Here is a 144,179-nt window from a genome sequence, read left to right on the forward strand (position 1 = left end):
CTGATATTTAATTTTAAGGAACAAACGCAGCTAAAACTGAAGTTGTACTGAGACAAATTCCAAAACACCTTGAACGACCAAATGTGACGTGTTTGCACTTGTGCTGGTGGAAGCCTATTTTGTGTCCGAATTCAGTCCTTGTGTATAACAAATATAAAAATGCTTTGTTGATGTATCTTCAAATGCAGACTTGGACACCTTCCAATGGGGCTCAATGTGTAAGAATGTTGAAACTTCAACCAATTGTATTCTGGACTAATGCCTCATGCATTTACATCTGTGGCCTTTCACGATGTTGTGCTGCCCATCTCAGCCATCCCAATGTGGAGAATTTCCAAGTAGAGGTCAGATGCTTAGCAACAGAGGTAGCAAATGAAAAATCCGCGGCTCCAGTTGGTTAAAGTTGGTCCATAGCCTCCAGAAACTAATAAAGTGATGCGAGTTGGTGAGGGTGGGGGTGCGGGGGTGGTGGGAGGGCAGGGAAAATGAATTGGTAAAATATTGTATGTGGCTTCACCAAACATGCAACAAATAGTGATACGACTTTCAATGATCTTACATTTTAAGCAGAAACTGTTACTTACATTTTAACAGAAGAATTTGATTCTAATTTTGTGTGAAGAATATGCTTTAGTTTGCACTATAATGTTAACAATGCTGTCCTAATACACTACGTGAATTTGTAATATCTTATAATAAAATTCCAAAAATATTCCTTCCGTGCATTAAATCTTTGGTTATTTGATCTGGCTTAGTTGAAACCAAAGTGCAGGCTAATTATTTCATGGGCAGAATTTTTAGCTCAAGCGTAAAAATAGCACGTGATGATGTTGGACAAGCATCTGACTTTCGCACATACCCGCTGACAATTAAGAGGGCAATTAAGCCTATTAAAGTTCCAATTGTTCCTGATTTTTCATGGTCCATCCAACCTTATGGTTGGCGGATGGGCGAATCTGCCAGGCAGAATTTGCATTTTTGATGAACCCTCATCCAAGGGCGGAATGAGGCTTCCGTTATTAAGTAAAAAAAAAATGTATGGACAGAATTTTCATCATGTATATGTTCAGGTGACTGATTCTGATGTGTGGACATTTTTTTCCACATTTTAAAATCTTTATTTATTGCTTTAAAAATCTTCAGCTCCCTGAGGCAGCTCTCTTGTCTCTCACTCTGCTCTCCCCCGTGCCTGCGCTTATATCAGCATCCATCCTCCACCCGCCTCTGCCCCGGCAGCACTGAGTCTTTCAGCGCATGTTTCATGCAGGATGCCCATTAATTGGCCAGCCTGCATGAAATCGTGGTCGGGGGCCAATTGTGGACGGCAGTCCGTTCCCCGGCCCCGTCGATCGCACCCGCACGCCGACCTAAAAATCCTGCCCCATGTCTAATCATGCCTGTAGTCAATGTCATTTTCCTAACTAAAAGGTAGAAGCTTGCACAGCAATACCATTGAATAACTAAAGGCCCTTAAGTATATATAGTAATGGGTAAATCATTGCCTTGGCAACAATGTTATTTTAGAGCCAACATGGTGACCACATCAGTGACCTCAGCACAGTGCCTGTGACAGCCCCTGCAACCATCCCCAGTGCAACTTGTCCTCCTGTGTTGCAACATGGATTCTGATGGACCCATAGATGGGTCATCCCCGACCCTGAGAAAGAAGGAAGATGCATTATTAATGTATATTTATCACATGCATGAGTATCTAATCAAGTATTCCATGATTTTATGAGCTGAAAACCTGGATTTCCTTATGGTACACAATCACTTTTCAGGTGGTATTTGGCCAGGAGGAGACTCAAGGGCTACTCATCAAAACTGCTTAAAACCACTTATAATGCACTGGATAAGCAGCTTTGAAAAGGCTTGTCTCAAACAAGTGGACACCTCATTTGAATATTACTTTGGGCGCATGTCTGTTCTGCCTGTCCATTTCTGCTGTTTAGCTATGCTGGATGTCCAATGTAACACAAGCCCAAATGAAAAAGTGTATGAATCACAAAAGGCTAGAATGCAGGAAAGCAAGTAATTATGAAAGCTCATAGAATTACATTGTTTATTGTGAGGAGAATTGAATGCAAAGGTAAGAAGATTATGTTTCAGTTTTACAGGGCACTGGTGAGACCACATCTAGAGTGATGTCTACAGTATTGGTCTCATTATTTAAGGAAAGATGTAAATGCATTAAAAGCAGTTCAGAGAAGGTTTACTAGGCTAATACCAGGAATGGGCGGGTTATCTTGTGAGGAAAGGTTGGACAGGCTAGGCTTGTATCCACTGGAGTCTGGAAGAGTAAGAGATGACTTGATCGAGGGGTCTGGACAGAGTGGATGTGGAGGGGATGTTTCCTCTTGTGTGGGAGAATCTAGAACGAGGAGTCACGGTTTAAAAATAAGGGGTCACTCATTTAGGCAGCGATGAGGAGAATTTTTTTCTCTCAGAGGGTCGTGAGTCTTTGGAACTCTCTTCCTCAAAAGGCAGTGGAAGCAGAGACTGAATATTTTTAAGGTAGAGCTAGACAGGTTCTTGATTAACAAGGGGGTGAAAGGTTATCGGGGTAGGCGGGAGGTTATAATCAGATCAGCATTGATCTTATTGAATGGTAGAGCAAGCTTGAAGGGACGAGTGACCTATTTCTGCTTCTAGTTCGTGCGTTTGTATGAAATGGTAGGAAATATATGGAAAAGACACAGTAAAACTAATGTTTATGTGTTTGGTAATTTCAAAACCATTTTATTGTGATTTTTCCTGCTGACACTTAAGTTCTTGTGCTAATTGTAATTTTTCCCACAGCACACGTTACTTACACTAATGGATTACCCAATGGGAATTCCTCTGTCTGACATGTTTAAGACAGAAGGACTTAAGGAGAGAAACCATGTAGATCAGACTGAATGTCAAATACTTTGTGTCCACTTCCAGGTATCAGCATAGCTGCATCTGTAGATGGGGGTGAATTTAACTTACAGTAACAGATGGTTAGGTCAGGTGAAGGCTCCTTTACTCAAAGGAAACTGTGATGGCAAATTTGATGACACCACTTAGATATATGAATAGCTGACTAATCATAACATTGAATGCTTCCTTAGAAGCACTTCAATCACTTTCCGTGGTGTGTGTGAAAAAGGCATGCCAAGGAAGCAGCCTGTACAACCTGAATCTACCCTCCACTACGCCACTAACCATTTCTGCAGCCCTGGCATCCCAAACTGGAAATGTCCCTGGGAAACTTGTCTTCTCTGGGTCTAGGTGAACAGAGAGGTAGATTGAAAGCTGGGCCATTTGCTGCAAGGACACTTTGAGGTACCATGCAGCATGAGGTTGACACGCACAATGACAACTGCCACCCAAATCCTGGCTTCCATGTGCTAAGTGGAATATAGCTCTGATAAGCATTATGGTACATAATATCACAAAGTTATGTATACCTGTTTGAATAAAATGAGCTGGATGAACATCTCGCTTTGAAAGATATTGATCGTTATTGAAATTCAGCATTGGTTCAGATGGATGGAAAAATATAACAACTAATGTAATTTACTGATGGACTTATAACCTAAAGGAATTGTGATATTGTGTAGCATAACTTTAATTGCTATACCTGCATATGGATGGCCGCAGTTCCTTGGGTTGATGTAGATGGTGTTAAAAGCATTTGGGGTAACAGTCTGATAATGATCATCAGCAGGATCATATTGTGTTACCTTTAAAATGAACAAAAAAATGAAACATTAGAGGGTGTTACAATACGAGAGGAGCAAGAGGAATTTTAAATTTTATCTTCAGTGGCCTTATGCAGTTATCCCATTAAGGATCAGAAATGTTTTTCTGTAGATAATTGAGCAGCAGATATTTGGTGACTTACTGAGCCTGAAACTAAGGTTCTATATAACTATTCTATATAACTTATCAGTTTCAAGTGTAAGTACCAGAATTGCTAAATAGTCACTTGATGAGAGCTAAAGATGACACATGATGACCAGCTGCAAAAGCATACTATGGGGTCTTTTCTGGCATGCTTTATCGCTCATATATTTTGCGTTACCCTTATAGTTGATCTTTTTTAGATCCTCATGGCCTTTAGATTATCTTCATTGGCTATGATACTTAGATAAATTTCAGTAATATACCCCAGATAGCAAACCGAGAATTATTAACAGGAAGCTTCATTGGAAAACCCACATCAACACCATGGCTATAGCAGCAGGGAAGAAGCTGGTTGTTCTGCACCAAGTGGCTCAAATCCTGTCCCATTCAGCTACAAGGTACAGGTAGAGAGTGATGGAATACTCACCGCTTGCCTGGATGTGTACAGCTGCAACAATACTTAAGAAGTTCAACACTCTCCGGAACAAATTGTCACCCCTGCCAGTGGACTAAATATTCACCCCCATCGTATCACTGGCACACTATAATGCTGCATGTTTGATCTAATTGATACACTGCAGGGACTCACCAAAATTACCTCAATAACACCGCCTTGTCCTCCAACCTTCACCACTGAGAATGATTAGATCAGCATGAGCACTTTATTACCTCCTAGCCACATATCATCTTACTTGGACATGTTTTGCCATTCCTTCACTATTGTGGGTCAGTATCCTGAAATTTCCTACTTAAAGAGAGCATCATCATCGTCACAAGGGCAGCAGGAGTTCAAGAGACACATCACCATCCTCTCAAGGAATTCAGGGATGGACAATAAATGAAACATTCATGGCATAGCATATCCCAAGAGTAAATAAGAAAGAAAACAGAAAATCTTTCTCTAAAGTTCCTTTAGCTATCAGGTCTATACAAGTCCTCACAAAATACAGAGCATCATGGATGTTGTTTTACATTTTTAACTATTAAATAAATTATTAAATATTAAATGGACAAACAAATACATAGCAATAACCTAATTGTCATGTCTAAGGATTTCTGATTGTACTGGTGTAGGGAGACCATTTCATAAGTTATGTTAAAAATAAAATTATTAGTTAAATTCAAAGGACAAAAGGTTTTGGAGATTTGGATTATAATTCAAATAGAATGTTTGAATAGTGTGGTGGAGACAATGAAAGATAGTTAAACATTCCAGTAATTACTCTATTTTTTGCTAAACCAACTTTTATTCATTTGAACTCAACAGAGCTCACTGCCAGTAGATTATTTTGCTGAAGTAGATGTAATCAGTTTGACTAAAAGCTCACACTATAAATAGGCTGATGGAAGAAAAAGTAAAGGAAGAACTTGCATTTCTATAGTGCAGTTCATGGGAATCTTAATGCACCTTCCAGCTAACAGGGAAAAGATTATAGAGAAAAGGGCCCATAATTTCTGAGCTCCCCACTGTCAGATTTGGGGGGTACCGCAAAGGTGCACTGGGGAATCCCTCTGCGAAGTTCCCAGGTAAGGGTTTGCACGGCAATTGCTCAGAAATGCACACTTCCTCTGGACAATTACACTGCGCTGGGAACTATGCGGTTTAAATCACAAACTTCAGATGGTTCCCACAGTGAGTTACTCACAGGAAGTTCAAAGACTTAAAACCTCTTCTAACTTCTAAGTAATCAATATAAAGAACCAGACAGACCCCAAGGGATTCCCCCCACCCACCCCCGACGTTTGACTCCCCACTCCCCCGACCTCCGACACCTGCCCCCAACATCCGACAACCCCAGCCCCCACCAAACTCCGACCCCCACCCCCCACACCTTTTGGACCTCAGACTGCCCCCTACCAACAGACTTCCGACCCCATCACCCCTACAGCCCTGGACCTTTGACTGACATCTGCCTGAGACCTCGGACACCCCCACTACATCCCATGGACTTCAGACCTCCCTCACTGGACCTCGGAGCCCCCCATGGACACCCCATACCTCTGAGCCCCCGCCAGACCTCCCACTCCCACCCAGCCCCTCCTGGACCTTGGACCACCCCCCACAACCTCCCTGGACCACCCCCCCACCTCACCCCACCGTACTTCCGACCCTCCCCCCCAACACCGGACTTCTGCTTGACCTCCCACCCTCCCGGACCTCCAACCAATCCCACACCACCACCCCCCCCGCCGACCTCCGACCCACCCCATCAGACTGCTTCCGGACATCCCCACCCCAATCCTATCCACTTATCTTAGACACTTACCCTCCCCCCAGCCTGTCAATTTCTCTGGCCCTTTAAACTTAGCTGCTTTATGGCAGCAGGTAACATGAGAAAGAGGGTATGACCCCCCCTTGAATCCACTGGAGCTTGACTTCACTGGGGCCTGCTAGGACCCCAAGCAACTCCGGCGAATGTAAGTGTCAATGTAATTTTCAAGACCAGGAAAGTAGGTATTTATTTCTTCTAATTCCTGCAGGCCAGCACTTTCTGATGCTAGTCAGAAGTTATGGTCCAAGATGTTCTGCAATGAGCTGGAAGTCAAAATGTATTTAGTTTCTTACACCCTGTGCAATCATTGGCTATAAGATAATTTTGAAAAAACAAGCAAGGTAGTCCATCAGCAGGGAATCATGTTGCAAGTTCATTATTTTCTCTACATACTGGAAACAAACTGAAGCTGGGTGGAATAAATGGGTTTAGATTACAGCTAGTGCTCAGTAAATTCACTTGCCTTGTGGAAACTAAAGCAGCTAAATGATTCAAAGCTGGTTTCATCTTTCCAAGTGTTAATTTGGTCTACTTTGGGAAAGATTGGAGAAGTACATGAGGGCACATGCAAACAATACAAATATTCAACTCAGGTCACAGGCAGATACTGCCGTTATATCTGTAAACCAATGTATTATTCACCTTTTTAATCCACAATCATTTTTTAACTATGTAGCTGTTTCTTTATTTCTTGTATATTAGTTAATGTAGACCGACCAGTTGTGGTGTAACCCTGTGTGTGGAGTCTGCCTCATAGTGGTAACGTGGAACATCAAGGTGAAAGAAGAACCCAGATCGAAGGTATCTGAAGAACTGTACTGAACTGCAGGAAGCAATCCACGATGCCTAATATCTACTTTGGCAATAATGTAATAATGTGGACTCAAAACGCAAAGCATGATGGTTATTCCAGTCAAGTCAAAGCCTTGATAGAAACAGCAAGTTCCGCGAAATGACTTAAACTGTACCAGGGAAGATAAACTGACTGTGCCTCGTTAAGGAATAATAAATGCGCTTCCTCCTCCCAGCTTTGGAAATTGATAATGCTATTGGAGATAACAAAGCAGAGCCAAGCTGGCTATGGTACCCCAAGTGTGACCTTCAAAAGAGGCTTAACCGGGAGACACCTGGAGAAAGCATGGTTTTTAAGTACTTAAAAACCAATTAAATGGACTAAAAACATGCTTAACCATAGCAAAGAAAGGTATAAAGAAAAAGTCCACAGAAACATCTTTGCTTCAGTGGGTTAGAGTGATTTGGCCAGTCACTTAAAATTCATGTACAGAGGATTCATCACTAGATTGACCACCGAGACGGACTCCGGTTCACAGGAAAGCTAAGCAACCAATATTATCATGAGTATGTATTATTACTTTGCAGTTTAATCAATACGTATCACCTTAGGTGGAACCTCATTCAAGTTGTTGAATGTCAGAATGCAGACAAGAACCTATAGACCAGGTTGGGAGAGGGTCTTACATGTCCCAGGGTTACATTATTGACAAAGTAGGTATTAGGCATCGTGGATCGCTTCCTGTAAAATTAAAACATGTTGAATGCTTATGGTAATGACGTTCACCACTGAACTCAAGAAGGTACCTATGGCCGATCGTAATTTATAACAATAATGGCCTGGAGTTTATTATGACAGAGAAACTATTAACATTAGCCGTCATTACTCCAACACTGACAATAACTTCTGGCATCTGCAAATACGCAGATAAATGTGGAAATCCTGAAGGTGCTGTTCATGATTTTCTGCTTTTCCATCGGGTATGCTGTTGAAATCCTCAGAAATGGAAATCAATTAGAAACCACTGAATTGATGTGAACTTCACTTTCTATGCTGATATTCTCAATGTAAAAACCCTTGAAAATAGTTATGGCTGTTAAATGAGGCATTGCTGGGATTTTAACAATGTACTAAGTTATAATTACTGCTGAACATTCTCCCTGGCTCAAAAAACTAATTGTATATTTGTCGAATCTCTATTCCATGATAAAAATTTGATAGACCTTTAAATTAATAAAAAATATTATTTTTTACAAGTTTGATATTTCATCTCCTACCTTAATCCAGTGTGTATGTTCCAATATTTATTTTGCTTTTTGTAAAATTACTTTAAAAATTGAATGATAGATCCTGCTTGTTACTTCCTGGTTTGCTCACTGTGAGAACTCTTCAATGTGATTGACTGCTTAGCCTGACTAATGACACCACGTTGTTGGATGCCAGAGATCCCATGTAGCTGGTGCCAGAATGAAATTAATATTTGAAAGGGTGAGCTTGGTCAATTTTTGTGTGTAGCTTTCTTTGAGATTAGCAGTAAGTACAATTACCTCACCACTGACTGCAGAAACAAGGCCAATGTATACTTATTTACTGTAGACATATAAGCTAAATTCTTGAATGGAAAAATGTGCTCAAAATATTGATACTAAATCATTAATAAAGTTAGCCTTTATATTGCTAGTTACTCTCTTCTTTGTAAAGTCTTGTCTGCACTAGAAACAAAATGCCCTGATCTATCTTTGAAAGTTATGGATTTCAATCATTCAATTAAATTTAAAAGCAATTGCTGGTTATAAACATAACTAAGCTAATCACATGTTTCGGCTTCAATATCGATTGGTTTCTTGAGGGAGGTAATCTATTTGGGTCATAGAGTAAATTCACAGGGCCTCCACCTGGTTGGAGAGAAAGTGAGATCCATAAGAGAGGCACCTGCACCAAAGAACACCTCGGAGTTCAAACCATCCTAGGAATGATCAACTATTATGGGCAGTTCTTACCCAGTTTGTGTACAGTGCTGGCCCCCCTGCATTCTTTACTCAAAAAAACCAACGTTGTTCTTGGAAGGCGCCCCAGAAAGAAGCTTTCATAAAGGTGAAACAATTGTTGAACTCGTCCAATCTATTAGTGCATTATGACCAGATGAAAGAGTTGGCGCTGACATGTGATGCATCTCCCTACGGATTGGGAGCAATGCTCTCTCATTGGATGGATGACGGCATGGAACAGCCAATAGATTATGTATCAAGAACGCTCACCACAGCGGAAAAGGGATACTCGCAGATAGAAAAAGACCTGTCCATCATCTTTGGTGTCAAGAAGTTTCATCAGTACATACATGACCATCATTTTACAACCATTTCAGACCACAAACCATTGCTAGGATTGTTTAGTGAGGACAAAGCTATACCACCCATAGCCTCAGCAAGAATACAACTATGGGCTTTCATTCTGGCAGCATACAAATACACTTTTGTACATAGGCCTAGTAGTCAAATCGCAAACGTCAATGCTCTTAGTCGTTTGCCTTTCCAAGAAAATGATGAGCAGGTCCCAGTTCCACAGGAACTTGTTTTACTGTTAAATTTCTTACATTCCTCATTGGTATGTGCTTGACAGATCAGAGACTGGACAAATCGGGACCCAGTTCTATCTCAGGTTCAAATACAAGTGCTACATGGTTGGTCACAGGAGTCTGTATCTGACGAAATGAAACCATACTTCAACAGAAGACATGAAATAAGCAGCTGAGATGGCATCTTATTGTGGGGAGCATGAGTGATAGTTCCTCCGAAGGGAAGGGAGCCACTTTTAATTGAGCTACACAGTGCCCAGCCAGGAATTTCCCGAATGAAGACCATAGCATGCAGCTATCTATGGTGGCCTGGAATGTATGGCAAAATGGAGAGTTTAGTAAAGCATTGTGTGCAATGTCAGCAACTGCAAAAGTTGCCAGTGACAGCTCTGTTACGCCCATGGGAGTGGCCAGGTAGAGCCAGGGTGCGGTTCACAATGACTACATTGGATCTTTTCTGGGAACACTGTTTCTGCTCATTGTCAATGCCCATTCTAAATGGTTGGTCGTATATGAGGTGAAGTCATCAACGTCGGCCTATTACTATTGAGAAACTACATCAGAGTTTTGCCATTCACGGACTACCAGAAGAAGTTGTTTCCAATAACGGCATGGCATTTACGAGTGCTGAGTTTCAACGGTTTATCAACCTCAGTGGTATCACTCAGACGAAAGCTGCACGGACTAGCCGAATGGGAGGTTTAAACATTCAAGGCAGGCATGAAAAAGTTAGCTGGCGATTCCTTGGCAACCAAATTAGCATGCTTTCTTTTTTATTACAGGATTACCGCTCACAAAACAACAGGTGTCACACCTGCTGAGTTATTGTTGAAACACTGTCTCAGGACGAGATTGAGTTTAATAATGCTGAATTTAGAGGGGAAGGTGGAAAGGAGTCAGGGAAGCCAGAAAACTAGACACAAGTGGCACAGTTGTGAGGTGAAATTTACCGTTGGAGAGCCAGTGTACGTGAAAAATTTCAGACAAGGATCAAAGTGGTTATTGGGTGAAATACGTGTGGTGACTTGACCTCTATCTTGCCACTTGGAGGTGGAAGGCCAGATTATCCGTAAACATGTGGACCATTTAAGGAAGAGAGAAATAAATCATCAAGATTTGGTTCCACCAGTGATCATGACCGGGTCAGTGTTTCCTGTTGAGAATACTCAACCCAGGACGGACATCTCTGAAGAAGGGTCATATGGACTTGAAACGTTAACTGTTTCTCTCTCTACAGATGCTGAATTTTTCCAGCATTTTCTGTTTTTGTTTCAGATTTCCAACATCTGCAGTATTTTGCTTTTAGCTGACATGTCTTATGTTCATGTAAGAGTTGAGGATACAGAACTGCAAGAAGCACCTGATGTTCAGGCAACTCTGGAAAAGGAAGTTCCTGGCAAAGAATCTGAAGTTGTGGAGCTGCGACGTTCCACACATACCAGGAAACCGCCTGAAAGACTGAACTTGTAAATTCCTTACCCAGTGTAAATATTATGTTGTCTTGAAAAATATGTACTTGTAAGTATATGTATCGCTGAGTTAAAGGGGGAGGAATGTAGTAATTATGGTTTTATTTAGAGTGAAATGTACCTTTAAAAATAATACTTGTTAAGGAAGGTCACATGATCTGTACTACCCAATAGGAGAGTCATGCAGGCTACCTCAGCAGGCTGTGCAGAGATAGAGTTAGAGATGAAAGCATACATGTAGTTGCTGCTGAGTATATTGTAAATAAACTTCATGTTTCCACCCAAAAAGTGTCTGCAGATCAACTCTATCATTAATAGTACAACTCGGCCACCCTACAACAAATGTCAATGAGGAATTAACTGTAATACAACAAAAAAGGTCGGTGGGCTAGCCACTTGCATTGATTTCTAAGGAGTGCCATAGCCAAATCAGTTCTTTAAGGGGCATGTCACATTGGACAAGCTGCTCTGCTTTGTCCTATACTTAATCAATTCTCAAATACCAAACTATTGTCATCTGGTACTGGGCACTTAAATTGGAATCAATGCCAATTGAATATTCAACACAATATTCAAGTTGATGCTGGACATTCATTTCCTCCATCGCTTTGTTTGTGAATTTTGGTAGCTTCCATTGGCCTAGTACTCCCCCTTCTAAGAATGTCTTTTATGAAATGATTAAGGGGTAGAATGTTTGAGCGTTTCCTATTACCCCACTGTAATTTCAGTTGAAAGCTGGCAGAAATCCTGCAGTATTGGTGTAAATGGCAGTAACCTTTAAGAAAAGTGCCTGATTGATTTTACCTGTACTGTAGCTATTTTCTCCCATCCAGCTAGACCAGATGTTTTTGGAAGTGATGGATGGTCATAGCTCCCTTAAACTATCTACGAGGGAGTCTTCAAATCAGGTGAGATTACCCCTAAAAAAATTACTACTATAATCTACGATTAGCCCTAAATTAGTCAATAAACAGCAACTTCTAGGCTTACGGGAGGCCCTTCCTGAGGAAAATGCAGATGTTAGGTACAAAGAAATGACATGCATATAGAATGAGATACCGAGAATACAAATGATGAGGTTGGAGTTTGAGGGAAGCTGAGAATTGACCGATGCAGAAGAAAATCTAATGAAGAGCAAACGAAGGTGAAAAATAAAGAACAGAATGGAAGGTGCCATGTAATTGTAGAGAAGCCAGTGGCCAAGACAGAGCCAATCAAAAAGATCGAGGCCTTTCAGAGACATACAGTAGGGCACAATATATTGTGACTTTGGGTGAATTTGTGTCTGGAAAGACAGATGACAGCCAGTACTTCATGGACAGAGGAGATAAAGAGAAAGATCTGTTCCATAATAAAGGAAAACTGAAGCCTCTGCAGATCAACCTAATTCTGCAGTATAGCTACAGCCTTGCTATAATGTATTGTGACCTTGGGAGGAAATTATAAAAAAAAGCTTTAGTACTTTAAATGATATTTGTTTAAAAATTAATGGAATATTGTGTTTATGTTATTGGAATAATAAGCTAAAGAATCTAATCATAGACCCAACCATTTTCAGCTGCTTCATCAATGACCTTCACTTCATCAAAAGGTCAGAAATGGGAATGTTCGCTGATGATTGCACAATGTTCAGCTCCATTCACAACTCCTCAGATACTGAAGCAGCTTGTGTCCATATACAGCAAAACCTGGACAACATTCAGGTTTGACCTGACAAGTGCTAAGTCAACCACACAAGTGCCAGGTAATGACCATCTCTAATAAGAGAAAATCAAACCATCTCCTCTTGACATTCAATGGCATTACCATCATTGAACCCCCCACTATCAACATCCATTGACTAGAAACGTAACTAGACTACCCATATAAATACTGTGACTACAAGAGCAGGTCAGAGGCTGGGAATTCTGCAGCAAGTAACTCTTGACTTCCCAAAGCCTGTCCACCAACTACAAGGATCAAGTCAGGAGTGTGATGGAATACACTCTAGTTGTCTGGATGACTGCAGCTCCAATAACACTCAAGAGGCTTGATACCATCTGGGACAAAGCAGTATGTTTGATTGGCACTCCATCCACCACCATGAACATTCACCACCAACACACAGTGGGTGTAGTGTGTACCATCTACAAGATGCACTGCAGCAACTCACCAAGGTGCCTTCGATAGCACCTCCAAACCCATATCCTATACCAGCTTGAAAGACAAGGGCAGCAGATGCATGGGAGAACCATCACCTGCAAGTTCCCTTCAAAGCCACACTCCACCCCTGACTTGGAACTATATTGTCATTCCTTCACTATCGCTGGGTCAAAATCCTGGAACTCCCTGCCTAACAGCACTGTGTATGTACCCAAACCACATGGAGTGCAGTGGTTCAAGCAGGTGGCTGATCAGCAACTTCTCAAGCGCAATTAGCGACGGGCAATAATTGCTGGTCGAATCAGTGATGCTCACATCCCGTGAAAGTAAAATTTAAAAAGTATATATAATGTGACTCCAAAAGTGCACTAATATGGCCAATAATGTGCCTCTAATCCCACACACATCCATGGCTGACTCCAATTACTTAAGTATGGGGGAGAGCTGGCTATGGTTGATTGGGTAAATAGGCTAAAAGATGCGGTGGTAAGTAAACAATGGCAAACATTTAAAAAAAAATTCAAAATGTTCAACAAACATATAATCTATTGAAAAACAAAACTCAGCAGGAAAGAGGTTTAGCTGAGAGCTGAGGCATCCTTTAGTGTGTTGAAACAGCTGTACCCAAGGGAAAACATTGCTTGATTGACTGCTTTCTTCCTTAGATCAATTTCTCAATTGCTCAATGTTTGTTTACACAAGATAAAGATGTGTCAGATGCTTACAGTTTCTGCTATGGATATTTTCCCTGGAGTTTAGAAGAATGAGAGGCGACCTCATTGGGCAGAATCTTGTGTTTGGCGGGCAGGCTTATTTGGCGGGCCCAGGAGCGGCCAGGAAATAGGCCACTGCCCGCAATCGGCCCATGACCGCAATTTCATGCTAACGGGCCAATTAAGGCCCGCACAGCATGAACCATGGCTCCTCACTAGTCGGGAAGGGCTGAGCGGGCGTGGGGGCATATCGGCCACCGGGTCCAATGGCAACCTGGCGACTGGTTTAAAAATGGCCCTGGAAGGCTGCCATGAAAGAATGTCTGATCTGCGTTAGCAAAATGCGGCTGGAGATGTCAGGCGGGTGGGCACCTGGCCCTCTGCTTTTTGGATGAGTGCCTCACGGTCCTCCTAGAGGAGGTGGCTGCCAGCGGGACACCCTTGTCCCCAGAGATGGGAGGAGGAGGCCACTGCACCTCACAAACAGGGCATGGGAGGAGGTGGCAGTGCTGTTTAGCAACCATGATGTGGTGCGGTGCACATGGGTGCAGTGCCGGAAGAGGTTCAATGACCTGTTGCGTTCAGGAAGGGTGAGTACCATGTTGGCATAGGCCAGTGTGCAGAAGTGTTGAGGTGTGGCCATCCCCTCGTGTACCTCAGGGGTGCTAGAGTCTGAGAGCCAAATGTCAATGATGCCAGAGCTGGCCAAGGTGGTGATCCCTGGCTGCTTGGACTGAGTGCCTTGCAGCTCGAGGGCCACGACTTGGATGTGCCCTGCAAGGTGTTCCTCAGGTGGGGTCAGCCAGGCTGCAATGGCACTGCAGGTGGAGAGTGGACTAATCCACGTTCCTCTGTCCTTTCAGGAGAAGACAAATATAACCAAGCAGAGAGGTCACATAAAGGCAGAAGCTCACCCAATGCCCTTGAGCTGGAGAACCTGCACACTCCACGTGCAACCGGGCGTGGCGAGGCGGGGATGCCAGACGAAGTTAAGAGCGCAGTGCACAGAGGTAAGAGTTTTGGATTGTGCAACCATTATAGTGTAGTCTCTTCATTGATGGGAGCATCAAATCTGGAATCCCCATTGATCATTGAAAGATGATTGCACCGTGATACAGATCTCCGTTGTCTCACCAGAGTGCCTGGCATGCACAGCGACAGTTTGATGACTTTAACTAATGACGTGTCCTTGTTCTCCCTTTTAGATTCGCCAGCACACACTCGCTCTCTGGATAGTGAAGGGCCACCCCTGATGCTACAGGGCCAATGGGCTTCATTTGTACCTGTGCCACCCCCTCTCTGAACCAAACACCAGTGCAGATACAAGCACCTCAGTGAGCATTAGATTGGTGACTAGAATATCGGTGCACATTGGTGAGGGCGCTTCACACTCGTTTGAGGTGCAGGCAGAGGCAAAGAGTGCCCAGGGCGCTGGCAGTCAGAGGATTGCTGGAGACCAGGACAATGCTCAGTCGAAGGCTAATGAGGAGCATCTGGAGTCCTCCATTAGGTGGCTGATGCTGGATGTCCAGTGGGATATGTGGGAGGATCTGGTGGAGATCCATGAGAGTCTGTGTGCCATGGTCTCCATTATGGAGGAGTCCATGCAGAGCATGAGCACTGCGTCATAGCCAAGCGTACAGCCTCCTCCATTGAGAGAGGGGTGATTCTCATGGGCAGGCAGCTTCAGGGACAGAATAAGAGGTTCCTGGGGTTGCGCTCAGACCTGCAAGCCCTCACACAGGCAATTACCTCAGGTGGTCAGTGCCAGTGTGGGATATGGATGAGGCACCCAGTATCCCAGCTAGTGCCCATTCATCAGTGGTGAGCAGGGAGTACAGAGCGACCTCACTTTGGCGCACAGGCTGCTTGTCATCTCTGCGGGCTCCTCTCAGGGTGCTCTGGATGACGGCAGCAGCTCCTCCGCCCCTCCACCTGTTATCGTTGCATCTGACAAGGCTGTGATGACCAGATGCCACCCGTGGTGCTGGCCACTCCCTCCCAGGCAGAGCCAGCACATGCTCCATTGACCAGAGGACAACTGCCAAGGTCATCAAGGCCAACAAGACAGCAGGGTCAGCAGGCTGCCTCCAATGCTGGTGGAAGTGAGGGGCTGGGGAGGCACCAAGATGTAGCACTCAGAAACGTAAGTTAAAGGCACTATGAGCACATGAGAGGCAATTCATGGGTGATTTTCTGTTCATTTATGTTTGGTTTATATGTCTGCTGCTTTGGAATTAGTTACCAGTAATGGTAATGTGATTATGCTTTCAATGTGACAATAACATTAAATTTGCTTTGGTTCTGAAGACGAGTATGCTTCACCTTTTTTCTTTCTGGTGCTGGGTACGACAGTATGTAATGCTGGACATGAGTGAATGGATGCATTATTGCACAGGCATTAGATCAGACTTTGGGTGCAAATGAAAGGGTCATTTCAGACATCTGGGATGGAGGCGGCAGCATGATGTGGAAGCAGATCTTTGGCAGCCTAGCTGAAGGAGCGTTGGATCATGGTGTCCCTGCCTTCCGGGGGTTACTGAGGTCTGCCTTCACGCCCTCAGTGTTATCACCTTGTTCCTCTTCTGACTCACTACTGGATTCATCCTCTGTGGCCTGTGCAGCTGTGTCAAGATCCTCTTTCTCCAATGGGTCCCCCCTTGCCAGAGCCAGATTGTGGAGAGTGCAGCAAGCAACCACTATCAGTGACACCCACTCTAGGGCGTATTCTAGTGCACCCCTGAATGGTCCAGGCATCAGAAGTGCATCTTCAGAAGACCTATGGTCCTCTCTCCACCTCCCTTATGGAGGCATGGCTCCTATTATAACGCTGTTCTGCCTCTGTTCTTGGGTGGCGGAGAGGCGTCATAAGCCACCTTTTCAATGAATAGCGCTTGTCACCCAGCTATCCGTCCTGCTGGAGCACTGAAGAGCCTCAGCACTTGGGAGTGTCTCAGGAGGTAAGCGTCATGGGAACTGCCGGTGTACCTTGCACAGACTTGCAGAATATGCATCCTGTGGTCTCCCACTATCCGCACGTTCATAGAGTGGAAGCCCTTCCTGTTGACGAAGGCACCCGGCTGACCTGCTGACGCCTTGATGGCCACATGTGTGCAGTCAATGGCACCCTGGATGTGGAGGAACCCAGCAATCATTGCAAAGTCTCTGGCTCGCTCAGTCTGGCTTGCCTCTTCCAGTAGAGTAATGAATAAAGGTCAGTATCCGCCTGAACAGAGCCTCTGTCACCAGCTTGACGCATCTGTGGACAGCTGATTGGGACACTCCACAAAGATCCACCACTGGCCCCTGGAAAGAGCCTGAGGCATATAAGTTGAGGGCCACTGTGACCTTCAGAGCCACTGGCATGTGGTGTCCACCCATAGAGTCGGAGCTGATCTCAGGCCAATCAACTGGCAAATGGAGGTCACAGTCTCCCTTAAGAGGTGGAGCCTCCTTCGGCATTGCACCTCAGACATACTGAGGCAACTGCATCGCTGCCTGTAAATCCTGGCAGCAGGATAGTGATGTCTTCTGCGGCCCTTTCTGCCTTAGACTACCTGCTGGCCCTGTGCCCTTAGTGCCTGCACCTCTCCTCCCACAGGTTGCTCCTGTGGAGGCTAAATGGGGACACCTGGCCTCCTCTCCCTTCTGCCCCTCTCTTCCTCCTCGGAGGAAGTGCCAACAGTGCAGATCACAATCCCCATTACTAGGGTAATGGAAGGTTCCTTGATACCTGGAAGGGTCCACAGGGTCTGGGGTCCTTGGAGACACCAATAACTCCTGAAATGAAGCCTGGAAATGCTAAGAATGAAGCCCTGAACAGAAATGAAGCTGCCAAGTACCAATAAGCAACCAGCAGCAAACTATCTCCAAAACTTCTCACTACTCACGATGGCAATGCTGCTGACCCTCTTTATCCTGCCCTTGGATGAGGTTTAGCAAATTGTCAGCTGCCTGCCTGCCAGTTTTGCCCATGCGACAAGTGCAAAATCTCATGGGCAATGTAAAGTACAGCTTAATTGCTTTTTTAATGGCCTTAACTTGCCTTGTAATTGATGGTGCCTGCTAATCAAAATATCGTCTGAGTGCGCAATGACGTCGGGATATTCACCCCATATCATCACGCACTATTTTACACTTGAACAGGTTGGGCGCAGGCCCGCCCACCCAGTGAAAAATTCTGCCCACTGAAATGCACAAGGTTCTGAAGGGACTTGTTAGGGTAGATGCTGAGAGGTTGTTTTTTCCGGCTGGGAGATCTCAAACATGGGACACAGTCTCAGGATAATGGGCCGACCTTTTAGGACTCAAATGAGGGGAAATTACTTCACTTAAAGGATTGCGGTTCTTTGAAATTCTGTGCCTCAGAGGATTGTGGATGCTCCATCATTGAATATATTTAAGGCCGGGATAGACAGATTTTTGACCTCTCAGGAAATCAAGGATGTGGAGAACAGGCGGGGGAATAAGGTTTAAGCCCAAGATCAGCCATGTTCATATTGGCAGAGCAGCTCAACGGGCCATGTGGTCTACCCCTGCTCCTATTTCTAGTAATCTTGTGTTCCTGTGGTACTTTAAGTCTCCCCAACACCATGAAAATCCAGCCCATAAAAACAAATTATAAGAGCTTTTACAAGTATGTAAAAAGGTAGGGAATAGCTAAAGTAAACATTGATCCCTCAAAAGCAGAGACAGGAGAAATTATCATTGAGTGAGGAAATGGCAGAGACATTTGTGTCTGTCTTCACAGTAGAAGACACAAGTTACATACCAGAAATAGAAGGTAACTTAGGAACTAAAATGAGTGAAGTAATTAAGGTAATTAATATGAGCAGAGGAAAGATATTGGAGAAACTTGAAGAACTAAAGTCCTACAAATCATTAGGACCTGATGGCCTAAATCCTAGGGCTCTAAAGAGATAGCTGCAGAGATAGTGGATGCTGTTGGTTATGATTTTCCAAAAAAATCCCTAAATTTGGGAATGGTCTCAGCAAATTGAAAGTTAGCAAGTGTAACACCACTATTCAAGAAAGGAAGGAGAGAGAAAACAGAGAACAACAGGCCAGCTTATTTGACATTAGTTGTTGGGAAAGTGTTGGATCTATTATTAAGGAAGTCTTAACAATGCACTCAGAAAATTATAGTATGATCAGGCAAAGTCAACATGGTTTTACAAAAGAAAAATTATGTTTGACAAATTTATTGGTGTTTTTTAAGGATGTAGGGTAGATAAAGAAGAACCAGTAGATGGAGTATACTTGTATTTCCAAAAGGCATTCAGTGAGGTGCCACACAAAAGGTTAATACACAATATAAGGTCTCACTGCAGTTGGGGGTAATATATTAAAATGGATAGAGGATTGGTTAATGGACAAGAAGCAAAGAGTAGAGATAAATGATGCATTTTCAAGTTGGCAGGCAGTGACTAGTGAAGTGCTGCAAGGATCGGAGCTGGGGTCTCAGCTATTTGAAATCTATATTAATGACTTAGACAAAGAGACAGAAAGCAATGTACTTAAATTTTCTGACAATACAAAGGCAGTTGGGAATGTAAGCTGTGAGGGGATGCAAAGAGGCTGCAAAGAGATATAGACAGTTTAAGAGAGTGGGCAACAATGTGGCAGATAATGTTGTGAAAAGTGAAATTTTGCACTTTGGTCGTAAGAATGGAAAAGCAGGATATTTTTTTAAACAGTTGAAGTTTGCAAATGTTGATGTTCAGAGGGACTTGGGTGTACTTGTACAAGGAGCACAGAAAATTAGAATGCAGGTACAGCAAGCTAAATGGTATGTTGAAATAAGTCTTGCTGCAATTGTTCAGAGCTTTGGTGGGACCACAGTTGGAATACTGTGTGCAGTTTTGGTCTCCATAGTTGAGGAAGGATATATTTGCATTAAAGGCAGTACAGCTAAGGGATGAGAGAGTTCTCCTGTGATGACAGACGGTGTAAATTGGGTCTATATTCTCTGGAGTTTAGAAGAATGAGAGGTGATCTCATTCAAACATACAAGATTCTGAAGGGAGTTGGCAACGTAGACACTGTGAGGCTGTTTCCTCTGTCTGGGGAATCCAAGACATGGGGGCACAGTCTCAGGATAAGGGAGCGATTATTTAGGGATCAGGTAAAGAGAAATCTCTTCACTCAAAAGGTTTTGAATATTTGGAATTCTCCACCCCAGAAAGTTGTGGATGCTCTTTCATTAAATATATTTAAGGCTGAGATAGACAGATTTTTGGTCTCTCAGGGAATCAAGAGATATGGATTGCAGGCAGGAAAGTGGAGTTGAAGCCAAACATCAGCCATCATCGTATTGAATGGTGGAGCAGGCTCGGCAGTCCAAATGGCCTGCTCCTGCTCCTATTTCTCATGTTCATATGCTCTTAGCTGTTCAATGAAGTGGCTTAGCAGGCCACTCAATTCAAAACCACTACCATTTCAGGACAATGAAAGATAGGCAATAAATACTGCTCTTGCCAGTGATAGGAATGACCTGAGAAAGAATTTTTGAACAAAAATTGTTTAAAATGAAATTGATTTATCCTAATTTTTTTAAATATAAAGAACTTCAGTAGTAATTTCTATGCCAATTTACTCTAATGGAGCTGAGTGTTTCAGGTGCAGGCTGCAACTAAAAACATGCATAGCATCGCATGTGCCCAGTAAGAACAGAATAGAGGCAGGCCTGCCAAAGACTTCTTGTTACCATAGCAATAGTTCCCTGCTGTTTTTGGGCAGGCTGCCAGCATAATGCACAGAGAGATAGCTGCTGAAATGAATTTCATAAACAGTATTGATATTATTCTAAATTGGGAATTTTTTGGGATAATGTGGCAATTGATACCTATGTGGGGTATCAAAACCCTGGGATGCTTTTTTCAAATGTTAAGCAGTAGTTACAAGATTTGTGACAAGAGACACCCACACACAGTTGCTATTTAAAAATCTGGGTCTTCATGGAAAACCTCTTTGAAAAGCTTTGTTTTCCACCTGCTCAGACACAATGAAGGTGTTTGCATCAAAACACCTCATTGCATCTCAATAAGATAATTGCACTGCTTACGCATGAAACCATGATTCTCCTTACTCAATGTTCCTTTAAAGGATATTTCAAAAAGAAGCACTGCAGAATGAACTTATAAATAAATGGCATTTTGAAATTGCGGACCTTTAAGGCCTGCAACTTTTTCTTGATTTACTATAAGCAAATTTCATTTATCTTTATTCAGTTAAGCCTCTCTTCTTCTTGGGTAGTCCAACAGGACCGGCCATGAGTTGTTTCCACACCGGTTCGATGGCTTCTGGAATGGCTGATAAGTCCAATGCACAATCTGCAGACTCTACCACATGCAGGACAGGTGGTGCTTGAAGGGTTGGGTAGATGAGTTGCTTGGAAGCTTGCGCGCTCTCTCCAATGCCTCGACTTCGCCTTTGTGTGCTCCACACAAAGTCTCACAATGTGTTCAGTGCTTTTCCGAATAAGCCTTCTCCACTTTGGTTGGTCACAGGCCAGAGACTCCCGTGAGTCAATGGGTGTGTTTGATCTCTTCAGACATGCTTTGAGGATGTCCCTGAAACGTTTCCACTGCCCTCCTCGGAATCTCCTGCTGCAATCAAGTTCTGAATAGAGCAGTTGCTTCAGGAGTCTGGTGTTATGCATGTGACCGACAGTCCTGCCCAGGACCATCTTTCTTTTCTCCAGATTTGGAGGATCTTGTGACAGAATCGCTGTTGGTACTTCTCCAGTGTTTTGAGGTGCCTGCTACTGGTTGTTCAAGTTTCCGAAGCATACTGGCACACACTTGCATCCACTATTGGCGGGGGCTGGGGGGACATGTAAAATATGTCGGGTGGCCAGTTCACTGCCTTCTCGCCCCACCTCCGAATTCAGTCCCCATAATCCAGGGATGGTGTGGGGGGGGGGTGTGTGTGTGTGTGTGTGTGTGTGTGTGTGTGTGTGGTGGTGGATAAGGTGCCCTCTGCCCTTGGGTGTGTTGGGGCTCTTAAATGGCCAATTACTGCCCACTGAGGGCCCTCAGTCTGCCTTCCTGTCATAATATACTGGGCAGTGGAAGGCCATTTTTTCACCCAAGTTGGTGAAAAGGTGGGAAGGAGGGCAGTACAGCCTGGGGGCTGCCCTGTGTGCATCAGAGGCACCCCCTTTTAAGATTATACACCTGCTTCGTGCCTCCCCACCTGGCCTTCAAATCCTGACCCTCCTCACCCACTGTGCCCGATCTCCCCCAACCCAAAATCCCTGGAACATACCTGGTCCATCTTCGATCTAGTCTCAGCAATGCCCACTACTGAGTTCTAGTGCTTTTGGGACTGCAAGAGCTGCAGGCCAATCAGATTGGCAGCCAGCTCTCGAAGGTGGGACTTCCTCGCACTGAGAGGTGGAAGTCCGACCCTCAGCTTGCTCAGGCCATCCATAGCATGTTATTGCTGTGAGTTGGTCTTATTTAAAAGTCGGTTGGTTTCTGGCCAACTTTTCTTCTGGGGTGGGCAGGTGCTGGCGAGCATTCCCGTCTCTCCCACCCCATAAAATCCAGCCCATAATATATGAATTGTATATATGTGTGTATGTGAAATCTAGTTGATCTCCCATGGCATTACACAGAGGAAGGCTGTCAGCTTCAGTTAAGGGAATAGAGACCAGGGCATATTTGGACCAGTACATGCAGATGTAATTCAGTCAGTCATTTATGCAGATCCTGTTCTCTTGGTGGGGGCGTGGGGGGCACTTTGCAGAACACCTCTGTTTGATCCACAAGCATTACCCAGGACTTCTAGCAGCCTGTCATTTTAATTCACTGCTCAGTCCCACTCTGACTTCAGCACCCTACACTGTTCCAATGATGTTCAATGTAAGCTTGAGGAACAACACCTCATCTTTCGATTAGGCACTTAACAGCCTTCCAGACTCAACACTGAATTCAACATTACCGATCATAACCTCTGCCCTCATTTTTCTCTTCTGTTTTTTTTTTGTTTTTAGATGGCAGCTGGAGATGATTCTGTTTTCTTCATTTACACCTCATCTAGACTCATCTTTTATTTCTTTACTTGCCCCATTACTATGTTTTTGCCTTGCACCCTTAAGACTTATTATTTAATTTCTCCTGTCATCCCCGCTAACACAGAGCTTCCCTTCTGTCTTTCCCCCCGTTCCTCCATTCCCTGCCTCTGTGCATGCTTAAAACCTGTTCTGCCTCTAATATTTCCAGACCTGATGTAAGGTAACTGACTTAAAAAGTTAACTTTATTTCTCTCCCCACTGGCATTGTCTAACCTCCTAAGTATTTCCAGCATTTTCTCTTTTCATTTCAGATTTCCAACTTCCGCAGTAGTTTGCTTTCATACATTCTATTTTTATTTTTACATTTTCATTATATGTTCCTATGCCCATATTCGTAAATCATTTCTACTGTAGGGAGGGTGTCATTACAATGTGACAAGTCTAAGTAGGCAGCATCCATTGTAAATGTGGACATAGAAATGCACAATGAAGTTGACAGGAACTGTACGCCAAGAAGATTTTAATAACATTATAGATAGTAATTTCTATCCAGCAATAGTTTAATCTGTTCAAAACAATTTTATGTTTCATGTTGTTATGCACTTGAGTTTTTAAACATTACCATTAGATCATTATTTATATGAAGCACAAGCTCTAGAGCAATCAGCATTGGGCTGTGATAGTTTCTGTTTGTGAATAATGGACGCAAGTTCACTGAATTACATTCCACTATTTCGGCAGTGCTTATCACTCTAGATTTATTGACATTGGCTACTGAAATACTTATACAATTATTACATGAACTGTCAGGCTTCAGGAATTTGAATGGCAAGTTCATGTCAGATAATCTTTAAATTATGTACAACATGGGAAAAAAGATCAATAAAATAATCATCAATATTGAAGCTGCAAGGAATGAACAATTCATATCTTTTTTTTATTACCTTCAGGAATCATAGTACAGCAAAAGCATAGATCCATAAATTATTCATTGCAATGTTTTAATTAGTGGCCCTGCCAGAGTCAAAAAGGGTGGGTAAGTTACAACTTAACATGCTACTTTTATAGACCCTCACTTGTCACACTTATAACCATATCTAATTGAATTAACTCTTTCATCTGAAATAAAATTTTAAAGTCCTACCATCATAAGCATAACAATTACTGAAAATAATCACTATTGATTATATCCAGTCAATATTGAATGGCTGTTTTAAATTTTACTTAAAATCCCATTACTTTGGTAACGCTTAGGTCCACTTGTTTTTACAAATGCCTAATGATGTCCTAATGGTAATTCTATTAAAACCTTAAAATTGTTCAACACCATACACAAGAACATTTAAAAACTGCAGCTCAATCAGGTCCTGTCTACACCTGAAATATAATCAGAAAATGCTGAAAACACTTAATAGCAGGTCAGATAGCACCTGCAGAGAGAGAAACATAGTTAACTTTTCATGCCAGTGACATTTCGAACCCAAAATACGAGTTCTGGAGAAATGATGTAAATTCTGTCCACTGTATATATTTGTTACCTCATCTCTCCAAGAAAAATTGAAAATTTGAGTTGCAGGCTGCTCCAAGAGTTTGATGCCTATGTTACTGTCCATAGGGCTTTCACCAGTAGCAGCAGTGTGTGCCATTTACAAGATGCACTGCAGGAACTCACCAAGGCTCCTTAGGCAGCACCTTCCAAACCCATGACCGTTACCATCTAGAAGGACCAGGGCAGCAGATAGATGGGAAAACCACCACCTGGAAGTTGCCCTCCAAGCCACTCACCATCCTGACTTGGAAATATATTGCTGTTCCTTCACTGTTGCTGGGTTAAAATCCTGGAACGTCCTCCCTAACAGCACTGTGTGTGTACCTACACCACATGGACTGCAGCGGTTCAAGAAGGTGGCTCATCACCACCTTCTCAAATGTAGTTAGGGGTGGGCAATAAAAGCTGGCCTAGTCAATGATGCCCACATCCCGTAAATGAATTAAAAAAAGGTCCATACAAGTGTCTTCATCATTGTGAATCACTCCATTGCAATCTTTCTAGGCAGAACAGTTGAGGTGTCCTTTACTTTAGCTATGGCTACCAGAGGGCAACATCCAAATCACCACCCAGCTCAACTGGCCAACTGGGATCAGCTCAACTGGTCAACTGGACCAGTTCTAATTTCCATTGGAAAATGCACCCAGTGATAACTGATTTTTATTCCTGAGCTGTAGCTTCCTAACTGAAGCTACATAAAATACAATTACAGAATTGGACAGGTTAATCTAATGATATCACTGATGAAATACAATTGGAGATTCAAACCCCTTCCGTGATCACCTGGAAATTTGAATCCCTGCAAAACTCTAATGATGTAGTCATCAAGGCATCTTCTGAATACTGTAGAGAAAACAATATTGCTAACATCAAAAGATTTAGGAAAGTCTTCAGGAGGGTGAAGGAATTCTTTAAAAAGAAGCCAAGTGTGATGGAACAGAACCTAGCCCTTTCCGATTAGGCACCTTACAGCCTTCTGGATTTAACATTGAGTTCAACAACTTCAGACCATGAATTCTCTCCTCCATCCTCACCCCCTTTCTTAATGTCCTTTCTACTACATTCATTTTTATTTTTTTATCCACTTAATTTTATATTTATTCATTTATCCATGGTTTAATCCCCTTTTTTTTACCCATTTTCTATCCTTTTTCCCCCACCACCGCCCCATCCCCCCACCCCATCCCCTACAGGGTCATCTGTCACTTGTTCTTTCATACAATGCTACCCTTGTTCTGCCATAATCACATTCTGCTGCTTTCTCATCTTTATACCACTATTAGCACCATTTTTTTAGCAATTACCACTACCATTAACACTCCCTTTGTCCTTTAGTTCATGACATCTTTGTCAATCGCTCCTTTGTCCCCACCTATTGCTGGCCTTCTATCCAGCTCCACCTGCCCCACCCCCCTTAAACAGTATATATTTTATCACATTTCCACTTCTCTTCAGCTCTGAAGAAGGGTCATATGGGCTCGAAACGTTAACTTTATTTCTCTCTCCACAGATGCTGTTAGTTGTTCCAGCATTTTCTGTTTTTGTTTCAGAACCTAACCCTGTGTGTTTTTATGTGTCCTTATTGCTATTTCTTATTTTTAAACTGGTACTTTTCAGCTGAATAAAGACTATCAAAGACTATGAAGATGGCTGACTCTCTGTCTACGAGTTATCATCTGTGAGTCTCCAGACAAAAGAATTCACTTCTCAGTTTCGGGAATGTCACATCTCATTTTGTCTAAGGAGCTTCTACCAGATCAACTGGGGACTGCACAGCCCAACTTCAAAGGGAGCTACCAGAAGGCCATTTGCATTTGACAAACTACACTTGCTAGCAGAGTCTGTGAGTATATGGAGACAATGGCCAAGATTTTTAGGATGGCAGGGTTTCTCGTCCTGCCATCCAGAGAGTCGGTGGGGAACACATCCTGGCCGACAATGCCTGCCCCTCAGTGATTTCATGCTTCCTATTGGCTGCAGGCTGGACTTCTGCCCCTCACTCGAGAGAACTGGCCTGTAGTTCCCTGGCTTATCTCTACAGCCATTCTTAAATAGCGGAACCACATTAGCTGTTCTCCCCCGTGGCCAGAGTGGAACTAAAAATTTGGGGCAGAGCCCCTGCAATCTCCTCCCTTGCCTCCCTCATAAGTCTGGGACACAAATCATCCAGACCTGGAAATTTGTCCACTTTAAGCCTGCCAAAATCTGGAATACCTTGTCACTCCCTATATCAATTTGCTCAAGGACCTCACAGTCTCTCTCCCTGAGTTCCATACCTTCATCCTCATTCTCTTGGATGAAGACGGATGTGAAGAATTCGTTCAACACTCTACCGATGTCCTCTGGCTCCACCCATAGATTGCCCCCTTGGTCCCTAACGGGTCCTACTCTTTCTCTCGTTATCCTCTGCCCATTGATATACTTATAGAATACCTTGGGATTTTCCCTACTTTTACCAGCCAGAGTTTTCTCATATCCCCTCTTTGCTCTCCGAATGTCAGCTTGGCACCCTAGGCTTGCCTATGGTGGATACTAGAAGGGGTAAGCGCAAATGGTAGTGGGTTGGGGCATTGACTGGCATGAGTTGGCACTAAGTTGGCATAGGGGCTATAAAGGGCCAATGGGATGAGTGGAAGGCATGGGCTGGCAAAGGAAATAGGAGGTGCCATGAAGGGCATGGGGTGGCACAGGGGGTCTGAGGGGCCATGGGTGTTTGTAGAGGTGCATGGGTTAGCAGAGCAAGTATGAGGGGTCACAGGGGTGGGTAGAGGGGCATAGGGGCAATGAAGGGCCATAGAGTGGGTGGGGGCATGGGTTGGCATGGATGTGGAAAAGGGAATGTGTGGGGGTGAGGGCTGGAGGATTGTTTTTTGTTTTAATCATTTTAAAATATAACTTTAACAAAGTGCCGGAACACAGAGGAAGGCCTTCCACCCAGCCCACGTCCACATCCAACAGACTCTGCACTCATTCCAGGGGTGGCTTGCCCCACTTCTAATCCAGCCAACCCACCCACACAGCAACCCGCCCCCACGACCCCCACAGAATGAAAATCTGACCATCTAGGCCTCTGGGTTGGGAAATGTTTTGTCTCTGTGCACACGACCTGGAAGCAAAACTCAGAGTTGTCATGTTTGAAAGGGCTGCAATGCAGCAGCTATGTGGTTGAGCCATTCATTGCATCCTTCTTTGAATCTACAGACAGCAATTTGGTTAAACCCTTAAGTGAGAAGCAAGCTTGAAATAGAAGATAATCAAAACTAGCTAACACAAACTGTGGGCCTTTCAGTACACATCCTTCCCTATACTTACGCATTATTGGATCAAAACCACATCTTACATCAGCCCAGTTCATCTTAAAGTTCATTTAGTCCAAATAAATCAGAGTTCAGTCACCCATGGTGCAGGGACATCTGCTCAACTACCTAATGTTGTGGGGCAAACCCCTTCAACTTGAAGAGTTTTGCTGTTCATAGAATATGTGCACAGTTTCTTTGGTCCAAAAGCTGTTTGCCTGCCAGCTGTAAAATTGGGAAAGTCAGCACTTCTTCAGGGGAAGCTGTCTGCAATAGTTCTCTGCTGAAGATTGAAACAATGGAGTTGGCAGCATCACGTATAAAACAGGATGAGCATCTATAAATCCCACTTTCTGTTATGAGCTGTTGGAGGTGTTGCAGCAGGAAGTGTGGTGAAGGAGATTTACCTTATCTGGTGCAAAAGAGCATTCACCTGCTAAAACCTAGATGCAAACAGCTTGAATGGAGGTTACTGGCTAAATTAATGTGTTCTCCCAGGCCCAATGTACCTGAGAGTGACAAAGTTCAGTGGCATCAGAAGAGCCAAGACATGGCAATTTCTGTACACAAGCCTACTCTTCCCTCAAGGCATGAACCTATTGCAGCACCCTCATGAAAATGACCAGTACAATATGCAGAGAGTGTATATTACACTCGTTTTACAATACACCTTCATTCAACACAAATTGCATGCAACCAGCATTAGGGGACAATAATATCATGCACTTATAGGCGATGGCGTAGTGGTATTGTCACCGGACTAGTAATCCAGAGACCAAGGGTAATGTTCTGGAGACCTGGGTTTGAATCCTGCCACAGCAAATGGTCGAATTTGAATCTTGAATTAAAAGTCTAATGATTGTTGTAAAAACCCACCTCGTTCACCAATTCCCTTTAAGGAAGGAAATCTGTCGTCCTTACCTGATCTGGCCTACATGTAATTCCAGAACCACAGTATTGTGGTTGACTCTTAAATGGCCGAGCAAGCTGCCCAGTTGTAACAAATCGCTACAAAGTCACAAAAAAGGAATGAAACTAGATGGACCACCCGGCATCGACCTAGGCACCGGAAACGACGACGGTAATCGCAGCCCTGTCGACCCTGCAAAGTCCTCCTTGCTAACATCTGGGGGCTAGTGTCAAAATTGGGAGAGCTGTCTCACAAACGAGTGAAACAACAGCCCGACATAGTCATCCTCACGGAATCATACCTTGCAGATAATGTACATCACCATCCCTGTATACAATCAGGAGTTTGTACTGTCTTCCTTCAGCTGATGAACCAGTGCTCCTACATGTTGAACATCACAGGAAGCACTGAGGGTGGCAAGGGTGCAGAACATACTCTGGGTGTACTTCAATGTCCATCATCAAGAGTGGCTCAGTAGCACCACTACTGACCGAGCTGGCCGAGTCCTAAATGATATAGCTGCTAGACTGGGTCTGCGGCAGGTGGTGAGGGAACCAACAAGAGGGAAAAACATGCTTGACCTCGTCCTCACCGACCTGCCTGCTGCAGGTGCATCTGTCCATGACATTATCGGTAGGAGTGACCACCACACAGTCAATGTGGAGATGAAGTCCTGCCTGTACATTGAGGATACCCTCTATCGTGCTAAACGGGATAGATTTCGACAGATCTAGCAATTCAAGACTGGGCATCCATGAGGTGCTGTGGGCCATCAGCAGCAGCAGAATGGTACTCGAACACAATCTGTAACTTCATGGCCCGGCATATCCCCTACTCTACCATTACCATCAAGCCAGGGGAATCAACCCTGATTCCATGAAGAGTGCAGGAGGGCATACCAGGAGCAGCACCAGGCATACCTAAAAATGAGGTGTCAACTTGGTGAAGCTATAACACAGGACTACTTGCATGCCAAACAGCATAAGCAGCAAGTCTTAGACAGAGCTAAGTGATCCCACAACCAACGGATCAGATCTTAGCTTTGCAGTCCTGCCACATCCAGTCGTGAATGATGGTGGACTCTAAACAACTCATTGGAGGAGGAGGGTCCACAAATATCCCTATTATCAAATATGGAGGCGCCCAGCACAGCAGTGCAAAAGATAAGGCTGAAGCATTCACAACAATCTTCAGCCAGAAGTGCCAAGTAGATGATCCATCTCGGCTTCCTCCGGAGGTCCCCAGCATCCAGGTTCCAGTCTTCAGCCAATTCGATTCACTCCACGTGATATCAAGAAATGGCTGAAGGCACTGGATACTGCAAAGGCTATGGGCCCTGACAATATTCGGGCAATAGTAATAAAGACCTGTGCTCCAGAACTTGCCATGCCCTTAGCTAAGCTGTTCCAGTATAGCTACAACACTGGCATCCACCCGGCTATGTGGAAAATTGCCCAGGTATGTACTGTACACAAAAAGCAGGACAAATCCAACCCGGCCAATTACTACCAAATTACTCTCGATCATCAGTAAAGTAATGGAAGGGATCATCAACAGTGCTATCAAGCGGCAATTGCTTAGCAATAAACTGCTCACTGACGCCCAGTTTGGGTTCTGCTGGGGCCACTCAGCTCCTGACCTCATTACAACCTTGGTTCAAACATGGACAAAAGAGCTGAACTCCCGAGGTGAGATGAGAGTGACTGCCCTTGACATCAAGGCAGCATTTAACTGAGTGTGTCATCAAGGTGCCCTAGCAAAACTGGAGTCAATGGGAATTGGGAGGAAACTCTCCGCTGGTTGGAGTCATATCTAGCACAAAGGAAGCTGGTTGTTGGGGATCTGTCATCTCAGCTCCAGGACATCACTGCAGGAGTTCCTCAGGGTAGTGTCCTAGGCCCAACCATCCTCAGTTGCTTCATCAATGACCTTCCTTCCATCATAAGGTCAGAAGTGGGGATCTTCACTGATGATTGCGAAGTGTTCAGCACCATTCGCAACTCCTCAGATACTGAAGCAGTCCATGTTCAGATGCAGCAAGACCGAGTCAATATCCAGGCTTGGGCTGACAAGTGGCAAGTAACATTCGTGCTATATAATTGTCAGGCAATGATCATCTCCAACAAGAGAGAATCCAACCATTGCTCCTTGATGTTCAATGGCATTACTATCATTGAATCCCCCACAATCAACATCCTGGGGGTTACCATTGACCAGAAACTGAACTGGACTAGCCATATAAATACTATGGTTAAAAGTGCAGGTTAGAGGCTAGGAATCATGCGACGAGTAACTCACCTCCTGACTCCCCAAAGCCTTATGCCATTTACAGGCACAAGTCAGGAGTGTGATGGAACACTCTCCACTTGCCTGGATGAGTGCAGCTCCCACAACACTCAAGAAGCTGGTCACAGTCCAGGACAAAGCAACCCGCTTGATTGGCATCACATCCACAAACATTCACTCCCTCCACCACTGATGCACAGTAACAGCAGTGTGTACCATCTACAAGATGTGCTGCAGGAATTCACCAAGATTCCTTAGACAGCACCCTCCAAATCCACGACCACTACCACCTAGAAGGACAAGGGCAGCAGATAGATAGGAACACCACCACCTGGAAGTTCCCCTCCAAGTTACTCACCAACCTGACTTGGAAATATATCTACATTGGAGAGACCAAACGTAAACTGGGCGACCGCTTTGCAGAACACCTGCGGTCTGTCCGCAAGAATGACCCAAACCTCCCTGTCGCTTGCCATTTTAACACTCCACCCTGCTCTCTTGCCCACATGTCTGGCCTTGGCTTGCTGCATTGCTCCAGTGAAGCCCAACGCAAACTGGAGGAACAACACCTCATCTTCCGACTAGGCACTTTACAGCCTTCCGGACTGAATATTGAATTCAACAACTTTAGGTCGTGAGCTCCCTCCCCCATCCCCACCCCCTTTCTGTTTCCCGCTTCCTTTTTTTCCAATAATTGATATAGATTTTTCTTTTCCCACCTATTTCCATTATTTTTAAATATTTTAAAATATTTTATGCTCTCCCCACCCCCACTAGAGCTATACCTTGAGTCCCCTACCATCCATTCTTAATTAGCACATTCGTTTAGATAATATCACCAACTTTAACACCTATGTGTTCTTTTGTTCTATTGTTGTTGACATCTTTTGATGATCTGCTTCTATCACTGCTTGTTTGTCCCTACAACCACACCCCCCCTCCACTTCTCTCTCTCTCTTTCTCTGCCCCCCCACACACACACCTTAAACCAGCTTATATTTCAACTCTTTCTTGGACTCGAACTCAAGTTCTGTCGAAGGGTCATGAGGACTCGAAACGTCAACTCTTCTTCTCCGCCGATGCTGCCAGACCTGCTGAGTTTTTCCAGGTAATTCTGTTTTTGTTTTGGAAATATATCGTTGTTCCTTCACTGTCGCTGGGTCAAAATCCTGGAACTCCCTTCCTAACAGCACTGTGGGCGTAACTATACCACATGGACTGCAGTGGTTCACGAAGGCAGCTTACCACCACCTTCTCAAGGACAACTAGGGATGGGTAATAAATGCTGGCCCAGCCAGCGAAGCCCATATCCCGTGAATAAAAAAAAACTCCACAGTAAACCCCCAAAAGAATAGTGCCAGAAAAAAACACATCTAAGCTCATTTGAAAAGGCCTGACAGAGTGGGTCTGGACACAAGGGAACAATTTCAAGGGGGAGAATCTTCTCCCCGTTAAGCGGGCGGTTCAGGAGTGGGCGCATAGCCGATGCGTACGAAAGAGCGCAGAAATCTCCCTGAGGCACAGAGCTGCCTCAGGGAGATTAATTTGATTTGGAAAACTTGAAAAAAAAATTTTAAAAATTATACAGACATGTCCCCTCATGTGACAATGAGCTGGGACATATCAATGAATTTCGTTAAGAATTTTTATTACATTTATAAACCCTTCATGAAACCCCATCCCGCCTGTGGATGAGGTTCCATGAAAAATATGAAGGTCGCTTGGGCTCTTTGCCAGCCCGCCAACCTTAAGGTTGGATGGGCAGCCCTGTTAACTAGTTCCATTAGTTTCTAAATGGCCTTAATAGGCCTTTGACAGTTCGGTGGGTGCACAGCTGACTCCGCTGTGTGCCCGCCGAAATTAAGATTGGAATGGCGTGCGGTGACGTCGGGACACACGCCTGACATCACTGCCTGTCATTTTATGCGCCGGCGAGCAGGGCCTGGCCCCGCACGTTGACCAGAAGATTCAGGCCAAGGGTTCAAATCCCATTTTCATGAATAATGGCAGTTCAGCATCAACAGAAAATTTGGATATGTAGTAGGACAGTTATTCTGAACCCATGGCACTACATAGCCAGCAATTTGTTAAGGGTATTGAAGAGGACAAGTTTGAGACCATCAACCAGCAAGTATCCTCCATTTATTATGGTCATTTGTACAATGACTCATGTAAATCCTTACATTAAGGGTTACACTTGCAAAGCAACAGGTTGTCTCACAAAAGTCTAGATCTTCCTCACTGATTTGATTGCTGGCCATCCGTAGGATATTTAAGATTCAACATCCATTTCGGCCCTAAAGTGCCTGTTGTGTCCATTTAAATCTTCAGCACTTTGAAATGCTGGTTGTCAGTTATCCACAGGTGTAAGTTGCATCCAGCATTATTGATGTGGCAATGAAAGGAAACACAATATACGAAGGCATTACCACTTCATTTTAATATTGAATTTGGGAGGAAATTTTTAACATTTGGTAGAGGGGGCAGCGGAAACTCTAAATCTGTTGGAAAAAGTGAGAACATGGTGTCATGAGTTCCCTTCTTATTTTCCACCCCTCATTGAAAATTGAGAGTTGTTTAGGTGAAGATCCTGGCTAAAATGAATTTGCGTGTCTTTGAAGCTATTGCTGGGGGATGAAATATAAATGTTATTCTTGTTCTCCTCCTATAGGTTCTTGTCAAGATGAGGAGGGTGAAACAAGTGATATCAGAGATCTTGTCACTCCATGGGGATTATATCAAGCACTCCACCCTCCCAAGCACTTGCAACTCAGCACACTGCAGGAACATGTAGGTAGTTTGAGAAAGGTACACCTCAGTATACAAATGAGAAGGAATAAACAGATTTGGTCAAAGAGGAGTGGGAAAGATCAGACAAGTGTGATACTCTCAAACATACACTTATAGGGATTGATACTGTACCACATCTGCCTTTAGAAGCAGTAGGCTTTTCCTGCATGAATTGAATCTATTGTAACGGGTAGAGAATATGTAGCAATGCATCTCTTCAATCCCTGCAGTCATGTGTGAGGAGATTTCAGAAGTGCAGAATACCAGCAAGTGAAATGCCATCTTCTGAGAAACAATATCATCTTATGGCCTGTTGCAGGGCACCTGAAAGCAAAAAGTGAATTGGGGTTTCCTAAAGTGTTGGCAATTTCTTCAGTAGAAGGTGCAGCTAACAAAGTTGGAGGATGGGAGACCCTTTGGCACCTTTATGAATTCTTTTATACTGGAAACAATAAACTCGCCTCCTCTTTAAAAATAAATGATTCATGGTATGTGGACATTGCAGGCATTGCCGGCATTTATTGTCCATCCTTAACTGCTTTTGAGAAGACGGTGGTGAGCCAAATTCTTGAATTGCTGCAGTCTGGTGTCAGTGCACCATAGTGCTGCTAGGCGGGGTGAGGGAAATTCCAGGAATTTTACCCAGCGATTGTGAAAGAACGGCAATATAGTTCCAAGTCAGGATGATGTGTGACTTGGAAGGGAACTTGCAGGTGGTAATGCTCCCATGCACTTTTTAAAAAATTCTTTCATAGGATGTGGGTGTCACTGGCTGGTAAGACCAGTATTTGTTGCCCATCCCTAATTGCCCTTGAAGTGAGTGGCTTGCTCAGTAATTTCAGAGAGCAATTAAGAGTCAACCACATTGCTATGTGTCTGGAGTCACATGCAGTCCAGACCAGGCAGGGATGGCAGATTTCCTTCCCTAAAGGGCATTAGTGAACCAGATGTTTTTTTTTAATGACAATCATTTCAAGGCAATCAATTGAATTTGAATTCCACAAGATTCCATTGTGGGATTTGAACCCATGTCCCTAAAGCATTAGCCTGGGCTCCTGAATTAATGGTGCAGTGACATTGCCACTACACCACTGTCTCCCCCATAACTACTACCCTTTTTCTTCTAGGTGGTAGAGATTGTAACTTTGGAAGGTGTTATCGAGGGAGCCTTGATGAGTGGTTGCAGTGCATTTTGTTTATTTTTCTCTGGTGATGGAGGGAGTGAATATGAACCGTGGATGGGGAGCCAATCAAGCGAGTTGTTTTGTCCTGAATGGTGTCGAGCTTCTTGAGTGTTGTTTGAGCTGCATTATCCAGGCAAGTGGAAAGAATTCCTCCTACATTCCTTCACACTCCTGACTTGTGGCTTGTAGATGGTGGATAAGCTTTGAGGAGTCAGAAGGAATTACTCTTTACAGAATTCCCAGCCTCTGATCTGCTCTTGCAGGAGCAGTATTGATATAGAATCATAGAATTCTTACAGAAGGAGCATATTTGGCCCATCATGTCCATACCAGCTCTCTGCAAGACCAACTCAGCTACTCCCACTCCCCTGCCTTATTGAGTAATTATTCAGCCAATTATCCAATACCCTTTTGAAAACCGCAATTGAGTTTTCCTACCACACTCTCAGAAGATGGCATTCCACTTGCTGCATAAAAGAGTTTTCCTCATCTCGCCTTTAATCAGTGTCCTCTGGTCCTCCACTCTTTCAGTCATGGAAAAACTTTCTTGCGGTGGTGGTGGTTAGATTCCCTCCTGTTGGAGACAGTCATTGCCTGGCACTTGTGTGGCAGGAATGTTACCTGCTACTTATCAGCCCAAGTCTAAATGTTGCCCAGGTCTTGCTGCACGTGGGCAAGGACAGCTTCATTGTGTTGCTAAACCAGTAGATTCTGTGCTCTCATGAATCTCAATTCATACACATGACTGCTAATTAGTGTATATTATCTTTCCAATTGGTTCATTTATCTTCTATTAACTCAGTGAGGGAATGGATCCAGCCTCTTATACAGCTTTTCGACAGTTCCCACAGCTTGTTGCATAATTCAACACTGATTCAAAAAAAATAGGATGTCATGTCTTTAACTGGAAAAATGAAACTATCTGTATTAGTTCAAAAATAACTAGGTTCCAGCCCTTCAAGTTTGAACTAAGCTTGTAAAAAATGTATTAAGTTCAGCTCTGAGAATTTTTTTACTCTACTTGGCTATTATGAATGGATCTAAAGAGACAGGACAGCAATTAAATCTAGATAGAAAAAAACCCCATATCTTTATCACAACAGCATTGTCTTCAAAATGAGGGGGTTGGGGGCATGGGGGATGGGGTGCACGTGTGTGTTCTTGTCAATGTGAAACCCTTCCAGAGAGGAGAGTTCATGTGGAGATGACAACCGCATATGCACAACAACTACAGAGAGAGAGAGCAGGGTGTAGTGAAAGAAACACATTTTGAAAGTTGTATGTTTGCAGATCGTTTCTTAATTTAATTTCTTGTGGGCAAGATTGGATTAATTTTGAGACAACCATCACTATTTATTCCAGCATGCCCTAATTTTCTGATAAACACTGGTGGTGCACTGAGCTGCAATATTTACCCTGATAAATTCAAGTGCCCTGAAATTACAGATAACACTCTTCTGCTAGTGTAAGAACAAAACAGATGAAAGTAAACTACTGCAGATGCTGAAAATCTGAAAAAAAACCAGAAAATGCTGGAAAAACTCAGCAGGTCTGGCAGCATCTGTGGAGAGAGAAACAGAGTCAACGTTTCGAGTCCATATGACCCTTCATATGGACTTGAAGCGTTAACTCTGTTTCCTTCTCCACAGATGCTGCCAGGCCTGCTGAGTTTTTCCAAGATTTTCTGCGTTTATAACAACAGAATAGATCCTGCTTGCTCTAGCAAAGCAGCCCAGAGCCCATTCCAAACAATGATACAGTCACTTGTATGCTCATGTGTGGTAATCCACAGCCATTAAAGCACCTACTAGGTTCAGCAATAGTACTTTTGCCTCCAATATAAGAGGTTGTGGGTTCAAGCCCCACTTCAGAGACTTGAACACATACCTAGTTAGGGGAAGGTCTTGTTGCACAGTGGGCAGCGTCCCTCTGAGCCAGAAACTCTGGGTTCAATTCCCACTCCAGGGCTTGATTTCATAATGTGGCCAAGTAGGTTGAGGATCAATCTGCAAATCCTCCCACATATGGCAGGCAGTAAGAGCGGGAAAGATTCCTGGTCAGCTATGTGATGGAAAGAAATTGGAGCCTCTACCATTCCTATTCATAGTTTTGATCTACAATATGCATGCAGCAATTTTTGTTGCCACAGCAACTCAGATTCTTTGGGGCGGCCGGTTGACTCAGTTGGCTGATGTGGATCGGTTTGGTACTAACAGCATAGAGTTCGATGCCCGTTCCAGCTGGGGTAGATTCAGGCCCTGTCTCCTTACCCTACCATGGTGCTGTGGGTCAGACCCATCATCAGCAGTGAATTCAAGAAGAAGAAAAATCTAGGTTGACAAAGTGAGCATTGGTCCTATAAAAAGTGTGTCTGAGGAATTGATAATGGAAAGTAGAGAGATGGTAGGTGAATTAAACAGGTATTTTGCTTCAGTATTCACTATAGAGGATACAAGTAACATCCCTGAATCTTAATAAAGGAAACTACGATGGTATGAGGCGTGAATTGGCTATGATGGTTTGGGAAACGTTACTTAAAGGGATGACGGTAGATAGGCAATGACAAATGTTCAAAGAGCGCATGGGTGAACTGCAACAATTGTTTATTCCTGTCTGGCACAAAAGTAAAATAGGAAAGGTGGCCAAACCATGGCTTACAAGGGAAATTAAAGATAGTATTAGATCCAAGGAAGAGGCATATAAATTGGCCAGAAGAAACAACAGGCCTGAGGATTGGGACCACTTTAGATTTCAGCAAAGGAGGACCAAGGGATTGATTAAGAAGGGGAAAATAGAGTACGAGAGTAAGCTTGCGGGGAACATAAAAACTGGCTGTAATAGTTTCTATAGGCATGTGAAGAGAAAAAGTTTGGTGAAGATAAATGTAGTTCCCTTACAGTCAGAAACAGTGGAATTTATAATGGGGAACAAAGAAATGGCTGACCAAATAAATACATACTTTGGCTCTGTCTTCACAAAGGAAGACACAAATAACACACCAGAAATGTTGGGGAACACAGCGAGAGGGAGGAACTGAAAGAAATCAGTATTAGTAGGGAAATGGTGCTGGAGAAATTGATAGCACTGAAGGCCAATAAATCCCCAGGGCCTGATAATCTACATTCCAGAGTACTTATGGATGTGGCCCTAGAAATAACAAATGCATTGGTGGTCATCTTCCAAGATTCTATAAACTCTGGAACAGTTCCTACAGATTGGAGGGTAGCTAATGTAACCCCACTATTTAAAAAGGGAGGTAGAGAGAAAGCAGGGAATTATAGACCAGTCAGCCTGACGTCGGTAGTGGGGAAAATTCTAGAGTCCATTATAAAAGATTTAATAGTTGAGCATTATGAAAACAATAGCAGAATTGGACAGAGCCAGCATGGATTTACGAAGAGGAAATCATGCTTGACAAATCTACTAGAATTTTTCGAGAATGTAACTAGTAGAGTTGATAAGGGAGAGCCAGTGGATGTGGTTTATTTGGACTTTCAGAAGGCTTTCGACAAAGTCCCACATAAAAGATTAGTATGTAAAATTAAAGCATTTGGATTGGGGGTAGTGTATTGAGATGGATAGAAAACTGGTTGGCAGACAGGAAACAAAGAATAGGAATAAACGGTCTTTTTCCGAATGGCAGACAGTGGGGTACTGCAGGGATCAGTGCTGGGACCCCAGCTATTCACTATATATATTAATGATTTAGATGAGGGAGCTAAATGTAATACCTCCAAATTTGCAGACGACACAAAGTTGGATGGGAGGGTGAGCTGTGAGGAGGATGCAGAGATGCTTCAGAGTGATTTGGATAAGCTGAGCGAGCTGGCAAATGCATGGCAGATGCAGTATAATGTGGATAAATGTGAGGTAATCCACTTTGGTAGCAAAAACAGAGGGCAGATTATTATCTGAATGGCTATAAATTGAGAGAGGAGAATGTGCAACGAGACCTGGGTGTCCTCGTACACCAGTCGATGAAGGTAAGCATACAAATGCAGCAGGCGGTAAAGAAGGCAAATGGTATGTTGGCCTTCATAGCCAGAAGGATATCTTGCTGCAATTGTACAGGGCCTTGGCGAGACCACAGCTGGAATATTGTGTGCAGTTTTGGTCTCCTTATCTGAGGAAGGATGTTCTTGATATAGAGGGAGTGCAGCGAAGGTTCATCAGACTGATTCCTTGGATGGCGAGGCTGACATATGAGGAGAGATTGAGTCGGTTAGGATTATATTCGCTGGAGTTCAGAAGAATGAGGGGGATCTCATAGAAACCTATAAAATTCTAACAGGACTAGACAGGGTAGATGCAGGAAGAATGTTCCCGATGGTGGGGGAATCCAGAACCAGGGGTCACAGTCTGAGGATATGGGGTAGACCATTTAGGACTAAGCTGAGGAGAAATTTCTTCACCCAGAGAGTAGTGAGCCTGTGGAATTCACTACCACAGAAAGTAGTTGAGGCCAAAACATTGTATGTTTTCAAGAAGGAGTTAGATATACCTCTTGGGGCAAAAGGGATCAATGGATATGGGGAGAAAGCGGGAGCAGGCTATTGAGTTGGTTGATCAGCCACGATCATAATGAATGGCGGAGCAGGCTCGAAGGGCTGAATGGCCTACTCCTGCTTCTATTTTCTATGTTTCTATCCCATAAATATCTGTAAATCAGGAAAAGGAAGGGAGGAAAGAACTCAGGAAAAGTACAGTCACCAGGGAAGTGGTATTAAGCAAATTGTTGGGGCTGCGGGCTGTCAAATCCCCAGATCCGGATGAACTTCATCTTAAGGCCTTGAAAGACATGGTTAGTGAGAAAGTTGATGCATTGGTTTTAATTTTCCAAAATTCCCTAGATTCAGGGAAGGTTCCAATAGATTGAAATGTAACTCCTTTATTCAAAAAGGGGAGACAGAAAGCAGGAAATCACAGGCCAGTTAGCCTAACATCTGTCATTGGGAAAATGTTAGAAGCTATTATTAAAGATGTTATAGCAGAGCACGTAGAAAAACTCAAGGCAATCAGGCAGAGACAATGTGCTTTTGTAAAAGGGAAAACATGTTTAACCAATTTATTGGAGTTCTTTGAAGCAGTCACATGTGCTGTGGATAAAGGGGAACCGGTGGATGTACTGTACTTAGATTTCCAGAAGGGATTGATAAAGTGCCACATTAAAGGTTGTTGCAGAAAATAAAAGCTCATGGTGTAGGGCGTAACATATTGGCATGGATAGAAGATTGGCTAGCTAACAGGAAGCAGAGAGTTGGCATAATTGGTCTTTTTCTGGTTGGCAGGGTGTGATCAATGCTGGGGCCTCAACTTTTCACGATTTATATAAATGACTTAGATGAAGACACTGAAGAAATGGTTGCTAAATTTGCTGACGACACAAAGGTAGGTAGAAAGTAAGTTGTGAAGAGGATGTAAGGAGGCTACAAAGTGACATAGATAGGTTAAGTGAGTGGCCAGAGATCTGGCAAATTGAGTATAATGTGCCAAATGTGAAATTGTTCATTCTGGCAGGAAGAATGAAAAAGAAGCTTATTGTCTAAATGGTGAGAAATTGCAGAGCTCGGAGATTAGAGGGATCTGGGTAGCCTAGTGCATGAATCACAAAAGGTATGCAGGTACAGCAGGTAATTGAAAGCTAACAGAATGCTATCATTTATTGTGAGGGGGATTGATTACAAAAGTAGGGAGGTTATGATTCGGTTGTACAGGACACTAGTGAGATCACATCTGGAGTACTGTGTACAGTACTGGTCCTCTTATTTGAAGAAAGATGTAAATGCATTAGAAGCAGTTCAGAAAAGGTTTACTAGCCTAATACCAGGAATGGGTGTGTTGTCTTAGGAGGAAAGGCTGGACAGGTTAGGCTTGTATCCACTGGAATTTAGAAGAGTAAGAGGTGACTTAATTGAAACCTTTAAGATCCTGAGGGGTCTTGACAAGGTGGATGTGGAGAGGAGAATCTAGAACTTGAGGTCACTGTTTAAAAATAAGGGGTCACACATTTAAAACAGAGATGAGGCAACATTCTCTTTCTCAGAGGTTTGTGAGTCTTTGGAACTCTCTTCCTTGAAAGGTGATGGAAGCAGAGTCTTTGAATATTTTTGAGGCAGAGCTAGATATATTCTTAATTAAAAAAGCGGGCGGCGGGGGTGGTGGGAATGACAGGTTAACGGGAGTAAGCAGGAATGCGGGGTTGAGGTTACATTCAGATCAGTCATGATCTTATTGAAAGGTGGAGCAGGCTCAAGGCACCAAGTGGCCTACTCCTGTTCCTAATTCATATGTTCATATTCCAGTGCAGTAACGAGGAAGTTCTGCACTGTCAGAAGTGCCAGTGAAAGAGTTGTTAAACTGATGCCCTGTTCACCCTTTCAGGCAGAGTAAAAGATCCCATGGCACATTTTGAAGGGGAACAGGAGAGCCCTGGTTCACAGGTCAATAGTTATCTACCAACCAACATCACTAGAACAGGTTATCTTGTCATTTATTCCAGTGTGGGTTGTTAACCTTGTCGTGTGTAAGTTTACTGCTGCATTTCCTTAAATTACAACAATGACCCACCCTGAAAAGAGTACTTCATTGGCTGCTAAGTGTTCTGGGATGTCCTGGGATAAGAAAGGAGCAATTAAATGTAAGTCTTTCTATTAGTGGCATTCAGCCAAAAAAGCCTATAGCAAAGTTGGAACAGTGCCATGCTGTTCCAATAACAGAAATTAGGATCTCTGATATCAATTACCTTTCCCCAGTTGAGGTTTTTAATGCCATCAATTGGATCCACACCAATTCTCAGAGGTAAACAGCTTGAATTTCTGGGATAGCCTGTGGATTGCTTGATGTAAAGCGAACAGCTAGAAGATTCAGAATGCTAGAATTTCCCATTGCAGAGCAATGTAGCTGTATTAATCAAGATTTATCAAGTTACCACTCTGCCAAACCTCCCATCTTCTACTTTCCATAAATTTGAGGTCATCCTAAACTCTGCTTTCTCTGTCCTAACTCACAACAAATCCCATTCACCCATTGCCCCTGTGCTCTCTGACATACATTAATTTCTGATTATGTAAATAAATTCTCAAATTTATAATTCTCATTCTTGTTTTCAAATCCCTCCATGGCCGCATCTGCCCTATCTCCGTAACCTCTAGCTCTACAGCTCAGATATCTGCGTTCCTGCTCTGCGTCTTGAACACCCCGATTTTAACCACTCACCACTGGACGGCCATGCCTTCAGGTGCTTGGGCCCTAAGGTCTGCAATTCACTTCCTGAATCTCTTTGCCTCTCTATCTCCCTCTCCTCCTTTAAGACAGTCCCTGAAGCCTACCTTTTTTGACCAAGCTTTTGGTCATCTGCCATTATATCTCTTGATGAGGCTCAGTGTCAAATCTTGTTTGACAATGGTCTTTTGAAGTGCCTTGAAATGTTTCACTACTTTGAAGACACTATATCAATACAGGATGTTATTAATTATCCCAAGGAATATTTTTTAAAGCAAAATATATTTTAAAATCTTAAAACGTTGCCTCAATGTGCTGGTTCATCGCAGATTTTGTGTTTCACGTTACAACTCGGGGGAAACATAGGCCAGAAATTCATGCACTAGTTTTGGGTGCGCAGCCGACCCGAAAGAATGTTGAGTCGCAAGTGGTAACATCAGGCGCACATCCCGACATCATTCCGCACACACGGGATAGTACAGTGGGTGTGTGAGGGAGTTGTCAGCGTGCTCGCCGACACCTAATCAGCCATTTAAAGGCAATTAAAAGGACAATTGACATGAAGTTTACGTTGCCTAGGCGATTTTCGTTTGGCGCACGGGCAATGAGGGCAGGTGGCCATCGCGTTTTTTCACTTTCCTCATCCAAGGGCGGGATAAAATGGGGCGGGAGCACTGGCTGTGAGTTAGGAGTTCAGGTGAGAGTTTGGTGTTGCTTTATTGTTGACTTTTCAGTCCTTTACTTCTGATTTCTTCTGAAATATTTGCTTTGTTAGCCTTGTTCTGTGAACTTTTTTGTTTTGTCAGCTTTGTTGGAGCATTCCTGCCCAGTTCAGCTTTCAGTGCATGGGGGCAGTTCCATCTGCATCTCAACAGGTGGGGGTTGTATACTCCGCTGGGAGCACCTCCTCTGAGGAGGAAGAAAGGGGTAGAAGGGGGCGGAGGCCAGGTGTCCGCAGGCAGCATTGTGGGGAGAGACCCATGGGAGGAGAGGTGCAGGCACAGAGGGTGCAGGGTCAGCAAGGACAGCAAGGCAGACGGGCCCGCAGAAGACGCCACTATATTGCTGCTAAGGTGTACATGCAGAGATCCAGCTACCTCAACATGTCCAAGGTTCAGTGCTGCAGGAGGCTCCTCCTCTCAAGGGACACTGTGACGTCATTATGCCATATGATTGGGCCAAAGATCGCCTCCAACATGTGGGTGAGTACCCGGTGCCAGTGGCTCTGAAAGTCACAGCAGCCCTTGATTTTTATGCGTTGTGATCTTTCCAGGGGTCAGTGGGGGATCTGTGTGGAGTGTCCCAATCAGCTGTTCATAGTTGTGTCAAGCTCGTAACGGACACCCTGCTTGGACGGGTCCTCACATTCATTCATTTCCGTACGGACAAGGCCAGTTGGGCTGAGCGAGCCATTGGCTTTGCAGGTATGGCTGGGTTCAATTTGCACTTGAATTGCCCAGTGCACCCAAAGTGGAACCTCTACCTATTAAATTTAAATTCTTTGATCCATAAATCCCACAGACCTTGTCCTACTGTTTCATTCCCTGTATAAGACCTTTTTCCAGCTCTCTCCTCCTTTAAAATCATTTTCAAAACACATCTTTTCAACATAATTAAAATCATTCCACCATATTTTGTTTTACCTCCACAGCTCAAATTCTACTTCTTTACTTGTGACATGCCATGGAATGTTATTAACATTACTGATGGCATATAAACATAAGTTATTTAGTGTGGTTTCTAAAAGCTGGAAGTCAGGAAACCGATGTAGAAGTTTTTAAAATCAAGATACTGAGACACTTAGGTGAAGGAGCAAAGCCCACAGTGTAAAACGTCATGAAAAGAATAGAAGGCGTGAGGTAAGGAAGGAAGTAGTAATAATTCAGCAATTCCATGCTAAGATTTTAAAATGCTGTGTATCTGCAAGCATAGAATGCAGATTAAAAACCATTTAAAAATAAATATGCTTACTCACAGCAATACACCTTATTTTTTTAATTGGAAAACCCTAAGAAGCTGCTCACTTAAACCCCTTTTTATGAGAACGTAACACCAGAAAACACCATTAAATATTCCTAACAGCAGCTCTTATTACAACATCCAGCAGTTCCTTTTCAGAACTGTCAGCTATTCCTTGCTTCACATATCCTGATGGACGGGCACATTACAATTATTGTTCATTTCATCCTTATTCCTGTTAGATATTTAATTTGATTTCCTTCTGATAAACTAGAAAGGATGTCCATAAAACAGTGAAAATGTGAGATAGTTTCAGTCTATCTCATTTTGTTATTTATTAGCTGTGATTTAGGACATTATCTCTTCTAATTTATCACTGTCATTAAGGTTTAGCCATGCATATATTTCAGTTGACTGAAGATGGGAGTCTAGATTTATTAGAAAATACAGGAAGCAGATAAGACTCTGAAAAGACATTTACAATGTGATTTATATGAGGTGTTAATTAATTACAAGTCTTTTCAAAGAATAGAAACAGTTTTAATATGTTATGTCTGACAACTAATTTATAGCGCTAGTTAGATTACAAACCTTAGTTTAGCAGATTACAATCTATTTTCAACAACTAAATGTACTCATTAATATCACGAAAGCACAGCTCCTGTTCCTTTCCACTGCAGGTTGATGGTAAATGTACTGAACAGAGCTCCTACGGAAAGCTGTTTCAAAGACGCGCTTTTTATAGCAGAATAGGAAAGAATTAAAATCTTCAGAGATGTTTGGGGCCAGATGTAGACGAGGCCAGGCAGTGGTAGCAGGTTCCTTCCTTGGACCAGTTGTGTTTTTATAATAATCCAGAAGCTTTCATGATCATTTTTCTGGTGCTAAACCACAAATTACTATATTTATTAAATGCATGACAGTGACTGCTAGATGGATAGACGAGTAATATTCCCACTACGCTACAATATCCTATAGTACTTGTATATGTGAAGCATTTCACATGTTAAAGAGCCATAGCTTGGGATGTACAGTTCGTCATATTAATGCATAAATGCTTAATATATACATATGACATTCGTTTGTTTAGTATTTTAAGGGCAACATGTTACCTTTTAAAGTTCTAACTTATAAACAAATAGATCTCCCATGGCATCACTCATAGAGGCAAGAGTTTATATTATTCCAAAGGATGAGGGAGGTGTGTATGAAGATCAGGGGATGCTAAACGAATTTTAAAAAGTCTTGATACAGCAACAGTAAAGATCTATAAGATATTTAGACCAATTTTATTGGTTCCCTAATTTTCTTTTATTGGGAGATTTTTCTGGTTGATTATACTTGACTTATTGCTTTCATTAATGCCTAATAGTTCCTTATTGGCACATTTCTAGCCACTTTCTTCCCTTTTGATTTGTACAGTCCTTATTTCCTCAGTTATGGTTTATTGCGGTTTGCAAATACAAAATTTGAGTCAATCAGCTATAAGAATGCCTGATGTTTAATGTCAAAGGAAGTGTGAAGGGGCAAAGCACACACTGGAAACAAGAAGATAAATAAAACTCTTGTGCACAATGTATGTTTCTTCTGAATGACTCATTCACTCCCATCATGCTGTGTTCTCCACACAGAAATGTACCAATACCCTATTTATTGTATTTACCCACCATTGATTCCTCCCACCTCTGTCTCCAAGACACGAGGATCTACAATGCAATTCAACTGAAAAAACTGGGCGGAATTTTATCCCTCCCCGCCCCATCCAGGTGAAGGGTGGCAGGCAGGGGTACCATAAAATTGGGTGCATGCCAGCCTACCTGCCTGCCCCCCAATCCTGTTGAAACTTTAAAAGCGGCGAGGAGGTGTCGGGTGAAGTCCCAGTAGCAGAGTTGCAATAAATGAATCCATGTTGTAGAAAAAGGGCAGGTATAATCGGCTAGAAGAGCAGAGAATGCAACTGGGAAGTAAGGGTTGGAGGAGATGACAGAAGTAGGGTGAGACAAGACCTCAAGAGGACTTGTAAATGATGACATGACTTTGAGGTCAATGTATTGGGAAGGCAATCAAGGGCATCAGCGATAGATAACTAGGCGGTGAAGTTTTGGATAAGTTGGAGTTTACAATTGTGGAAATGAAGAAGCTTTTTTTTATTCTTTCATGGAATGTGGACATTATTGGCATTTGTTGCTCATCCCTAATTGTCCTTGAGAAGGTGGTAGTGAGCCACCTTCTCCAACTACTGCAATCCATCTGATTTCTGTAGCAGTTTAGTAAACTGAGTGGTTTACTATACTATTTCAGAGGGCAGTTAAGAGTCAACCACATTGCTAGGGTCTGGAGTAACATGGAAGCCAGACCAGGTAAGAAGGCAGATTCCTTTCCCTAAAGGACATTAATGAACCAGATAGGTTTTTACAACAATTGATGTTGGTTTCATGTGCACTATTACTAAGCCTAGCTTTTGATTTATCCAGTTGTCTGTCTGTTTCTTTCTCTCTCTCTCGTGAAGCTGGGCTTCCATTATGTACTGCCAGGCCACGCAAAGCGTAGGCATTTACAAAATTCTTTCTTTCTTGAATATTTTGGCCTTACATGTGATCTACACTAAAGCCTAGAACACAGCCTTTCCTAACACCCTGGCAAAGTGAAGTTACTTCCTGGTTTTTTACTCTCACTCTTTCATTTTACTTCTATGATTATATCGACATAATTTTCATGTTTAATGCAATCATCTTACCCCAGAAGACAAATAATTGAGGTTAATCCAAATAAAATCCCTTCGAGGCTCTTGGCAAATAGATTTTTGTTTATCGATTCAGTTTATCTCTCATTATTTTCTGATTACAGGTATTTTTTGTTTTATTTTTTGACCTAAAAAGTACATCTCTGCTTACATCTGATTCCAACTGATCCTTTCATCCAATTAAGGAAATAAATCAGAACACTCAATTGTGTCTAATATTATTATGTTTGCATGCAGCAACTCCAATGTGTTCCAGGCACTTTAATTGTGTACATTATGCAAGTCATTTTACTGCAGTAAAGAAAATGCCTAATGTGAAATCTGGCCCACTTAAAGAAATCTACAGAAACATTTAAAAATCATTATGAAAGTTGAAACAAAAATAGAGCTGAAGAATGGAAAGGTTCTTTATAAGAAAGACTTAGGCCAGAATTTTACCTCCCCCAGGTGGGCGTGCGCCCAACGAGTGAAAAATTCAGGCCTTACATTTATATAAGGCCTTTCATGAAGAGCTTTAAAACCAACAAAGTATTTCGGAATTGCAGTAGGAAACACAGCAGCCAATTTGCAAACTGCAAGGTCCCAACAACGGCAATTAGATAATTTTAGCGATCTTGGTTGAGATATAAACATTGGTCAGAACACTGGAAAGAACTTCCCAGCTCTTCCTGAAATAGTAACATTGGATAGTTGAAGTTTACTTGAAACATCTCATCCAAAAGATGGCACCTTCGACAGGGAGTGCCATACATCTTCAATATTGCACTGGAGTGCGAGCCAGGATTATGTGCTCAAGTTTCTGGATGAAGGTATAACATCTAACTCACACTGTTTTCCAAAACTGCTGAGAAAATAAATCTCATCTTGATACTGACCAGGTGTCACTATTTGGAACAATTATTGTTAAGACATTTCAGGCAGATATACTGTCAGTAATTTTATCATCCAATTACCATCATGCATGAGGGAATACTTTGTGTGATTTAATGCCACTCCACAGAATTATTTAAATGCTTAACACAGCAGGAAATTATTAAAAGAAAACTAAAAGACTAATTTAGGCACACATTCAAGGCCAAATTCAATTAGTTTAAGTAGTTCTTCACATTCTGGTCTTTTAAAAGATGTACCACAATGGCACTAAGTTGCAAATGCTGTAGATATTAATAACACTGACAATATCAATGTAGTATTACATAGTGCTGCAATGCCACTTAAAAATTCCCGCAGTCTCTCTGCTGTTTCAGGAGTGGAATGAAACATCATATTAGAACACAGGAGGACAGCAGCAAGGAGGACACCATGCTTACTGGCCACCAACTGCAGACATCAAATGAACAGCCTAGTTTAATCAGACGAGCTGTGAATTTGGAGATTAATGGTCACCAGGGAGATAATTCCTGAGATGTGTGAAATTCTGGCTGCAGATCTGTGGATAACTACAGCGAGCTACTGCTCTGTCAGTGGCTGTATGGGTACCAAAATATATCTTTTTTTTAGCTACTAGGTCTTTTCATACACTATGAAGAAGACAACAGTGATACAGGTCAAAGGATTATATTCATCCACCTTACAATAGATTATTGATTCATTGCTTCAGAAAGCTTCCATATTCCATTAAATTATAAAGAAACATCTAGTCAGACAGCAAAATTGTATCCCAATACTACTTTCTAGGCTAAATTTTGAAATGGCAGTGGAGTCAGGACTGGAAGCAATTTCCTGCTATCAGCTGGTGTGCCAGTTTGCCAGCAAGTTCGCACCTCTGGACCGTTTTGGAACATGCTGGTTTGGGTCGGGGGTGGGGGGTTTGGGTCGGGAACCAGCTACCCAGCTGCAAGTGGCAAGCTGCCATTTGAGTATCCTTAAAGGTCTATTAAGGCCACATTGCCGAAGCTGACTACAATTTTCCTGTTGCCATGTGTGTCCCTGCTGAGGCTGAAACACAGCCCAGGTACAGGGACAGCCTCCTCTTGGCAGATCAGAGGACCAGCATACCATCTACCATTTTTAAAACCCCTTCCCAAACCAGTGGCCTGATTGCAAGATGGCCATTGCTGTGGCTGCAGACAGCCCTGTGGAGCGATTTCACTTCCACTGTGATGGTCTGGCAGCTGTGGCCAGTTTTAATTTCACCTTTTAAAAAAAACTTCATAAAGGGCACCACAATCTTGAATCGCTCTCTCTCTCTCTCCTAACATCACAGCTCCCATCTTTGGCAGTGGGGCTGCTAATCTCTCAGGACTGGAGGACCTCCTTTTGACCCTCCAGCCTCATCAGCCACATGCCTGTGCTTAATGGATGGCAAGCACGCACCCTGGCCACTAATTGTCCACTACTCACAATGGCAATGTGCTGACCCTTTTTATCCCACCTTGGATGAGGTTTTGCAAAATGTGGGCTGCCCGCCTGCCATTTTGCCTGTGCGATGAGAGTGAAATCGCGGGGGTAATGTAAAATCTGGATCAATTGGGTTTTCAATGGCCATAAGTGGCCTTTTAATTAATGGTAGGCGGAGCTCCAACACCCACGCGCCCCCACTGACCTGAGGATTGTGCTTGTGTGGGATGACGTCGGGATGCTCGACTGATGCGATTTTATGCCCGATCGGGTCAGATATGTGCCCGCCCGTGAGGGGTAAAATTCTGTTCCATGTCCAGCATGAGGCAGGGATGGGACAAGGAAAAGGGTCCGACATCAAAGTTCTGACCCTGGAACCAAAATCCAGAGAACTCCCAGATAACTGGGCATGGCATTCGATTATGAAATGGAGAACATATGAACATAAGAACTAGGAGCAGGAGTAGGCAATTCAGCCCCTCGAGCCTGCCCCGCCATTCATTACGATCATGGCTGATCTCATTTCGGCCTCAACTCCAATTTCCTGCCCTCTCTCCATAACCTTTCAACCCATTACTAATTAAAAATCAGTCTATCTTCTCCTTAAATTTATTCAGCGTCCTGGCATCCACTGCACTCTGAGGTAGCAAATTCCACAGATTCACAACACTTTGAGAAAAGTAATTCCTCCTCATCTCTGATTTAAATCTACCACCCCTTAGCCTAAAACTATGGCCTCTCATTCTAGAATGCCCCACCATGGGAAATACCCGCTCCACGTCTACTTTGTCTATCCCCTTTAGCATCTTATATACTTCAATTAAATCTCCTCTCATCCTTCTAAACTCTATTGAGTATAGGCCTAAACTGCTCAATCTCTCCTCATAAGACAAGCCCTGCATCTCTAGTGAATCAATCTAGTGAACCCCTCTGAACTGCCTCCAGTGCAATTACATCCTTCCTCAAGTAAAGGGACCAAAGCTGTGCACAGTACTCCAGGTGCGGTCTCACCAATGCCTTGTACAGTTGCAACAACACTTACCTATTTTTACACTCTATTCCTTTAGCAATAAATGCCAAAATTCCATTTGCCTTCCTTATTACCTGTTGTACCTGCATACTAGCTTTCAGTGATTCATGCACGAGGACACCTAGATCCCTCTGCACTGAAGCATTCTGAAGTTTCTCTCCATTTAAGTAATAAGTTGCCTTTTTATTCTTCCGACCAAAATGGATAACGTTACACTTATCCACGTTAAACTGTATCTACCAAATTTTGGCCCATTCACCTAACCTGTCCATATCCATTTGTAAATTTCTTATTTCTTCATTGCAACTTACTTTCCCACTTATTTTGGTGTCATCTGCAAATTTAGCTATAGTACCTACTATCCTTGAATCCAAGTCATTAATATAGAATGTAAATAGCTGGGGCCCAAGGACTGAATCCTGTGGCACCCCACTAGTTACAGCTTGCCACCCAAAAAAAGACCCATTTATCCCAACCCTCTGCTTTCTGTTGGTTAGCCAATCCTCTATCCAAGCTAATATATTACCCCTAACTCCATGTGATATTATCTTGTGTATTGATCTTTTGTGCGGCACCTTATCAAAGGCCTTCTGGAAGTCCAGATATACTACATATACAGGATCCCCATTATCCACTTTGCTTGTCACATCTTCAAAGAACTCTAGCCAATTAATCAAACACGATTTACTCTTTATAAAACCATGCTGACTCTGATGGATTGCATTTTGACTTTCCAAATGCCCCATTACTACTTCCTTAATAATGGATTCCAACAATTTCCCAATGACAGATGTTAAACTAACTGGTTTATAGTTTCCTACTTTCTGCCTCGCCCCCTTTTTGAATAATATTACAATTTTTCCAATCCACTGGAACCTTTCCAGAATCCAGGGAATTTTGGAATATTATGGCCAATGCATCCACTTTCTCCGCTGCCACTTCCTTTAAGACTCTGGGATGTAGGCCATCAGGTCCTGGGGACTTGTCACCCTTTAATCCCAATAGTTTGCTCAGTACTTTTGCTCTAGTGATGGTGATTGCTCTAAGTTCCACCTTCTCTATATCCTCTGCACTACCTGTTACTATCGGGGTGGTACTAGTGTCCCCCACTGTGAAAACTGAGGCAAAATATTGATTAAGCGTCTCTGCCATTTCTGCATTCCCCACTATTAACTTCCCAGTCTCGTCCTCCAAGGAACCAACATTCACTTTAGCTACTCTCTTTCCTTTTATAAAGGCAGGCTCCCGCCTTAAGGTTGGACGGGCAGGTCCATTAACTAAAATAAAAACAAAAAAACTGCGGATGCTGGAAATCCAAAACAAAAACAGAATTACCTGGAAAAACTCAGCAGGTCTGGCAGCATCGGCGGAGAAGAAAAGAGTTGACGTTTCGAGTCCTCATGACCCTTCGACAGAACTTGAGTTGGAGTCCAAGAAATCTCCGCCCCCCACACACACACCTTAAACCAGCTTATATTTCAACTCTTTCTTGGACTCGAACTCAAGTTCTGTCGAAGGGTCATGAGGACTCGAAACGTCAACTCTTTTCTTCTCCGCCGATGCTGCCAGACCTGCTGAGTTTTTCCAGGTAATTCTGTTTTTGTTCAGGTCCATTAACTAGTCTAATTACTTTACCCATGGCCTCAACTGGCTTTTGCCAGGTCAGCAGGCGCGCAGCTGATTCGGCTGAGCCCCCGCCGACCTGAAAATTCCACCCGACGTCACCCCGCGTTATTTGATGCATTGGTGAGCCCCCCCCGCTCACCGAACTCAATATCTTGCCCCAAGTTGAACAGATAGAAGAACTTGCATTTACGTAGGGTCTTAATGTTACAATGTATTTAAATTAAAAAATCTTAAATTTTCACAAAAATAGCAGCCAGTTACACAAAGGCAGGTCTCATAAATAGCAATGAGATAAATGACCAGTTTTTTTTTAATCCTGTCGGTTGAGGATGAATCTTGATCAGAACACTGGGAGAAAACCCCTGCTTTCCTTCGAATGGTTAAGTCGGATCAATTCTAATCCACCTGAATAAACAGATGGGGTCTAATTTTAACATCTGATTGGAAAGACTGGGTGTCTGCCAATGAAGCCCTCACTTTGTAATGCAATGAATTCCCAGCCTAGTTTATGTGAGCAAGCTCTGGAGTGATGCTCGCCTGATTCAGAGTTGTGAATGTTACCACCAAGCCAGTTATATTTTGTGATTTTAAAAGAGCAGGCCAGTTAAACAAAACTGCATCTTAGCTGCAGTTTTTCTCAGCCAGTTCTTAATATGCCTTTCCTAAAAGGCAAATTAAGAAATCTACAGTCCCCTTACTATAAATATATATTGTGTATTATATACTAGAGGACTCTGACAACATAAAACAGTGCCCTTTGAAATCTACTGTGAACAATTACCTAAGGATCCACCAGACACACAAAAGCACAATGCCCCATTGGAACTGCTGACTATGTCTGCGATTCTGTAATTTCAACCTGCCAGAATAACTACCAAGTGCAGCTCACATGGTTCCTCACAAAAACAGAAGAAAACAACAGGATAATTCATCTGTGATCAAGGCTTCTTAGGTTCAACAAATCTGTCCTTTTTAATTCAAAAAGCCATACTGACAAAGGTAGTAGCAAGTCTTTTGTTCCTTGGCTATTAAGTCACTCCCTACTGTGCATCGTAACTAGTTGTAAAGCCTACATGCTTTTGAACTGGGAATGGTGCACAACATAGGTGAATCCAAGGAGAGTGAGAGATAAACATAGTGGGAAGAATAAAGAGGTCATTTTCAAATATCATGGTGCTGACAGATAGGCAGTTTTGGGAACCTGTGTTTTTTTATCAAGTTGATCCCGAGTGGTCAAGTGGAAGAACTATGACAAAACAAAACATTTATTTTCCAGGTGCTAATGACAAAGAATGGGGCAGAGGCTAGTGACTTCCTAAATATTCTTCAAATTGTCACAAGGCCTTGCACCTACGATTCCTTTATATTAGAGGATCTAAGGAGATTGTACTTTTGTGATGATGATTTTGAAATGTTTTGGAATGTTCTTCCAGATATTTTATGAATAAAGTATACTTTTCAAAAAAAAAAAATCTGAGGAGCCCAGCCAGCAAGACAGGAGAGGCTGAGGAGGTACATGATTCCTTTCCATTTGCACCATCCAAACAGTTCTTCGTTCTTGGAGAACCGCAGCCAGATGGCCCCAAGAGCCAGTCCTGCCGCTACTCTCTCAAGTCTGCAGCTGGGCTACTGCTTCCACTCCTGATTGGCATTGCAAGATCCTGACTGGGGGTGGGTTATGTTAATGGCCCATAAAATTCAGATACTCTGAAGCACGGAGCATAGCACAGCTATGCTTTGTCTGTCTGATGCTTTGGCATAGAGTAGAGGGCATGGAAATTCTAACTACTTTCAGAGAGGTGGGTATTTATATTATGGTGTTAATTTTTTTAGACAAGGGAAATTTCTTCTGCCATGTCCAGTCTTGTCAGTTAACATTGTGCATTTAAATCATTCACTTGCAATATTGCACTATCAATTAACATTTCCAGAAACTCAAAGTAAATTTATAGTGAGAAAGGTGATTTGGCAGCATCTAAAATTGATGTGGTAGTGACAGATAGCATTACAGTGCATTTAACCATAGATCAACCTCATAATTAATTTTCCCTACAGTTGGTGTCAGAACATGTTTGTGTGTTCTGGGTACACTAGAGTGGAAAGGATGCACCAGTGCCCTCTGATAGCATTTAGTGTCAAATCTTGACAATCCTAAAAACTAAAATTAGCCATGAATCAGAATTCAATTCTGAATTTTCAGGCCTCTGAAGTTAAAAATGCTGATGCATTTTCCTTCTTATCCTATTTTATTACATGAATGAACAGCTTTATTTGGGCAACTTTATTATGAATTAAGGTAAGAGCTGCAGAAGGCAGGTTTTAAAGCTCCTAACATTATTAAACAGTAGTTAGATATGGAAAAACACAATGGCGCAACACTCCTGATTCCCAGGTGGGATATTTTATATTTCAAGCGATTGTATCATGGAGAAGCAATGGACAGATGAGCAGATGGTTTCTCTGTTAGAAACATAGAAACTTGGAGCAGGAGTAGGCCATTCTGCCCTTCGAGCCTGCTCCGCCATTCATTATGATCATGGCTGAACAACCAACTCAATAGCCTGCTCCCGCTTTCTCCCCAAATCCTTTGATCCCTTTCACCCCAAGAGCTATATCTAACTCCTTCTTGAAAACATACAATGTTTTGGCCTCAACTACTTTCTGTGGTAGCAAATTCCACAGGCTCACCACTCTCTGGGTGAAGAAATTTCTCCCCATCTCAGTCCTAAATGGTCTACCCCGTAACCTCAGATTGTTCTTGGGGAAGTTGGAGCAACCAGTTATAGTTTAACAATGGCAAAAACTTGACAGGATATCTCTTAGCAGAGATGTGTCAACGTGCCAAAGGGGGAAAAGCAGGGTCAGGAAGAAACTATATTAATGATCATCCCAGTATTAAAATATATTGCCTAGGCTACTTGTTATAGTAGTTACAAAGCTGTTGAGCTTCATGCAGCTTTTCATTAAAGATGCTGTGTAAATCTTCGGTTTTCAGGTTTGCCTTAATTAGTACTAGATTCAACAAGGAAGATCCAGGTTTGCATTGAGGAGATCAAACATAGAGTCACTGATTGTTTTGAGATGGTTTTCACGCTTTCATATAAAAATGACTTTTATTTAAGGAGACTTCTTCACAAAGATATAGTTCCACAGTTACTAATAACCCACCAGCTCTTCACCCAAAAGGCCAGTCATTTGTGAGCTCTGACAGTTAGCACTGGTTAGGCTACCTGACCTCTTGAGTGTCAGAACAAAACTCAAAGCTGTCTTTGCCCAGTGTCCACCCAAGTGAACATAAGACTTGGCTCCCTGTAGTGATTACAAGCAGATATCTTGTCTGTTTTTCCCTCTTTAGCAGAGGGACTTTGCAACCAATTATAATGCCCTAAAGTTGCCCTAGATGTGATCAACAATCTCACTCAGCCGAGAACAAGCGTTTCATAAGTTGAGATAAGAGGGGTAATTTTGACTTGGTGCGGTGTAAAATGACCGACAGAAAATTGACAGAAAATCCCTCCCGATTTTACTTAACATTAACTTCAACAGAAATAAGTCAGGAGACAATATAACAGGCAGTCAAAAGTCAAAATGACCTGGAGGCTTTTGAGATGAAAACAGTTCAGAGCCTGGAAGAGAACAGTGGGGATGCTTTCTGGATGAAACCTGGAAGAAAGGTTCTCTGCAGGTTCTGCCAAATTTAAATGACAGGACCTGTTTCAAATTGTCTTAAATGTCAGACCGACAGGCTGCCTTGGGCTGGAAAATAACCAGGGAGCTCAGGGAGCTGATAGCAGGTACGTCTGATAGTGCAGCGGGGTGGGGTATTGGCAGGAGGCAACAAAATCAAATTGGAAATTGTGGAGGATGAGAGGGGCGTGTTTAAAAGGTAAACAGCGAGCTGGGGTGGTGGGGATTCTGGGGAAGCACGGCTTCTTCACTTGGCTCACAAACAGCTCAAAAGAGGTACTTAGATCATGAATCCAGCACTCATGTTGGGGGAAGGTTGGTGGAGGTGGGGGAGGGTTAAAATTTTTCACCTTTACCTCTGAGCTACCCAATGTTTCTCCCCCTACCCATGTGACCATATTTTAAATTGCAAATAAGGAACAATCATGTGATCTCTAATGTCAGTCACTTAGGGCCAGATTTTTGCGGGCTCAGGAAGACTCCACGGACCTTTAAAAAAGGCGGGTGGGACTTGGATGTGCAAGTCCCATCCCCATTTCTGACAGATCCAATTTTTGATAGTGCTGAGTTCATACATACCCCCATTTTGGCTGTTCCAAGCACCCTAACCCGCAGTGTGGGAATCACAAATTGATGGAATAGACGTAAATGCTTTTGAAGGGTAGGTAAGGCCTGTATAACTGCCATGTTCTGAAGGTTTTTCAAACCCCTTCTCCTAAAACTTAAAAAAACAGGGTCACTGAGAGTTAAAAGCTGGACTGTTTCAATTAATAGGCATATGTTAGAAGAAAAATTAACATCAGGTTAAAACAAAATACTGTGGATGCTGGAAATCTGAAATAAAAACAGAAAATGCTGGAAAAACTCAGCAGTTCTGGCAGCATCTGCGGAGAGAGAAGGTGAGTTATCATTTTGAGTCCGTATGACTCTTTTTCAGAAAAGTCATATGGACTTGAAACTTTAACACTGTTTCTCTCTCCACAGATGCTGCCAGGCCTGCTGAGTTTTCCCAGCATTTTCTGTTTTTATTTATGCAATATCAGGTTGTTCAATTTCAATATAGCTCTTTATTGACATTTCCCCATGGGCTATCATAATGTAGTTATGAATGCTTGGCTGAATATCAAAAGCTACAATTATTTCAGCAGGATGTTGAGTTTACAGCTTGATTGACAGCTTAAAGAGGCTATTCAAAGATTAACTGTTTTTGACGTGGGGTCTGAATACAAGTTTGTTTTAATAAGGGACTGGCCACTTGAAGGTATATGAAAGATTTGAATGGGTTTTATAAATGGAGTTTTTTTCACTATCAAGTGTGTAGGAGTGAGAGCTGTATTAGATTGTTATAAGTTTTTTTTCATCTCCACATGGCTCCTGTGGTCTGCCCATGATGGATACTAGGTGAGTGGCTATGGAGTTGACATGGAGGGCATGAGGGGCCATGAGAGATGGGTGAGGGGCATGAGTTGGCATTGAGTTGGCATGTGGGTATGAGGGATTTTGGGGGTGGGTGTGGGTGAGAGTGTGTGAGGCGTAAGGATTATAGGATCTAACAACTTCTAAACAACTGGGACAAAGTACTAGAGAAGTGAGGCAGGCCTTCTAACCAGGCCGCCTCACACTTGCCTGCCCTCATGGCTGCCTATGCTCTGCTTCAAGGGTTGGTAGGCCCAACTTTTTTCCCCTCTACCCCACACTGAAGTTAAAATCACAAATTTTGGAGTACTTTTTAAGCAACACGCATCAGGTGAGTCGGGAAATTTCCCAGATCAAGCTATCTACCTTGGTAGCCAAAATCCAGCCCAATGGCCAAAAATAAGATGAAATTAATACAAAAACTGTCATTGCTGTAGTAAGTATCCTATCTGCTGCAGTACAAATCCTCTCTAAGCTGTTCCTGGCTGTGTCTGGGATTGAGCTTGACTGGAAGCTCACAATGAGGAGTTAAGCTTCCTATATGATTCTTTGAAGTCCGTAGCAGTACACTGTAAGAGGACGGAAAATGTTTCCTCGTATCTGGTAATTGAGATGTACCGGCAATCTAATTTCATCACAGGGATGAACTTCACAGGTACAGTGTAAACAACTGAGACAGTGGGTTTTAATCTTTTGCATGAGGAGAGTAATGATTGATGACAGCTTGACCAATTCTTATCGGCCAAAGGGAAAGCTGAGCATCCCACATACCAAACAACAGAAATAATCATCAGCTGTTTCTAATTAAGGTTGCTAGTTTATGTTGACTGATAAGGAAAATGTCATTTTTTGCTGATGTGCGATCTTGGTGAGTAGGGCCAGAAAGCCCAGATGGCTAAAGGAGCTCAAAGATGTGCAATCTCCATACTGGCTGAGGTAGTTCTTGGGGTTTGCCTCTTCTATTTGCCCCATTGTGATATCATGCCATCATTAAGCCATGATTAGCAAACCTCGGGCAAGTAAGGAAACTACATGGAAAGACAGAAAGATTGCGGCATTTATCAGGGATTGCATTTTACAATTCCATCAATTTTTCCATGAAAACTGCAAAACAGTGGATGTGGTCATTATCTGCCACATTCTGGAGAAACATGAATATGAAACAGAAGGTGATGCAGCAGGGGAGCAATCCAATCTATACGACAGTTTAGAAGATAATGTAAAACATTGTACAAATTGCAAAATAGGAGGCTTGCATGAAACACACAATTCAGGATAACAATAATGTATTTTTAATCTTACATAAAAGCAGACACTTCTAGCTACAGTCTACAAATATGAAAAATTAGCCAGTGGTGAGCAAAGCTAAGTATACACATTCAAGCAGGATACAAACAGGTCCTTTATTTATAACCTCAGTTCAATCCAGAGGGATGGGAAATCAGCAGTAGAATTCAGATCTGGTGGTCATGCATCAGACACCTCAGAAACCATTAACTGCAGCCACAGTCCCAATATCATGTGGGGTGTATACCCATCAAAAAATGACTGTATGTGGCTGGAGTATAAGCTCTTAAAATCCACCCCAGTCTCATCCAAAGTGAGCCATATTTGGGTTTTGATCTCCCTGATTGGGCCATCCAAATTTGGATTAATTCATAGGTGTACATTTTCATATACCTCTACTTGACTACTAAGTAATGCTCAGTGTAATCTGAAAAAAACTAACCTTGGCGTAATTAGCAAATTAAGTTTCTTTTTAAAATGAAAAACATTCTTACCAGGCTGTACTTAGTTTCCAGGAAAGCCAGCTTCCATGCCCTGCCACACACAAGAACAAAATCATTTTCACAAGTTGTTTCAGTGAGACCCTGTAGAATTTTTCCACACTTTATCAAGAAAGTGCACGTTAAAGTTTCTGAAAAATTTATATCAACTATCTGTTGATTATTACCAGCAGAATCAAAGTGTATTTTTGAACTATGACTCATTTTAAACTGTTACTTGACAGTGGATAAATGTACTTGATAGCCTTAAGCAGCATCAAAGCCCTAAAATTCCTCCCTTTTTCTTTTAGAAAACTGCTCAATCTGAGTTGGGGGTGGATTTTATTTGGAGTCAACAGATGGTACTGGCTGAACATCAGCACTATTTACCTTGCAAATTTGGATAATTATAGGCACTTTAGGGAAAGTTTTCCAGAGACCCTAGAGTGGGTAACAAAGTTGGACACTGGCATTTATCAGGCACTGTGGTGATGAATATCAGACTGTACAGTCATTTTAAATATTGGGATGGCAAAGTGTGTAAGATACTCGATAATAAAGGTTTCCAGTCTATGTTTCAATTTCCAACTCAAGCCACTAGAAATTCCTGATAGACTTGCAAATTTAAAGAAGAAATATATAATCAGTGAGTGGTTTATTGAAGTGCTGTACATCATATGCTGAAAACCATTTGGTGGCTAATGGGATAGAAACTGGAACTCATTATGACCCAATATGGGGTTGGGCCATTTTTCAGATGTCCTTTGCAGCAACCTGAAGAAGTATTAGGTCTCTTACATATCTAAATCAGGGGCCTGTTTTAGGCTCCATACTTGACAGCAATGGGCAGAATTTTCTGCCTGCCGAGTGGGCAGGCCTGACCCAATCTCCGGCGGGCAGGGAGCCGATCCCCACTGGAGAAGCGGGCCCTGCCGCCATTTTACGTGGGCAGGCCAATTAAGGCCCGGCCAGCGTGATGTCCAGCGGGAAGCACTATGCGCTTCCTGTACGGGCTAGGAGGGGATTTCCCAAAATCGAGAGTGCACTCTTTTGCGCATGCACATGAAAGAGCGCACATCTCCCTGAGGCTAAGTGCTGCCTTAGGGAGATCGCTGACACTTTTAAAAACATTAAAAATAGAAAAAAAATCCTTAACATGTCCCCCCTCATGTGACAATGTCACATGAGATGGGACATGTTCATAAGTTACACTAAAACTTTGTTAAACTGTTTAAATCCCTACATGAATTGGGATTCATCCTGCCTGTGGATGAGGTTTCATGTTTTTTCTATTTCCTTCCAGGGCACCTGGCCTGTCCGCCAACCTTAAGGTTAGACGGGCAGGCCCTTTAATTGTTTCAATTATCCTGTCAATAGCCTCAATTGGCCATTGACTGGTCGGCGGGCTCGCAGCTGATTTGGCTGTGCCCCCGCCTTCCTGAAAATTTAAATGGGGCGGGATGATGTCGGGGGATCCCCCCCAATGTCATCCCGCATCATTTTACGCGTCAGCGAGCGGGCCCCGCCTCCTGCCCACCGACGGCAAAATTCAGCCCAATGAGTAGAGCAGGGACTGAGCCAGCTTCAATTACAATTCTTTGACAGCCACTAAATTTTCTTTCTAAACTTTTTGAAAAATGGTTGTGGAGGCAGGAGAAGCAGCAGAACACCCTGAACTTCAAAGTACTACTCAACGGTCCTCCTACTTATTGCTACTCCACCCCTCTTCCCTTCCAGAATATATCTTTGGGTAGTGCCAGCGAGGTAAGTGGTGCTATATTTGTCTTCTTAAAATGGGACAGCTGCCTGTAGAGGTACCTCAGGCTCTGGCAGCTTGCCTAAATAATAATGAGGCCCAAGACCTACATTTAACCAGTTTTGGATGCAGGTTCTGTGCCGCTACTGCCCTGCAAACAGGCTTAAAGGAATTCATAGAATCAGCGAATAGCTACAGCACAGGAGGCTGTTCAGTCCGTCATTTCTATGTCAGCTCTCTGCAAGAGCAACTCACCTATTCCCATTTCCCTGCCTTTTCCTCATTGCCCTGCTAAATTTTACCTCTTCAAATAATTATCCAATTCTATTTTGAAGATCTCGATTGAATCTGCCTCCAGCACACTCTCAGGCAGTGCATTCCAGACCCTAATCACTCGCTCTGCAAAAAAGCTTTTCTCATGTTGCTGTTGTTTCTTTAGGCACCCATTATGATAAAATGAAATTGACACTGAAATTCTTGTAATTACAAATTATGTTCCTTCTTTCGCTCTGTGCATTAATTTTTACAAATAGCTGATGTGTAATTTGGGATACATTAGTGAAAGAAAATGGTGGTGCATTATACATTTTTCTGTACAGCTACTGAGTTCCATCCAAAATGTGGATCCAGAGAAACTCCTGCACAGAGTGCAGATCTCCCATAATTGGATCTCTGCTGTTTTTCATAGGGTCCTACCAGTCTCTTGCTGGTGGGCAACTGACCAAATCTCTCACAGAGCTTTGTCTTCATATTCTGGGCAGACATAGATTGTGCATTTATAGAAACAAGAAAATCCAATTATGATGCAAAAATGCCTATTCTCTTTCTTAATCTTTCCCATAATTTCAGATTTTTAATCCAGAGATTGAAAGAGCAATAATTTCTTGTAAGTTTCTACCCTGAATTCTTAATCGACAGGGGCTCCTGGGCTTAATTTTGTGGGATTTCACAATCCACCACCCACAAATGCATCCATGAGGTCACACCTGCCATCTTCTCCATGGCACAGAATTTTGTGCATTTCACCTGGGACCGGGACAGCCAGGATGCAAGGGCCATTGAATTCGCCCCGATCTTGGGATTCCCGCAGGTGCAGGATGTGATTGACTGCACTCATGTGGCACTCAGATCTCCATCGCTACACTTGGTGGACTTCATCAACCACAAGGCCTTCCACTCACTGAACATGCAGCTGGCATGCGACCACCAGAAACGCATCCTGTAGGTATGCGCATGGTTTCCAGGGAGTGTGCACAACGCCTACATCCTGAGTCGCTTGCAGATCCCTGCAATCTTCCAGGCTCCACAGAGGCTGCAGGGTGGCTCCTTGGGGACAAGGGCTACCCGCAGAGGCCAGGCTGATGACACCTGTGCAGCGGCCTCAGACTGCAGCAGAGCAATACTATAATGAAGCTCATGCAGCAGCTTGCAACTTGGTGGAGCAGACCATCGGGATGCTGAAGATGCGGTTCCGGTGCCTAGGCTGGTCTGGTGGAGCCCTGCAATACAGTATGCAGAGGGTGTCACACACTGTCACTGTCAGCTGTGCCTTTTACAACCTGGTGCTGCAACAGGATGAGGAGCTGGCTGAGGAGGAGATGGAGGAGCTACATGTCTCCTCCAATGAGGAGGACAGTGACGGGGATGAGGTTGAAGTGCTCCTCGGTGGTGACGACGATGGGGATGAGGCTCTAGCACTGGCTAGATGAGGTAGGCACACTCGGGAAGCCCTCACAGCTGCCAGATGTGTGGAAGACGATGACGACATGCAGTGAGGTGTCCCTGTAGATCCTCACATCGCAGTTGTGAACGTTTGGCTCCAGTCTGGCTTACCTCAGCACCGATACCCTCTGACAGAATGCTTCTGTCATGGAGATGCAGTGGAAGCCCGAATAGTTGCTCGATTGCAGGAGGACGATGACAACATGCAGTGAGGGCACTCCATAGGTCTTCACATAGCCTCTGAGAATGTCTGACTCGTGTCTGGCTGAGGGCAGCTTGCTTGCGCTCCATGATCAGGGCCGTCTCAAAGATGCAGCCGTGAAACTTTACATGCATCTGATGCTGTGTCCACCTTCAGCACCTCGGCCCTTCAGGAGCTGGTGCACAGCATCACTGGTCATAGATGCTGGTGTGATGGGGGCCAGCCCCACATTAAAGGTGCTGAGAGCATACGGAGAGAATGAGAGAACTCTGTGGTGCCTGCCCACTACATTCTGGCAGCAATGACTAGCACTTCAGAGGTGCAGGCATCAGTAGTGTTTCCAGGGAGTGTGAGGCTGGACCATCACTGTGGTCTGAAGGCTGCACAGAGCACAGGGAAGAGGCCCTGGACTGAGACACCTACCATTTATCTTGTGCAGAAAGGTTTCACACCTGAGTGACAAGAACACTGCTCATCAGAACAAGGAGCCATAGGCAGGGAAACATTCTTGCGAGTTTATTGACTATAGTGAACATTACGTACAAGTGATTAACACCCGTGCCCAGGCTATGCAACTAATTCTCCTTAACTGTCTTAACCCTGCCGCTACATCTTGGTGCTCCCCGGATGTCCACAGCGGAGGTGGAGGCAGCCTACTGACTGTGATGCCCTACCCGTGATGGCTTTGGCGGGTGTCCTCTGGAGGTCTGGGACTTGGAGGGCTCCGGCCTGCTTTCAGGGTCCTGTCTGTGGCAGTGGCATCCTCCTCGGTCTGTAAAGCTGGATCTGCAGAGGTAACAGGAAGAAGGGAATCAGATGGGCTGGTCACTCCCAAAGTCATCTGGGTGGATGGCCCCAGAGTGTGCAACTGCTGATCCTCCTCCCTGTGGGTGCCCGAGGGCCCCTGGCTGACTCTGTGAGTGGAAGGGGTAGCTGGAGTAGATCGAGCTGCCCAGCACCCCTCTCATGTGCACACTGTTGGAGGCTAACTATAGCATCAGCAATGGAGTTAAACCTGCGCAGCAGTGCAGGAGTGACATCCTGGACCAAGATCTCCATGGCAGCCACCATCCTGACAGTGTTGACCTCGGTGCATTGCGATGCCAACGCTATCACCTCAGCCTGAAGGTGGACGGACTCCTCCATTGTGTTTTGCAATCTGAGGAGTATAGTGGCCATCCCTTCTTGATGTTCCCAAGCTTGCCTTTGTAGCTCCAGCAACTGTGCCATGACCAAGTCCAGAGGCTCATCACCTGACTCGGATTCAGCAATGTTCTGGCCTCCAGCAGTCCTCCAAGTGCCAGGGACCTGGGAAGTCCCTGCCTCCACCTGCTGTGGATCAGAAAGTGCGATATGCTCAGCAGATTATGGTCCTGAGGCTATTCTAAAGCTAGGTCCTATGAGGTGTATGTCTCTGCGCTGATGGAAGGTGTGGGTGAGCGCTGTGACAGAACTTCAGGGAGGGTCCCTTCAGGTCCTCTTCGGAGGTTTCTTTGGAGCTTGCTCGGAGGCTCTGGGTTGTAGACTCCGTCTGCTGCTTCCTATATGTACCTGCAAAAGCAAAGGGAAATAATTATTGCATGGCAGTGGCCTGTGAAAGAGGACACATCAGTCATGGCATGGCTATCTGATGGATGTTGCACTGCTGGATCCTCCCTTGGTAGAGCAGCGTTGACCTCACCATCAGCACAGGACCAGTCCCAGTCACCGCCAGCCAGCTGGATGGCTCTGTTTTCAAATTATGTAAGAACTTTGAATTCCAGCGTCTCTCCACCTGTCTGCGACCTTTCCCTCCTGTTGTGAGGCGGTTTGTCCTGCATGGATAGAGATGGGGAGCGAGTATCAGGGCGTCTGCCAGGCCAGATGATAAGTATGCCTGGCCTGTGTGGTCCCATGGAATAGATGAGGTCAACAATGGTGTGTGTGAAAGAGTGAATGGTGATGTCCCTTGCACTGGCAGTGAGTGAGGGGCCTGTGGGCGTGTGATGGGCTTATGAGTGTGTGAGATGGGAGTGATGAAAAGAGTGACTCACCCTAGTGGAACAAAGATCATTCATCCTTTTGCGGCACTGGGTGGCTGTCCTCTTCTGAAGGGCGCTGGTGTTGACCACCACTACCACCATCTCCCAAGCCATTGCTACCCATCCTGCAGCCAGAGCGTGGCTACAGCACATCCCAGGCCTCCACAACATCCAGCAGTCACTCAAGGGACCTATCACTGAAGCTGGGGAGGGCTGTAGTCTTTTTGCCTTTGTGGCCATGTCTCCCAGGCAGTGGTGGTCAGGTGGTGGTGATGAGCGCTTTGCAGGCCACTGCCTTTTAAAGATGGCGGCTGGCGTGATGAAACAGCTGGGTGATGGCAATCAGGTGAATGAAAGCCTACCTGCCATGGAAACGGTATGTTTCACAGGAGTGAATATATAGATGTGGGCTCAGTAAGATGACGTCCACTGCAATGGCCTCCCAGGCCGGAGAGGTGAAGCTGGTGTGCTTCCTGGAACAGTCCCTGGGATACACGATATCCATGTGCACCCACACTCCTCTGATCAAGGCCTCGAGGGCCTGGTGGGTGAAGCGGGGTGCTGCCTTTTTCTTGAGGCTTGCAGCCTTTTGCTTTTGGCTTGACAACATCTCGAACAGTGTCCTGGAGACAGGTGGGCTGGAGAGAGTGAGATCTGTGTGCTCTGGTGGTGTCAGGTAATGTCGCGGTGCACGAATTAGCTCCTGACCTGCCAGGTGATCTGAAGTGATACTTGCCGGTGCATAATTAATGAGCTTCCAAGCGTGAAATAAGGTGCGATTTCCCACCATTCTGGGCAGCTGGATATGCACTGCGAAACCCGCACACCACCGCACTTAGTTTCAAAGATGGAAAATTCCACCCACTGTTACAGTTTTGTAACGGGGCTAATTCCTCATAGCATAATTTTATAAAATTTTTATATAAATATATATCCTTATAGCTACTTTCTAAAATTTTAAAACTAGACAATGACCTTTTAAAATGACTGAAGCTATGTCTGTCTATGAGCTTGAATAATAAGAGCTATTTGGCAGTAACAAAGAAATTAACACCTTGTTATCGCTGAAGAGACTATAATGACCTCTGTGGGCTGCAGAGACCAAAATCAAAGGGAATGATACCAAGGCCATCTGCATTTCAGAACCCAGGCTGGCCAACTGGGGACTACTAGTCTGCTAGGACAAAGAGCCCTGCAACTTTACATTCAAATTCTTAATGGTTGGAACATTAACAATCTCAGGAACGCAAACAACGGGATATACATCCTTTGTCAAAGCCAAAGTGAAGAGGTGACATGACTCCCTTAGCTGGTGGAATATTGCCTTTTGGAGCTGCAAAGCTCAGTCTGCTATCTTTCCATCTACCAAGCTGCAGCACAGAAAAAGGGCTCTGTCTAGGTTTGAATGTTTGGCCACATCTACACTGTTTCTACTGGAACTTTGAAACTTCTATACCATTGCCTACAAGACTAATTCATCTTTGTGTGCCTATCTTATCATGGAAGTCACCTCTACTGGAAAAGTGAATTATCCAGCATCCGTTTTCAGCCGGTTGAGCTCTGTGAATGAATACACCATTTGACTTTGATTCTGGACTCTGAACCCAATGAAACAATAATTCTTTCCTTTGTGGTCTTTGTCCTTAAATCTTTCTTTCTTAATCCACCTTTTTTGTTGTATGAGTGAAAGGGAAGCAATATTGCTACTCTCCTCCTGTGTTTCATGTTCATCCTATCACGAGTTTGCTGTGGGATTAGAAATAGAAATTGGATCGCAACAAAACCGAGGGTTTGGGAAATATGCCACTGCTTATTAATTCAAATCAAAACACCGTTCTGTTTAAGGATGGCAGGCGAGAGGAGAAATCAGGGCTATTTAAATTAAAACCCCTCCTGTCCATAACAGATATAAAAGGAAATGAAATGACCAGTGTAAACCTCTGGTGACTCTCCTCATGATTATATACCTCATCTTTTCTATGGCACAAACCCACCCAACAATATAATAGTAAACTAATAATGGGATGTATTAATAATTCTCCAGCAGAAAAGAAATAGAGGCATAAAAATACTGTGTAGCCCTGTGAACACGGGAATTTCAGAAAACAGTTTTTTTCATTCTGACATGATGCTCAGTTTGGGTTCCACCAGGGTCACTTGGCTTCTGATCTCATTAAAGCCTTGGCCAAATATGGATATGGAGCTGAACTCATGAGGTTGAGAGGGACTGCCCTTAACATCTAGGCAGCATTTGATCAAATGAGGCATCAAAGATCCCTAGCAAAGCTGAAGTCAATGGGAATCAGGGGAAAACTCTCCACTGGTTTGAATCATACCTAGCACAAATGACAATGGTTCTGGTCGTTGGAGGTCAATCATTTCAATCCTGGAACATCGCAGCAGGGAGTTCCTCAGGGTAGTGTCCCAGGCCAACCATCTTCAGCTCTTTCATCAATGATCTTCCCTCCATCACAAGATCAGAAGTGGGGATGTTCACTGCTGACTGCACAATCCTCAGCAGCATTTGCGACTCCTCAGGTACTGAAGCAGTCCGTGTCCATGTGCAGCAAGTCTTGGGCAGCATTCAGGCTTGGGCTGATAAGTGTTGAGTAACATTCAGGCCACACAAGTGAAGGCAATGGCCATATCCAACAAGAGAGAATTTAACCATGTTCCCTTGACATTCAATGGCATTACAATCGCTGAATCCCCCACTACCAACACCCCTGGGGGGGAGGGATGGGTGGTTACCATTGACCAGAAACTGAGGAGGACCAGCCATATTGTCATGCCCAGTTAAGGCATGTCATATTCATAGCTTTAGACATGGAATGGACTCAGTACATAATTTTCTGGAAAATTTGAAAATGTGTACTAATAAGATAGTCAACATGTCTGCAAAGGATCAAGTGACTTTTGCAATTCTTACACAAAAGACTAACTCATGCTCAAAATGTTTCTGGAAAGTTTTCAAATGCAACTGGGTTTCTGAGGTGCAAAGGGACCATCCTTACCAGTTCAACTGAAGTGACGTAGCAAAGAATGACTGCCAGGCATGTCGGAGCCTTGAGGCTGGAATATCAAATAATGTCTTTCAGTGAACTAATTGTAGCTATTATGTTGATGGGTTACCAATCATTCTCCCATTGTGTATCAATCACCCTAGCTCCAAACTAATATGTAAACAATGGAAGGCATTGGAACTTGTCATCACGTGACCAAAACTAGCTTCAGATATCAAATCCTTTTCTATTCCAAGAAACACAGTCAGTCCACCAGCTGCAATACATCAGCAGCAGAAAACGCATTAGACCCATGCCTTTTTAAATACTTAAGCTCTTACATCTAAAAAGTCTCCGAGCCTGATTTTTATTCTAAACCCACCTGTAAAGAATTTTGATCTCCTGATACAAAGAAACTACAAATGACTAACTTTGTGACATGTTGAGCATCCAACTCTTTGAGGGAATCCTACAATAATCCCTGATATAGGGCCACATTTATTAAAGCCACATGAACTATCCTTTCGGAGTAAAAACACTGCTTTTGCCGGGCCCGCAACAACTGTTCTACCTACGTCTAGCCAAATAAGTGAACTATGAACGACTCTTTTGTTTACAACGTGTAAAAGTGCAATATTTTCTTGAACTGTGTCTTTCTCTTGTGTGTGTCAGTGGCGTAGAGTTTAGACCTTTGGGGTGAATGTGAGAATAAAAGAGCTGAACTCCAGAAGTGAGGTTAGAGTGACAGCCCTTGACATCAAGGCAGCACTTGACCAAGTGTGGCATCAAGGAGCCCGAGCAAAACGAGTCAATGGGAATCAGCGGAAAAACTCTCCATCTTTAGCTGCTTCATCAATAATCTTCCTTCCATCATAAGGTCAGAAGTAGGGATGTTCACTGATGAATGCATAATGTTCAACACCATTCCCGACTCTTCAAATACTGAAACAGTCCATGCCCAAATGCAGAAAGACCTGGGCAATATCTAGGCTTGGACTGACATTCGTGCTACATAAGTGCCAAACATCTTGGGGCTTACCATTGATCAGACACTGAACTGGACTAGCCATATAAATATTGTGGGTACAAGAGTAGGTCAGAGGCTAGGAAGCCTGCAGCGAGTAACTCACTTCCCGACTCCCCAGAGCCTGTCCACCATCTGCAAGATACAAGTCAGAAGTGTGATAGAATACTCTCCACTTGCCTGGATGGGTGCAGCTCCAGCAACACTCAAGAAGCTCGACACCATCCAGGTCAAAGCAGCCCACTTGATTGGCACCACATATACAAACATTCACTCCCTCCATCACCAACACACAGTGGCAATATTTACAAGATGCACTGCAGGAATTCACCAAAGCCTCTTAGACAGTACTTTCCAAACTCACAACCACTACCATCTAGAAGGATAAAGGCTGCAGGCACAAGGGAACACCACTACCTGGAAGTTCCCCTCCAAGAATGAAATCACCTCTCATTCTTCTAAGCTCCAAATAATATAGACCCAATCAACCTTAGGCAGCTCTGTCCTCATAGTTATGTAATTGGCTTTAAGTTTAAGATTCTTGTTTGTGATTGGAGTATGTTGTTATCAGATTTGGAATTTAATTGTATTATGATCATTATTTCCCAGTGGATCTTTTACTAATCAATAATTACTAATCGCTAATTTCTAATTAACTAATCACTAATTAACCAAGCTCAACTGGCAGAACAGCACCTCATCTTCCAATTAGGCACTTTACAGCCTTCTGGACTTAACATTGAGTTCAACTTCAGATCAGAAACTCTCTCCTCCATCCTAACCCCCCTCCGATCCCTTTTTCTAAGAATTATTATATATTTTTTATGTATATTTTTTCTTTTCCCACCTATTTCTATTATCATTTTTAACATTTATTTCCATCTAATGTTTTATCTCCACCTTTCAGCCTATTTCGATCCCTTCCCCCCACCCCACCACCACTAGGGCCATCTGTCACTTGCTCAGCCTGCTTTCTACCCTTAATGTCACCATTAGCACATCCTTTAGCTAATATCACCACTGTCAACACCCCTTTAACCTTTTGTTGATGACATCTTTGGCAATCTCCCCTTTGCCTTCACCTATCACTGACCCTCCATCCAGCTCCACCTGCCCCACCCCCCTTAAACAGCTTATATTTCATCACATTTCTATTGCTATTTAGTTCTGATGAAGAGTCATATGGACTCGAAACGTTAACTCTGTCTTCCTCTCCACAGATGCTGTCAGGCCTGCGGAGTTTTTCCAGCAATTTTTGTTTTTGTTTCAGATTTCCAGCATCCGCAATATTTTCCTTTTACACTAATTAACCGTGCCTCATTGCACAATCATAGACCTAAAATAGCTTCATCCCTAGATGATTCCATGAAAACAATCGGCAAATGCAACTCCCAGACCGCCTTTGCCAATTTTAAATATTGGATTTTGAATATGAGTCTTTGAATATTTTTAAGGCAGAGCTGGATAGATTCTTGATTAACAAGGGAGTGAAAGGTTATTGGGGGTAGGCAGGAATGTGGGGTTGAGGTTACACTCAGATCAGCCATGATCCTCTTGAATGGCGGAAAAGGCTCGACGGGCCAAGTGGCCTACTCCTGTTCTTAATTCATATGTTTGCATGTATGTTCATATGTATTTAGTTGGTCTCGTCTAAATAAAGATTGAAGTTCCCCACAACAATTACATTGTCTTTGCTAAGAGCTCCAATAATCACTTGTTTAATTATATGTCCAACGGTATTAGGGGCTCTATAAATCACTCCCACCAGTGTCTTGCTGTTTCTAATCTCTACCCATACTGATCCATTTCCTGATTTTCTGAGTCAAGATCCTTTCTCACTAATGTCCTTATGTCATCCTTTATAATCAGGATTTATTATCCTTCTTTTCCATTCTGCCTGTTTTTTCAAAATGTTGTGTAGCCTGGAATATTTATTTCCCAACCTTGGACAGCTTGTAACCATTTCTCTGTAATGGCAATTGGTTCAAAACTATTTATCTCCGTTTCTGCCACTAGTTCATCTACCTTACTGTGGATGCTTTGTTCATTCATATTATGTGACTTAACCTTTGTATGCTACTATTTCCTGCATGGAATTTACTCCCTGATACACTATTATCATTAAATTCTACGTCCCTTCCTGTCTTACTCAGCTTGTTTTTACCCATATTGATGCACTTTTCTATTGCCTGAAATTTTATCTTTGGATTTCTAAATCTCCCTTCAGCTGAACCCTCCTCCCACTCTGTTAGCTGAAAACCATTTTTCCCTACTCTGACGATATTTGCTACTACACTGTTATGTTTGTACGCTCTGTCTCCTCCTGTCACACTCCAGTTACCATTACCTGAACCGCTACCCTGCACTATTACCTTGTCCTTTCTCCTTAACTTTGCAAATCTCCCTTCGCATGAGCCATCACCCCTCAAATGAACCTTATCCCCACTATTTGTTTAAAGCCCTCTCTACAGCCCTAGCTATTGCCAGGATACTGGTCCCAGCACAGTTCAGATGAAAGCCGTCCCAATGGTACAGCTTCCTCTTTCCCAAATACCCCATGAATTATGTAGAAAATGATCTTTCAATTCAATAAAAACCACCTTTTTAACATCATGCATTGCAAATTACAATTATTGGACTTTTCTAAAGGGTGCAGACTTCAGCCAGCAAAGTCTCCACACCAGGACAAAGACTGGTGTTAGAAATTAGAAATATGCTTAAAATATTTATAACAATCAGCCTGAAATAGGTAAAGGAATAGGTTAAGATGTCAACAGGCCTTGTGTAAATTAAATTCATTGTTGATTCTTTGATAACACAATGATGTTAATGTTTAAATGCTACAAGTACATTCCGGAACCCAAATTGGCTGGACATTAACTCTTAACCTTTTGCTACTTGGGTTTGTCATTCAGTGAAATGCTGAGAACATGTTATACATTTTAGCTCATAAATGTTGGAAAACAGATACTGGTTAACTTGTGAAGGAGATGTTGTACACTAAATTTAACAAATTTGCACTCCTGGCACAGACCATTCTATGCTGGGATTGCATGTCAGGAAATTGTGGAAATCAGCATTACCCCATAAGATTTCATACATTCCACCTAGCTGGAAGCACCATGTGGGTCAGGAATCACATTATCAGGTACCCGCAGTAATCAAAAGACTCTTAGCTGTCCTTGAAGTTGAAATATTTTTGAAGAGAGAAAAATGGCTCAGGCCAGGACAGTCTTCACCGATCAACCTCTGGCAACCAAGCAAGAGGATCTGTAGCAATAAAGGATGTCCCCATTTCAAAAAGAGGATTATCCAGTGGAGAAGGGAAATAAAATTATTTTCACAGCGCTCCCTTGATGTATTTGTTTGATAGAAGCATTGAGTGATTGAAGCAATTTTAAGATGATCCAGCTCCTTTAATCTGAACAGAATTTGTAACCTTGATAAGCCTTGAACAGTCAATGTACAGGCTCCACATGCTGAAAGCATTTGCATACAATAAGGTATCCATCAGGCACTGAATAACCCTCAGCACATGACTGCCAGATTAATATAACCAAAACGCTGTAGTGTTTCAGTCAGAAATAATCATATTATGCTTCCTGTCTTGTCCATCTTTAAAAATGATGGTTCACCTCGTTAAGCAAGCGAGTAGGAGGGTCAGACCGATCATGAAGGTTCTAGGGTTGATTAATTAGCTCATCGTAGTAGGGATTTTATAACTTGCATGAATGTCCACGGGACAAGGAGGAATAAATTAGCATGGTCATTCTCCTGATATCTTAGCAGTAACTCCTGTTGGAAATGTGTATGGACAGGTGTCAGTTGAGGCTAGAATCAGGCTTAATCACAATGCCTTTGCTTTTGGCACTCACTGTCTAAGCTAACACAATGGGGAGGAGGTGGTGTAGTGGTAATGTCACTAGACTAGTAATCCAGATGCTGTTCAAATTCCACCACAAAAGCAGGTGGGGTTTAAATTCAATTAATAAATCAGGAATTAAGTATAAAAACCTGGTTCATTAATACCCCCAAGGAAAAGAAATCTGTTCTTAGCTGGTCTGGCCTTCATATAGGAGGCCATTTGGTCCATTGAGTCTGCACTGACTCTCTGAAAGAGTATTCCACCTTGTCCCACTCCCATAACCTTGCACATTCTCTCTTTTCAGGTAACAATCAAATTCCCTTCTGAATACCTCGATTGAACTTGCCTCAAACACTCTTTCAGGAAGTTTTTTCCAGGGTCCAACCAACCTCAGGGTGAAATAAATTATCCTCACATCATATTTACTCCTTTTGCCAATTATTTTGAATCAGTGCCCTCTTGATGTTCTCTTGAGTGGGAACAATTTCTCACTATTTACCCTGCCCATACCCCTCAGGAGCTATCAAGTCTCCCCTCAGCCTTCTTTTCTCCAAGAAAACAGACCCTACTTCTCCAATCTATCCTCATAGCTACAGTTCTTTATCCCTGTGAATCTCCTCTGTACTCTCTTCAGATCCTTCCTCAAGGATGGCGCCAAGAACCGGACGCAGTACTCCAGATGAGGCCTAACTAGTGTCTTATACAAGTTCAACATTGACCTCCTTACTCTTGTACTCAATGCCTCTATTAATAAAGCCTATGATACTATATGCTTTATTAACTGCTCTCTCAACATGCCCTGCCCTTCAATGACCTGTGTACATATACCCCAAGGTCCTTCTGTTCCAGCATTTCCTTTAGAGGCTCTCCCTTTAGTTTATACAGTCTCACCATATTTTTCCTGCCAAAGTGAATCACCTCACAGTCCTCTGCATTGAACTTCATCTGCCACTTGTCTGCCCAATCCACCAACGTATCTATGTCCTTTTGAAGTTCAAGGCTATCCCCATCACAGGTGACAACATTTCCAATCTTCATATTATCTGCAAATTTTGAAATCATGCCCTGCACACCATAGTCTAGGTCATTAATATATATTAGGAAGAGCAAGGGTCCCAACACTGACCACTGGGGAACTCCAATACAAACCTTCCTCCAATCTGAAAAATGGTCATTTATCACTACTCTCTGTTTCCTGTCCCTCAGACAATTTATTTCCCAAGTGCCTACTTTCCCTTTTATTCCATCACCTAGAATTTGCTCACAAGTCTGTTATGCAGCACTGTATTAAATGCCTTTTGAAAATCCATATACACCACATCAACAGTGTTTCCCTTATCAACTTTCTCTGTTACCGCCTCAAAAAATTCCAGGAAGTTAGTTAAACATGATTTGCCCTTAATGAATCCATGCTAGTTTTCCTTAATTATCCTGCACTTGTCTAAGTAACTATTGATTTTATTCTGTACTATAGTTTCCAGAAATTTCCCTACCACTGAGGTCAAACTAACTGGTCTGAAGTAGCCAGCTTTATCCATGCACCCCTTTTTGAACAAGGGCGGAATATTCACAGTTCTCCAGTCCTCTGATACCTCCCCTGTGTCTAAGGAAGACTGCAAGATTATCACTGGTGCCTCTGCAATTTCCATTCTCACTTCCCTCAGTAATCTTGGATGCATCTCATCCAGTCCTGGCATCTTATCTATTTTGAGTAATGATACCCTTTCCAACACCTCCTTCCTCTCAATTGTAAGTTCTTCTAGTGTACCGGCCTGGGTAGGATCCTCTTCCTTTGTAAGCACAGATGCAAAGTACTCATTCAACATCTGCACTATTTCTCCAGCCTCCACATGCAAGCTTAATGTCCCCAATTGGCCTTCCCCTCTTTTACCACCCTTTTATTATTTACATGCTTATAGAAGACCTTGGGATTCCCTTATATGTTTGCTGCCAGTCTCTTTTTATGCTCTCTCCTTGCTTTACTTATTAGTTTCTTCACTTCCCCTCTAGTCCTTCTATATTCAGCCTGATTTTCCATTGTATTTTTTACCTGACATCTGTCGTATGTGCACTTCCTCCTTTTCATCTTTACCTCTATCTTTCTCGTCATCCAGGGCGCTCTGGATTTATTTGTCCTAACTTTCCTCTTTAAGGGAATATGCCTTGACATTTCCTGCAATAACATTTCTTTGAAGGTGGTCCATTGTTCAGCCACTGTCTTTTCTGCTAAAATTTGATTCCAACTCACTCGACTCAGATGCATTCTCATCCCATTGAAGTTGGCTTTCCCTCAATTAATTATCTCTGCTCTGGATTGCTCTCTGTCCTTTTCCATGATTAACCTAAACCTTATGATACAATGGTCACTGTCCTCTGGAAGCTCTCCCACTGATATTTGATCCGCTAGGGCTAATTCATTCCCCAGAACCAGATCCAAAAGTGCATGTATATTGCTGCAGAAAATTATCTTGAACACATTCCAGAAACACTCACACCTCTTATCCTTTTGTATTATTCCTATCCCAGTTTATATTTGGATAATTGAAATCCCCCATTATGATTACCCTGTAATTTTTGCACCTCTCAGTAATTTCTTTGTAAATTTGTTTCTCCACATTCCTTCCACTAGTTGGTGATCTATATACTACACTAATCAATGCTATTGCATCTTTTTCATTCCTTACCTCTAGCCAGAGAGATTCTGTCCTTGACCCCTCTGAAACATCCTCTCTCTCCAGTACTGTAATGCTATCTTTAATCAATATTGCCATTCCCCTGTCCTGCTTGTCTTCCTTTCTTGTCTCTCCTAAACACCTGGTACCCAGGAATATTTAACGTCCAATCCCGCCCTTTTTTGAGCCAGGTCTCTGTTATAGCAATAATATCACAATTCCATTTGTCAAACTGTGCCTGCAGTTCATCAATCTTATTAACCATGCTCCATGCATTGACATAATGCATATTAGCCCTGATTTAGGCTTTTAATATTCCCCTTATTATGGCCCCATCTAATGACTTACTATAGCCTACTTTAATTCTATCAAACTCTCCAAGTATTCTGTCTGCTTTGATACTACTTTCTGATATATCCTCATTATCAGTTGATACTTCACTACTTCCCACTGCCAGTTTTTCTCCGCTGCACTGTGAATTTCCCCCAGGTTCCCATCCCCTTGCCAATCTAGTTTAAACCCTCCCCAACAGCACTGGCAAACCTCCCTGCAAGGAAATTAGTCCCAGTCCTGTTAAGGTGTAACCTGTCCTTCTTGTACAGGTCCCACCTGCCCCACAACCGATCCTATTGCCTCAGACATCTAAAGCCTTCCCTTCTACTCCATTTCTCTAGCCACCTGTTCAACTGCTCAATCTTCCTATTCTTAGTCTCACTAGCTCACGGCACTGGGAGTAATCCTGAGATTACTGCTCTTGAGGTCCTTCTTTTTAATTCCTTTCCTAACTCCCTAAAATCTGCTTTCAGGGCCTCATCCCTTTTACTAACTATGTAATTGGTCCCAATGTGGACCATGCCCTGTGGCTGTTCACCCTCCCCCCAAAATAATGTCCTACAGCTGCTCTGTGGCATCCTTGACACTGGCACCAGGGAGGCAACTTACCATCTTGGATTCACATCTACGGCCACAGAAACACTTGTCTGCTCCTCTAACTATGGAATCTCCTACTAATAGAGCATTTCCACTCTTCCTCCTCCCCTCCTTTGCAGCTGAGCCACCCGTGGTGCCACGAACTTGGCTTGTGATTCCAGACCCAAAGCAATGTGGCTGACTCTTAAATAACCTAGCAAGCCACTCAGTTGTATAAAACCACTATGAAGTCTAAAAGGAACAAAACCAGATGGACCATCTGGCTTCGACCTAGCACTGGAAACGACAATGGCAAACACAGCCTTTTCAACCCTGCAAAGTCCTCCTTACTAACATCTGGGGCTTGTGCCAAAATTGGAAGAGCTGTCTCACAGATTAGTCAAGCAACAGCCTGACAGAGTCATACTCATGGAATCATACATTGCAGACAATGTCCCACTGGCAGGACAGATCCACCAGAGGTGGCAGCACAGTGGTATACCAGTCAGGAGAGAGCTGACTGGGAGTCCTCAACATTGACTCTGGACCTCATGGGATCAGGTCAAACATGGGCAAGGAAGCCTCCTGCTGTTTACCACCTACAATCCCCCCTCAGCTGATGAATCAGTACTCCTCCATGTTGAACACCAAATGGAAAAGGGTGGCAAGGATGGGAGATTTCAATGCCCATCACCAAGAGTGGCTAGATAGCACCACTACTGGCTGAACTGGCCAAGTCCTAAAGGACAGAGCTGCTAGACTGGGTCTGCGGCAGGTGGTGAGGGAAACAACAAGAGGGAAAAACCTGCTTGACCTTGTCCTCACCAATCTAACTGTTGCAGATGCATCTGTTCATGGCTATATTGGTAGAAGTGACCATTGCACAGTCCTTGTGGAGATGGAGTCCTGTGTTCACACTGAGAATACCCTACATCGTGTTGTGTGGCACTACCACCATGCTAAATGGGATAGATTTTGAACAGATCTAGCAACTAGAAACTGGGCATCCATGAGGTGCTGTGGGCCATCTGCAGAATTACACGCACCACAATCTGTAGCCTCATGGCTCGACAAACCCCGCACTATACCATTACCATGAAATTGGGGTATGAACCCCGGTTCAATGAAGAATGCAGGAGGGCATGCCAGAAGCATCACCTAGTATACCTAAAAATGAGGTGCCAACCTGGTTAAGCTGCAACACAGGATTACTTGCATGTCAAATAGTGGAAGTAGCATGCAATAGGCAAAGGTAAGGGAATTTGCAACTAAGCTCTGCAGTCCTGCCACATCCAGTCATGAATGGTGGTGGACAATTAAACCACTCACTGGAGGAGGAGGCTCCACAAATACCCCCATCCCCAATGATGGGGGAGCCCAGCACATCAGTGCAAACGACAAGTCTGAAGCATTTGCACCCATCTTCAGCCAAAAGTGCCAAGTGGATGATGCATTTCAGTCTCCTCTGGAAGTTCTGTTTTGTAGAGTCAGAGAACCATAGAAAAGTTTTAGTGCAGAAGGGGCCATTCAGTCCATTGTCTGTGCCAGCCAAAAAGAGAAAAAAGAAACTCACTGCTCTCTTTAATTCCACTTTCTAGCACCTGGTCCAGAGCCTGGCAGGTTACAGCATTTCAGAAGCAGATTCAGGTACCTTTTAAATGAGTTGAGCATTTCAGCCTCAATCACCAATTCCTGGTGCCCACCGCCCTCTGGGTGAAAAAGTTTTTCCTCATGTCCCCTCTAATCATTCTACCTTAAATCTATGACACCTGATAATTGACCCCTCAGCTAGGGGAAACGAGTCTTTCATATCTACCCTATTTAGGCCCCTCATAATTTTGTACACCTCAATTAAGTAACCCCTTAGCCTTCTCTGTTCTAATGAAAACAACCCTAGCCTATCCAATCTCTCTTCAAAGCTGCAATTTTCAAGTACTGGCAACATTCTTGTAAATCTCCTCTGCACACTCTCTAGAGCAATTATGTCATTCCTGTAACGTGGTGACCAGAACTGTACACAAGAATTCAGCTGTGGCCTAACCAGCGCTTTATACTGTTCCACTGTTTCATCCCTGCTTTTGTATTCAATATCTCACCCAAAAAAGGAAAGCATTCCATATGCTTTCTTGACCACCTTATCCACCTTTAAGGACCTGTGGACATGCACTCCATGGTCTCACACTTCCTCAACCCCTCTCAATAACTTCCCGATAATTGGGTATTCCCTTGCTTTATTTGCCTTCCCCAAATGTATTACCTCACACTTTTCTGGATTGAATTCCATTTGCCACTTCTCCACCCACTCAATGAAGCCATTGATATCATGCTAGAGTCAACAGCTATCCTCTTCATTATCAACTACATGGCCAATTTTTGTGCATCTGCCAAGTTCCCAATCATGTCTCCCACATTTAAGTTTAATTCATTAATATATACAACAAACAGCAAGTGCCCCTACACTGAGCCCTGTGGAATACCACTGGAAACCGTTTCCCATTCACAGAAACATCCATTGATCATTACCTGTTCCTGTCACTAAGCCAATTTTGGATCCAACCTGCCACATTCCCCTGTATCCTATGAGATCTCACTTTCCTCAGCAGTTTGCCATGTGGGACTTTGTATGATGTTGGATACCATTTGGTATCCTTCCTAGTCTTAAGTGTATGTATTCATTAACTACAAAAACTATGAGCATATATACAGTAAAGGGTTCAAGCCAGGAACTGTCCCCATGCTTGTTTGCACAAACGACTCTGTCCAACACGAGACTGGTCCCTTGATGTGAGTCATGTATTCTCTTACATCACTGTGTGGGTGGTACTGCACTCAGTCCCGTATTAACCCAATATGTGCCAGACCCTTATACTACACCTTCTATCCTGTGTATTTAAAGTTATTCTAGTTTACCCCATGTGTTTACAACATTATTGCAATCCTATCTCCCCTCTTCAAGTTCCTGAGTTCATAATTTCAGATGGTTGGAGGCCGTATAACCTTTCCATATCTCATTACTGTTAGGGGAGTGGTAGTCTCTGTTGTTGCAGGTAAACTCTGTTGAGTTGAAGGTTCTGGCAGCTGAGAGGTGGTGGTATAGTGGTATTGTCACTGGACTGGATAATGCTCCAGGGACCTGGGTTTGAATCCCACCATGGCAGATGGTGAAATTTGAATTCATTAAAAATCTGGAATTGAAAGTCTGATGACCACAAAACGACTGCTGTAAAAACCCATCAGGTTCAAAATGAAAGGGTCTGCTGTCCTTACCTGGTCTGGCCTACATGTGATTCCAGACCCACAACAATGCAGTTGGTTCTTAACAACGGCAATTAGGGATGGGCAATAAACGCTGGCCTAGCCAATGGTGCCCACATCAAAGAACAAATAAAAAAAAAAAATGGGTATCTTTTTATCCTCCTTTTCCATTCCTTGGTATTGAACCGCTCTTTGTTGATTCGGCAGTTGTGGTGATAGGTGATTGTTGTTCCATCCTGTTTCTTGTGGGGTGGATGAACATTGTGCTTGTCTCCAAGTTATCTTTTCCTCTTCTTCCTTCATCATGCGGGTTGTCATGATGTCCTGTGACAGAAGATGACCATTGTTATGAGGGTGTGTTTTTTTAGTAAGCTCAGCTTTGCATTTGGCTGTGTGCTGTCGGGAATGGACTGCTGCTAATTGTTTCCAGCATCATCTGTGGCACTATCATGTGGCTAGGAGTTGTAAGGTTTGCTCTGTGTCGCGGTGTTGACCTCATCAATAGTCGGGGCTGGAGTCTGAGGCTCTTCTGGTTGTTGGTTGCTGTCTTGTTTACCATCCACTGGAGACATCAGGGTAAACATCCAAGTGGTTGGTTGGTCTGACCAATGAGGGCTTTTCAGCAACAGTAACAAAGATTTCTGAGCTGAAGTCCCAGTCAGGATACTCTTTTGGTTTAAACTCTCGGGAACTTGCAGCTCTGTATAATTTACGACAGTGGTTGTCTTGACATCTTCTGCCATTTTGATGAGAGTCAGACTACACAGGCAACTCTGCTCAAGAGAGGAAAAGACTGGTTACAGATGATGTACATCAGCTTGAAGATTTGTTTGCTTCCGTACGTTAAGGGTTCTAGAATCATGCCTATGACTGGAAGTCAGGTTCCTCTGGGCCCATAGAGTGGTGTGTCTTTTGTTCAAAGCCAGAGGTTTCTCAGCCATGATTCTTTGTCCAATAGTTCTGTAACACTGGCACCCGTGTCCAATTTAAAGCTTCTGAGCTCGTCATTAAACAAAATGTCTGCATTTAAATTAGAAAATCCAGGATCTTTGACATCACCCAAGAAGCATGACTGTGTGTCCTCTTGGTGTATAGTCTTGACCTCATGAATCATCTTTGGGTGTTCTGTAAGTTTAGATGTTTTGGCCTTGCACAGTTTGCCAAAGTGTCCAATTCTACTACATTGAATGCATTAGGCTGAAATTGCAGGACGTTGATCTCGCCTGTGGGGACCTTATGCTCCAAAGTGCTAGCATGGTCACTCTACTGGTTGGTTAGTGTATTACTTCCCTTGGCCTGGAGTGTCCCTGTTTCTGTGCTATTCAACCAGCTGGACTGTGAGGTTTCCTTTGTACCATGGTTTACTATCTCCTCTTAAAATGGACCTGTGCTGCATATAGAGTTCAGATTACTTAATAAATCTCGAGGGTTAGATCTTCCTTCCCTGGTAGCATGTCTGGGAGTGTGTTGTCCACTACTTCTACAACTGTTCCATCCCTGATAAGGTCAGATTTTAGGTCTCTGTATTCGCAGCCTTCAGTTATCCTATACAGATCATTAACGAATGAGCTGATAGGTTCCCCTGATTGCTAGACACACTTATTAAATTTAGCCCTTTTAAGAATTTTGTTACTTCTTAGATTAAAATAAACGTTGAATGATTTTAGTACTTCCTCAAATTTAGCAGGTAATTTGTTGATTCCTTGTCCAGCGATAATGTCTGTGATTGGGCCTGCCGAATAAAAAAGTATGCTGACTTATTCAGCTTCTGTCTTTTTATCCAGACTTGAAGCAATGACTTATCTAAGGAATCTTTTTCTCCAAAGTCCCCAAATATGTGATTGATCTGGGCTTTGGATAAGTTCCAATTGATCTGCAAGAATGGATTTCTAATCCATGGTTGAAAAATTTTTAAGTGTAGGTTCAGCTTTAAGAAAAAACTGGACTAGCCATATAAATACGATGGCTACAAGAGCAGGTCAGAGGCTAGGAATCATGTGATGAGTAACTCACCTCCTGACTCCCCAAAGCCTATCCACCATCTAGAAGGCGCAAATCAGGAGTGTGGTGGAAGACTCCCCACTTGCCTGGACGAGTGCTGCTCCCACAACACTGAAGAAGCTGGACACCGTCCAGGACAAAGCAGTCCACTTGATTGGCACCACATCCACAAACATTCACTACCTCCACCACCAACGCACAATAACAGCAGTGTGTACCATCTACAAGATGCACTGCAGGAATTCACCAAGGCTCCTTAGACAGCACCTTCCAAACTCACGGCCACTACCACCTAGAAGGCCAAGGGCAGCAGATAGATGGGAATATCACCACCTGGAGGTTCCCCTCAAAGTCATTCACCATCCTGGACTTTATATTGCCTTTCCCTCAACGTTGCTGGATCAAAATCCTGGAACTCCCTTCCTAATAATACTGTGGGTGTATGTACACCAAATGGACTGCAGCGATTCACGACTTTCTCAAGACAACTAAGGATGGGCAGTAAATGCTGGCCCAGCTAGCGAAGCCAACATCCCGTGAATTAACTAAAAGAAAAGTTGTTGAAATTCAAGATGGCACTGCTAGTCATTTGAAGACAAAGGATTTACCTTTACTTGCCCGTTTTGGTGGGTTCCCATTGCAATGGCGCTCGTACTCAGCCTTGAAAAGATTTTAAACAATGGCTGCTTGGATCGACTGCAGACTTCTCCATTTCAGCGCAATGCTTTAGGGTTACAAGGGTGTCGAATCCTGGGCTTTGCTAGTCTTTAAAACTGATTCTTTAGTCGCGATTCTACCAAATTAATGAATTAACCTTTTTTTTCCCTTTCAGAGTGAGCTCAGACGCCATGTGTTCAGGCACTGACTCAGGAATCTGTTTTTTCCGATGGAGTTTTCAAATGGCAATTTCTGACCACTGAACTATTTAAAAGTTTCTCAGGACTTGCTTTTGTCCAGAATTTAAAAGTTTTAGCTTACTCCTGCTAGGTCTGCTGATTCTGCCTTCTGGGAATTGAAGCTGGACTTCCAATAGATCCTATAGTCTTATACTGCAATGGGGAATTTTGAATTTCTGCCTTCCGCTTCCAAGCCTTTTTTTGCAGCTTTTCACTGATGATTTTCCTCTGACTTCTCACTGCTGATGTCTATTTCTCAAGCTTTTCTTCAGATCAGAATGCTTCTTCAAATTTTTCGTTAGTCTCGCAGGATTTTAATTTTTCTCTGCATTTTTTGTGAGGTTTTGGGTTTTCCCATTGCTCTTACGATGTTGTAGGTTGCTGGATATCATTTGGTAGGTCTTAATGAAGTCGCAGTAGTCTTCAAGAACTAAGTACATATGTACAGTCAAGGGTTCAAGCCAGGAGCTGTCTCCATGCTATTTTGTGCACACGGCTCTGTCCAACACTAGAGTGACCTCTAGGTGTGAGTCATGTGTTCTCTTACAACGTTGTGTGGGTGGTACTGTACTCAGTCTCATGTTAACCCTATATGTACACCTTTACACTACACCTGGCATCACAGATGCCAATTTTTAGCCACTTTCATTCACTCCATGTGATGTCAAGAAATGGCTGAAGGAACTGGATACTGCAAGACTACATGCACTGACTGCATTTCCAGTAATAGTACCTGTGCTCCAGAACTAGTTGCACCCCTGGCCAAGCTGTTCCAGTACAGCTACAACACTGGCATCCACCTAGCAATTTGGAAAATTGCCCAGGTAGGTCCCACCCACAAAAAGCAGGATAAATCAAACCCAGCCAATTACTGCCCTATGAGTCCATTCTCGATCATCAGAAAAATGATGGAAAGGGGTCATCAATAGTGTTATCAAGTGGCAGTTACTCAGCAAAAATCTGCTCACTGACGCTCAGCCTGGGTTTCACTCAGCCAGAGCCACTCTGCTCCTGACCTCTTTAGCCTTGATCCAAAACATGGACAAAAGAACTAAACACAAGAGGTGAAGTGACAGTGACTACCCTTGACACCAAGACAGTATTTGACTGACTGTGCCATCAAGGAGCACTATCAAAACTCAAGTCAATAGAAATCAGGGGTAAATTCTCCAGTGGTTGGAGTCATACCTAGTACAAAGGAAGATGGTTGTAGTTGTTGGAAGTAAATCACCTCAGTGCTGGGGCATTTGTGCAGGAGTTCCTCAGGGTAGTGTGTAGGCCCAACCATCTTCATCTGCTTCATCAATGCTCCATCATAATGTCAGAAGTGGGGATGTTCATTGATGATTGCACAATGTTCAGCACCATTCGTAACACCTCAGATACTGAAGCAGTCCATGTCCATATGCAGCAAGACTTTAGGCTTCCACAAGATTCAGGGGCTTCGGCTGATAAGTGGCAAGTGACATTTGCGCCACATAAGTGCCAGGCAATGACCATCTCCAACAGAGAGAATCTAACCATATCCCCTGGACAGTCAATGGCATTACTACTGCTGAATTCCCCACTATCAACATTCTGGGGGTCACCATTGACCAGTAACTGAACTGGGCCAGCCTTATAAATACTGTGACTACAAGAGCAGGTCAGAGGCAAGAATTCTGCGGCGAGTATCCCACCTCCTGACTCCCCAAAGCTTGTCCACCATCTACAGGGCACAAGTCAAGAGTATGATGGAATACTCTGCATTTGCCTGGATGAGCGCAGCTGCAACACACTCAAGAAGCTCAACATCATCCAGGATAATGCAGCCCGCTTGATTGGCTCCCCATCGACCACCTTAAACATTCACTCCCCTCACCACCGACACCGAGTGGCAATAGTCTTGTTGTACCTACACCACATGGACTGCAGGTGTTCAAGAAGGCTTGAGTGTATTTAAGACCGAGATAGATAGGTTCTTGATTGGTAAAGGGATCAAAGGTTATGGGGAGAAGGCGGGAGAATGGGATTGAGAAACTTATCAGCCATGATTGAATGGCAGAGCAGACTCGATGGGCCGAATGGCCTAATTTCTGCTCCTATGTCCTATGTTTACTACCACCTTCTCAAGGGCATTATGGGTGTGCAATAAATGCTGCCTGGTCAGCAATGCCCACATCCCATGAACGAATAAAAAAACAAAGATGTGTGAGCTCTCCAGATGGCTGTGAATATCCATATTTAATTAGGTGTTTTTATCTGAGACTTGATACTGACTGTAGCTTAAATGCCAAAGGTCTCATGATTGGCAGCAGTCATTTTAATTGTTTGTGTCTACTTTTTAAAAGAATTGACTGAAAGTTCATAATATACTGGTTATGACCACTGAAAATGCAAGATTAAAAAAGGGGGGTCTGGTTAGCTCAGTTGGCTAGACAGTTAGTATGTAGTTCAACATAACTGCAACAGCATGGAGTTTGATCCCCGTTCCAGCTCGCTTCGTTGCCCTGCCCTACCTAGTAGAAAAATCATGGCAAATGCCATGGTTCGGAGACCCTCAAATAATCAAGGATATTATCTGGAGAAGAAGAAGATGATGAGAAAAAGACCAAGGTCCAGCTAGTTTGCTTTCTACTATCCTGGTAGCCGCATGAAAGAACAAAAATATGAGTTGCTGATTAATCACATCGATCAATCTCTATCAATTTATCTGCAACAGAACAAGTTGTGGGGCAAGGAAAATCCTAATGATGGAAAGCTTTGGGAACCATAAATACAGTCATCTTCTCCTACTAAATATAATGAACTTACCACAATAAGTCTCAAATACTGTATCCCAAAATATTATTTTCTCAAATAAATTTAATCTGCATTTGAATGAATCAATGCTAAAAGATTCCTGTTTCCCTGGGGAGTGTGCTCGACTGATTTTCTACATGTTCACAATACACTTGATAACACTCACTGTACAAATTATTTTACTAGGTTGATACATCAATTTTCTGTATGTAGAACGGGAGCAGGCATGATATACTTACAATGCATCATCAGCGCTGTCGGCACTAAGTGCCAGTTTTGACCCATCTCTTAGGTAAATCATCATCATACATTCCCTACTGCTCTGTTCAGGTGGCAAGCCCTCTGTGGAAGGAAAGGTTTAATAATGGTTAAAAAAAATAATAAATAGGTAAAAGACAGAACTGTGTGCACTTTTGCCTCTTAGTTGTTTCCATGGATGTCAGTTTGCAAAATTAGCTTTTTAAAAATATTATTAAGGGCTGGCATTACATCCCATTTATGTTCTGCACTAAATTCTGCTAGAAGTGAAGTTGAGTTTAAGATGTGCACACCTTAGCTAAAGTGTAGTCTGGTAAACGATGGATTTAGCCCCCAGACAACATCATCAGTCCTAAATTGTCATCTACACTCTAGGATCTGCCCATCAAACTTATGCTGCTATAAAACAAGGGTAAGTTCTGAGATTTTTTTTTCTTCTTATGTTTCTGTGAATTCATCCCCATTGTGATATCTGGAAGAACTCCATGAAAACCAGATTTTGGTAAGTAGCTAGTGCAGCACAAATGAAACTTGCAAGAATATAGAATATGGGAAATGGGGGAAATACAAACGTGTAACTGAAGGCTCAGAAAGAATAGGAGCTTCACGCTGCAATTATAAAAACTTTATTCAAGGGATATGGGCATCGTTGGCTAGGCCAGCATTTATGGCCCATCCCTAATTGCCCTGGTGAGTGGTGAGCTGCCTTCTTGAAACGCTGCGGTCCATGTGTTGTAGGTACACCCACGGTGCTGTTAGGGTGGGAGTTCCAGGATTTTGACCCAGCAACAGTGAAGGAACAGCGATATATTTCCAAGTCAGGATGGTGAGTGGCTTGGAGGAGAACTTCCAGGTGGTGGTGTTCCCATGTGTCTGCTGCCCTTGTCTTTCTAGATGGTAGTGGTGATGGGTTTGGAAGGTGCTGCCTAAGGAGCCTTGGTGAGTTCCTGCAGTGCATCGTGCAAAATGGTACACACTGCTGCCACTATGTCGGTGGTGGAGAGAGTGAATGTTTGTGGAAAGGGTGCAAATCAAGCCTCATACGAGTCAAAGGCAATGGCCATCTCCAATAAGAATGAATATGAATACCCTTGCTTTGGTATTCACCAGCTTATCATCACAAAATCCCCCACCATCAGCATTCCCGGGGTCACCATTGACCAGAAATTCAACATGAACTGACACATATATGCCATGGTTACTAGAGCAGGTCAGAGGCTGGGCGTTCTGCAGCATGTGGCTCCTAACACCCCAGAGCTTTTGCAACATCTAGGAGTGTGAAGTGTTACTCCTGACTTGAAGTTGCAAGAACCCTAAAGAAGCTCAGCATCAATCAAGACAAAGTAGTTGCCTGATCGGCAACCATCTACCAGTTGAAACATCTATTTCCTCCACTACTGGTGTACTGAAGCTGCAGTGTGTACTATCTATGGGTTGCACAGCAGCAACTCGCCAATAATTCTTTGGCAGCATGTTCAAAACATGTAACCTCCACTACCTAGAAGGACAAGAGCTGCCGGTGCATGGGAACACTAGTACCTGCAAGTTTTCCTCTAAGTCACACACCATTCTGACTTGAACATCATTTCTACCCCTACCCTACAACATTCTGTGAAGTATCTTTATTACATGGCCTGCAAAGTCTCAGGTGGAAAGCCCACCACCTTCTCAAGGACAAATAGGAATGGGCAATAAATACTGGCCGTGCTAGTGATGTTGATATCCTGAGAATTGTTATTTTTAAAATCATTTAAAATTGTTTTTATGAATACTTATCCTTAGACTATCTTATTCCTTTAAAAGAACATAATCCCATTAAAAGCTGAAACTTATGAATTAGGAGCAGGAGTAGGCTACTCGGCCCCTCAAGCCTGCTCCGCCATTCAATAAGATCATGCTGATGTGACTGTATCCTCAGCTCCACATTCCTGCCTAACCCCGATAACCTTTCATCCCCTTGCTTTTCAAGAATCTATCTACCTCTGCCTTAAAAATATTCAAAGAAAGAAACAGTTGCTGTCATAAATAAAAAGGTAGTAGAAAGTTGCAGAACGTGGTTTTTGAATGTAAGTTGTTTGGCGATATTAAATGATTATTAGTGAAGGCATCTGTGAAAAAAGACTGAGAAGACATTGTACGCCATTGCAATATTACTATCTACCCGTTCTTCACTTCTGCTAGTACTTTCCCTGTGTTATGTTGATCAATTAAACTAAAAAGGGACCTCTACTTTGCAAGTATCATGTGGAAAATTCCAGATTGCAATACTGCTTAATTTATTTTCACCACATAAACAATGATATTTTGCCCTGGTTTACTAGTCAATATGGTTCTGCAGATGGATGTACTGTTGCTGTTTTGCTCATGCAATGCAGAATTTTAAAACTTAAAATACTCAGCATTGTAGCCTACAGCTACAACTGGGTCAAAAATCTGGAACTCCTTTCCTAACAGCACTATGGGTGTACCTACATCACATGGACTGCAGAAGTTCAACAAACATTCTCAAGAGAAATTAGGGATGGGCAACAAATGCTGGTCTTGCCGGTAATATTCACATCCCACAAATGAACTTTTAAAAGTTGGGCAAAGTTTCGAAACAGATTTTCTTAAAATTTATGTTTTAAAAAATATTACATATTTAAGAGTGGTCGCTTTTTTTTTTATTCGATCATGGGATGTGAGCATCACTGGCTGGGCCAGCATTTATTGCCCATCCCTAATTGCCTTTGAGAAGCTGGTGGTGCAGTATGATGAAAGTGGGGTTTATCGCAAAAAAATTTTAATCAGTCTGTCCAGCCTACCACCTGTGATTAACCTGATTTTCTGTAAATGGCAAAACCAACATAAGTGATTGCGGAATTTTAAGTGCAAATTATGTTCAGTGAAAATCAACTTTCTGCCATCTATTGAGCTTTTATAGGCAAAGGATAATGAGAGGCACTTTTAGCAGTTTTTGACAGTAACTGATCTTTGGCACATGGGGCAGGATGTCCTATGAAGCACTGGAATCCGGAATGCAGGATTTTCTTCCTATTCTTTCCTTCTCTGCTGCCACTCTGCCTCATTGTTAAGACATGGTGACTCAAAGCATGATGCAGTTTGATGGACAAGTTGTCACCATTTTGAATAATTAGTATCAAGCACCTCCCAGTCATTAATGTCAATGCTGTCAGGCTTCAAGCAGAGCTTCAGTATATTTGAAGCGTTTTCTTTGCCCTTCCACCAGAATATTGGCCGTTTGAGAGTTGAGAAAACAGGGTCTGGTGGGGCAGACACTTTCTAGCCATCCAGACATACGGTGGGATTTTCCGCATCCGCCTCCCACCACGATCTTCCAGTCTGGTCCCGCCGCAAGTTAATGGACTTCTGGCTGGTGCGCCGCCTCGCCCACGGCAGGTCCCACCTGCGATGGGGACGGAAAATCCCGACCGGAGTGTTCAGTCCATCATAGTTGATTTTGCAGGAGTTTTTTCTAAATGCTTGTGGAACTGGCTTTAAGAAAGACACTAGCATTTGTTCAACGGACCTCCCATTGGATCCAAAAGAGGGGTGAAGGCAATGCTGATGGAATTTCTCTAGTGCTCTTATGTGTTGCAGATACACAGTCTAGGTCTCACTGCAGTACAGGAGTATGGTAATTACAACTACTCTGTACACTAGGGGCAGAATTTTACATTCTCCCACTGATGGGTTTGCAGGTTGTTGGAGGGTTGGGGGAGCTGTAAGATTCCCTGGATGCCTTCCCAAAAGCCATGGGCGGGAAGCGATGGGGGGGATGGAGTGTGCCTCCGTTAATGGCCTCCTTTCAACATTGGGTGCTCCCCACAACATTTACCCTCCACAGGTGCACCAATCCCCCTGGCCTCTCCACAAGCACCATCATCCTGAACTCTAGACCCCATACTTACCTGGTCCTGGACTCCTGGAGATAGCTTGCAGTCCCAGTCCTGTCTACTGCAGCTTCTGTCGCAGCTGGCACTAGACAGCTGCTGGTCAATCAGATTGGTCAGCCGCTCTCTGAGGTGGGACTTCCTCCTGACTAAGAGGCAGAAGTCCTGCCTCCAGCCAATTAGTGCTCATTGGAGCATTAAATAGATGTGGGGCGGCCAGCATCAGCAGTGATGCTTTTTCCATCAACTCTTTGGGTGGTGGGATGGAAAACCCCGACATCCTAAAAATTCTGGCCTATAGGACATACATTGACTTGAGGAAGTCTTTTGTCAAATATTCACTGCCTTAGTTTATAGAGAGATGAACTGGTGCAGCTGATCCTATGTTGAATCTCCTCGTCAATGGTGGCCTTTCGAGAAAGATGGCTGCCATGGTATGAGAAGTGCTCAACATATTCCAGAATCTCTCCTTCAACATATATGGGAGGTGGAATATTCAGATGACCAAGTGTGGATTGATTTTCTTGTATGCTGAATTGAAGAGATCGAGAGTGGCTTACAAATCTGGTGCAGAGTGGGCAACAACATTGCAGTCATCCGCAAATTGTGGATCGTATATCTCCAGGGTGGGTCAGTTTAGTTTTGGCATGGAGGTGACTGAGGTTAGAGTTTTGTAGCCAAGTGGTATTTAATATTCACACAAGAGGGCAGTTGATCTTTGATGAGGTGAATAGCCACAGTCAGATGTTTGTAAGTAGTATGGGGACTATCACACAGCCTTGCTGGACAGCAGTCTGGATTTTGAGGACGCCTGTTTCAGATCTCCCAGTCAAGACAGTTGCAGTCATGTCATCATGAAACATTTGTAGGGTTTTTAATGATACACATTAACTCAGAAAAGCAACCATAGGGGAAGTGGACCCTTTCAGCTTTAAGAAAAAACTGGACTAGCCATATAAATACGATGGCTACAAGAGCAGGTCAGAGGCTAGGAATCATGTGATGAGTAACTCACCTCCTGACTCCCCAAAGCCTATCCACCATCTAGAAGGCGCAAATCAGGAGTGTGGTGGAAGACTCCCCACTTGCCTGGACGAGTGCTGCTCCCACAACACTGAAGAAGCTGGACACCGTCCAGGACAAAGCAGTCCACTTGATTGGCACCACATCCACAAACATTCACTACCTCCACCACCAACGCACAATAACAGCAGTGTGTACCATCTACAAGATGCACTGCAGGAATTCACCAAGGCTCCTTAGACAGCACCTTCCAAACTCACGGCCACTACCACCTAGAAGGCCAAGGGCAGCAGATAGATGGGAATATCACCACCTGGAGGTTCCCCTCAAAGTCATTCACCATCCTGGACTTTATATTGCCTTTCCCTCAACGTTGCTGGATCAAAATCCTGGAACTCCCTTCCTAATAATACTGTGGGTGTATGTACACCAAATGGACTGCAGCGATTCACGACTTTCTCAAGACAACTAAGGATGGGCAGTAAATGCTGGCCCAGCTAGCGAAGCCAACATCCCGTGAATTAACTAAAAGAAAAGTTGTTGAAATTCAAGATGGCACTGCTAGTCATTTGAAGACAAAGGATTTACCTTTACTTGCCCGTTTTGGTGGGTTCCCATTGCAATGGCGCTCGTACTCAGCCTTGAAAAGATTTTAAACAATGGCTGCTTGGATCGACTGCAGACTTCTCCATTTCAGCGCAATGCTTTAGGGTTACAAGGGTGTCGAATCCTGGGCTTTGCTAGTCTTTAAAACTGATTCTTTAGTCGCGATTCTACCAAATTAATGAATTAACCTTTTTTTTCCCTTTCAGAGTGAGCTCAGACGCCATGTGTTCAGGCACTGACTCAGGAATCTGTTTTTTCCGATGGAGTTTTCAAATGGCAATTTCTGACCACTGAACTATTTAAAAGTTTCTCAGGACTTGCTTTTGTCCAGAATTTAAAAGTTTTAGCTTACTCCTGCTAGGTCTGCTGATTCTGCCTTCTGGGAATTGAAGCTGGACTTCCAATAGATCCTATAGTCTTATACTGCAATGGGGAATTTTGAATTTCTGCCTTCCGCTTCCAAGCCTTTTTTTGCAGCTTTTCACTGATGATTTTCCTCTGACTTCTCACTGCTGATGTCTATTTCTCAAGCTTTTCTTCAGATCAGAATGCTTCTTCAAATTTTTCGTTAGTCTCGCAGGATTTTAATTTTTCTCTGCATTTTTTGTGAGGTTTTGGGTTTTCCCATTGCTCTTACGATGTTGTAGGTTGCTGGATATCATTTGGTAGGTCTTAATGAAGTCGCAGTAGTCTTCAAGAACTAAGTACATATGTACAGTCAAGGGTTCAAGCCAGGAGCTGTCTCCATGCTATTTTGTGCACACGGCTCTGTCCAACACTAGAGTGACCTCTAGGTGTGAGTCATGTGTTCTCTTACAACGTTGTGTGGGTGGTACTGTACTCAGTCTCATGTTAACCCTATATGTACACCTTTACACTACACCTGGCATCACAGATGCCAATTTTTAGCCACTTTCATTCACTCCATGTGATGTCAAGAAATGGCTGAAGGAACTGGATACTGCAAGACTACATGCACTGACTGCATTTCCAGTAATAGTACCTGTGCTCCAGAACTAGTTGCACCCCTGGCCAAGCTGTTCCAGTACAGCTACAACACTGGCATCCACCTAGCAATTTGGAAAATTGCCCAGGTAGGTCCCACCCACAAAAAGCAGGATAAATCAAACCCAGCCAATTACTGCCCTATGAGTCCATTCTCGATCATCAGAAAAATGATGGAAAGGGGTCATCAATAGTGTTATCAAGTGGCAGTTACTCAGCAAAAATCTGCTCACTGACGCTCAGCCTGGGTTTCACTCAGCCAGAGCCACTCTGCTCCTGACCTCTTTAGCCTTGATCCAAAACATGGACAAAAGAACTAAACACAAGAGGTGAAGTGACAGTGACTACCCTTGACACCAAGACAGTATTTGACTGACTGTGCCATCAAGGAGCACTATCAAAACTCAAGTCAATAGAAATCAGGGGTAAATTCTCCAGTGGTTGGAGTCATACCTAGTACAAAGGAAGATGGTTGTAGTTGTTGGAAGTAAATCACCTCAGTGCTGGGGCATTTGTGCAGGAGTTCCTCAGGGTAGTGTGTAGGCCCAACCATCTTCATCTGCTTCATCAATGCTCCATCATAATGTCAGAAGTGGGGATGTTCATTGATGATTGCACAATGTTCAGCACCATTCGTAACACCTCAGATACTGAAGCAGTCCATGTCCATATGCAGCAAGACTTTAGGCTTCCACAAGATTCAGGGGCTTCGGCTGATAAGTGGCAAGTGACATTTGCGCCACATAAGTGCCAGGCAATGACCATCTCCAACAGAGAGAATCTAACCATATCCCCTGGACAGTCAATGGCATTACTACTGCTGAATTCCCCACTATCAACATTCTGGGGGTCACCATTGACCAGTAACTGAACTGGGCCAGCCTTATAAATACTGTGACTACAAGAGCAGGTCAGAGGCAAGAATTCTGCGGCGAGTATCCCACCTCCTGACTCCCCAAAGCTTGTCCACCATCTACAGGGCACAAGTCAAGAGTATGATGGAATACTCTGCATTTGCCTGGATGAGCGCAGCTGCAACACACTCAAGAAGCTCAACATCATCCAGGATAATGCAGCCCGCTTGATTGGCTCCCCATCGACCACCTTAAACATTCACTCCCCTCACCACCGACACCGAGTGGCAATAGTCTTGTTGTACCTACACCACATGGACTGCAGGTGTTCAAGAAGGCTTGAGTGTATTTAAGACCGAGATAGATAGGTTCTTGATTGGTAAAGGGATCAAAGGTTATGGGGAGAAGGCGGGAGAATGGGATTGAGAAACTTATCAGCCATGATTGAATGGCAGAGCAGACTCGATGGGCCGAATGGCCTAATTTCTGCTCCTATGTCCTATGTTTACTACCACCTTCTCAAGGGCATTATGGGTGTGCAATAAATGGCTGCCTGGTCAGCAATGCCCACATCCCATGAACGAATAAAAAAACAAAGATGTGTGAGCTCTCCAGATGGCTGTGAATATCCATATTTAATTAGGTGTTTTTATCTGAGACTTGATACTGACTGTAGCTTAAATGCCAAAGGTCTCATGATTGGCAGCAGTCATTTTAATTGTTTGTGTCTACTTTTTAAAAGAATTGACTGAAAGTTCATAATATACTGGTTATGACCACTGAAAATGCAAGATTAAAAAAGGGGGGTCTGGTTAGCTCAGTTGGCTAGACAGTTAGTATGTAGTTCAACATAACTGCAACAGCATGGAGTTTGATCCCCGTTCCAGCTCGCTTCGTTGCCCTGCCCTACCTAGTAGAAAAATCATGGCAAATGCCATGGTTCGGAGACCCTCAAATAATCAAGGATATTATCTGGAGAAGAAGAAGATGATGAGAAAAAGACCAAGGTCCAGCTAGTTTGCTTTCTACTATCCTGGTAGCCGCATGAAAGAACAAAAATATGAGTTGCTGATTAATCACATCGATCAATCTCTATCAATTTATCTGCAACAGAACAAGTTGTGGGGCAAGGAAAATCCTAATGATGGAAAGCTTTGGGAACCATAAATACAGTCATCTTCTCCTACTAAATATAATGAACTTACCACAATAAGTCTCAAATACTGTATCCCAAAATATTATTTTCTCAAATAAATTTAATCTGCATTTGAATGAATCAATGCTAAAAGATTCCTGTTTCCCTGGGGAGTGTGCTCGACTGATTTTCTACATGTTCACAATACACTTGATAACACTCACTGTACAAATTATTTTACTAGGTTGATACATCAATTTTCTGTATGTAGAACGGGAGCAGGCATGATATACTTACAATGCATCATCAGCGCTGTCGGCACTAAGTGCCAGTTTTGACCCATCTCTTAGGTAAATCATCATCATACATTCCCTACTGCTCTGTTCAGGTGGCAAGCCCTCTGTGGAAGGAAAGGTTTAATAATGGTTAAAAAAAATAATAAATAGGTAAAAGACAGAACTGTGTGCACTTTTGCCTCTTAGTTGTTTCCATGGATGTCAGTTTGCAAAATTAGCTTTTTAAAAATATTATTAAGGGCTGGCATTACATCCCATTTATGTTCTGCACTAAATTCTGCTAGAAGTGAAGTTGAGTTTAAGATGTGCACACCTTAGCTAAAGTGTAGTCTGGTAAACGATGGATTTAGCCCCCAGACAACATCATCAGTCCTAAATTGTCATCTACACTCTAGGATCTGCCCATCAAACTTATGCTGCTATAAAACAAGGGTAAGTTCTGAGATTTTTTTTTCTTCTTATGTTTCTGTGAATTCATCCCCATTGTGATATCTGGAAGAACTCCATGAAAACCAGATTTTGGTAAGTAGCTAGTGCAGCACAAATGAAACTTGCAAGAATATAGAATATGGGAAATGGGGAAATACAAACGTGTAACTGAAGGCTCAGAAAGAATAGGAGCTTCACGCTGCAATTATAAAAACTTTATTCAAGGGATATGGGCATCGTTGGCTAGGCCAGCATTTATGGCCCATCCCTAATTGCCCTGGTGAGTGGTGAGCTGCCTTCTTGAAACGCTGCGGTCCATGTGTTGTAGGTACACCCACGGTGCTGTTAGGGTGGGAGTTCCAGGATTTTGACCCAGCAACAGTGAAGGAACAGCGATATATTTCCAAGTCAGGATGGTGAGTGGCTTGGAGGAGAACTTCCAGGTGGTGGTGTTCCCATGTGTCTGCTGCCCTTGTCTTTCTAGATGGTAGTGGTGATGGGTTTGGAAGGTGCTGCCTAAGGAGCCTTGGTGAGTTCCTGCAGTGCATCGTGCAAAATGGTACACACTGCTGCCACTATGTCGGTGGTGGAGAGAGTGAATGTTTGTGGAAAGGGTGCAAATCAAGCCTCATACGAGTCAAAGGCAATGGCCATCTCCAATAAGAATGAATATGAATACCCTTGCTTTGGTATTCACCAGCTTATCATCACAAAATCCCCCACCATCAGCATTCCCGGGGTCACCATTGACCAGAAATTCAACATGAACTGACACATATATGCCATGGTTACTAGAGCAGGTCAGAGGCTGGGCGTTCTGCAGCATGTGGCTCCTAACACCCCAGAGCTTTTGCAACATCTAGGAGTGTGAAGTGTTACTCCTGACTTGAAGTTGCAAGAACCCTAAAGAAGCTCAGCATCAATCAAGACAAAGTAGTTGCCTGATCGGCAACCATCTACCAGTTGAAACATCTATTTCCTCCACTACTGGTGTACTGAAGCTGCAGTGTGTACTATCTATGGGTTGCACAGCAGCAACTCGCCAATAATTCTTTGGCAGCATGTTCAAAACATGTAACCTCCACTACCTAGAAGGACAAGAGCTGCCGGTGCATGGGAACACTAGTACCTGCAAGTTTTCCTCTAAGTCACACACCATTCTGACTTGAACATCATTTCTACCCCTACCCTACAACATTCTGTGAAGTATCTTTATTACATGGCCTGCAAAGTCTCAGGTGGAAAGCCCACCACCTTCTCAAGGACAAATAGGAATGGGCAATAAATACTGGCCGTGCTAGTGATGTTGATATCCTGAGAATTGTTATTTTTAAAATCATTTAAAATTGTTTTTATGAATACTTATCCTTAGACTATCTTATTCCTTTAAAAGAACATAATCCCATTAAAAGCTGAAACTTATGAATTAGGAGCAGGAGTAGGCTACTCGGCCCCTCAAGCCTGCTCCGCCATTCAATAAGATCATGCTGATGTGACTGTATCCTCAGCTCCACATTCCTGCCTAACCCCGATAACCTTTCATCCCCTTGCTTTTCAAGAATCTATCTACCTCTGCCTTAAAAATATTCAAAGAAAGAAACAGTTGCTGTCATAAATAAAAAGGTAGTAGAAAGTTGCAGAACGTGGTTTTTGAATGTAAGTTGTTTGGCGATATTAAATGATTATTAGTGAAGGCATCTGTGAAAAAAGACTGAGAAGACATTGTACGCCATTGCAATATTACTATCTACCCGTTCTTCACTTCTGCTAGTACTTTCCCTGTGTTATGTTGATCAATTAAACTAAAAAGGGACCTCTACTTTGCAAGTATCATGTGGAAAATTCCAGATTGCAATACTGCTTAATTTATTTTCACCACATAAACAATGATATTTTGCCCTGGTTTACTAGTCAATATGGTTCTGCAGATGGATGTACTGTTGCTGTTTTGCTCATGCAATGCAGAATTTTAAAACTTAAAATACTCAGCATTGTAGCCTACAGCTACAACTGGGTCAAAAATCTGGAACTCCTTTCCTAACAGCACTATGGGTGTACCTACATCACATGGACTGCAGAAGTTCAACAAACATTCTCAAGAGAAATTAGGGATGGGCAACAAATGCTGGTCTTGCCGGTAATATTCACATCCCACAAATGAACTTTTAAAAGTTGGGCAAAGTTTCGAAACAGATTTTCTTAAAATTTATGTTTTAAAAAATATTACATATTTAAGAGTGGTCGCTTTTTTTTTTATTCGATCATGGGATGTGAGCATCACTGGCTGGGCCAGCATTTATTGCCCATCCCTAATTGCCTTTGAGAAGCTGGTGGTGCAGTATGATGAAAGTGGGGTTTATCGCAAAAAAATTTTAATCAGTCTGTCCAGCCTACCACCTGTGATTAACCTGATTTTCTGTAAATGGCAAAACCAACATAAGTGATTGCGGAATTTTAAGTGCAAATTATGTTCAGTGAAAATCAACTTTCTGCCATCTATTGAGCTTTTATAGGCAAAGGATAATGAGAGGCACTTTTAGCAGTTTTTGACAGTAACTGATCTTTGGCACATGGGGCAGGATGTCCTATGAAGCACTGGAATCCGGAATGCAGGATTTTCTTCCTATTCTTTCCTTCTCTGCTGCCACTCTGCCTCATTGTTAAGACATGGTGACTCAAAGCATGATGCAGTTTGATGGACAAGTTGTCACCATTTTGAATAATTAGTATCAAGCACCTCCCAGTCATTAATGTCAATGCTGTCAGGCTTCAAGCAGAGCTTCAGTATATTTGAAGCGTTTTCTTTGCCCTTCCACCAGAATATTGGCCGTTTGAGAGTTGAGAAAACAGGGTCTGGTGGGGCAGACACTTTCTAGCCATCCAGACATACGGTGGGATTTTCCGCATCCGCCTCCCACCACGATCTTCCAGTCTGGTCCCGCCGCAAGTTAATGGACTTCTGGCTGGTGCGCCGCCTCGCCCACGGCAGGTCCCACCTGCGATGGGGACGGAAAATCCCGACCGGAGTGTTCAGTCCATCATAGTTGATTTTGCAGGAGTTTTTTCTAAATGCTTGTGGAACTGGCTTTAAGAAAGACACTAGCATTTGTTCAACGGACCTCCCATTGGATCCAAAAGAGGGGTGAAGGCAATGCTGATGGAATTTCTCTAGTGCTCTTATGTGTTGCAGATACACAGTCTAGGTCTCACTGCAGTACAGGAGTATGGTAATTACAACTACTCTGTACACTAGGGGCAGAATTTTACATTCTCCCACTGATGGGTTTGCAGGTTGTTGGAGGGTTGGGGGAGCTGTAAGATTCCCTGGATGCCTTCCCAAAAGCCATGGGCGGGAAGCGATGGGGGGGATGGAGTGTGCCTCCGTTAATGGCCTCCTTTCAACATTGGGTGCTCCCCACAACATTTACCCTCCACAGGTGCACCAATCCCCCTGGCCTCTCCACAAGCACCATCATCCTGAACTCTAGACCCCATACTTACCTGGTCCTGGACTCCTGGAGATAGCTTGCAGTCCCAGTCCTGTCTACTGCAGCTTCTGTCGCAGCTGGCACTAGACAGCTGCTGGTCAATCAGATTGGTCAGCCGCTCTCTGAGGTGGGACTTCCTCCTGACTAAGAGGCAGAAGTCCTGCCTCCAGCCAATTAGTGCTCATTGGAGCATTAAATAGATGTGGGGCGGCCAGCATCAGCAGTGATGCTTTTTCCATCAACTCTTTGGGTGGTGGGATGGAAAACCCCGACATCCTAAAAATTCTGGCCTATAGGACATACATTGACTTGAGGAAGTCTTTTGTCAAATATTCACTGCCTTAGTTTATAGAGAGATGAACTGGTGCAGCTGATCCTATGTTGAATCTCCTCGTCAATGGTGGCCTTTCGAGAAAGATGGCTGCCATGGTATGAGAAGTGCTCAACATATTCCAGAATCTCTCCTTCAACATATATGGGAGGTGGAATATTCAGATGACCAAGTGTGGATTGATTTTCTTGTATGCTGAATTGAAGAGATCGAGAGTGGCTTACAAATCTGGTGCAGAGTGGGCAACAACATTGCAGTCATCCGCAAATTGTGGATCGTATATCTCCAGGGTGGGTCAGTTTAGTTTTGGCATGGAGGTGACTGAGGTTAGAGTTTTGTAGCCAAGTGGTATTTAATATTCACACAAGAGGGCAGTTGATCTTTGATGAGGTGAATAGCCACAGTCAGATGTTTGTAAGTAGTATGGGGACTATCACACAGCCTTGCTGGACAGCAGTCTGGATTTTGAGGACGCCTGTTTCAGATCTCCCAGTCAAGACAGTTGCAGTCATGTCATCATGAAACATTTGTAGGGTTTTTAATGATACACATTAACTCAGAAAAGCAACCATAGGGGAAGTGGACCCTTTCATCCCAAAGAGGAAAAGTTATCTCAGTTGGGAAGTTTATTGGGACTTCCCATATTAGGCAAGTTATTGCACCAGCGGGAATCTTATCACTTCTCACACCAACTATTCCGATATCATGAGACTGCCCAGATTTCACATGGGAGATTCTTACTAACAGCATCGAATGGATGTCCATTGTCCTAAACCACCAAAGTGTTCATTTGGCTCATCACTGAATTTTGAAACGCGACACTGTAAAATATACATGACAGATAACGCTTACCTATGCATTCATACCCTGCCTTTATACTTATGCAGTTTATTTTCAGATGGATACTGTCTTCCAACTGACGGCGATTTTCATCTTCATAATACACAAGGATACCGTCCAGCCACAGATCAAACCAGTTCTTCTTCCATCGCCGAAGTATTGAGCCTGTATATGCCAACAAGGTTACATATTTTCTTAACACATTTTTATCTACCCTTCGTGCCTTTCCTGTATTAGTGAGATTTAAGAAAATCATTGTACGTACTGCTACTAAATTCTATGACTGAGTATTAATAATTCCAAAGCAAATTAAATCCTTTCCCCCTTAAAAAAAGTAGTGGGAGGAGTGGGCACACTGCTTCTCAATAAAATACCTTTTGAATTTATGGCAAAACTTTGAATATTATAAATTTAACTACAATTGTGCTGATTGATTGAATTAGTTGTTAAGTATTTGTTATAAACTTCAATTTGATGCGAAAGTTAAATTCAGCAAAATTAAGGTAGTACTGTACATTCTAAATCCTTTCAGGAGCCCCTTTTCAAAATAAAATCTACACTTCAGAAACACTCACTTTGTCTCCACAACCAACCACTCTTCACCAGGGCCATTTTCGCACAAACGTCTTCGAACAGGAAAAGGGGAGTTCAGTCAGCGGATTCTACACTTTTTACCCAGTTTAGGATTGAATTTACCCTCGTTCGCACATCTATGAAACAAGCACTCGGCGCTTTAATACCCTGGAAACCTCGGCCTCTCCTTTAAATACTAATCCGTATTATCGGATTAGGGATTTATTGTCACTGGTTGATCCCTCTCCTAAATCAAGAAGGTTCCAGAAAACAGATGATCGAAGTCGCTTTTCAATACAGCAGCTCACATTCAGCGAAAGTTTTCGACGAACTGCCCTTCCTGAACAGATTCCCTCATTAAAAAAAACGTTTTAAATTGTATTTAATCTTGTATCTTAATCAATGTTTGTCTTTCGTGGTGTTCCTCCGAATTCCTGAACTGATTAAATCCAATAAATGTCCAATCATACAAATATATTATAACTCTTTATTTAAGTGAGATCAACTCAATCTAAACACACTCCTTTTACAACTTTTTACGTCCCTAATAATGAAAACGATATTTTAAAGTCTACAATTCATAGTGGATCGATGTTTAACACATTTGCTATTTTTTAAAAATAAAAAAAAGCAGCTATGAATGTCAGTGTATTTTAAGGGGAAATTATGATCGCTAAATATGGAATTGGAACGGATCAAGTTAGGTAACATTTATCAAAACTAAACAAGGTGATGATTTGCTACAGTGAAGAGGTTCCTAAATACTAGCCTCTGCCAAAAGCTCTTCCTGTAAATTGATACTTTCTGTCAGCCTCGTTGCGGCTTTTTCCCGAAATGTACCTGGGAGTTGTAGTCTTCCTGCACGGGTTGTGAATGCTGCTCCTCATGTTCAGAACTACATTTCCCAATATGCCTGCAAACTAAGGCAGGGTTAAAAGCAAAATACTGCAGATGCTGGAAATCTGAAATAAAAACAGAAAATGCTGGAACAACTTAGTAGGTCGGGCAGCATCTTTGGAGTGAGAAACAGAGTTCTTACGTTCCTTAACACCTGAAAGGAAGAGAAAAAGTTTCTTGTTATGGCATTGGATAAGAGGAAGAATGAAATGAAACTAGGCACAAGGACAGATTTGAGATAGGGCGAGTCGCTGCTGCTGGAGAGAGCAGTCGAGTGTGTAAAAATGGTGGCGCATGGCACCGAGTGTGGATCTCAGGATAAGGCGGGAACAGCAGTCCGAGGGATGTTGGATGTCCGGAGATACCTGTAATCCTGGGTGGATTCGAAACATGAGGAATAGAACTTCAATTGAAATCCACATGGGTTAAGTTGGAAACGGAAACAGTCGCTGAGGAAGGAAATATGGCTGTGAAAGCGAGTTTTGGTAAACACTTTGTCAAATACCAGGAGGGAAATGGAAAGCAATGAAGGTGAACAGGGTGAAAGAGACAAACGGAAATCCTGTTTGAGAGCAGTACTTCTTCAAGGTAGGCATTCCTGGAAGAGATGTGGCAGTGAATTAAACAGTAAGATAAAAGCAAAATACTGTGGATGCTGGGAATCCATGTGAATTCCAACGGAATACCATTCCTCATGTTTTGAATCTAACCAGGATTACAATTATCTCCGGTACATACAGCGTTCCTCGGACTGCTGTTCTCACCACATCCTGAGATCCACACTCAGTGCCATGCGCCACTATATGTACATATTCGACCTCTCCCTCTCTCTAGCAGCACCGACTCACCCTATCTCAAAGTTGTCCTTGTCCCCAGTTTTATATTATTCTTTGCCTCATTTGACACCTTAATAAGAAACTTTTTCGCTTCCTTTCAGGCGTTATGGAAAGCAATAACTCTGTTTCTCATTCCACAGGTGCTGGCAGACCTGCTTAGTTTTTCCAGCAATTTCTGTCTCTAGCCAAGGCATGGTATCACCACTGACGATGGTTGAAGCGCTGAAACAGGTAACGGGCATAGAAGCTGCCATAATCTAAAAGCAAAATACTATGCATACTGGAAATCTGAAACAAAAACAGAAAATGCTGGAAAAACTCAGCAAGTCTAACAACATCTGTGGAGAGAAAGACAGAGTTTATGTTTCGAGTCTGTATGACTCTTCAGAGCTGCCATGTTGTGCTATGTTCCTTGTTAACTAATACAATTTTACCAACATTATATTTTACATATATTCTCAGTGTAAGTTATTCCAAATGAAAATTGTATGCCTGTGAATTCTCTAATCTTGATTATGCATCATGTATTAATGAAATAAAATATGCTTAATATATGATGCATATTATGTGGAATGGAACTAGAGTTGCCAACCCTTCAGGATTGACGTAGTGTCTTCAGGAACTGAAGATCAATTTCTAGGACATTGCTGTGTGCAATCCTGGAGAAAAATTATTGGAACATTAAAAAGGTTGTTTTTTTTGTCATTTTCTTTAGCTTTTCTGCTCCTGGAGTTGGAATTGTATAGGCCACAGCTTGAGTACTGTGTGCAGTTCTGGTCGCCACATTATAGGAAGGATGTGATTGCACTGGAGGGGGTGCAGAGGAGATTCACCAGGATGTTGCCTGGGACAAAACATTTAAATTATGAAGAGAGGTTGAATAGACTTGGGTTGTTTTCGTTGGAGCAGAGAAGACTGAGGGGCGACCTGATCGAGGTGTACAAAATTATGAGGGGCATGGACAGGGTGGATAGGGAGCAGCTGTTCCTCTTAGTTGAAGGGTCAGTCACAAGGGGACATAAGTTCAAGGTGAGAGGCAGGAGGTTTAGGGGGGATTTGAGGAAAAAATCTTTTACCCAGAGGGTGGTGATGGTCTGGAATGCGCTGCCTGGGAGGGTGGTGGAGGTGGGTTGCCCCACATCCTTTAAAAAGTACCTGAATGAGCACTTGGCAGGTCATAACCTTCAAAGCTATGGGCCAAGTGCTGGTAAATGGGGTTAGGTAGGTAGGTCAGGTGTTTCTCACGTGTTGGTGCAGACTCGATGGGCTGAAGGGCCTCTTCTGCACTGTGATTCTGTGATTTTTCTCTTTACTAGACATAAAAATATCCAAAATGTGAGAAAACAGCTGTTTGGCTGACAGTCAAGCATCATCTAATTGGGTAATTAATGCTTTTGCTTTCCAATTGGCGTAGGAAGGCAATGCAACACAAGGTGGATGTGTTGGCTGACTAATGGCTGGAGCATGAGGGGCAAGCCATGTGATGAAACCTCCAGGAATACGTTTAATCACAGTTGGGAACCCTAAATGGAACTGTGATGTTGCAAACACTCTGCTCCAGCTGAGGCTGTAGCCAGAGGGAGATGGAGTTTGTGGCAGTGGTCAAAGACAAGGACTTCAGTTTCCCAAAGTTTAACTAGCGGCAGGATTTTACGGGAGGTGGGATTTCCTGCCCTGCTGCTGAAAAAATCACCATAAAACACATCCCCACTCTGACAAGATGCCCTGCAGCCATTTAAAACTGTGATTGGCTGACAGCTGTCTTGACCCAGCAGCATCACTGGGAGCGGTGGCCACTGCTTGAAGAAGAGGAGCCAGGAGCTGGATGATAGGTAAGTCGGGTTGGGGGCTTCTTGGCAGGGGTAGGATTGGAGGTCGGTGGGCACTAATTGGCCACTTAAAGGCCTCAACTGATGCAAACCTCGCCCTCCACCTGTTAACTTGTGGCCAGTTCATGGGGGAATGGGTAGGTGCTGGGAAAGACGTCCACAGAATTTTGTGTGCTCCCTGCCTGCAACCTGCCCATAGGGAACTCATCAGATGGGTAGCCTGATGACACAGAGGCAGTGGAGAGGTCGACAGGTAGTGATGGTGGTAAATCTGAGTCTCATCAACATACTTGTGAAACTTGATATCATACTTTCAGATTATATCACTGATGGGTAGCCTGTAGATGAGAAATAGGAATGGGGTTTGGGGGAACACCAAGGATAGATGCTTGGGAAACATCAGGTAATAATGTGCGCATAGCAAGACAAGCTATTGCAGGAGATTTTCTGAATATGACTGGAAGGATAAGAGTAGAACCAAGCAAGGCAATCCTACTCAACTGAACAATGGAAGAAAGGCTTGGAGAATGATGATGTGGTCAGGTTTGTCAAAGAGTGCAGGGAGGTTGAAAGGAAGGATAATACACCATGGCCACAGTATATATGACTTTGATGATATTTCTGGAAGGACTAGTTAGGGAATTAGCCAAGAGAGGACCAGTAGTTGAGGAAGATTTCTTGCAGGAAAGGTTATGGGAAATGCGGTTTTAGACAAGATGGAGCTTACTTAGAGGGTAAAGCTTGGGAGCCGGCAAGAAGCACATCAAGCTGTCTCGCTCAGTCAGACCCTCAGCTGATTAGTAAGACTCTGCTTTACCTGCTTAACATAGACTCACTTAATGTTGTTTCACTTTAACATTGTTAATAGAGTAGGGATGACAAATCTGTTTAACATTGTGAATTTCTCTTTAATGTTGTTTGCCGCAGACTCCCTGTTTTGTGGCCTGCATGCGCACATGACTTTCTCCCCAGTGCTTCCGCTCCGAACCCCAGTGCTGAATCCCTCTCCCTGCCCCCATCCCAGCTCCCGTTCCCACCCTTCACTCTTACTTTTAAAATCCTTAGTGTTCACTGCCACCACTGGGGACTTCTTTAGCTGCTCCTCTTTCCTGTGCTCCAGCCCTTGCTCCCAAACTCACCCTTGCTTCCAATCCCACTCTGACCCTCAGTGCCGAAGCCCCTGTTTCCCTGGCACTCGCCCTTGCTGCTGGCCTTGCTCTTGGCCTCGCTTCTGCTCTCACCCTCACTTCTGCTCCCGCCCTCACCCTCAGTGCTGAAGGCCCTCTTATCCCTGGCTCCTATTCCCATTCTCTATTCTTACCTTTAAAGTCCCTCGTGTCTGTTGCCACCACCAGGGACTTCTTCAGCTGCTCCTCTTCTCCTTGGTCCCGTTCCTGCACCAAGTTTGCACTTCTATCCTGGGACTTCAGGCGCTACCTGCATGACCAACTTCTGCCACAAGATGGAGCCTGGTCAATCCAAAACCAGGTGAGTAATTTTTTTACATTAATTTACATTTACAGTATTGTTTTTTTTATATTTTTAAAATTTGTTTTATTTTAAAGATTTTTTCATTTATGAATGTAGGCATTTAGGAATGCACAGCATTTCAACTTACAATGTTTTAATGTTTTTTCCTCCTGAGATAGGTCCTAAAGTGGCTATTTAGTTATTTTGTTTATTTTGCAAGCTATTTCATCTAGGAATGCACAGTATTGCTCATGTATGGTGCAGTATTTCAACCTGTACATTGTTTTTTCTGGGGCAGAAATGTCCAAAGGAACATAACCCTGGTTTTAACATTGATTCCTATGGGCACATACAATTCACTTAAAGTCATTTCACTTAAAGTTGTGATTTCCAGGAACACAACTTTAAGTGAGGACTTACTGCAATATTATTTTACTCATATTTAAGTCTCAAGAAACTCATGTGTGTACATCAACTAGAAATAATTTTGTCACTAATATGGTAAGACACCGCTCCTTCAATATGATCAGGTAGTATAGCAGCTGGGCCTGAGCGGGAGCTGCGACTGGCACTGGAACTGGAACTTAGCTGATAATTGTGTGCGATAAACTCAATGGGTGATAGGGTGAAATGTTAAATCTGAAAGGAAAAACAAAAGTATGTGGGAAATAGGAGCAGGAGTGGACTATGTGACCTTCCAAACCTGCTCCGCCATTCAATATGATCATAGTTAATCTGCCTCATTCCCACCTACCCACACTATCCCCCTATCCCTTAATTCCCTTTGTAACCAAAAATCTATCGATCTCTGTCTTGAATATATTCAATGATTTAGCAGCCACAGCCATCTGGGGTAAGGAATTCCAAAGATCCACTGCCCTTTGAGCGAACAACTTTCTCCTCAGCTCAGTACTAAATGAGCAACCCCTTATTTTGAGTCTGTGACCACTAGTTCTTGATTCCCCAAACAGGGAAAACATCCCCCCTGCATATACCCTGTTAAGCCCCTCAAGAATTTTATATGTTTCAATTAAAGCACCTCTCATTCTTCTAACTTCTAAAGAAAATAGTATAGTTGACTTAATCTGTTCTGATAGGGCACTCCCATCAAACAGTCCAGTGAATGTTTGCTACGCTCCAAGTACATCCTTCCTTGAGTAAGGAGACCAAAGCTGCATACAGTTCTCCAGGACTGTCTTGCCAAAGCTCTACACAATTGCAGTAAGACTTTTTCATTCTTGTTACTCCAATCCCTTTGCAATAAAGTACCCAGATATCCCAATTTTTAATTATAGATCAGACAAGTAAATCATTTAAAAATTGTTAATTAGTGCTGTTGACCTTGAAATTACTTGCTAAATATTAGCACGTTCTTCAATTTTAAGTGGTTAATATCGCTGTTAAAATAGTGAACAGCAGAATATTATGTGATATGAACACATTAAGCGTTCATGTACTAATACTAGTTTGGTAATTTCAAGGCCGCTGTTTCCACAATCCAACACTGAAAAAAAGTCAAAATCAGTTAGAATCTCTGACATTGTGTGTAACCTGAATGACCCCAATCCCATCTGTTTTATCACTCACAATCATGGTTTAAAAATAATTTTTAAAGGATTCTATTGTTCCTCCATGTTGTCCTCCTGAGCCTGTGTGAGGTAGTCATGCTAGAATAATGCGCTTTTCCACAAAAATCTCTTTCTAATCAGAGATTGCCAACTCCCAGTTGTTGTACAGCTCCTTTTCCAAAGGTATGTTTTTCAGCATGTCGTCTTTGGCTGCAAACTGCACCATCATTTTACAGTGGCGTTTGGTATAGTAGTGCTGAATGAAAATCTTTTCCAATGGTTTAACTGGAATAGACTCACTACAATGCTGCTCAAGGTGACATTACCAGCTGTACTGATACAGGTACTATCTGAAACAATTAAAATTACATTGACATTGCTATCTATGTGCTTTAATCCATGCACACTTCTTATACCACAATTTTAATAGGATGTAGATTAAAATATGGTGTAATTGTAGTCTACTTTTAAACAGCATTAGCACCATGATCAAAGCACTGATTGTAATAAGACTTAAGCCTCCAGTATCTTAGCAACATAAGCATTCAATGCACAAGTTCCACTTTGAAAAATTCCAGGGGAAAAGGCAGCAGTATTGTCAATGTTTTGATTGATTACACATGTCCCAAATTTCCCAATGGCTTAGAGGACTCAGTCTCCTTGAAGCTTTAAAGCATAGATTCAAATAAATGATTTTTCTACTACAACAATTTGGAAATAATCCTATGATATATTATTGTTGGAGCTGTTTTCTGGGGTTCTGGAAAAATTACAATTTCTAAATTTTGTTTGACTCTTAAAATTCTAATACATCAATCGATATTTGATGAAAACTGGTATCTGGATTGGTTAGTGAACACTAATTCCCCAATTGATACACATATATTATTCAAAAGTGGTTTCAATTTTAAAATCACACTGTACACATTTTGAAACTATTAATGTGTGTCATAATATTGAATTGGTCTATACTGCAATAAAGTGATTAGTAACAAAGCTAAGAGTAAGGCAGAAAGGGACACTAATAAATAAAATATGACGCTAAAATATTCTTGCAGTACTATAACAGCAACAGGGTAGTCAAGGAAGATGTTAAGACCCTTATGCAGTTGCAAATTATGATAAACAGGAGAAAGAAGACATGCTAAATGACTACTTCTTTGAGGTTTTTAACCAGGGAGGACACAAGCTATATACCATCCAACATCAAACACACATTGTGAGAGCTCTGGGACTTTGACATTTCCAAAGCAGAAGTTCTGGATGGGCTCAAGGGGCTAAAAACTAATAAATTCCCTCAGACAGATGACCTATGTCCTAAGGCATTTATTCAAAGGTGGAGGTTTGGGAAGCACTGAAGGTCATTTTGAGGGAGTCAATCACCACTGGAAAATTTTCAGCAGACTGGAAGCAGGCCAGTCTTATATTTATAAAGGGACATAACAATATGATGTGAGATGAGGCATACTGGCTTCCAAAAAGATGCAATGTGTTCTCCTGATAGTTCAAGCTGGGGGACTGGTTTTGATGCCTGAAAATGAGGATTCTTTCTCCAGCACTTTTAGCATTGGCCCCTTGTCAAAGAGGGCTGAAAACTGGTTCTTGGGAAGGGGTCTAGGCATCTTCCCATACCCCCTCAGATATCTGGTATGTGTTTGAGGTCCTGGCAGCATGAGGTAGTGAGGTACCCCAGATGCGCCTATAAATAAAGTGCCTTCCCACTGACCCCACAAACCCCAGCAGGGCAACCCTGGCATCCACAAGAGTGGGAATGGTTAAAACAAAAAACAAAAAACTGCGGATGCTGGAAATCTAAAACGAAAACAGAATTACCTGGAAAAGCTCAGCAGGTCTGGCAGCATCAGCGGAGAAGAAAAGAGTTGACGTTTCGAGTCCTCATGACCCTTTGACAGAACCAAGAAATTGTATATCTGTTACATTGTGTAGAGTGAATTGAACTGTGCTTTAGTCAATGGGTCTGTTATTGTTGGAGTGGTGTCAACATTGTCTATTAATTATGTCTAGAAAGACTTTAAGAATCACCATAAAAAGAACTTTAAATCTTAACTGCTAAGTGTGTTTGATTGATACAGATTAAACATCGTGATGCTACTGAGATGGACTATGAGATGGTTCTGTCGAAGGGTCATGAGGACTCGAAACGTCAACTCTTTTCTTCTCCGCTGATGCTGCCAGACTTGCTGAGTTTTTCCAGTTAATTCTGTTTTTGTTTTAGAGTGGGAATGGTCCTTGGTTTAAATCTTCATCCAAATAATGACATATCAGTTATTACAGCAATCCATTAATATCACACTACATTGTAGCCTAAATTATATGTTACTGCTCTGGTATGGGACTCAAATCCACAGTCTTCTGAGATGAGGGACAAGAGGCAAGAACTTTACCATGTGATCAAACTAAGCCATTTGAAATGTGGAAAATACAGTTTGCAACCTGCAGTATTTATGTGTCTTCATAGTTGTCTGTCAAAATTTAGACAACACTTGACAATCTAGTATAACTGCAGCTTAATATACTAGCTACCATTTTAATTTGTTTTATGGTCAATCCACAATAGAGTCAATACTGTGGAACATAATGGCCGGACAAACTGATACCATCCAATATATTTATGGTGGGTGTAAATCGGAGCACAAAAGATTATAGGAGTTTTACATTTGAGGGTGAAGTAACTCCATTCTTGTTTAATAAAGATGCCAAAAAGATGGTTATCCTTTGGAATTTGGGGTCAGCTCAAAGCTTGATGTTAGCAAATTTCTCTTCAGAGAGTTTGCTAAATAAAAATGTATTGATACAGAGTATTAATGGAAATTGTTTATCTGTTACATTGTGTAGCGTGAATTGAACTGTGCTTTAGTCAATGGGTCTGTTATTGTTGGAGTGGTGTCAACATTGTCTATTAATTATGTCTAGGAAGACTTTAAGAATCACCATAAAAAGAACTTTAAATCTTAACTGCTAAGTGTGTTTGATTGACACAGATTAAACATCGTGATGCTACTGAGATGGACTATTTAATGGAAAATCTGACAGCATGGAGAGAGAATGTTACTGGCACTGTTATAGTAAGTTAATTGTGAGTTAGTTGTTAAAGTGTATAGAATGTTATAAATTGTTATATTTTGGATAATGTTTATAAAAACTCATCGCTATGGTAATGACTTTTCTATCTCTATGGGAAAGGTGTTACAGTTGTAAGGGTTATAAGATTGTTATGTTTTGGAACTGTGGACGTCGGGTGGGTGTGATTGGACAATATGACAGGAAGGCCAAAAATCGGTTTCACATCGTCATGAAACCAGTTTGCAATCATCCGTTCCGCCCGTCAATGCCTTTCCTGCCGCTGGACGTTGGGAGTTTCATTTTAATACGTCTGCATAACATTATAATCCCTGCTTGCTGGAATCATCCCCCCATGCTGGAACATCTGGGCACGTCAGTTCACTGTACATAAGTGACATGCATCTGGCTATCTGCACTTGGCTTGGAACTTTGTTATTTGTTTGCCTGACTGGCTTCGGGGAGCAATCGTGGTCGTCAGCGCCATGCTTTGCAGGCAGCACCACATCACTTTTAGGGAAGCTCACAGGCAAATCTCTAACTACCAGACCAGCCATATGGTGGGGGTGGCTTTTCAACGGCTGCAGGGCTAGGGCTTGCTTGGGGAAGGGGGAGAAGTGGCCTCAGGCAAAGGAAAAGGCTGCAGGGCAAGAACTGGACTGGGGAAGGGAGGGTATCCCAGTGGGAGTGTGGGGCCACATGTTGATCTGTGCAAGTGGCCTCAAGATGGTGAGGGCTGAGGAGGCAGTCTCCAGAGGAGATGAGGCCACATGGAGATGTGAGGGGTGTGTGAGAGAGTGAGTAGTGATGTACCTTGAGCTGGCAGTGAGCGAGATGCCAGTGCATGTGTGATGGGCTTGTGAGTGTAGAGATGGTTGCCTTATGCTGGCTGCAGGAATGAGATCGTTATTCCTTTTTCTGCACTGGATGGCCAACTTCTTCTGTGCAGCATTGGTAATGACTACCACTGTCACCACCTCCCAAGCTGGAGTGGTGAGATTGCTGGACCTCCTGCGGCCAGAGAGGGGGTGGAGGACATCATAGCGTGTCTCCGAAAGGCATTCCAGTGACAGGTCACTGAACTCTTCTTAGCTTTCAGGGCCATGTTTTCACTGGAACAGCCCTAGGTTGCAAGCATTAAGAACTGTGTGGGTGATTGTAGTTTAGATATGGCACCCAGAGTGCGGAAACAGTGAGGTAACTGTGGTGGGCGATTCAGAGGCTGCCTGCCAGTGAGATGGCATGTTTCCTGTGGTTGCATAATTAATAAGGTGGAAAGCGAATGGTGCGGCGTGAAAAGCTGCCATTGTGCTGATGTGTAAAACATCCTTTTCCCTGCCTGCAACCACACTTAGTGCAAATCTGGGATGATTCTGCCCTGTGTCTTTAAATTTAAGGTAAAGTGGAGGGAGTCATGTTACCTGTTCTGAAATCTGATTGACATGTCAAGCTATGTGGTTTGATTGTTAGAGATCAAAGGAAGGCTTAGATTGTTTTACTCAGAAGAAGGTATAAGGTATTTATGATTGGAGCTAATGGGTGTAAACAGTTGTGCTTCAAACTGTCCATTTGGTTCCAAGATGTAAGATAGATGGGCTCTCAAGGATAGCTGATTAGCATTTCTACCTAGATGCAAGGCCCATGTGATTCCCGTTGTCATGGGGAAGGATGCAGATGAAGCCATTGTGAAGATCAGATTATAGGCTTTCCTAGCATGACACTGAATATCATAGAGAGGATTTTGTGTCTGTCTGGATCTGAGAGAGAGGGAGCAACTGGAGGCCAAACAGGTCTCTATGGTTCTTGATAGGTGGAACCTTGTACTTGGATTGAAAAGATCAAATTTGTGGGGAGTTAAAATGAGGCTGGAAGAGTTGCCTTGCTTGGGCTAGAGGGAAAGAAAAGAAAAACTCACTGTGAAAGTGAGTTTTAAGATTGCAAGTTACTAGGCTGAGAAAAGAAAAGGACAGGAATAAGTCTTTGGGAGCTGAGTCATTTTGGATTAATTTTGCAAAAATTTAATTTAAAAATTAAAATTTCATTAAGTAAATGACAGTGTAAAGTGTGTATTTTTTTGGTTGGGCTAAAACTAAGGAGATATTCCATTCTATGGTTCAAAATATAAATTGCTACAAAAATAGCATTTAGTTGAGTGTTTTTAGTCATTTGTTACAGTAAACATCTTAAAATGTGAAATCCTGACACTCTTTCAGCTATTAACTGGAAGTTTGGGTTTGTTTTTAAAAGTTATCAGTCTGTACAGGAATCTAACACCAGGAAGAACAGTATGTTCCTCCCAACTCCACAACAGTCCTAAATACCATTGCTGGACCCCACTGAGTTTCCTCCCAGTTGCCCCTCCTGTCTGTATCGATTATTTTCTCTTCCCTGACTCACTTACCCCACTCTCTCTTGATCTGCTCCCCTCCCTGAATATTTCCCTCTGTTTGATTACCTATCCCTTGTCAATCACCTCTCCTGATCATCTTTTCCATTCTCACGATCACCACCCTCTCCTCTCCCAGGATTTACCTGAGGGTCAATGAAATGCACAGGGGACATCTATAGTTTGTTGGTTTAATATAAATTAGGCTTGTGGCTCAGTTTCTCTCAGGCCTTGAATAGACATGTTCCCTGTGCCCAGCTTATGTGAACAAATAAGTGCTATGCAATTTCCACACCTACAAATACATTCTTTGACACTGAGTACTGCTCATTCACTTGTATTGTTAAACAATTCATTTGTTGGTTTATAGTTTGAGCCTTGGCCTGGTAGGTACATATTAATTCTGTGTAGCCAAGACAAAGAGAAGCCTGTGGTAGCATGTGATACATTCCAGTAAGCAGATATACAGGGACAACATTCCCTTTTAATTCTTGGGTCTCATTATAACATACCTATTACTTGCTCAAGTAAAGACACACTCTGAGTCATTGGGGATACAAAGGTGCTTACAGGAATGGCTGAACCTGAGTAGATTATCTCATGTAAAACTCAAAAGTGTAACTTATCCATTAGCAAGACCTGGACAATATCCAGGCTTGGGCTGACAAGTGGCAAGTAACATTTGTACCACACAAGTGCCAGGCAATGATCATCTCCAACAAGAGAGAATCCAACCATCGTCCCTTGATGTTCAATGGCATTACCATCACTGAATCCCCCACTATCAACATCCTGGGGGTTACCATTGACCAGAAACTGAACTGGACTAGCCACATAAATACTGTGGCTACAAGAGCAGGTCAGAGGCTAGGAATCATGCGACTGGTAACTGACCTCCTGACTCCCCAAAGCCTGTCCACCATCTACAAAGCACAAGTCAGGAGTGTGATGGATAGCTCCCCATTTCCCTGGATGAGTGCAGCTCCAACAACACTCAAGAAGCTGGACACCATCGAGCACAAAGCAGGCCACTTGATTGGCACCACATCCACAACATACACTCCCTCCACCACCGATGCACAGTAGCAGCAGTGTGTACCATCTGTAAGATGCAATGCAGGAATTCACCAAGGCTCCTTCGACAGCACCTTCCAAACACACGATCACTACCATCTAGAAAGACAAGGGCAGCAGACAGATGGGAACACCACCACCTGGAAGTTTCCCTCCAAGTCACTCACCATCCTGACTTGGAAATATATCACCGTTCCTTCACTGTCGCTGGGTCAAAATCCTGGATTTCCCTTCCTAACAACACTGTGGGTGTACCTACACCACATGGACTGCAACGATTCAAGAAGGCAGCTCACCACCACCTTCTCAAGGGCAACTAGGGATGGACAATAAATGCTGGCCCGGCCAGCGAAGCCCACATCCCGTGAATGAATTTAAAAAATAGTTCATGAAGGACTTGAAACTGAGCAGCCAAGCAGGTAAATATATCAGCATTCTGAGATAATAATATGAATAGTTAATGTAAATTGATTTATGCCAGAAATCTATGGCACAGAGCTAGATCTGAAGCAGGTAAGAAGATGGCATGATAAGTATAGGTGGCAGAAATATCAGCAGGAATGTGTCTGCCTTGGAAGAACCATGACTCATTTAGTTTAACCTTATGAAAGTGAGAATTGAGCATTGGGTAGCTGCAAGTTAAGACTTAATTTTTGACATTCATTCTTGGGATGTGAGCTTTACTGGCAGCACCCCTAATTTCTCTTGAAAATCTCAACTTCTAAATGCCATTATGTCTTTTGCCAGTGGCATAGGTCACAACTTGTAGTCAAGGCACATGACACTAATTTCAAAAACCTGACCTCAAATAAAGTCCACTACCATTAGGGCAATCATGGGGTCCGTGTGCGGCTTTTCAAAAATGAGATCCAGAAATCTGGATTTCGTGTGGGCACATTGTGATACAGCTTTTAAAAGTTCTGCAATTTTTTTCTTGATATTGGATTATGCTTCAGGCAACGCTGTATATTAATATCAACTTGGCAAAGGGCAATAATCACCAACAGATGGTGGAAATAGATGAACTCGGAATTGCACAGGAACAAAATTACACAGTTACCAGAGATGTATATCAAGTTATTTTGTGTAATTTTGCTATAAGTATTTTGGGACAAATGTTGCCTCTGTTTGGGTGACAGACCATAGAATCATAGAGCAATGCAGCGCAAGAAGGAGGCCATTCAGCATTACTTGGCTGGAGCTCCGGGAACAGGTTGTCTGCCTATTCTCCAAAGGTGAGAATTTCAAATTGCCAATCAATAAAGCAGAGGTAACTACAATACTAGGGAATGTGCTCATCAATGGAGCTCTTGAAAGGTTGCTGGTGACATTGTGTAAACGGACTTCAAATCCTCCTTTGATCTGCATCATCTCTTTATTGCCTAATAGCGAGCTAAACAACAGCATGAAGGGGTTATAAAATAGATCCCTTGTTGTAGGTACTGGATAACTATGATCTCAAAGCTTTTGGAAGGCAGGATTAAATTCCAGCAAGACCAACTATAAATCAACAAACTGGTTCATTTTTCATAAAATATATGAATGAACAGGACATATCCTTCCAACAAGTTAGATTTAATTCCTATCATTTTTCATTACATTAAGTGACAAATTAGGGATCTCTACAAGTTTTCTGGGTGGAAAGTAACTTACAACTTAATTGTTCCTAGCAAACTGGTACTAACTTGCAATTACATGCAGTATGGAGTGTCCTTCTTGGGCCTATATGCATAATTCTGATTGAATCACTCTCATTACCTAAAGAGCAAGATCTTTCCGTGCCTCTGATTTGCCTAGAAATATTGACAAAGACAGTCCTTTGACCCCCTACCCACGCTCTGTGTGTTGATGATGGTCTTTGCGCACTGTCAAACAATAACCTTGGATGAGATACCCACCTTCGTGGAACTTATGCTATCTGCACTGCCTGTTCAGCCAAACCCTTGCCACTTGCCAGTGTATTGAAGGAAAATTCATTTCATCATCAGAGTACAAGCTGCTATAGGATATGCTCAATCACTTGCTATTGTCTCAACACTGACACAGTGTGGGTAAATCAAAGATTTGATGGGGGTTCCACTGGGGAGGGTTCCACCTAATCAACTCTGCCAACATTCTAAATGGCTGGTGGATCTCTGGAATTTAATCTGAATCTAACTTCAAAGCAATAGTATTTCATAAATTAAACCAAAGTTACTTCCAGATCAAAGAGGTAAAAGTCTCAGGTACAACATTGTGGCATAACAGGCATTTCCATTATAGAGCCAATAGAATAATTCAAGTAAAATGTTTGCATCCTACAAGGGGCAACTCCTTATGCTACTCAGGTGTCATTCCATAATTATTACATGTATAATGTCAGATAAATTTTCACAATATCCTGTGCATAAGCATGTTTTATGTCTAGATTACTAGCTACCGCCTTGAAAAATTACCCGTGTCGGACTGACTGGTGCAGCGGGTTAAACATTGTGCCCCCACAGTTGGGGCCTGGGATCAAATCTAGCCCATACTGATGGGATTCATTTCTTCTTTGTTTGTCGGCCATTGGTGTATGATGTGAAATGAGTGAGCATGGGCATGGAAACTGCCTCATGTTCAGTACTGTTTGATGATTTCACTCAGAAAGGCAAGAGTACGTAGCTGGTGGAGTGGAGGGTGAATGTCTCCAGTTGTTGTGATAAACGAAGCCTAGTTGGTGTTGGGTAGTGGTTATTCTGCTTGTCACCTCTTGCTTTCAGCCCTCACCACTGGCTAGCAGTGCAACTATTGCGAAAATAGAGCCAAGTGCATAAGCCTCTCCAGCCTCTTCATCAGCAAGCCCTATGTAGTGCCTTCCCTGGCGACATATGTAAACTTGTCGACCCGGGCTAAACAACAAGGGACTTGGAGGAGGCCTGGCCCCCAGACACATGGCACATAGGCACACTGGTGTGTGGTTATGGGCCTGTGCCCACGAACTAGTCCCCCAGCTATGGGTAAATAGCCCAAATGCCTTGTGGATATCTTGGGAGAGAAGAAGGCTTAGGGAGTAAACCCTTACAGAAAATCCTATCTTTCCATCAACTCCTGCAGCCCAGCTGGTGCCAAACAGCACTGGATTCATCCTTTCCTTTGGACAATACTAGCAATGCCAAGAGGCGGGTCCTGATGCTTGGGCAACTCAGGGTCTCCATAACATATGCCTAAGCCTGCACCTTGGAGAGGACACTCCAGTTTCATGGTTTAGGTTGGCACGACATGGGAAGCAACAGCTACTGGTTATAAGCTCTTGCTCAACTGATGTAGAGCTTGAGTGCCAGGGGTTACTTCCAATGGTGGGAGAGATCATCCTGTCTCAGCGGATAGCGACTGCCCACCTCAAGCTGGGCTGCCCTCAGTCATTTAGGTGCTGTCTCACCCAGCTTACTTTCTACAATAGGTGCTTGGGCTTAGAGAGTTATCTCTTGACAAGCGGGTTGCTAATCTATACACCAGGCAAGACAAACTCAACAAAGAAGGCACCAGTATTTTACATCGCAAGCTGGAATGTAAGGACCATGCATCCTTGCCTTACCAAATGACCTCCTGCAGGTTTATGAGACACGCAAAATGGCTGTGATCGACAAAGAACCTACAAGGCTTAATGTGGGCACTGCTATGCTGCAAGAAACTAGGCTCAAGGTGGATCCATTAAAGAGAAACACTGCACATTCTTCTGGAAGGGGAAAACCCAAGAGGCAATACATGAGCACGGAGTGGGTCTCATAGTAAAAACACTTTACTCGTGATGATTGAACGCCCCGTTTCAGAAAGACTTCTTACTATTTGCTTGTCAACAAGCACAGGCCCATTAACCTCATGTGCATCTATGCCCCCACAGTCACCTTCAACCCTTATGTCAAATATCAATTCTATGAGGCACTTGTGCTGCCGTCAGCAGAATTCCCAGTGCCAAAGGACTATACCTTCTGGGGACTTCAATGTAAGGGTAGGTACTAACTACACAGCTCGGCCAAAGTGCAGAGGGCTTGAGGGAATCAGCAAGATGAATGAAAATGGACAGAGGTTTCTGGAGCTATACTTTTACCATGCACTCCATCACGAAGGGCTACTTCCAAACCAAACCAAACAAGTTGTCCAGGAAGCACTTAAGATCATGCCACCAGCACCAGCTAGATCTCATCATCACCAGATAGTGGTAAAGCCCCAGGAAACGATGGCATTCTACCTGAAATCATCAAAAGTGGAAACCCAGCACTGATGCAGCATGTACATGAGCTTTTGTGTTTCCGTTGCAAGGAAACATTTGAGCCTCAAGACTTGCGCAATGCAAAAATAGTCTCCTTGTACAACAACAAAGGGGATCACAGTGACTGAAACAGTTATTAAGGCATCTCCTTATTAAGTATGGTGGGAATGTCTTTCCCCACATTGCTCTGACCAGATTGCAGACTCTGGCATTATGCACCTACCCTGAGTCTCAGTGCAGCTTCAGAGCTGGCACCTCAACAGTTGACATGGTTTTCTCACTTTGGCAGTTACAGGAAAAATGTCGCTACCAGTTCAGACCACTCAACATTGCCTTCATAGACCTCACCAAGGCCTTCAATCTCGTCAGCAGAGGCAGACTCTTCAAACTGCTACAGAAAATAGGCTGCCCACATGGACTTGTGGGCATCAGTTCTTCTTTCCATGAGAACATGCACAGTTCCATCAGTTACAATGGAGCAACATCAAGGGGAGAATTTTCTCCCTGTTGTGCAGGCTGGGCAGGAGCGGGCGCAGGTGGGCGCACAGCTGATCACCGCCCACAATCGGCTGCATGCTGCCATTTTACGTGGGCAGGCCAATTAAGGCCCGCCCACTGTGACGCACACCCGGAAGCGCTCAGTGCTCTCTGTGCGGGCAGGGGGAGGAGGGAGAGTCGAGGCCTGCGGTCTCTCGTGCATGCACGTGAAAGAGTGCAGAAATCAATTTCATTGTCAAAAAGTGAAAAAAAAAATAGAAAAAATTGTTCAGACATGTCCCCTCATGTGACACATGAGCTGGGAAATGTCAATGAATTTTAATCTAAAAATTTATTTAATTTATAAATCCTTCATGAAACCTCATCCCGCCCGTGGATGAGATTTCATGAGAAATGCGAAGGCCGCCTGGGCTCTTCATTTGCTAGCCAACCTTAAGGTTGGACGGGCAGCCCAGAGAATCAGTTTAATAAGTTATTAAATGGCCTTAATAGGCCTTTGACAGTTCGGCGGCCGACTCCGGTGCACGCCTGCCAAACCGAAGATCGGAATGACGAGCAGTGACGTCCGGACGCATGCCTATCGTGCGATGGGGGCCTGCTCATGCATGCCAACCAGAAGATTCAGGCCCAGATGTTTTCAAGATCAGCAATGGATAAACCAGGGCTGAATCCTGGCACCAACTCTCTGACATATTTTTCTCCATGTTGCTATTGTACTGTTTCAGTGACTCAAATGAGGGTGTCTACCTAAATGCCAGATCTGATGGCATTCTGTTCAACATGGCAAGAACGAGCACCAAAACCAAAGTGCATAATGTTCTTGTCCATGAATTGCTCTTTGCTGACAATGCTGTGCCAGCATCCCATACTGAAGTTCACTTACAACAGCTTGTAGCCTGGTTCTCCTGGTTCTGCAAGGGGTTTGGACTGACAATCAGTATCCGGAAGACCAAAGTTATGGGCCAGGACATAGAGACTCCAACTCCCATCAACATCAACACCCTCACTCTGGAAGTTGTCAACAGCTTCACATACCTTGGATCAACAATCTGTCCCTTAATGCCAAAATCAGCACCAGGATTGCCAAGGATCTGTCATGTCAAAGCTGAGAAGTCGATTGTGAACTAACAGCAAACTAAGTGAAAATCCAAAGCTCTATGTGTACCAGGCTTGTGTTCTCAGCACCTTCCTTTACTGTAGCGAAGCATGAACAACTTATGTAAGCCAAGAAAAGCGGCTGAACAGGTTCCATCTCTCCTGGCAAGACAGAATGCTGAATATGGAAGTACATCAGTGTACAGGGATCCCAAGCATGTTTGCCCTCTTGAGTCAATGGTGACTCCGTTAACTAGATCATGTGAGCCGATTGGATGACGACCGCATCTATGGTGAGTTTGCTATCAGCACGAGACCAATAGGTTGCCCATGTCTGTGATACGAGGATGTCTGCAAGTGAGACTTTAGATTTACAGAGATCTAAGTCAATTCTTGGGATTCCTTGCTGCTGACTGGAGTGACTGGAGACAAGCAGTCAGGCAGAGCACTGAAAAAGCAGAGGATGAAAGAAATGACCAGCTGGCAGAAAGGCTGGCCGCAAAGAAGATAATTCATCACGATAAAAGCAAAAAACTGCGGATACTGGAAATCCAAAACAAAAACAAAAATACCTGGAAAAACTCAGCAGTTCTGACAGCACCTGTGGAGAGGAACACAGTTAATTTTTTTCAGTCTGTATGACTCTTCAACAGAACTAAGGAAAACTAGAAAAGAGGTAAAATATAAGCTGGTTTAAGGGGGGTTGGAACAGATAGAGCTGGATAGAGGGCCAGTGATGGGTGGAGATAACCAAAAGATGTCACAGACAAAAGGACAAAGAGGCGTTGAAGGTGGTGTTTCCAGCATCCGCAGTTTTTTGCTTTTATCTTAGTGTTTAATTGACTGCCACTTCTCTTCAAGGAATGCCTACCTTGGAAGAAATATTGCTCTTCTCTCCGACAGGATTTCCGTCTCTCTCTTTTGCCTTGTTTACCATCATTGCTTTCTATTCTCTCCTGGTGTTTGACAAGGTGTTTACTAAATTCGCTTTCACAGCCATATTTCCTTCCTCAGTGACTGTCTCAGTCTCTGACTTACCCCATGTGGATTTCAACTGAAGTTCCATCCCTCATGTTTAGTGGGGTTGGGGTGGGGGAAAGGGATCGAAATAGGCTAAAAGGTAGAGATAAAACAATAAAATAATTAATCAGTTGCCCTCAGCCCAACAAAATTCATTTATACCAGCTGCAGAAGGGACTGTCACTCACATATCAGCCTTACAGCCAAAGCAGACAATGTTCAATCCAGAAGTGTCATATGCCCTGGGCGAAATCCATCGTCACTCGAGACAGATGGATGCCATAGAGAGTAGAGGGTGTTTTCCTGAGGCTGTGGTTGGGGCTGAGGAACATTGTTGGAGCACAGGATTCAGAGATTTTTTTCTGCATCAAACCACATTATACGTGATTTATGAATGTTTGATGCTTAGATAGGAAAGTGTTTCAATAATACTCCTGTGAGTGCTTTGGTACATTTTACTACAATAAAGATGCTATATAAATACAACTTGTTGTTGTCTACAAAATTTCCATCTCAGAGAACCATCCAGCCCCAATTCGGCATCTCCACATAACTAGTAGTTAAGCATTCGAGCAAATGTAAGCATAAACCTATTCTGTCTCATTCCACTGCGCTCCTAATGCAAACTAATCCAGCAATGAATCATAGACTTTTAAATTATTTAAATGTGTGACTTAATTTAAATGCAAAAAACTAATACTTGATCTAACCTTTGAGTATGTAAAGAAATAACACCCATTGTTCTTACATCAAATATATCAGAACAGGATAAAATTTCTGTGTGTGGCAATCAACAGTAAGTTTAAAAGTCCATTAAAAATCTTATATTCCAGGAACACTATAATCACAGGCAAAAAAGGGAATTACATCATGCAGCATATTGCTTGCCATTTGCACTGTAGCAAGAATGAGCACGAGGCAGACATTTGCATCATTCACATATGTTAAATATACTACATAAATGCAGGTTCTTTTTGTTGCTACCCAGGCGTCACAGGAGGTATTTTAACTTTAAATGGCTGATTTCAGCAATAAATTGATCACAGTTTTGTTGAAAGTAGAAGAATGACAAGCTAACAAGTTTTGAAACTTTTACTTACTCTCCCCTGGCACCCAAGGCTTATACTGTGCTAAGACACCTGAGGCACATTTCTTTTCACTACTATAAATGGTGCCAGCACCTATTTGAAATATTTAAATGTCACTGACACCAGGAAATGGGCTGAGTCAGGCACAGGCAAGGAGCAGATGGAAATTTTGCCATGTCCAAGATCTGCCCCAAGGGAACAAAAGCTCCAAGGAGTTTGGACTATTAGTCTTAATCACTGGAGCTAACCATTTATAATGCCGTAGATTTGAAATTGCTTCCAACATTCTGAGATACATAAATAATGATTGATTTCACAAAATCACAATCCCAGCAGGGATCTTCACCCACCCAGGATTACATAAGAGCCAGCTGTAGGTAAGCAATGAAACATAACAGCTAATGTGATATAAAAGCAATAATATTGTGGCATAATGATCCATCTAGAAGGACAAGGGCAGCAGATATATGGGAATGCCACCACCTGCAAGTTCCCCTCCAAGCCACATACCATTTTGACTTGGAACTTAATCACCATTCTTTCACTGTTATGGATCAAAATCCTGGAACTTCCCTCCCAGCAGCACTGTGGATGTACCTACACCAGCTGGACTGCAGCAGTTTAAGAAGGTGGCTCACCAGCATTTTCTCAAGGACAATTAGTGATCGGCAACAAATGCTGGCCTTGCCAACGATACCCACATCCCATGAAAGAATTTTAAAAATCACGTAAACATTTGTGAAGTCATTCAAGTTTTCAAAACTTGCATGCAAATTGCATACCAAATGTATTTTCCTGTATTGTAATCAGTGAAGGCAGCTGCCATTTCATTCACTGCCACTTAGGAAGGCACTCAAAGGGGTGCTGAGGTAACACCTCTCTCTTTGTGCAATCACACCTTTTTTTTCAGAAACAGAATCTAATTCAATGTCTGCCAAGTTTTTTTTTCAGTCAGCGCCTGCTATTTTGCTTAAATCATGACAGATTTGAGGATAGAACAAGTTTCAGAAGTAAACCTTATCCCATTACGGTCATAGGCCCCTAAAGCTTATTGGGAGATAGATACTTCACTTCTATAAAGCAACATGGGACATGAACACTACATTCACAAAATGGACTCTAGAGTCAGGTGACTTCTTGTATGTTTTTTGTACAGACAGAGGTAGACATGTCTGAACATATCTCTAGGAAGTTACTTAAAATGGCCTTCCCAAGTGCTAATTGACTACCCTCACCATTTCAATGGAATAGACTTAAAATGACAATGGCTGCCAGATTGGTTGGCCCCATGAAGAAGGAATTTCAAATAAAGACACCTCAAGAGCCTAATCATAACTGAAATGTTCTTGGGGATATCATTCATTTGCCAAAGTGTGTCAATTACATCTGCCATCAAACTACAGTGGAACACATCGATATTGTCATGACATGACTGACACTGCCTGGTGATAGCCAATACCTTATTAACTCAAGAGGTCAGTCTGGGATATGAAGACTAGTGGGAAGGTACCTCTCATTCAGCACAAGGGAAGACCCTGTCTCAAAAGTCACCTTAGACAGAGAATTGAGGCTTTTTCATTTTTCTTGCAAGATTATATTTCTTCACCACAGAGGCTTGACCACAACTTTGACTGAAAAGCCAGAAACTTCCAACTATTTTTGTCTTCAGTGAACCAACAGAAAATCCTTCAGGCCTGCAATGTTTAAACCACCATCTTAAGAACTATGTAAAGAAATGACCTGTCTCCTTCAAGTAATTTAAGTGCATGTTGCATCTTTTTAAATAATCTTTTTTGTGTGTGTGTTTGCATGTGTGCGTGTGTTCGAAGAGTGAGTGTTGTTGCTTTTACATTTAGGTTGCTGTGAAAAAATGTTTATCCTTTCTTTTGATTTACACCTACAAAAAGCCTCTTTTGTATTTGTTTTTTAAAATCGCAGCACTAAAATCAGGAAAACATTCCTTCCCAAAAATACACCTTGTTGCAGTTAGCCAAGAAGTGAGAAAAGAGGGGAAATTATCCCACATCTCTCCTCACCTGTAACAATACTGACCCCATTATGTCATAATGCGCTCAAAAATCTCCCTTTCTCAGTCAAATGATGTGCAGTTCCTCAGGAAAATTCACGGTAATGGAAGATCTAAAACTTTGGCACAAAATCTCCACTTGAAAGCTCTGAAACAATAGGATAGCTAAACAAAAGGATAGCTGGACAGTTAAGTTTTGAGAGAGCTGCTGAAGATTTAAGGGAGAGTGGTATTAAAGAAAAGACATTTATGGAGCATACAAAGTCTGGTCTCTGAAGAATATGCAACCAATGCTGGAGTGATGTGCAGGAGGCAGAGTCAAAAAATTAGTGCACATAACCATTGTTGAGGGTGAGGAAGGGGATGGATGTTACTTATCTTGGAGGTTGAAGTAAGCCATCTTTGTGATGATCAGGAGGTGATTTTTCAAATTCAGCTAGAACACTAAGATTGTCATGTGCGAGCAGCCAGGAGAGAGAAGGATTCTATGGCGGAGGCATCAAGGTTCCGGTTGGAGATAGTCAAAGTCTTCCCAAAGTTGAGTTGAAGGAAGTTCTAGTTCATCCAGGATTTGATGTCAAACAGGCAGTACAGTGAGACTTTGAAGTCAAGCGATAGTGGCGGGAAGTTGCAGCTGGGCGTCATTGACATCTAACAGGCACTTTTTGTCACTGTGTTGAATGCAAGCCTGGCAGACATTGGTAGGAGGAGTTCTCTGATTCCCTTGACCATAAGCATGATACCAGAGGACTGGAGGAGGGCTAACATTGTACCGTTGTTTAAAAAGGGAAAAAGTGACAGAACAAATAATTATAGGCCAATTAACTTGACCCCAGCGGTAGGCAAATTATTGGAAACATTTCTGAAAGACAGCATTAATCGTCATTTTCAAGAGCATGAATTAATCAAGGGCAGTCAGCATGGAAGACCATGTCTGACTAATAGGATAACAAGAATGAATTTTTTAGGAGGTAGCAAGGAGGCTACCTTGTTTCATGTATTCCACATGGATTTTAGCAAGACTTTTGACAAGGTCCCAGATGGAGGGCTGTTCAGGAAAGTAAAAGCCTAAGGCATCCAATGGAAAGTGACAAGTTGGATCCAAAACTAGATCAGAGGCAAGAAACAAAGGGTAATGGTCTACAGGTGTTTTTTGACCGGAAGGCTGTTTTCAGTACAGTTCTGCAGAGCTCAGTATTAGCTTTTTGTGGTATATATCAAGGATTTAGACAAATATAGGGGGCATGATTAAGAAGTTTACAGATAATACAAAATTGACTGTGGTTGATGGGGTGGAAGAAATCTGTAGAATGCAAGAGTGGACTGGTCAGGTGGGTAGAAATGTGACAAATGGAATTCAATCTAGATAAGTGTAAGGTAATACATTTGTGGAATGTAAAACAAGTCGAGGCAATACATGATAGGATACTGAGAAGTGCAGAGGAATAAAGGAACTTTGAAGTATATGTCCACAGATTCCTGAAGGTAACAGGATAAGTAGATAAGGTAGTTAAGAAGGCATATGGGATACTTTCCTTTATTAGTTGAGGCATAGACTATAAGAGCAGGGAGGTTATGGGAGAACTGTATAAAACGCTAGTTGGAATACAGTTATAGTACTCTGTACAGTTCTTGGTCACTGCATTATAAGAAGGCTATGATCTCACTAGAAGAGATTCAGGAGGATGTTGCCAGGGCTGGAGGATTTCAGTTATGAGGAAAGATTGAATAGGCTGGAACTGTTTTCTTTGGAACAGAGGAGATAGAGGGGACATGTATAAATTATGTCTATAAAATTATGAGGGGTCTAGGTAGAGTGGATAGGAAGGACTTATTTCCCTTAGCAGAGGTCAGTAGGGAAAATGCTAGAATCCTTTATTAGGGATGTGGTAACAGGGTACTTAGAAAATCATAATATGATTAGCCAGAGTCGACACAGATTTATAAAAGGGAAATCATGTTTGACAAATCTTTTGGAGACATTTGATGTTGGAACTAGTAGGTAAATAAGGGGGATGTATATTTGAATTTTCAAAAAGCATTCAATAAAGTACCACACAAGAGGTTCATTTACAAAATTAGGGCCTGTGAGATTGGGGTAATTGGGGTAATATATTAGCATGAATTGAGAATGGGTTAATGGACAAAAAACACAGAGTTGGAATAAATGGGTCATTTTGAGGTTGGCAGATTATAACTGGCAGTGTATCGCCGATTGTAATGTCTTTGCTGACAATACAAAGTTAGGTGGCAAAGTTAGCTGTGAGGAGAACAAAACTTATGGACAGGTTGAGTGAGTGGGCAAGATCATGGCAGATAGACTACAATGTGGTGAAGTTATCCATTTTTGTAGGAAAAATAGAAAACTAGAATATTTTTTGAATAGTGAGAGACTGGAAAATGTTGGTATTCATAGGGAACTGGCGTCCTTTTACACAAATCACAGAAATTTACCATGCAGGTACAGCAAACAATTAGGAAGGCATATGGTATGTCAGCTATTATTACAAAGAGATTGGAGTATAAGAGTAAAGAAGTCTTAATACAATTATATAGGGCCTTGGTGAGACTACATCTGGAGTGCTGTGTATATGTTTGGCCTCCTTACCTAAGGAAGGATATATACTTGCCTTAGTGGGAGTGCAATGTAGAATTACTAGGCTGATTCCTGGGATAAAGGGATTGCCCCATGAGAAGAGGTTTAGCAGACTAGGCCTATATTGTCTAAAGTTTAAAAGAATGAAAGGGTGATCTAATTGGAACAATCAATGGAATCCACTTCCAGATTTAACTGGGGCATGTTTACAAGTGAGTGGGAAACTTCCGTGGATCCATTAAGTAAGCAAGTTCCACATTTAAATAGTCAATTACTTGTGAATGTAACCCAGGATCCTGGCTTTAACAGTCAGTATACAAGTTTACTGAGCTGCATGGAACTTGCCAGAGTCAACAAGGCAGGAACACAGCCAGGAGTCATTGTTCAATAACACAGACAGGTTGGAGGTCCTTTAAACAGTGTTATGACCTAGTTAGGGACAATTAACAATGCCAAGATTTCATTTTTTTTAACAAAACATACTTTATTGTACATAGAACTAATTAAACAAAGCAAATATGAGTAAGTTAACGCTGCTACGACCACAACTGATGTTATTTGTTGAGCAAGCCCAATCCCAGAGGGAAACTTGCCTTACTGATCATAACCTTTTTTTTTCATATTTTGAAAATGAGGGAAAGAACTACTGATCCCAGAAGCATAAAATCCTAGCAACAATTTTAGGATTTTAAAATTAAAAGATCTTTAACAAGAAGAAAAAAACTTAAGCACGCAAGATTCAAATTACACAGTTGAAGCTTTTTTTTTACAAGACATCCCCCCAAGAAAACCCACTTGGTCAGAACACACACACAAGTAAATTACTTGGCAATAGCTCCTGATAGATTTTTAAACATAAAAATCCAGTAATATTACCCAAAGCAAAACTGTTGTCACTTTAGTAAAAGGCATACTAAACGACTTCTCACTCTCTTCCACTCTGCTATGAAAATCCAAAAGAAAGGCTCAGAAACAGACTGCTTTCTGAAACCAAATATTTCTCCAACTTGAAGACTTGATGGCTGCTTCAAATTCACAACTTTCATGCTTTCTCCCAGCACAAATCTGGTTTCAAGACACCTTCCCCACACAGCCACCACAACTCAACTAAGCCTCTTTCCTTAAGTATCTTTTTTCTCCCTTTCATCTTAGATTTCATTGCCCTAAGCACCTCTTTGAACTCAACTGTTCCAAAATATAAAAATCTTTCATATTTTCCTATTACCTTCACTTTCGGATCAAATAAAATTTAATAACCTTCCCTTGTTTACTTATGAAATCTTTGTAAATTGTAACAGTCACTTGTCACTTCTAAATTCCGCATTGAAATTTAACAGCTGAAAAGTCAAGTCCCTACTTATCTTATAATGCAAATTTTAAAACCCAACCTATTTACTCGTACATCCATCTTTACCATAGCCTCTCATTACAAATGCATGATCTCACACCTTTACCTTTCATCCCTCAATCCCCACAGACAAGCTGTCTTTACTAACCTCCCAAGTTTAATTAATCATGGACACACATACACACACAGCCTTCTTTACAGAATACAACCATATTCCCAAAATATTAAAATAATGATATTCATCTTCACAAAACTACAGCTTATAACTATATATGTCATGCACTCAGGTTTACTTCTTACTTTTCAAAAGAATTCTCTTATAAGACACAGCAATCATAAAATTATTCACTTCTGTAGGGATCACCCATGAATATGTTACAGTCCTCTGGAGAATTCTCCTCAGCTTCAGCTTTCTCGGAAGTAAAACTTTCACTTATCATCTCTTAACTGTGGATGCCTCAGTCCCTTGTTCTGGGTACTTTCCAATACTTTCAAGCTAATCTACTTGCTGCTTTCTTTGGCACAAGACTCTGTGGAAGACCACTGTAGATTCTTCTACCAGTTTCAAACTAGGCAATCTTCCAGCTTCTGTTCCCTCACAAAACTCAAACCGAGATTAAGCCACACCCACAATCACCATGGTGAATGAAGGAGTTAGGTTTTTACTCTGCTTCCAGTGCATGTCAATTTAACTGTTATTTGCTTTGGTTATTTTCTCTCTATGACCTGCAAATCACACAAGGTCCAAACTGCAACTAACTCTCCCTCAAAAAAACACCCAAATAAACTGGAACAAGAAGGACTTTCCTAAGCTCCACCCATCTCCATTACACTGTAGCCTGCTCTGGGCTGCCCTGAAACCAACCTTTAGTTATCCCTCATTTATAATTTCTTCTTTGATCTGATGAAGAAAATGGATTTTACAATCTTTCAGGGTTTACTGAATGCTTTTAAACTAATTTAGCTCTATCTCCCAAAACAAAAGCATCCCTCTGGACTGCCATTACTGCAAGCAATGCAGACATCATGCTTCCAGCTCTTTGGCTAAGCAAGCTCACCTGCCGTCGAGATGCGGGGGCGGGCCTGACACGCCGACATGCAAAATGACGTGAGATGACATCAGGTGTGTGTCCCAACATCGCCTTGCACCATTTAGATCTTTTGTTTGGCGAGCAGGCGCCTGAGGTGGCTGCGCACCCGCCGAACTGTCAAATGCCTATTAAAGGCACTAAAAAAGTAATCAAGCTTATTAACAATGTTGCCCGTCTAACCTTAAGGTTGGCGGCAGGCGAAGAGCCCAAGCGGCCTTCACGTTTTTCAGGAAACCTCATCCACGGGCAGGATGAGGTTTCCTGAAGGATTTATAAAATAATTTAATAAATTTTGCTACACTCACAAACTGTCACATGAGGGGACATGTTTAAATAATTTTTTACATTATTTATAGCAGAATTCTTTTATCAACTTAATCTCCCTGAGGCAGCTCCGTGCCCCAGGGAGATTGCTGCACTCTTTCAAGCACATGGGTGAAAGTGCGTAGGCCCCAACTCTTCCTCCTCCCCCCCATCCGCAAAGGTAGTGCTGAGCGCTACCAGCCAAGCTTCACACTTAACTGGCCTGCTCACATAAAATGACAGCTTGCAGCCAATTGCGGGTGGCGATTGGCTCCATTTCCGCCCCTGCCCGTTCCCACTCAGCCCACCCGACACAAGTAAGATGCAGCCCTATCTCTTCCATTCTGACTTTATGAAACAAACATGGGTTACCTTTTCAATTGTCATTTCTTGTGGTATTCTGGCAATCTCTAAAGCTCAGCATTTTAATTATCTTACCTTTCTAGCTGTTAACCACTTAAGGCAACATGGCCCCAATCTTTTAAGTGTAATAGGCTCCAAGTTTGCTTTAATTACATTTATCCCATTTTTAACAGTTAAGAGTTTAATTCTTAAAACTAAATAATTATGTACCAAAACACGTGAACCATGAACTAGATATTCACAACAACAGTGAAACTAGATAAACATTCTCTTGGTAGTACAGAAGTTGAATATTGCTGGAGAGACATGTTGCTGAAGCTCTTTGTCTTGTGTTCATCAGGACAAATGAAAGAATGCCAAATTTCGAAGAAAAATCCGCTAATGGATTCTCCAATACTGTCTATTGCAAGCCTACCTTCACTGGTCAATATACACGTTGGGATTCCTATAACTCCACACGCTATAATGTAGCCTTATCAGCAATCTTGCAAATAGGGCCCTAGCCATTTGCTTGCATTGTAAGCTTGACACAGAAACAGAGCACATCAAAGCTACCCTGCAGGGACAATATCTATCCTGATTAGATCATTCACAATGTATTGAACTCTACCTCGCAGAGGCTGAGCGCCAACTCTCAAACACTTCCTCCTACCTCCCCCTGGACCATGACCCCACCACAGAACATCAAACCGTTGTTTCCAGGACTGTCACTGGCCTCATCTCCTCTGAAGATCTTCCCTCCTCAGCTTCCAACCTCATAGTCTCCCAACCTTGGACAGCCCACTTCTATCTCCTCCCCAAAATCCACAAACAGGACTGTCCTGGTAGACTAATCGTGTCAGCTTATTCCTGCCCCATGGAACTCTTTCTTCTTATCTTGAATCCGTTCTCTCACCCTTTGTCCAATCTCTTCCCATCTCCATCCACGATTCCTCTAATGTCCTACATCATATCAAGAATTTCCATTTCCCTGGCTCTAACTGCCTCCTCTACACCATGGACGTCCAATCCCTCTACATCTCCATCCCCCACCAGGATGGTCTGAGGGCTCTCCACTTCATCCTTGAACAGAGGCCCAAACAATCTCCATCCACCACCACTCTCCTCCATCTGACTGAACTTGTTCTCTCACTGAACACTTTCTCCTTAAACTTGTCTCACTTCCTCCAAATAAAAGGTGTGGCTATGGGTACCTGCACGGGCCCCAGTTATGCTTATCTCTTTATGGGGTATGTGGAACATTCCTTGTTCCAGTCCTACTCAGGCGCTCTCCCACAACTCTTTCTTCAGTACATCGATGACTGTTTCAGTGCTGCTTCATGCTCTCTTCTGGACCTGGAAAAATTTATCAATTTTGCTTCCAATTTCCACCCCTCCATTAATTTCACATCATCCATCTCCAACGCTTCCCTTCCCTTCCTTGACCTCTCTGTCTCAATTTCTGGTGATAGACTGTCCACCAATATTCATTACAAGCCCACCGACTCCCACAGCTACCTCGACTACAGCTCCTCACACCCTGCTTCCTATAAGGGCTCCATCCCATTCTCTCAGTTCCTTCGCCTCCATCGCATCTGTTCCAATGATGCCACTTTCCAAAACAGTGCTTTTAACATGTCTTCCTTCTTTCTTAACCGAGGTTTCCCACCCACGGTGGTTGACAGAGCCCACAACCGTATCTGACCCATCTCCCGCGCCTCTGCTCTCACACCTTCCTCTCCCTCCCAGAACCATGATAGGGTCCCTTTTGTCCTCACCTTTCACCTCACCAGCCTCCGCATTCAAAGGATCATCCTCCGCCGTTTCTGCCAACTGTAGCATGATGCCACCACAAACACATCTTCCCTTCACCCCCCCCCCACCCCGTCGGCATTCCGTAGGGACCGTTCCCTCCGGGACACCCTGGTCCACTCCTCCATCACCCCCAACAACTCAACCACTGCCCACACTCCCTTCCCATGCAATCGCAGAAGATGTAACGCCTGCCCCTTTACTTCTCCCCTCCTCACTGTCCAAGGGCCCAAACACTCCTTTTAAGTCAATTTGATCTATGCATTCACTGCCCCCAATGCGGTCTCCTCTATAGTGGAGAGACCAAATGCAGACTGGGTGACCGCATTACGGAACACCTTTTGTCTGTCCGCATGACCCAGACCTTCCTGTCGCTTGCCATTTCAACACAGCATCCTGCTCTCATGCCCACATGTCCGTCCTTGGCCTGCTGCAGTGTTCCAGTGAAGCTCAACGCAAACTAGAGGAACAGCACCTCATCTTCCGATTAGGCACTTTACAGCCTTCCAGACTTAACATTGAGTTCAACAACTTCAGAACATGAATTCTCTCCTCCATCAACACCCCTTTTTGATCCCCTTTTTTCAATATTCATTTTTATTTTTCAATTTTTATTTATTTTTTCCACTTATTTTCATTATTATTTTTAACATTTATTTCCATTTTTATTCATTGTTTTCTCCCCACATTTTAGCCTATTTTCAAACTTTTTTCCTACCACCGTCCCCTCCCCTTACCCCACCCCACCCCCACTAGGGCCATCTGTCACTTGCTCATTCTGCTTTCTACTCTTAGAATCACCATCAGCACCTCCTTTAGCCAGTACCACCACCATTAACACCCCTTTGACCTTTTGTTTATGACATATTTTGCAATCTCTCCTTTGCCTCTATCTATCACTGGCCTTCTATCCAGCTTCATCTGTTCCATCCCCCTTAAACGGTATATATTTCACCACATTTGTACTTCTCTTTAGCTCTGAAGAAGAGTCATTTGGACTCGAAACGTTAACTCTGTCTTTCTCTCCACACATGCTGTCAGGCCTGCTGAGTTTTTCCAGCAGTTTTTGTTTTTGTTTCAGATTTCCATCATCCACAGTATTTTGCTTTTATCTTACTGATCAGATCATTGTTTGCTGTGTATCATACAAACTCACAAATGGGCCAAGGGCCTAAAAATGGCCGGTCTATCTTAAATTACCCTGGAAAGGCAAAATACCTCAAAAATTTGAACAACAGGTTAAGAAAGCTGTTTCACATCACTACTATGCAGTGGCTATGCGAGTGGTATTTTCCACTAACAGGATGCTACCATTAATCCAAAAAGATGTTTTACCTACCAAACAATTGAGCAATGTCATGCATGCATTTCAGTGCCACTGCGATGCCAGATACATAGGCCATAATTCCCAGTGACTGGCTGACTGAAACAAACAGCATGTTCCTTTGGTTGTTTGTAATTGGCAGAGTAGAAACTTTACTCAACCAGCTTGTGCTTGCAAAACCGAAAACAAAATGTTTACTATTAGATGTGGTTGCACAATTGGGTAGCTGAACGTTCCTGAATGTGCTAATAGCTACACTAACAACCAATTTAAGATAATCAGTCGAGATTGTAACGCAGCTCATTTACGCGTGCTACAAGTGACATACATTTATACGCAAGGACCATTTTCTGCAAACAAAAAAAATATGGTCAAGCCTTAGACCTTTTCTGAATTTTTGGGTTTCTCCATGACAATGTCTCGGCCAATCAGTCGACTTGCCAACCAATCACCACCCTTTTCTCTTGTAATATAATTATTGTGGTCTTTTGAAATTTGACATTCTTGTGTTTATCCTGTTGAAACTAGATAGTTGCTGCCTATGTAAATGGTTTGTGCTCACAGCACTTTTAAGAGAACTGGGTTTCACTGTTTTACAGGTTTATCTACCTTGGACTTTACTCACCTTGTTCTCAACTTCTCCGATGTCAGTCTTCAATGCAGCATGAGGGGAATTTATACAGCTATACCTTGGATCTCTGACGAAGAACAAGAGAAGCAGCAATGCTGATAGCACCAGGAGCAACACCAGCATCAGCATCAGGCCTCTTCTTCTCAGCCACAAGATGCTTCACAGGACAGAGGGAATGGACACAGAGATCCAGCACAAAGGAAACAATAACCCAAACACAGGGTCATAGAGGTCTATAGCATAGAATAAGGCCCTTCAGCCCATCGAGTCTGCACTGGTCAAACAAGTAGATAAATATTCTAATCTCATTTTCCAGCACTAGGCCCATAGCCTTGTATGCCATGGCATTGCAAGTATACATCCAAATACTTCTTAAATGTTATGAGGGTTTCTGCCTCTACCACCCTTTCAGGCAGCGAGTTCCAGATTCCCACCACTCTCTGGGTGAAAAATTTTTTCCTCATATCCCCTCTAATTCTCCTGCCCCTTACCTTAAATCTATGCCCCCTGGTTATTGATCTCTTCACCAAGGGGAAAAGTTCCTTCCTGTCTACCATATCTATGTCCCTCATAATTTTATACACCTCAATCATGTCCTCCCTCAATCTCCTCTGCTCCAGGGAAAATAACCCCACTCTACCCAACCTCTCCTCAACTACAACTCTCCAGCCCAGGCAACATCCTGGTAAATCTCCTCTGCACTCTCTCTAGTGCAATCACATCCTTCCTATAATGCGGATTCCAGAACTGCACGCAATACTCTAGCTGTGGCCTAACAGTTCTAGCATAATCTCCCTGCTCTTATATTTTATGCCTCGGCTAATAGAGGCAAGTATTCCATATGCCTTCTTAACCGCCTTATCTACCTGTCCCGCTACCTTAAGGGGCCTGTGGACATGCACACCAACATTCCTCTGATCGTCGGTACTTCCCAGGATCCTACCATTCATTGAGTATTCCCGTGCCTTGTCTGTCCTGCCCAAGTGCATCACCTCACACTTATCTGGATTAAATTCTATTTGCCACTGATCAGCCCATCTGACTAGCCTGTCTATATCCTCCTGTAATCTAAGGCTATCCTCCTCACTATTTACGCCAATTTTCATGTTGTCCATGAATCTCCTTCCCTGTCTCGCCTGAAGACCCTATATCCTGGAATATTGAGCTGCCAATCCTGCCCCTCTCTCACCCATGTCTCTGTGACAGCAATGACATCATACTTCCATGTGTTAATTTGTCTCCTCACCTCATCTGCCTTATTCGTCAGACTCCTTGCATTAAAATAAATACCATCCAACCTTGCCAAACTCCCTTGTGCCTTAACTGGCCTATAACTTCTATGCCTTCCAGACTCACTTGCTCTCTCTTCTAAGTTTGGCTGTGCATCTCCCCCTGCTGAACCTTCTCTCAGTATCCCATCCCCTTGCCAAGTTAGTTTAAACCCTCCCCAACCGCACTAGCAAACCTCCCTGCAAAGCTGTTGGTCCCATTTGGGTTCAGGTGCAACCCGTCTGCCTTGTACAGGTCCCACCACCCCCAGAAACGGTCCCAATATCCCACAAATCTAAAGCCTTCCCTCCTGCACAAATCTCTCTAGCCAAGCATTCATCTGGGCTAACCTCCTATTTCTATACTCACTAGTGCATGGCACCAGAAATAATCCAGAGATTATTGCCTTTGAGGTCCTGTTTTTTTAATCTGTTTCGTAGCTCCCTAAATTCTGCTTGCAGGACCTCATCCCTCTTTCTACCTATGTCATTGGTACCAATACGAACAGCTTTTTTGACATTTCTGAGCACCAGAACCTCATGAGGCTCAGGCTTTATACAGGCCATTGCTGACAGTTGTAGCCACCTGGAAGAAACCTCCTTCACTTTGGACTAGGTTGTCACACATTGCAGTCAAGTTGGCAATCACTGGAGGCCCCACCCCCAAACCTGGGTCTCTGTCTTTCCCTGGAGTTCTGCACTCCCTTCTCCTGCAAGGAGAAAAAAGTAGCGAGTTAAGAATTTGAGAAATGGATTGTGTGGAAAGGAGGGGATGACATCAATTTGGAGGCTGACTCTGAGATGTCAATAAGATGAGGGCAAATGGGAGTGTTGGTTTTTCAGATAGGGATGTGAGGAAGTTCTTGGAGCGAAGCAAGCTGCAAGGTGTGTTGATCTGAGGAACGTTGTTCAGGAGAATGAGGGGGAAGTCAGGGTGGCAATTGGCACCTGAAAATGGGATACCACTCACCTTTTCTACGCTCATGCAGCTATTGAACCTCTTGTGGCATTGAATCTAGGTTCAAGGGACCACACTGCTGCTTACTTTCTTGGCCAATTATATCCATGCCTGCTTGGTTTAGGAGGTTGGCCTTGTCCTTTCATCCATGGGAAACAGCACATCATGTAAGTTCCTCAGACATCGCAATAGGACCTTCAGGAAAGAGTGAGAGACTGGGATGGGGGCAGCCTTTCCACTTTTGTTTTTCATTCTTGTGGTGGTTAAGCCTTCATAAACAATGTATAATTCAGACACTGACACCTCTGGGGTCCATTTTAAGTGGAAATCTTTCTTTTATCAGAGTGTGGGTTGTAGTATAAGGGTCTGGCGCAAATAGGGTTAACATGGGACTGAGTACAGTGCCACCCACATAGTGATGTAAGTGAAGACATGGCCTGCACCTATGGGTCAGTCTAGTATTGGACAGAGCATTATAAACAAGCAAGCATGGAGACAGGTCATAGCTTGAACCCTTTACTGTATTTCGTACATAGTTCTTGTAGTTAATAAATACATAGAGTTAACCCAGTTAAAACTACGAAGACTTCATTAAGACATACAACATGGTGGCAGCAATGGAAAAAACCCAAAAAATGGAGAGACAAACTAAAATCCTGAAAGATGAAAGGAAAATTCAGAGAATCATTCTGACCTGAAGCAAAGTTCAAGAAGCAAATGTACAGAGGGAAATCGCCAGGGAAGAGCTCCAAAGAAAGGCTAGGAAGCTAAAGGCAGAAATTTAAAATGCCTCACTGCAGCTGAAGACTCCATAGGATCTCTTGGAAGTCTAGCTTCAATTCCCAGAGGGCAGAGTCAGCAGACCTAGCAAGGGTCAGCTAAAACTTTTAAATTCCAGGATAAAGCAAGTCCTGAGAAACTTTTAAATAGTTCAGTGGTCAAAAATTGCCATTTAAAAACTCTGTTGGTAAAAACAGATTCCCAAGTTGGCACCTGAGCAAATGGTATCTGATCTTGCTCCAAAAGTGAAAAATAAAATTAATTCAGAAGAGTCGGGACAAAAGAATTAGCTTTAAAGACCAACAAAGGCCAGAATTTGATGCTTCCATGACCCTAAAGCCTTGCGCTGAAATGGAGAAGTCCGCAGCTAGTCAATCCAAGCAGCTATTGTTTAAAACTTTTTCAATGTTAAAAGCGAGCGCCACGACAGTGGGAGCCCACCAAAACCAGCAAGCGTGGATAAACCCTTTATCTTCAAATGAACGGCAGCGCCATCTTGAATTTCAGCAACTTCTTGAAGCTGAACGTACACTTTAAAATTTTTTAACAGAATCTTAACAAGTTAACACACTGATTTATTTGGTAGGTCTGATAGTGGACAACATTGTTGCTAGACAAGGGATCAACGAATCATCTGCTAAATTTGAAGAAGTACCAAGATCATTCAATATTTATCTTAACCAAAGAAGCAACAAAATCCTCAGAAGATCTAAATTTAATAAGCATATCCAGCAGCCAGGAGAACATGTTGACTCATTCACAAATGATCTATACAGGATAGCTGAAGGATGCAAGTGCAGAGACCTAAAATTTGAACTTATCAGGCATAGAATAGTAGCAGGAGTTGTGGATGATGCTCTCTCAGACATGCTGCAACTGAAAGAAAGAGCTAACCCTTGAGTAAGCCGTCCATACTATTAGGTAGTTTGAACTCCATGTGCAGCACAGGTCCATTTTAAGAGGAGAAAGTAAACTGTGGTACAAAGGAAACCCTACAGTCCAGTTAGTTAAAAAGCATAGAAACAGGGACACTCTAGGCCAAGGGAAGCAATACCCTGACCAACCAGCAGTGTGACCATGGCAGCACTGTGGAGAAAAACACCCCCAGAGGCGAGATCAATGTCCTGCAATTTCAGTCCAATGCTTTCAATGCGCAGAATTTTCCCAGAATTGCACTAAGTATGGTAGTGGGTGGGTAAAATAGAGTCCTACCCGCCGATGAAAACGGCGGGTTTTCACGCTGTATTGTCCCGAGCCCACCTCATTATTTATTCACTCCCGTGAAACATGCCATTTCCATGACGAGTGGGCTGTCATTCGCCCGACCTCCATCACCCCGCTGTTGCATCACGCCGGCCACCATCTTTAGAAGGCAGCCGCTAGCAAAGCGCTCATCTCCACTAGCTCACCACCGCTACCCGAGAGACATGGCCAGCAAAGGAAAAAAAGACTGCAGCCTCCCACTTCAACGATGGGTCCCTCGAGCGACTGTTGGATGCTGTGGTGGCCCGCTGGGATGTGCTCTAGCCCTGATCTGGCCACAGGATGGGCAACAAAGTCACCAACCCAGCTTGGGAGGTGGTGGCAGCGGTGGTCAGTGCAAATACCCTGCAGAGGAGGACAGCCACCCAGTGCCGCAAAAGGATGAATAATCTCTTCCATTGCGTCAGGTTAAGTCACTCTTTTCATTATTCCCAACTCACACTCACAAACCCACCACATATCCACAGGGCCCTCACTCACTGCCAGTGCAAGGGACATCATCATTAATTCTTTCACACACACCATCATTGTCCTCATCCATGTCCCCTCCAAGGGACCACTCACCACCCACACAGGCCAGGCATACTTATCATCTGGACGGGCAGGTGCCCTGATACACTCTCCCCATCTCTATCCATGCAGGTCAAACTGGCACACAACAGAAGGGAAAGGACACAGGCAGGTAGAGGGATGCTGGAGATCAAAGTTTTGACAGAATTCAAAAACAGACCCATCCAGCTGGCGGTGATGACTGGGACTGGTCCTGTGCTGACAGTGAAGTTGGCGCTGCTCTACCTAGTGAGGATCCAGCAGTGCAACATTTATCAGATAACCATCCCATGAGTAATGTAGCCTCTGGCACAGGCTACTGCCATGCACTAATTATCTCCCCTTGCTTTCTCAGGCACCTCTGCCAAACAGCCGACAGAGTCTATGACCAAGGGCATCCAATTAATCTGCAAAGAAACCTCTGAAGAGGAATCTGAAGGCACCATCCCTGAAGTCCCATTATGGCGCTCACACCCACCCTCCACCGGTGCCGAGATACACACCTCGGTGGGACCTAGCTTTAGAATAGCCTTGAGATCACAATTTGGTGAGCACATCGAGCTTTCTGATCTACAGCAGGCAGAGGCAGAGACTTCCCAGGTCCCTAGCACTTGGAGGACTGCTGGAGGCTGAGTTTGAGTCAGATGACAAGCCTCTGGACTCGGTCATGTCACAGTTGCTGGAGCTGCAAATGCAAGCTAGGGAGCATCAGGAAGGGTATCCACTGTACTCCTCAGGTTGCAAGGCACAATAGAGGAGTCTGTCCATCTTCAGGCTGAGGTGAAAGCGCTGGAATTGCAATGCACTGAAGTCAACACTGGCAGGATGGTGGCCGCCATGGAGACCTTAGTCCAGGACACCACTCCTGTACTGCTGCGCGGGCTTAACTCCATCGCTGATGCCATAGTTGGCCTCCAACAGTGTGTACGCGAGAGGGGTGCTGGGCAGCTTGATCTCACTCCAGCTACCTCTTCCGCTCAGGGAGTCAGCCAGGGGCGCTCGGGCACCCATAGGAAGGAGGATCAGCAGGTGCACGCTCTGGGGCCATCCACCCTGGTGACTCTGGGAGTGACCGGCCCATCCAAATCCCCTCTTCCTGTGACCTCCGCAACTCCAGCTTCACAGGCCGAGAACGGTGCCACTGCCACACAGCAGGACCCCGAAAGCAGGCCAGGGCCCACCAAGTCTCGGCCCTCCAGAGGATGTCCACCAAAGTCATCAGAGACAGGGCGTCACAGTCAGCAGGCTGCCTCCATCTCTGCTGTGGATATTCGGGGAGCACCAAGACGTAGTGACAGGCTTAAGAAAGTTAGTGACGTCCATCGAGTGTAGCGACAAAGATGAGTGAGGTCAATCACACCCTGCACCTTTGAGAATCCTGAGATCATGGTGATTCCAATGGCCCTTGCATTCTGGCTGTCCCGGTCCCAGATGAAATGCACAAAATTGTGTGCCATGGAGAAGATGGTATCCGTGACCTCATGGATGCATTTGTGGGTGGCAGATTGTGAAAACCCATACAGGTCACCTGTGGAGCCCTGAAGGGAGCCACTGGCATAGGAATTGAGCACCGCAATCACTTTCAGAACCACTGGCAGTGGATGGCCTCCATGTCCCCTTGATGCCAAGTCCTGCAGTAAGTGGCAGATGTGAGCCACCAGGTCCCTAGATATGTGCAGTCGTCGGCAGCACTGATTCTCAGTCATCTGCAGGAATGGCAGACGGCGTCTATAGACCCTGGGTATCGCTAGGCACTTATCAACCACGGCTCGCTGTCGCTCCTGGGCAGCGTGTGCCGGAACCCCTGCTACCCCTTCTTCATAAGGTTGCTGCTCCTGCCTTTGCACAGCCAGGAGCCTCAGTCGCTCTCTCCTCTGACTTCAATGGTCTCTGTAGGCCATCAAGCATACAGCTAGGTCACCAGGATTCATGATCCTGACGTGGTCCTCCTGCAGCATGAAAGAGAGAGAGAGAGAGCCGTGTTTATCATGCCTGTACTTAGCACCTTTCCTGGTTTGTGTGACCACCCCTTAACTCTTCCCGGAGAACGCTGGTCACCCCTTGGATGGCCAGAGATGAGTGCACTACATGGCTGCCCTGTCAACCTGCGACTTGGGGGATACTGGTCCAAACCAGGATGCTGAGATTGCAGGGGCTTGTGAGCGCCTCCAGCAGTGACTGCTACATGGCCAGCATTGGCAAGGAGATTACACGTGTGCAGTCCAACTGCTCTGCGGTCCAATAAAGTGGCGGCGGACTTGAAGTCGGTGCAGGGGGTGTGGGGGAGTGGGAGGTGGTAAGGTATGGAGTGCTTGGTGGCCCTTTGGTGCCACCGCATTGCTTGCATGAGCGGGCAGGCTAGGAGCCCGACCCCAATCATATCATTGTGGCTGCGTCTGATCTGTCTCAGCTGCAGAGGCCTGGTCAATTTATACAGGTGTCCCTAATGCAAATTGGTATAGGAAGTGACAAGTTATTGGAGGTGTTGGCAGGCTTAAAAGTGGACAAATCTCCAGATCTGGATGATTTGTGTCCTAGACTGCTGAGGGAGGCAAGGGAGGAGATCGCAGGGGCTCTGACCCAAATTTTTAATTCCTCTCTGACCACGGGGGAGGTGCCAGAGGACTGGAGAACAGCTAATGAGGTTCTGCTATTTAAGAAGGGTTGTAGAAATAAGCCAGGGAACTACAGGCCAGGGGGTCTCACGCAGTGGTAGGGAAACTATTGGAGAAAATTCTGAAGGAGAGAATCTATCTCACTTGGAGAGGCAAGATTTGATCAGGGATAGTCAGCATGGCTTTGTCAGAGGGAGGTCATGCCTAACAAATTTGATTGAATTTTTTGAGGAGGTGACCAGGTTTGTAGATGAAGGTGGTGCAGTTGATGTAGTTTATATGGATTTCAGCAAAGTCTTTGACAGGTCCCACATGGGAGACTTATAAAGAAGGCAAATGCACATGAGATACAGGGTAATTTAATAAGGTAGATTCAAAATTGGCTTAGAAGGCGATGACAGAAGGATGCTTTAGTGACTGGAAGCCAGAGTCCAGTGGCGTACCACAGGGATCTGTGCTGGGTCCCCTATTATTCATCATTTATTTCAACGACATAGATGACTATGTGGGGGGTAGGATTAGTAAGTTTGCGGATACACAAAGATTGGCCGGGTGGTTAAGTGAGGTTGAGTGTCTTGAGCTACAGGAAGATATAGATGGGATGGTCAAATGGGCAGATAAGCAGCAGATGGAATTTAACCCTGAAAAGTGTGAGGTGATACACTATGGAAGGTGTAATTTGACAAGGAAGTATTCAATGAACGGCATGACACTAGGAAGTTCTGAGGAACAAAGGGACCTTGGCGTGTGTGTCCATAGATCTCTGAAGGCGGAGGAGCATGTTAGTGGGGTGGTGAAAAAGGCATATGGGACACTTGCCTTTATAAATCAAGGCATAGATTACAAAAGTAGGGTGATCATGTTGGAGTTGTATAGAACCTTGGTGAGACCACAGCTGGAGTGCTGTGTGCAGTTCTGGTCACCACATTATAGGAAGGATGTGATTGCACTGGAGGGGGTGCAGAGGAGATTCACCAGGATGTTGCCTGGGATGAAACATTTAAGTTATGAAGAGAGGTTGGATAGACTTAGGTTGTTTTTGTTGGAACAGAGAAGGCTGAGGGGCGACCTGATGAGGTGTACAAGATTATGAGGGGCATTGACAGGGTGGATAGGGAGCAGCTGTTCCCCTTAGTTGAAGGGTCAGTCACAAGGGGACATAAGTTCAAGGTGAGGGGCAGGAGGTCTACTGGGGATGTGAGGAAAATCTTTTTTACCCAGAGGTTGGTGACGGTCTGGAATGCACTGCTTGGGAGGGTGGTGGAGGCGGGTTGCCTCACATCTTTTAAAAAGTACCTGGATGAGCACTTGGCATGTCATTACATTCAAGGCTATGGGCCAAGTGCTGGTAAATGGGACTAGGTAGGTAGGTCAGGTGTTTCTCATGTGTCAATGCAGACAGGATGGACCACCCCCAAAGATAGTATCCCACTTCCTTCCTACCCATCTGCTCTCCAAGACCACCCCTCCTTCCCCCGGACCCTCCCTAAACTGGCCAAACCCTCCGTGACCAATGCTCCAGATTTCAGATTCAAAGGGCCTTCTTCTTGGGACTACTTGCAGTCCCAGCAGTACCCACCAATGAGCATCAATTTGCGTTTTCTTGGGTGCATTCCAATGGCGGACCCAGAAGTCGGAACACCACCGACTTCCGGGTGTGGAATCTGCTCTCAGCGTTCCACCATAGTATTCAGCCCTATGAGTGGGGCGGAGAATTAAAATAGCATGCAATTGGAAGCTCAGGATCATGTTTGTGGACTGAATGGCGATGTTCGCAAATGAACAGCCAACCTGTTTGGTTATGGAGGAGAGGATCTCATGTGAGCAGTGAAAACAATATGCTGAATTGAAAGTAATACAAGTAAATTGCTGTTTCACCTGGAAGGAGCGTTTGGAGCCCTAGATTGTAGAAAAGCAGGAAGTAAAAGGGCAGTTGTTGTATCTCCTCCGCTTGCACAGGTAGGTGCCTTGGGAAGGAGAGGGCTTGTCAGTGGTGACTGAAGAATAGAACAAGGTCTCGTGGTGGAAAGGTCTCTTCAGAACTCTTCAGGGGAGGGTGTCAACACACTGGAGGTGGCAGAAATGGTGGAGGATAATCCTTTGACTGTGAAGGCTGATGGGGTGGAAGGTGATCCCGATTGTGATTCTGGGAGGAGGGGGAACTGCAAGAAATGGGATCGATATGGTTTAAGTCCTGTCAACCATGATGGAGAGGAATCCTTGGTTGAGGATAAAAGAGGACATATGGGAAGCACTGCCAGAAAAGGCAGCATCATCAGAACAAATGCGATTGAGATGCCGAAACTGCAAGAATGAGATAGAATCCTTTCAAGACTGGAATGGGAGAGACTGTAATCAGGTAGCTGTGGGAGTGATTTAGCTTATAGTAAAGATTGGTCAACCTTTATCCCCTTGAAATAGTGTTCCAGATCTACCTTTAGTTCTACCAGATCTACCATTTCAAAACAGTGGAAAGAGAGGTGAAAGCAGTGGGAGGCTGGAAAGCAACGCGGGAGGTGAGTGTCCATTTTAAAAACAGTGAGAACAGCAGGAGATTGAAAACAGCATGAGAGCGAGAGTCCATTTTAAAACAGCGCAAGAGGCAAGGGCAGCAGGAGATTGAAAACAATGCAAGAGGTGAGATTCCATTTTAAAACAACAGAGAGAGGCTAGAGCAGTGAGAGATTGAAAACAGTGGGAGAGACAAGAGTCCATTTTAAAACAGCAGTGAAAGAGGCTTGTGAAGTGGGAGATTGAAAACAGTGCAAGAGGTGAGTGTCCATTTTAAAACATCAGAGAGAGAGGCAAGAGCAGCGGGAGATTTAAAACAGCAAGAGAGGCGAGAGGAATAATCAAAGTGTGAGGTCACAGGGAAATAGATAAGTGATTGGTCGATGGTGAGTATTTTGCTCCTTTATCTTTCAAAAGTGTGTAATTTATTAATAATTGTAACATTCTATTGGTAATATTAAGGTCTACTAGTACTAAAGGTTATTTGGAGTAGTATAGTTTATTAATTATAAATTAATGAAAGAAAAGTAATTAATTAATTAACAAACACATAATAAAGATGGTAGAGCAGTTGTTTTGTTGCAACTGCAGAATGTGGGTAATCCTGGACACCAGTGTGTCCCAGGGTGAACACGTGCTGTAAGTGTCTCCGGCTTGAGGAGCTTTGGCTCATATTCATTGAGATGGAGGTTGAGCTGTGGACACTGCGATGTATCAGGGAGGGGGAAAGTTACCTGGTGCTCATACCCCTTAGCCTAAGCAGAACTTTAGAGTTGGTCAATGGTCAGGAACAGGAGAGTATGACTGCAGAGCATGTAGGTATGGGGACCCAGCGTGTAGTGATGGAGAAGTTTCAGCCCCTGGCTTTGTTCAACAGGTACGAGGTTTGTGCTACCTGTATGGATGAGGAGAAGGACTGCAAGATGGCTGAGCAGACTGACCATGGCACTATGGTAAAGGATGCAATTCAATTGGGCGGAGCAAAGAGGAATGTGGTATTGATAGGATATGGTCTGGTCAGGGGGATAGAAACTGTTCTCGGCAGCCACGACAAAGAGCTCCAAAGGTTGTGTTGCCTGCCCAGGGTTAAGGACATTTCCTGGTGGCTGGATTGGAATGTGGGACAGGAGGTGCAGGATCCAGTTGTCATGGCCCATGTGGGAACCAACGATATAGGTAGGACCAGGAATGACGTTCTGCAAAGAGAATTTGAGGTCCAAATTAAAATGCATAACACCAAAAGTAATCATCTCTGGATTCTTAGCTGAACCACGCACCAATTGGCATTGGGTTAAACAGGTGAGAGGATTAAACATGTGGCTCGAAGAGTGATGTGGAAAGAAGGGGTTTCATTGGGATGGACTCCACTTGAACCAGGCTGGAACCAATGTCCTGGCCAATCGTAAAACTATGGCTGTGGCTTGGGCTTTAAATTAACAAGCAGGGGGAGGGTTCAAGTGAAGGGAGACTTAGAAATCCAAAGAGAAAGGTCAAGGTATCGGAACAGTACAGTGATGTGGATAAAGACAAGCAGAGTGGGTCAGAAAGGGACAGAGAGTTTAAGGAAAAATGTACATCTGGAAATGAGGTAATTGCAAGGAGTAGAAGTAAGAATTTGAAATTAAAGGTTCTTTATCTGAATGCACAAAGCATCTACAATAAGATAAATGAATTAGTGGCACAAATAAGTGTAAATGATTTAGTTCTAATTGCCATTACAGAAACCAGGCTACAAGAAGATCAAGGTTAGGAAATAAATATTCCAGCATACACGATATTACAGAAAGGCAAACAGAATGGCAAAGGAGGTGAGGCTGCCCTTATAGTAAAGGATGACATAAGGACATTAGTGAGGAAAGGTTCTAGCCTCTGAAGATCATGAAGTTGAATTCGTATGAGTGGAAATTAGGAATAGCAAGAGTCAGAAAACACTGTTGGAAGTAGTTTATAGGCCTCCTAACAGTAGTTATATTGTTAGGTAAAGCATTAAACAAGAAATTATTGAAACCTGTAACAAAGGAAATGTAATAATTGTGGGAGACTTTAATCTTCATATAGACTGGGACAATCAAATTGGCAAAAATGGTCTGGAAGATGAGTTTGTAGAATGCTTTTGTGACAATTTCTTGGAGCAGTATGTAGTGGAACCGACTAGGGATAAAGTTACCTTAGATCTAGTATTGTGTAGTGAA

The 144,179-nt window shown here is 43.3% G+C and overlaps 1 protein-coding gene across 1 annotated transcript; it reads right to left on the reverse strand.

The window, feature by feature from the left end:
- Nucleotides 1–1,057: 1,057 nt before the first annotated feature.
- Nucleotides 1,058–104,530, reverse strand: plekhb1 (pleckstrin homology domain containing B1). Its single transcript, XM_041198662.1, has 8 exons — nt 104,381–104,530; nt 100,267–100,459; nt 98,937–99,089; nt 93,838–93,940; nt 85,006–85,113; nt 58,676–58,715; nt 3,608–3,710; nt 1,058–1,657 (listed from the first exon to the last, which is right to left on the reverse strand). Exons 2-8 carry the CDS (start codon nt 100,382–100,384, stop codon nt 1,521–1,523), a joined length of 762 nt encoding a protein of 253 aa, XP_041054596.1. The 5' UTR covers nt 100,385–100,459; nt 104,381–104,530; the 3' UTR covers nt 1,058–1,520.
- Between the last annotated feature and the right edge of the window lie 39,649 nt (nt 104,531–144,179).

Source organism: Carcharodon carcharias, chromosome 11 (genome assembly GCF_017639515.1).
Source record: "Carcharodon carcharias isolate sCarCar2 chromosome 11, sCarCar2.pri, whole genome shotgun sequence".
NCBI classification, from domain to species: Eukaryota; Metazoa; Chordata; class Chondrichthyes; order Lamniformes; family Lamnidae; genus Carcharodon; species Carcharodon carcharias.

Excerpts from the sequence above, each read along its gene's own strand:
- plekhb1 (XM_041198662.1), bottom strand. The coding sequence starts at position 100,384 with ATGAGGAGCAGCATTCACAACCCGTGCAGGAAGACTACAACTCCCAGG. Across the intron at positions 93,941-98,936 it reads GGCAGGGTATGAATGCATAG|AGGGCTTGCCACCTGAACAG; the intron begins GTAAGCGTTATC and ends TTCCTTCCACAG. Across the intron at positions 58,716-85,005 it reads GACAGCGCTGATGATGCATT|GGCATGGAAGCTGGCTTTCC; the intron begins GTAAGTATATCA and ends TGTGTGTGGCAG.